This window comes from Manduca sexta, chromosome 4 (assembly GCF_014839805.1).
Source record: "Manduca sexta isolate Smith_Timp_Sample1 chromosome 4, JHU_Msex_v1.0, whole genome shotgun sequence".
Taxonomy (NCBI): domain Eukaryota; kingdom Metazoa; phylum Arthropoda; class Insecta; order Lepidoptera; family Sphingidae; genus Manduca; species Manduca sexta.
The window spans coordinates 8,468,883-8,608,014 of NC_051118.1; the positions used below are offsets into that span (position 1 = coordinate 8,468,883).

Genomic DNA, 139,132 nt, shown 5'->3' on the forward strand with positions numbered 1-139,132 from the left:
TTGCTTGTTCAGCTTTGTTTAGCTGACAGCCAACTAGATTCAAATTGTATCTCAATATTTGCCAATCACAACAGCCCTATGTCTACGCACTGCGAAGGCTGCCATGACGTCAGCACCTAGAAACAAACTTGATATCACAGCGAAGACAGAGCTTAGATAAATTACGTCTATGAATAAGAGTGTTATACTGCAATACGGTGCCCCATAAAGCTTCAAAATCAAAGTCTGTATAATATTGCTAATATTTATGGGTTATCTTACTTACTATCAGGTTAACGGTACATCTTATCATACTGTTGTATGAAAATAGAATTACACTTAAACACCAAGAACAACAAAGTATGTCAACTTATAAAACTAACTTTTGCCTGTGGCTCTATTTGTATGAAAATATTTTCTGGTATAAATAATGTAGCTTACTATTATCGAAAAACATTTCAAAATCAGTTTTAAAAGTTCCTGAGATAAGCACCATGAAATAAAAAGCAATCTTTTCAGCTTTACATATTAGTATAGATTAAATTAACATACCTGAACTCCTGCATCTCCCTCTTCTCCTCAATGGAGATCTGTTGCGCTGCTTTGGCCTTAGACCTCTCCACCAAATCAAGAAATCCCACTTCATCGTCATCTAATCCACGAATCATATTTTCTGCAGAAAAAGAATAAAAACATTTGATAGTAACAAGATACTTTATAAAACATGTTATTATGAATTGATATACAATCTTCTTCTATAAAAATAGCTACACCATTTAATAGATAATTTTGTCAGTGTCTAGTGAGTAGATGTTAAACTATTAACATAACTATATTATTGTTAATAACTGGACCCAAAATTGACTAATTTACAGCCACTAAGATAAATCAATGCTTAAACAATTCAAATAAAACCTAAGAGCATACAGCATAGGCAAGAAAATAAGCACAAAATAACTATGTATGAGCAAAGAAATATAGAAATGAAGAATAGCAGAGTATAAGCAGAGGCAAAAAAATATTTTTGGAAATTAGCAAAACGAAACTAAATTCATACATAAGAATTGGTTGGGTTGACTTGATTAATGTTAAATTGAATGTTATAAAAATGCAAAGAAGAGTAACAACTTAGATACTTGATACTTATTCTTAGGTACGATTTTCAGAAGTACATACTATGGATTTCGCAAAAAGGCATTTTATTAGCATCACAGCCTTCTTGCTGAACTAAAACATTATATTCCCACTGGGGTCCACTTAGAGGTCATAAATAGTTATACAGTACTAGCTGACATTGAAATAAAACTAGTTTTAGGGTTTTTATAGTGGTTTTTTACATTATAATATTCTCCCAATGTTTCAGAGACTTTGCAGCCTTGGTGTTGGTTGTCTGAAAAGTCAAAGAAACAATATCTACCTGCATTTTAAAATTTTACGTAATTTTAAATTGTTTTAGCAATTGACGGTCTGATCTACCCAAAATGAGCTCACACTGTCACTGCTAGACTTCAAGACACTGTATAATCTGAAATTAGTTTTATTTCAATCTCTAACATTCATATTAACGTAAGAATAATTATTACTAACTGAGTTTGTGCGCCTCTTCATATTCTGCTTCTTTTTTCAGTCTCTGCTCTTCTAGCCGTTGGTACAAGGGTCTGTTGTCATATGGTTCCTCTGGAGCCTCTGTAATCACATGTTATATATTATTTATATGACAAAGTGTAGATTTAAGACATTATTTATGTGTTATTAACTATTTGTATGTTAAAATATAAATATTTCTTATATGTTCCATTCAAAATTTAGTGAAAAATATTAAAGTTATTTACTAGATATACATTTTTAATTCTCTTATTGTTCATTAGTACTTTGAATATAGAGAGAAATCTATTAATTAGTTGAAGATTGTCTACAGAGAAAATTACTGATCATTACTTGAAAGAAGCCATATTGAAAACTTTTAACTTATATATGCCAAAGTTCTTTGATATCCGGCCTAATATAGATTCGGGATTTAAGATCATCACTGTAAAATATTTTATTCGAAGGAAATACTTATAGCTAATTTGTCCTTAAACATGGAAATAATAATACGTAATTGAAACTGTATTTCTATCTAAAAATCAGAGATGATACTTTTCGTTCTTATTTCTTGATCCGTGCACGAAGTATATGAGAAAAAATGAATATCTAACTGCTGAACATAAAATTCAATATCCATGAAAGGCAATTACGGTGTAATTATTGATGTGTAAAAAATGATAACAATCAACTATGTCAATCTCTTATAATACCTTGCGGTTGGTCTTCTGTGCGGACTTTCTCCCATTCCTCTTGTCTGCGACGCCGCTGCTCCAAGATCTCACTTTCCGATATAAATCCGGAACTCATCTTTAAAACAATAACAAATCAGCGATTTACAGAACAATATATGTCGCTAATTTTGACATATGCACATAACCTCAATTTCATTTCGACGTTATCGTTTTTATATGAGCTTCAGTTTGCAGAGGAACGCAATAGATAAAAAAATAAATACTCAATTTAATTATGTACTGTGTTTAATCTACTTAATTTAATATAGATAAATGTAACTATTGAATTTTATAGCAATGCCTGCAATTATTTTTATTTTTTTTCTTCATTGTAAGTTTTTTATTAGATGCAATAACCAAACGCATTCCACGTTTAAAAAGCTTGTATAAAAACGAATGGGAATATTGTTACAAATTATTATTATAATTTAAATCGTACGTATTAGTCATAAATATAGCCATAGGTAAACAAAGCTAGCAAAAGTAAATAAATAATACAGTTTTTTTTATTCTTTTTCATAATAAGTACTTGATGTAACAAGCATTGTAAACAGGTGCAAAACTCAACCACAAATTGGAAATGTCAGTTTCCTGTCGTGTTACCGGGCCGAATTTCTCTGAGAATTAGAATTTTAAATGAACTTTCTTCATAATTTTTAAGTAAAGCAAAGAATTCTCGAGTATAACAACATGTCTGAAGTAGAAAACAAAGAAGGCCCAGCCGAGGAGGAACAAAAAGACGACTATGTACAAGATGGAAGGAACAAGTATGTTGTGAAATGTAAATTTTGCGGTTCAAAGATGCTGGACAAGAAATCAGGAAAATATATGGAAGCAGAGGTATGGATACACAGTAATATCACCTATTATTAAGTCCAAATATATCAGAAATAAATCATTCAAATACGATGTCAGTTTTCAAAGAAATTAACAAACATTGGTGAAATTGTGGATAACCACAAATTCTATTACTTCTAGTGTTCTAAACAAATACATTTATTTATCACATATGCAAAGGAACTAAAACAATTTTTTAAAATCATATTTTACAAACATTGGTACAATGTCATTTGCAGAAATTAACCAGTTCTTTCTTTGATTTTCCAGAAAGAATTACCACTAATGCGACAAGACAACAACCGAAAAGAGGGCGAAATCCAAAGCGAGACGATAAAAGAGTTCTACCACGTCGAAAACATGTATACGTTTGAAAATATCGGTTTTACGCACACAGTTGCAAACCACAAGTATTTAAGTTGTGCTGATTGTGACGCAGGACCCGTAGGCTATTACGATATGGACACCAAACACAGTTACGTTGCAATATCTAGGATTGTCCATTCCTAAGATGTAAATATCAAGAGAATTTTCAAACAATGTAAACAATTTAATTCACAAACTTTCATAATACATATGGTTAATTAATAGATTTATTACAAAATATATTCACTTTTTACCTAATGGCTATGACACATGATTCATTTTATTTGAAACTGCACTGATAAAAATATTTTATGTTTACATTGTTTGTTCATTCTATTTAACAAGTATACTGGTACATTCTATACTTAATATATTTACAGTGATGGTTTTTTGGACAAGATAAATCAGGGAAATTACTACCATCTTTATTAATGACAGCATTTGACATAATGTTACTCTTTAAAATATAAAATACCAAATATCTATCGTTACTTATACAAAATAGCAGAAAATATAGTTACTTTTTTTTATTTTATCTTTTCCACTGTATATTGGTGATTTTGGACATGTCTGGAAGCAATAGCAAATATATAAATCATTGAACAATGAGATGAAATTATAAAGAACTTCAAGAAAAAAAGAATGGGTATCGATGAGCTTAAACTGATTAAACCAGTGGTTAGTAATATAGTACTGTAGTAACAAATCTAGACTGCCTTTTTTTCTAGCTGCCACTGATACTAGGCTATCTTCAAAGAAAATACTGTTCATATTAAAAATATGCTATTTATTTTTTGCATATTTTTACCATCTTATACCAATGAATGGTGTTTGTAAGTATAAAAATATTAATCTATAAAAAAATATGATGCCAATAAGTAAAAAAATTTTTAAAATCAATGATATGAAAAAATACTGATTTACCCTTTAGGCGATAAGTAAAAAACAAAAAGAAAGAGATTATCTATTCATAATTAAATAAATCTGAGTTTTACGAAATTCATTTAATGTAATTTTTGTGGCTGAATGTTTCATGGTTGCTACCAACATTTTTTATTTTTAAAATACAGTTTGTATGCCTTCGAGATATTTGGGGAAACTCAAATTCTGTAGACGCTCAATTTATTTAGAATAAATATTCCATAGTAGGCCCTAATTACAGATATTTTTATTTTATACAATTATGAGCTTATATTTCTAATTGCTCTGCGATATTTTACGGCATTTTGTGATTGTAATGTATATTGAATAAAAAGCTTTTTTTCAATTCTGTTTTATTTGACATAAATATGGACTTCTTATTTTTAATATTGGTAGTTTTACGTAATTTATTCGAAAAATCTGGTTTAGTGAGGTAGTGTAGGCGAAAAATAAAAAAGTTGCACTGTTCTGTAAAATGTGGAATAAAAAAACTTATATTTTTGTAAAACGAAAAGGAAAAATGGCACTCTCATAGTTTTTGGTTGTTGTATTCTAATGGTAAATACTTATTCTAATGTACTTTTGCTGCTATCATCATCAGTTTCCGTGGTGTAGCGGTTATCACATCTGCCTAACACGCAGAAGGCCCCCGGTTCGATCCCGGGCGGAAACATGTCTTTTTTGTACATTTTTAGTGTTTTTTTTTCTTTATTATTGTTATTTAAAATTAGCTATTGGTACCAGCCTTCTTTAATTTAAATAAAGCGAACGTTGTTGTTTCAAAATATATTTTTTTTGTTCTATTGCAATCTTGACCTGATATGTTAATTATTCTTTGATCTGATGACAAATACAAGTGCAACTACTTTATACAAGGAGCCGCTAGCAGAAGTTGTATAATTAATATGAATATATTGTGTTTACATTTATTTTTTATATCCTTTTAACTGATCTAGGTTCACGTCTGCCATTACGAGCTTGCATTAGACACGATTTCCAGATCAATTGCTATAATTATTTCAACAGGCGTTTAGTCTTCGGATTTTTTACTTGCAAAGGGTCTTCACCAGCCATACTTTTGATATTATCTATACCGGCTATACTCCAAGTGTGTTCCGCGGAACCCCAGGGTTCCGTGATACCTCTGTCGGGGTTCCGCAAGAATTTAGAAAAAAAAATCAAAACACCTCTCTCTGGTCGCTCCGCGGCCGCGCGGAGACAAAACGCTATGAACGTTATTTATTTATTTATTTGTATTTGTAGAAACATGTGTTACAATAGCTGGTACAATATCTCATAAGTTTGGTATCAACAATTTTATACTTGTACAACCCGTTCGCTCTAAGTTTGCCGGTCTGTGGAATGCACGTACCCTCCCCCACGTGACAACAAAACTTATAATGTGTCATAGTTTTACCCAAATATGTACGTACACAATTTTTATTGTTACAATTAAATAAAAAATATTTTTTTATTATGTTGACGCCGAAGCTGATATGAGACTCCAACTTTCTTCCATCAAACCTGATATCAACCAATGGATGAAAAATAAAAAACAGTTTCATACCTCCCACTAGTTAGATTTTTTCTTTTTTAATGTTTTCTATTATTCTCCTTGCCAAGTGGTGAAGTAAATAATAATTAGTAACTGTTACATTGTACTTTTATTATGCTGATTAATAAAGAATACACTTATAAAAACAATTGTTTTATTGTAGGGTTCCATCAAGTATTTTGCTTCCCAAAAGGGTTCCGTCATTTAAAAAGTTTGAGAACCACTGATCTATACTATTATATAAAATTAAATAGATTATACGGCGCATACGCATAACCGCAGAGTTCCCTGAAATTTTTTTTTTTTAAAAAAACGATAGGGAGAATGGTTGAAGGTGATAAACATAATCTTATCATATAATTAGTATCGCTCAATAATGATTGCGCAAATGTCGTGAGAACAAACATTGCGTTTAATCAATTTCCCTCCCAAATTTATTATTTTCACATCCATTTCACTTTCTTTTACCAGTTTGTGCGCGAAACATGTTTAATTTATAATATGCATGACGAAGAATTTGCTAAAATCTAAACAGTTTTAATATTGAACCTTATTGCGAGGTGGTAAGGTGTACGGATCGGTAGAATATTTAGCATGGACATAGTTACGAGGGTCAGGGAGTCAAAATCACAGCGTTTCATTGTTATAATGTAAGCAATGTATGGCTCTAAAGATAGCGATTTACGGGCGAATTAAAGCAATTCTGAAGATCAGTCCATAAACAAGGATAAGGAATTGTTACACGGCTTCTTAACAGTGCCTTAACTAAACCTGTAGATGCCACACTCATGTAATGAGACCAAATTCATGGATTGAGGCCCTACGCCGGTTCAATTCTAGCGACCTTTTTTTCAGTAACAATAAGCCTATTTTTGTTCGTAAAAGCTATGTGTAAAATAGCTAGAACGTTAAGCCTGTGCACCAGGACCCTAAGGTAAGACGATCAGGTTTCTATCGGAACCAAAATGCAAAATGCCTATAGTTACGTCACGTCTGAGTAAATGCAACTTGTCATATAAATGTATAAGCCGACCAAATACAAAAAGCACACTCTAAACTGGGGCCTTATTCTCTATCCCGCACGTTATTTTGACAGTGTGTAACAAGCACGTAACACAACGCGTCATGTTTAGGACTATAGAAATTTGGCTTACAGAATACCATTCCACACACATTTCTCGAAGATAACATGACACGGCTGCGTTACGCGGCTACACTATCATACAGAATAAGGGCCCTGTTGGTAAATAATTGCTCAAGTACCAAGACGTATGATATCAAACGTATTTCAATTCCGTGTTTCTTTGTTATGGAAAACTAGCTTTTGCTCACGGCTTCGCCTGCGTGCAGGAGTTTTATCAGATATTTTTTTTCTGACTTACTTGATATGTAGGTACCGTTATATTATGACCAAATTACACAGTCATTATAAATTGCAGCCTATGTGTGTTTTGACGTATAACCAATATTACTGTAAAGTTTCATCTAAATCCATTCAGTAGTTTTTTCGTGAAAGAGGAACAAACATACATCCATCCTCGCATTTCGCATTTATAATATTAGTAAGATAGTCTTTTAATGGTTCGTTAAAAGGAATCTGAATCTTAATGTTGACAATCATTAAACAAAAAAGGTTTTAAGCCATCTTTATGGCTCCAAGACATCTTGCTTTCACTACTAGCCATTCATTATGTTATTACTAGAGATTTATGCAGAGTTCGAAGTTATGGACAGCCGTGATGAAACCGATGGGCAATGGACATTGTGACGCTCTTCCGCGTATGAAGCAGGCCGGCGTAATTATAGCAACTGGTGGGGTCATGTCAACAATTGAGGTAACAATGGTTTATGACTGAGAAAAGGTAGATAGATGTTTTGTCAGCAGTGCCGTAAATAAGACTGTGTCAATGGTGCCCAGGTAAAACATTGCCTTATACCGTTACAAAAGTCATATAAAGTCTGGTAGGTTAGCTAGGTTAGGGCTCATGTCCTCGCGGGTGAGGATCGTGACGCGTTATTCTTTTATTTCCCCCTACCTGCCTGCCCGAGCTGATTACTTCGGTTTGTACTTTGTTTCATTATAAATTTTATCCTTAATTTAAAATGTCCATAGTCATGTAAGTAATTTTAATTGTTGTTTAGAAATAATAATAATAATTTTTATACATTGTTTTAGACGTATCATAAGTGCAACTTTGTTCGCCTACGTGATAAATAAAGTATTTTTATTTTACACAATTTATTTTCCGGGATAAAAGTAAGTAGACTACTTTTTGTAGGATACTATAAAGAGCATAATTAATTAGGGCCATCATGAGTATGTTGGGCAACGAGGTGCATGGTACGAAAATCAGCCTGCGATCTTCTTGTTTACCATATAGATATATTTTTTTATAAAGGTCGGAGAAAAAAAAATGTGCTCTCTTTTTCCGGAGACATTTTTTCAGCGTGCGATGCGCTTGCGCTCTCTCGGATTCTGAGCCCGATTGTCACACAACTTGTCTGTAATATGTCAATTTAGGACATGGTTGATCTAAATTTTATTCAATCTATTAAAAAATTTCTCATTTTATTTTGAAGAAACATCTTCACAATTTTCGCATTTGTATTATAAGTTGGATTTCACAAAACAATTCTGTGCCGACATCTTTTATTTCTCCCGTTTAATTATTACTAACAATGGCAGCTCAATTTATGTTTGTCAACGTTATACGAAGTAGTTACAAAATATTCATATTGCGATGACTAGGTTCGTTCACACTCAGGGTTCGGTCGGCAATGAATTGTGATGTCATGAACAAAAAATATCATTATACGGAACAATAAACACATAGATCCAGTGTGTGCACGTTCCGACAAAATTCAAAGACAATATGCAGGAAAAGTATTTAATAGAAAGAAAGATAAAAACTTTATTTCCTCATTGTCTCTGGACCAGATAGCAAAAAATAACAGGTATAGCAGTACAAGAATAGATGACACACTTACTATACATCAAATTAAAGAAAATATACGTAATTAAAATAGGTACACAAGAAATGGTCTCCCGGTAAACCCACTCATACACTCTAGCCATCCGCGTTCGTAGTATGTCCAAAAAGGCCACGGGCTCAGCTTCCCACTGGTGCAAAGGTCCACCAGGCCACCTGACATTGATTTTCAGCGCAGGCCATAGGAGTGTAACACGGCAGTAAGAGAAAAAATAAAATATAGCCTCTTAAATAAAATAAAAAGACAAAAACACATTTATATTATAAAATGATATGTATATTACATAGCTCTAAAAATCTTGTCGACAGCTGAACGCACGGCCCTTCAGAATAACTAAAGCTACACGGCCCTGCCACTGCCCGAACACTGTTCGGCTCTGTGAGACTTTTATAGTAAATTGTCGGTTACATCCGTTGCAGACAATTGAAAGGGTCAGTCGATTGCTACATTCTTTTAATTGGATATACCAATAAATAATTGGTGTGATACCTTTGTGCATCAATTGAAAGTTGCCGCCATGACAGTTGACGAAATAGAAAAGATTTTGGCGCGAACACATCTACCATGAGTATGTAAACCTGGTATTGGTTTTGAAACAAATTAGCCTATTTTGATTTGCGAAGTTTCTGAACCACTCACATATATAGAAGAGCTAATAGGCGGTAGGTTTTGAAAAATCTCTTACTGGTGGTATTTTTTTACATCCGCCCGGATAGCGACCACCGTACACAACATGTTAAAACCCGCCATAGTGGCCTACGTAAGTGTGTTGCGTTCCGGGATCAGCCTGTGTATATTCGGTTCCAACAGACAGATGTAATGGTATCGACTGCCGAGAGGTCTCATTAGTCGACAATCCATTGGACCTCACTCTACTTACAATCAGGCGCAATGTGGGCATTTTGCCGTAAAAAAACACAAGCAAAGCCGCGATCAAAACTGGTATCAATCAATAATCTAAAGTAATTTTTATCAAACTTACTACATCAATTTTCGACTTGGAATTTTCCATAATTTGCGTCGACAATTATAAACTACTGAATCAAAGGGTGCAAATATCACCAAACGATTTGGAAATAGTGTGGTCAAGAGTAGGTCAATGTCGGATCGAATTTATCTACTTTTAGTACAGGTGAGTACAGCACGAAAGTTTGGATCTAATAATTTTTATTTGTGTCGTGTAAAGAAGTTGATTTTTTAAATAGTTTCAGAGAGAACCGGCTAAGGTCAGAGATTATACTGCCTATAAGGAGGTTAAATAAACCTCCCCTCATTCCTAACTATTTCTTGTGCTGGAGCATGTAGGAAATCGGTTTGGACTTAGTTTCATAATGTCGACCTAATATGTCTTTATATAAATTATACAGAAAAGCAAATACCGGCCTTTCATTCTCCGTTATGTAAAGTCTATTTCCGTTTATAATTCTACTAGCTTTTGCCCGCGGCTCCGCCCGCGTTATAAAGTTTTTCGGGCTAAAGTTTTCCGTTATAAAAGTCACGCTATATATTTTCCCGGGAGCCTATGTTCTTCCCAGGGTCTCAAACTGTCTCCATACCAAATTTTATCCTAATACGTTGGGTAGTTTTTGAATTTAACACGTTCGGGTAGACCGATGCAGCGGGGGACTTTTGTTTTATGATATATTTTTGTAGAACTTTTTAAGAGGAACAATCCCGTCATACATTATTGTTGCATAACTTTAACCGTTTACGCAGCGCACGCAACAGAAGCTCTCAAAACTAATAAATTGTCCCCGTTTTTGCATCATGTTTCATTACTGCTCCGCTCCTATTGGTCATAGCGTGACGATATATAACCTATAGCACTCCAGGAACAAAGGGCTATCTAACACAAAACTATTTTTTCAGTTCGAACCGGTAGTTCCTGAGATTAGCGATTACTGCTCCGCTCCTATTGGGCATAGCGTGTTGATATATATAGCCTATAGCATTCCAGGAACAAAGGGCTATCCAACACAAAAATAATTATTCAGTTCAAACTCCTAGTTTCTGAGATTAGCCGTTACTGCTCTGCTCCTATTGGTCATAGCGTGATGATATATAGCCTATAGCACTTCACGAACAAAGGGCTATCCAATACAAAATGATTTTTTAGTTCGAACCGGTAGTTCCTGAGATTAGCCATTACTGCTCTGCTCCTATTGGGTATAGCGTGATGATATATAGCCTATAGCACTCCACGAACAAAAGGCTATCCAACGCAAAAAGAATTTTTCAGTTTGGACCGGTAGTTCCTGAGATTAGCCATTACTGCTCCGCTCCTATTGGGTATAGCGTGATGATATATAGCTTATAGCACTCCACAAACAAAGGGCTATCCAACGCAAAAAGAATTTTTCAGTTCGGACCGACAGTTCCTGAGATTAGGCATTACTGCTCCGCTCCTATTGGGTATAGCGTGATGATATATAGCCTATAGTACTCCACGAATATAGGGCTATCCAACGCAAAAAGATTTTTTCAGTTTGGACCGGTAGTTCCTGAGATTAGCCATTACTGCTCCGCTCCTATTGGGTATAGCGTGATGATATATAGCCTATAGCACTCCACAAACAAAGGGCTATCCAACGCAAAAGAATTTTTCAGTTCGGACCGACAGTTCCTGAGATTAGGCATTACTGCTCCGCTCCTATTGGGTATAGCGTGATGATATATAGCCTATAGTACTCCACGAACATAGGGCTATCCAACGCAAAAAGATTTTTTCAGTTTGGACCGGTAGTTCCTGAGATTAGCCATTACTGCTCCGCTCCTATTGGGTATAGCGTGATGATATATAGCCTATAGCACTCCACAAACAAAGGGCTATCCAACGCAAAAGAATTTTTCAGTTCGGACTGATAGTTCCTGAGATTAGGCATTACTGCTCCGCTCCTATTGGGTATAGCGTGATGATATATAGCCTATAGTACTCCACGAACATAGGGCTATCCAACGCAAAAAGAATTTTTCAGTTTGGACCAGTAGTTCCTGAGATTAGCGCGTTCAAACAAACAAACAAACAAACTCTTCAGCTTTATATAATAGTATAGATAAATAAATTATTCATATTCGATAGTCACTCGTTTCCGACTTAAATCGATGACCATAGTTTGATAATGCCACAATATTGAACTTTGACCCTAAAGAGATTAGCAAGCCATTTTATTATTCATTTAATATTTTCTTGATGAATAAGTATTTTTCATTGACTATTTACGTAAATAATTTATTTGTGCTTATTTCGAGATCAACATATTTAGGTAGGTGGGTACGAATGTATTTAATGCAAATATTTTTTTTATGTATTAAACAAATCTATTTAATAAAAAAGGAAAAAGTTGAAAATAGCATCGCACAAGTCAAACCTAACTTGGTAGCTATAGACAATAAACATAAATTTGAATACTTATTATCAATCAAAGATACCTATTCGGCAAGAAAATATTTGCAAAATATGAAATAAAACATATATTATAATAATAATTAGGCGAGTGTAAGTTCATTAAATTATTATTTTTATTTTTCATTAAGCAAATTAACACACTAAGTACGTTTTTATTACCTTTGCAAAAATATAATATTATGTTTTAAGTATTATTGTTTTTATCTTATGCATTCAACGTATTCCATTTAAAAATATTGATGAGTTCAAAATGTTAATGTAAAGTTAAAATACCAGAATTGAGAATAAATTAACATAATCGAGTTATCCAATAAAATGAATGTATTGTTGTTAATATTTTGACTTGAATTTTAAATTGGTCATATTACATATCGACCTTTGCCTATGATTAATTTAAAAATGTTAAGAAGTTAATTGCGTAAACTGTTACATGTTAGAAAAATACAAATAGAACTTTACCTATATATTTTTGTATATTAAGCATTTTTTGGAAGATTCAACTCTTGGTGCACAAACTATTACCGAAGGACTTTATGGCCCTAAAAACTATTGACATGTACTTATGTACTACATACTAGGTCTGACGTTCCGTACACTCATTGTGTTCGACTCAACTGTATTGCAATCCGTACATTTGACTTTCGTATGATTTCACATTGACAGCGTGTGGTTATGTATGGAGTGACGCTCATAATACCTATAAGAACTCGAGTCTAAGTCGAGATTTTCAACAAATAGTTACGGACGTCCGTGTCTATAGAATACACGTAAATGATAAAAACTGATAAGAAATACAGTTATACAGTCTCAGATTAGGCATAGAATTCACAGCTTCTCCCCGACTACGCAAAAGGAAAATGAGAGTGTTCTCATTAATACTTATGCAACTAGTGCAGTCACCCACACAATCACTGAAATGGGTAATTAAGGCCACGCATCTGAAAAGGTATGGACGAAAAAGGCCACTGTTACTAACCGATGGACAAAAGTAACCACAATATTTATGAGAGGTTTCTTTTTTTAATGTTATGATAAAGGAATTCAATATCTTCTGCAATTGGTACACTTCGAGTATCATGGAGCCCATGCCTTATTCTCTATGACAGTGTAAACTCATAACGAGGCCGGGTTAAGTTATCTTCGTAAAATTTCCATGGAATAAAAAAATAAAAATAGGCGAACATAGTTGCGCTTATGACAAGTCAAGGTACATGAGAATATTTAATTATTACTTAAATAAAGTCGCTTATATAAACTAAAGACAACTGATATTGGACATAAAATAAATTAATGACTATAAAGTAAACAAAGAACCCAGTTCGGGCTGGCAGGAAAGATGAAAAAAAAGAGGTATATAATCGTAAAAAATATGTTTATAATGATATTCTGTATGCCAATTTCTACTTACTACGACGCGACGCGGTGCGTTAGATACTTGTTATCTATGTCAAAATAACATGTGAATGAATAAGTCTCTAGGAAAAGAAGAGAGTGCATCGGGGAACCTCACTCGGAACGCAATAGCAAATTATCTCGTTGGTTTTTTATGAAAGTAGCATTACTATGAGCATGGAAACTTCATGTCGTTGTTAAATATCGTTTATAGTTTATGTTCATTTGGGGAGGCCTTCGTTCATCAGTGGATTATGATAGGCTGTTGGAATTTGAAGTGGAGATCTACTATTTATATGCAAGAGTTGTAGAGGCCACTTTGGACATTTGAGTCCGATACAACCATTTCTTCTCTGGCTATGACTAAATTAATATCTAATTTTTCTGTAAGAATCTTACAAATATATAAATGAGAAATTTTATGTAATTTTTTGGATGGTTTTATAAAGGAAGCGCAGAAACAGCTGTATAAATTGACATAATTTGGCACATAAACAGACCATGAACTGGATAAAAGTATAGGCTATATTAAAAAATATATTAAAACTATACTTTGTCTAAATTAAAGTTTCTAAAAATACACTAAGATTTTTATCGCGGCGGAATTTCACGATCTACGAACAAAATATAGTTAATTATAAAAATGGTAGTATATTTACAAGTATAGATGACATAACCAAAATCGGAAGTTATAAAATATTTATATTAAAGTTGCATACGCGGTATTATTCGGTAAGTTATAGAGGTTATGTAAACGTCTGTGAATCCTTTTATAATATGGAAATTAACCTCAAACGTTTAGTTTATTATATTTTACGTAACATACTCCTTGTTAGATCCTTTCCGATGGAACTACGACGGTATATTAAATTGTCTCATCCGTTGTTTAGTTTCACTACACAATATGTACATAATATGTATAGACTAGCTATGCCCGCGGATTCACCCGCTTGGAAATCAGTGCGCACAATTTTTTCCCGCGTAAATACCCACAAGATTTCTTACAACCACGTGAACTCTTCTACAGTAATCGTTATACAGTTAAATTGTAATTTTTATTTCTGTGCACGATGTTACCTAACCTGCGAATTCACAACTCATCAGTGACTTCATTCTGCGTCTAATATATTCGGCAATTACATGTTATGGTTTTAAATTTTATGACCCTAACATGTTATGTACATACAATTTTCGGACAAATTGTGAAACACTATTTACTGTTTTATTTGTGTAGGTGTTCCTGCGTTCAGCAACGGGGGAAACGGCGAAAGGATTGGTTGGTTGGTTGGTTATGCGACTGTAGGAGCCCGGTGGAGATTGAGGAAGTAAGAGCGATTCGATGTATTTCTAGAGGTCTAACCTAAAACGTAGGCTCCATTTTATTCCGGATTTTTTTCACGCTTCAGCGACTGCAGGAGCCTGGTGGAGACTGAGGAAGTAAGAGCGATTCGATGTATTTCTAGAGGTCTAACCTAAAACGTAGGCTCCATTTTGTCTCGGACTTATATACGCCGACGGAGTCGCGAGCAAAAGCTCGTAAATAAATATATTCACTTATTTCTGGCTACGTATTTTCGAACCATTACTAGGATATCAAAACGTAAAATAAATTGCCGGTATGTAAGGTTAAATCTTTTAGGTAACTGATATCTTCATGCTTCTGTGGCGTAATTGTATAGCGTGCGCAATACCGCTCAGTCCCGGGCATCCCGCATCCGGCAGTGATATTGGGTTTTTCTGTTTAGTATTGGCCTGGAGTCTAGAACTTGTTCCCGATGTGGCGATAGGATCGCACTTTATCACATGGGACGAACACGAAAAATGGGTGTCCACCCTTCGGTGATAAATGCGTGATAATTTGTATGTATGTGTGTACCTATATTATTATACTAAGTCCCAATCTGTTTGTAATGTACTTACATGCTCTAGTAGCTCCTCTACTTACCCCATCGGAGATAATAAAGTGTGCTTTGTGATAGAAAACCTTATTTATCTTCTATATATATAAAAATCCCTATTTCCCTTGGTCACGCCATTACGCGTGGGCTGGACTGATTTCACTATTTTTGTTTTGTTTTTATTGTCAGGAGAAGGATCTTATGAAAGAAAAAATTCAAAAAATTGCGGGGAAAATCAGAAAAGTTAACGAAAATATTAATTTTATATAACTGTCAATTGTTTGAAATAACTGTCAGCGATTGACAAAATGCGCGCTGCAAATTCATAGTTAAGACGGGACAACGTCTGTCGGGTCAACTAGTTAATTTAATAAAACTTGAGTACAGTAATTCTTTAATTTTGTCACATTAATTTCAAATCAGTAAGCAATGTTAGATGTGGGTAACATATATATCGAAAAGTGGATGCCTTTGTTGCACGTCTGATTACCCCTTCTCGAATGGTGGTTTCCTACTGGTGGTAAGTCTCTCAAATGTAAGTCCGTCTGGGTAGGTACCACCGTAATGTCTGTTTCTGTCGCCAAGCACCGGTGAGAGGCCACTGTTGTGTTCTGGTATGAAGAATATTGTAGCCAGTGTATCTACTGGACATAATAAGACTTAACATCTCATGTCTCAGGATGGCGAGCGCATTGGAATACCAAACAATATTTTGTAATTCAACGTGTTGAATAGTGTTTCTACTGTTTAATGGCGGTCGTATTGCTTACCATCTGGCGAATGGCAAGCTCGTCTCGGTTAAAGCAATAAAAAAATATAAAGGCGCGATGTGTTTGATATCTCTACAACAAACATTCAATGCCAGATACAACAAATTATCGAGTGAAACGTTTTACTTTCTCCTATTTTGATGACCGTCATACAACGTTTAGGCGAACTTACATCGCTTTGTATTCAAATTAAACGATTGTATGATATAATATATTATGACACAGTTGCCAGCTGACTCCGGATTTGAAATGATGTGTGTCATTTTGCAAAATCGACAATGAGGAATTATGTTCGAAAATATATATTTTTTTATTCGAGCACGATGTATTATCCCCACTGCACTTGATGGTAAGTGAAGTGGAGTCCAATAGACCTGATGAGTGATGATTACTCCTTGGCAGTCGATACTATTATGCCGGATTGTTGGAACTACAGGTTGATCTCGGAACGCGACACTTACGTGGGCCACTATAGCGGGTTTTAACATCTTGTTATCCTGGCAGATATAAAATATATCTTCCGCAATTTAGGGATAATGAGGCATCCAGTTGTCTAATTCTAATATAGTAATCACACTTTTATTCGGAAGGGGTAGGCAGAGGCACTACTAGAGCATTCACTTTCCGCCATGTGTATTCCGTTCCATGATGTGATAGGGGGCGAGCCTATCTCCATGTCGGGCACAAATTTCGGACTCCGGGCTTATACTGCTTAGAAACACCCAATATCATTGCCTGATGCGGAAGTCGAACCCCAGTTCAGCATGGCGTACTACAATACATAGCTTGACCAAACAAATTAAAATCCTGGTTTGACGGCAACTTTTTCGTTTTAAAGTTAACATAGTTAGTACAAGGAATAGGATATCTGACTTATGTTTATAAAATATGTACGTCGAATAAATTCTAAAACTGGTGAAACATCTGCAACTTGTAAGCCATTGAAATAATGAAGTAGGAGCGAGTATCAAAAAAGGGAAAAGAGACGAAATACTTGTATGTGACGTCAGCGGCCATTACGATGCGTGCGAAAGAAAGAGATGGAGCGAAATCCCCACTCCACGCCCACTCCTGCATATCGCAATATTTGCAATTTAAATTACTGTTTCATTTTCTTATAGAATATTAATGCTGTTTTAACAGAAGGATTTCTTTTTTGTACTTATTGCTGTTACATATCGCTCTCTTAATAAAATAATGACCTATTCCAAAATTGTATCATTTTTGACCTATTTATAAAAATAAAAAAATTTAAGAACTTAAAAAAAAAGGTCGCCGATACAAATTCGTTTCTTTGACGATTACCACAAATTATCAATTTTGGAATAAGTCATTATTTTAGTAAGAGAGCTATATATTTAATGCACAAAATCAAACGTAGTAAATTACCCTATTGGTTCTATCACTGTAGTAGAGGTTTTTTTCATTTTCTTGTTCAAACGAGATGTTCAAGTTCAAAGCAAAGCCGTCTAAAAAATATAATCAATTAATCCTGTAATTCATCTCGTTTATGTTTATTACTGATTACAAGATACATTAATTAATTAACAATTAAAACCTCACAAATGACATCCGTCCATTTTGTTGTGGGAAAAAATAATTGCCTTAACTTCCTTTTAATATTTTTTGGCAATCATAATGTCCATTAATGTTTTGTTCATTGTTTCATGTTTTTTAAGGGTCATAGGTGAGGTTTGGAGCCAATCGTTTCCTGTTATAGCTTAAGACCCGTAAAATATTACTGATAACCATGACTTAAGTCGATTGTGTCTGGGAGGAACAATTGGTTTGATGGTAAACCATTCCTACAGCCTTTTGAGTCTAGCCAGCCCCGGATCTATGGGGGGGCAAGCCGGGCCCATGCCCCGGGCGGAGAATTCAGAGGGCGGCAAATCCAAACATGGCAGACGAATACACGACTTATATTTAACGCAACTTTGAATACTAAGACATCCAGAACATTACACACATAAATAATTATTTCCCGCGGGGCGCGAAATGATAATGATGATGACAAAGTTAAAAATATAGGTGGTCGGGGGCGGCATTATCCAGACTTTGCCCCGTCTCCAAAAAATTCAAGATCCGGGACTGAGTCTAGCTCTCTGTTCTGATTCAAAGGGTCAGTCAGGGCTACATATTTTTTTAAATAAGTATTATCTGGGCATGGGAAGTGACAGCACTGCCCTGATCGTAAGCGGGGTGGGGTCCAGATAGTGTCCACAGACCTTTGCCAGTTTACACAATTATGCCGGTCTGTTTGAGACTGTGTATAAACATGCTGTTCTTGGTACGCGCACTTACGTATCCCACTATGTCGGATCTTAAATCTTGTGTTCGATGGTCGCTGTTTAGGCGAAAACAAAAATGCTATGACCAGTAAATTTTGGCTTAAATTTTATGACCGGTCACAAATCCTTTATTACTTTCTCAGAGAAGACTAATTGTGTTCGAAAAGTTTAGAAAGAGGTAATCGATTTAGGATTTGAAACTAGGACTTTTTTCTACTGCCACTAGGAGGCGAGTGGCGATAGATTAACAAGCCAAGATTAAAGACTTAAATTTTTAAATTGTATGCTAATAGTATATAGTGGTGATAGCCTAATTGGGAGTGGAACGGACTGCCGAGACAAATATTCGAAAATTCAAATCCCAAGGTCACACTCTTCTGACTTCTAAAATAATGTGTGTGTTCTTTGTGAATACTTGCTTGCTTTAGCGGTGAAGGAAAACATCGTGAGGAAACCTGCATACCTGAGAAGTTCTCTATAGGAATTCCGAAGGTGTGTGAAGTCTACCGATCCGCACTAGGCCAGCGTGGTGGACTAACGCCTAATCCCTCTCAGTAGTAGAGGAGTCCCGTGCCTAGCTGTGCGACAGTATAATATGCAGGGCTGATATTATATTTATATTATGCTAATAGTATCACAAGGTTATTCTAATGGTATCTTGAGAAGTTAGATCTTATTTAAGTGTATATAAAAAGTATTTTGCGTTAATTTTATAAAGCTCATAAAATGTTAATAATTTGATTGCTGCGTTTAATTTACTTTAATCACACTTTTTGTATCGAATATTTGATAATCTTGTGCGTAATGTTTATAAATTAAAATGTCAATTACTTGTGTTTTAACGTAGTTGTATTGAGGTACTAAGCTGAGGTCTAGGGTTCGAGTCTGTGATGGGATAAAGATATTATTTTTTATACCTGCAAGACAAAGTGTGAATGTCGACTGACGAGAAATGATTATCTTTCGTCAGTCGACACAATTATGTCGGTCTGTTGGAAGCGGATATATATAGGCTGATCCCGGACCGCGGCACTTACGTGGGCCACTATGGCGGGTTTTAACGCCTTGCGTACGGTAGTCGTTATCCGGGCGGAAATAAAATATATCCTAGCACCGGCAAATTTCAGCTCCGTATTACCCTGGACCGCCAGGGCCTGAAATTATGCCTGTAAAACGGCTAAGGACTTGCTTCTTATAGAGGAACCAACACATGGAAATGTACCAGTGTTACAGCTCTGCCTACCTCTGAAAAGAGAACGGCGTGATGTTATGTTTATTTTGTTTCACCTTTGTTTTTAGTTGCGTCACATAATTTGATAGTCAAAGGGACAATAGGTTAATGGCTTTATATGATATCGGTAAGGCCTTTATTACTCTTGATGTTAATATGCAAATATTTATCGTAGGCTTTTACTTTTAAGGTACAGTCGGCCTCAAAAATAATTGAACAAATTCAAATCTTAAAATCAGTTAGTTTTGTGCTCTTACTAAAAATAGTTTATTACTGAAATAAATTAAAACTTTAGTTAAGACTAGCTTTTGCTCGCGGCTTCATCCGCTTGGAAATAAAATCTGGCATAAGACATTTCCCGGAATAAAATGCTGCGTATAGCACTAAAGAGTAATGTAGCTTCATATTAAAAAAAAATCCAAAATAAACACTTCTTTTAAGATTAAAAAATGTGACGTGTATAGGTGATTAGATTTTAAAATTTGGCCTGTTATTTTCTTGTCTGACTGTACATTGTTATTTCATACTTAAATACGAATAAATTCCGCAAACTCTTTCGGTCGATTAGAATCTTTTTAATGAACCAAATGTCTCCTGCCCTCTTAAAGGAGTCTTCGTGCTTCCGGCATGAGATAACAAGTTATACAATACGTGGCTATGTATGCTAATATATGTAATTAAATTATTATATTTAGCATACCAACTTTCGTATACCAGAGGTTTGTTTTTGAATATTAGCTCCTGTATTTTCCTCTTACATAAAATAAGCAACTCTATCTTACCAGAGGTTCCCAAACTTTATAATTTTACTGGTTTCGGTTGAATTTTTTTTTAATTTCGTGGAAAAAGTGCTATACCACTATCATCCAGTCATCGCGGGGGACTTTAACTGTTTTGTTACGGCCCTAAGGCACGGCCTTACGACCCCTATCAATATTATTTGCCTACATTGATAGGTGAAGTCAAGTCAAGATTTTAGGAGTAGGTACTTTAATATCAAATCAATTTTCGTGGATCCTCGATAACACATTGTGGACTCCCATTTCTCCGGCACGCAGACCTCGTCATGCCTCTCGTGGTCCTCTGGAGTTCCCCCTGGACCACTTAGGGAATCAATGATCTATATTTATAAAACAGCAAAACTAGGTGTCTATACATTAAAAGAAAAGTAATGAAAAGGGAAAAAAAGAGCTATAGAGCATAGAATTTTGTTGTTTGTAGGATATATTTTAATTCGCCCGGATAGCGACCGTATACACGGCGTTAAAACCCACCATAGTGGCCCACGTAAGTGTCGCGTTCGAGGTTCAGCCTGTGTATATTCGGTTCCAACTGGCCGACATAATTGTGTCGACTGTCGAGGGGTTAATCGTCTCTCGTCAGTCGACATTCTATTGGACCACTCCACTTACCATCAGATGCAGTGGAGTAACTGCCTTGCTTGTATAAAAAACAAAACTAAATGTTACATTTCACAACTTCTTCATTTTGTTTTCTATCGATTTGCTTCTAGACACATACTTTTAAAATTCATTACGTTATGTAAAGTTAAATAAAATTGGAAAATTGGAATAAAAAACTTGATAATGATATATTATGTTAACGCGAATGTTAGACATTAAAATTAAACTATTTTTCAGATTTTATCGCGGTTTTAATATTGTATGTCCTATAAGATGACTGCCTCGGTGGCGTAGTTGTATTGCATGTCCGGTACAATAGCGCTCTGAGGTCCTGGGTTCGAATCCCGGGTCGGGCAAAGTGATATTTGGGTTTTTCTGCTCAGTATCAGCCCGGAGTCTGGAATTTGTGCCCGATATGGCGATAGGCTCGCCCCCTATCACATCATGGGACGGAACATACTTGGCGAAAAGTGGGTGCCCTAGTTGCGCCTATGCATACCCCTTCGGGGATAAATGCGTGATGTTATGTTATGTATGTCCTATAAGACTCAGTTTTACATTTTTGTTATTTACTACAAAACCAATTTTAGGCTGTAGGCTCCCTCATTTTAAGATATATATATTTTTTTTATTATATGAATAGATATACCCTACAATGGGATGGGATAGAAGCGTGATACTATGTATGTATGAATAGATGGAGAATAAAATTTCCAGTTCAATGGTATATAGAACGCACTTTCTACAAAATGACCATTATGGCATTTCAAATGTAGCCAGTGTAACTACTGGACAGTGGAATACCAAACAATACTTTGTAATTCAAGGTGTTGGATGGTGTTTCTAATGTTCCTGGGCTGTCTTATCGCTTATCATCAGGCGAATGGCAAGCTCGTCTCGGCATTCAAAGCAATAAAAAAAAGTTTACAGTCGATACAGTCTCAAAACCAAATACAACTAAAATTTAGTTCTAGCATTGGCAGATGCTTCTGGAAGACTTGTGTTACGGGATCGTTTATTACCTGGTAACAAGGTTCATTTTACCACATAAAAGATCTTCAGGGCAATCTAGATTTTGATGTTAATTTGACTAAAGCACATATTTTAGCACGATGTTTGCACACGACGCCACGAATTTTACATAATTAATGAATTTCTCATATTTCATGTTTTAACGTAATGTTGATGTTATGATAATATTTTATTACTATGTTCAGTATCTCTGAATACACAACGAAATGCACGTACAGTCAGTCCCGTAAGTAGCTGAAGACATTTAAAATTTGAGATCGTCTATACTATTTTGTGTTCTTAGTAATAGTTTTGTTTTCTGCGTTAAGGGATTAACTTCACTTCACACACAGATAAGAAATGTTTCAATCAAAATTTTGCGTATAGGCGATTTGGAGTTATGACTTTGTACAGCTACTTTTGTTGCTGACTGTACTAGCACGCGTTAGCGTTCCGGGACTTTTATGCCGGAAAACGCCTTTACGCGGGCAAAGTCGTGAGCAAAAGCTTGTATTTGAATAAAAAAGCATCATGGATGCGCTAGCGACCTAAAACTACTGCATGGTCATGCAAAAGTGTACTCAGCATGGTGCAATAACCAATTATGATCCATCCAAAGCATTGCACACCAACTGCACGCTGTATTTATTAAGCAAACATTTGCTGCGACCTTTCTATTGCCCGATTGCAACTTGACAGGCCGGCGTTATTTTAGCGATCGGCGAGGTTTCTTGTTGGTCGAAATCAATAATACCTACTAACTTTGTATTACATACTGTCTTATTGCTGCGCACAGGCGTATTCTATTACTGAGGGATTAGGTCTTAGTCCACCACGTTGACCTAGTGAGGATTGGTAGACTTCACACACCCTTAAAATTTTAATAGACAATTTCTCAGTTATGCAGGTTTCCTCTCGATGTTTCTTACAACGGGCAAACGATAATTCAAAAAACAACACACATAACTTTAAAAACGTCAGAGGTGGTCTTGGGTTTGAACCTGCGGACATTCGTCTCGGCAGTCCGTTCCACACCCAACTAGGCTATCGCCATCAACTTGATATAACATTCTTGATAACTCAATAGAAATTGCCCGATCATAGAGTAATAATGTACACGGAAGTGATCAATCTAAAACCCAGGTCACAGATGATCTAACGTAACATTGTTATGCTTTATGAACATTTTTGGATGATATATTTACTTTCTAAATCTTGAGGACACAGATTGATTTTTTATAAAACAGAATTAAATTTCGAGTCGCTCGCTTCTATAGCATAACTATACATAACCAGAAGCAGCTTTAGCTCATGTGCCGCCCGTGTGCAATCAATTCCTTCGCACCCCCTAGGAGACAATGTAATCTAAATTTTGCTACTTAATATTAAGTCAAAAAGTTGTATAAAGTAAAGAAGCCGCTCGCCGGCTTTAGCACGGGCGCAGGTTGTTAGAGAGCGCCAGTGTCGCCGCATGTCTCTTTGAAGGTGTGTGCCGCCCCCTAACACACTGCGCCCGTGTGCAGCCCACACCCTGCACAATAGGTAAAGCCGCCTCTGTACATAACTTTGGCATACTTCTGTCGACTGCCGATGGGTAATCTTTCGTCAGTCGATATTGGACCCTACTCCATTAACCATCAGGTGCTGTTCACTTTCCGCTTTAATATTGATAAAGAGTAGGGATTATACATTATTATTATTACATGTCTAAATAAACGAGCAAATGGTTTTATACAAATATTACTGTTGAATAAAATTAGTTAATAAATAGTTGATGACAATACAAGGTAGATATTTTTTAATACACTCAACAAAATTCCTTTATTTTTATAAAGTGTTACATTGACTGATCTAGGTGAGCATCATAAGTATACAAGATTGTATACTGTTTTCTTCGTGATAATCATAATTAATACATGTTAATTGTTTGATTCTCATGTAATTGTCCAAACAATTAACATGTTTTAATTTTGATCATTATGTTATGAAATTATAAAAAAAAAACTAGCTTATGACCACTGCATCAACGGCGTTAACGAGTTTTTCCGGGATAAAAGTCTCGCTGTACATTTTCCCGGGATAAAAGTAGCCCGTGTCCTTCCCAGGCTCTCAAACTATCTCTATATAAAATTTAATCGAAATCAGTTTGATTCTTTTTGAGTTTATCGTGTTCAGACAGACAGACGCGGCGGGGGACTTTGTTTCATAGGTGAGCTTCGTGTAAAAGGTTAGGTTAGGTTAGGTTTTTTTTTTTAAGCGGCTGATCCCGCAGTCGACACCGGGAGGAACCTGCGAACGGTATACTGGTTCCCCCCGGCTTAACGACTGCGGGGGCCAGGAGGAAAAGGGGAAAAGGAAGAATGGGAGAGGAGTGTGGGGGAAGGAAGAGGAAGTACTAGGATGGGCGGAGAGGAAAGGGAGTTGAACAGTTCTACGAGTCCCTTCAGACCCTAAATGTGAACTTGCAACCATGGGGGTGTAGGCATCACCTATAGTGTGCCTAGGTCCGCGACATAATGTCCCCCCGTGCATGGGCGTGCATTCGGTGTGGAGACCGAGCGCACAAGAATTGCGTTGGGGAGGGGGGTAGGTTAGGTTAGGTTATAATGTGATTTGACCTCTCATGAAACCTGTAATAAAAGAATTGAAAAATAGAGATTTTTTTATACGGTTAAAGCAAAGTGGCCCTAATGCATCTCATGATAAGGTTCAAATAGAGTGTCGGATGATAGATGATCCCTGATACAATTTTGTCGTCATAATTAATTATGATAAGGGGAAGTTGTGTTATTATCCATAAACTTCGGGCTAATCATTCAATATTACGCCCTATATAATAATATCAGCTCTGTATTGTATACTGTCCCACTGTTGGGCACGGGCCTTCTTTTCTACGGAGAGGGATTAGGCCTTAGTCCACCACGCTGGTCTAGTGCGGATTGGTAGACTTCACACACCCTTGAAATTCCTATAGAGAACTTCTCAGGTGTGCAGGTTTCCTCACGATGTTTTCCGTCACCGTTAAAGCAAGCGATAATTCACAAAGAATACACACATAATTTTTTAGAAAAGTCAGAGATGTGCCTTTGGTATTTGAACCTGCGGACATTCTCAGCAGTCCACAACCAACTAGGCTATCGCCGCTTGTTATTACTATAAAAACCAACATATACAGGGCTGGTATACATATACATTCTTATCTATCGCTTCCTATGAGATGAGCGCGGTGACCGGAACGGTTTCCGAGCAGTTGCTTTTCGAGAGCAATAAACATGTGTTTAACACCCATTGTGCTTATTATGACGGATTTATGATCTTACGTTTACAGGTTATGTCATAATGTGACTTAACTTATGGGGATAGAGATGAAATTGGACATGCAGATTTATTGTTACAATAGACTGTGTTAACCCCTGAGGCAATTCTTGTGCGCTCAATCTTCACGCCGAATTCACGTGGCACATGGCACATGGGACATTTGTCGCGGCCCTAGGCACACAGTTAAGTGTATACCTCATGGTTGCCAATTCTCATTAAGGCCTTTAAGAGCTCGCGAACTTTTATAACATTGTGATATAGACCTTAGGTATTTATGACATTTCTGTTCATGTAGTCACATTTAGTCTCGCCCCCTATCACATCATGGGACGGAATACACACGTCAGCAAGTGGGTCTGCCTGTTGCGTCTATGCCTACCCTATTAGGAATAAAATCCGTGAGTGGGTGTGTATGTGAAGTTATAAAGTTTTTCGAATAATTAAATGCTTGTAATTACAAAAAAACATATCATTTTCTTTTGATGGGTGGGCAAAGTTATAAGACGGACCACAATTCCAGACTTCGTGCTGAAATTGAGTGGAAAATAAGCATTATACTCTACCCGAGATCGTATCCAAGCCCTCATGGCGGGTGTCCAGAATACAACTACGCCAAAGCTGTCAATGTAATTGACTTTACAATTCTCCTCCTATTAGTAACAATTACCTATAATTAGTTCACCTAATTGCGTCAAAATCTAGATTAAAATGATTTAACCTAGTGACTTGTCTAATTTGACAATTTAATTACGCTCTTCAGTTAAGTAATTTTAAAGATCACGTTTCGAAAGCTGTCGAGCTGTGATCTAAGGACCTAGTATTTTAATAATTTGATTTTTATTTATTACTGGCGACCCGCCCCGGCTTCGCACGGTGCAATGCTGACTATTTAATGGATGTTATTATTATACAAATAAACCTTCCTCTTGAATCACTCTATCTATTAAAAAAAAACGCATCAAAATCCGTTGCGTAGTTTTAAAGATTTAAGAAGCATACCAACAGCTTAATTATGTTATTTAAAATTTAATAATGATAATACAAGGTAATGGTACAATGTAAACTTACAGATTATAAGCATGCATGATACTTGGAAAAATATAATATTATAATTAAAAGTTTTCCCGCGTAAATCCCGATCCACGAGATTTTTTTCAACCACGCGATCTCTTCAACAGTATTCGTTATATTTCAATCAACTTACATAAAACCGTAATGTACTATTAACCAAAACCTTCGTCAAGAATTGCACTATCTTTTAGTAAAAACCGTACAAAAATCCGTTCAGCAGATTTTGAGAAAATCGATCACATACACACAGCTTTTGCGGACTTTGCCTTTTAATATGTATAGATTTTCTTCCGATGTTTCGAAGTATGCAGCCTTCATGGTTACGGGACGGACTTCAAGCAAATGTATTTTTCGAAACGTCGGTCAAAATGAAAATATAAAAAACCTCGATTAAATTTGAAAACTAGCTTTATTTTGATAAAAAAAATATAAGACGTAGTAAAAAAAGGCGCTAAACTCGCAAAACTATGACAAAATACAATTAATCTTCATCCCATTACTCAACGTCCATGTTAAAAATGGCCCATGCGCTGCGTAATCATTGGACGAGACATCTCAATGGTTTTGTTAAGCAGCCTTGCGCAAGACTCGGTGTGTGTACGATTTATTGTTCTGTGAAATATCTAGATTCAGGAATTGATGTTTGTAGACGAGTTTAGTTAATGTTTCTATGGTATGGCTGTGGAACTGGACATCTTAGTTTCGAAGTCCAGGTCGTTAAACAAATAAAATAATAATATCAGCCCTGTATTATATACTGTCCTACTGTTGGGCACGTGCCTCCTCTACTACTGAGAGGGATTAGGCCTTAGTCCACCACGCTGGCCTAGTGCGGATTGGTAGACTACACACCCTCGAAATTCCTATAGAGAACTTCTCAGTTATGCAGGTTTCCTCAGGATGTTTTCCTTCACCGTTAAAGCAAGCGATATTTCACAAAGAATACACACATAATATTTATAAAAGTTAGAGGTGCCTTTGGGTTTCGAACCTGCGGACATTCGTCTCGGCAGTCCGTTCCACAACCAATTAGGCTATCGCCGCAATAAATCGTAAAAATTTCATATTTTTTTGTTCGACGGGGAGCTCTCCGAGGAATTATTTAAAATGGTACCATCGTCTCCTTTTGACTATCGCATCACTCGTCACCGCAATAGACTTCATTCTTACCACCTGGAGACATACCGTTCCCGAACGGTTCCAGCTTTCTTTTTTTACCACGTACGTGTAAGTTCTGGAATGAAATACCTGTGTCGGTGTTCCCTGAGCCTGACCTGTCCTTCAAACAAGCTCAAAAAGAGTGTCCCTAGGGAAGGCAGCGGGTTGTCTGAGTCCCGTGCATCACCGAGTCCATGAGCAGCGGTAGTTTACCATCAGGCGAGCCGCTAGATCGTCTATACTGGCATAATATAAAAAACTGCCGCTCATGCGCCGATAATGTATGTGAATGCTCAAGTTCTTTTGCTCGGGGGGCTTAAATCTTACTTGAAATGTAAATGATAAGTATATTGCGTCGATGCTGAATTAATGATACAGGTAAATATAAGAGCGAAGATGTCCTTCAGGTATTTGCAGATGTTCTAAGTTTATGGGTTGCATAATAATATGTCTGTCTTTGCCTGTATGCAATTAAAAGGAGGATATAGGCTTTCTGCTCTATGCCTATTATTTGTGGTACTTATATGTGGCATTTTTCATTGGATGTCTTGTAAAATATAGACGGTAGGAGGAAGGACATTTTGACATTACATTAATAATTCCGCCAAAAATCATTGACGAATAAAAAATATTTTCATTTAAAATTCCAGTTTTACTTTTCGGATTTTTTTTTATCATTTTGTAGTTTATTGCGAATATGGCGTGTGTGTGAGTATATTTCTGACTGATAATGTGATGCTGCTGCGACAAATCAGTGTAGTAGTAGTGGCATTGGGGCGTGTAAAGTTCGAATTACTTTTCATTGATATTTATTTTGTTCGAAACATACACGTTTTTTATTTTAAATCTATGGTTCGAGTAAGGTGCTATTTTTAAGATGATAAGAACTTATGTGTTTTTTATAGTAATGCAATGTCAAAATGACCCTGTATATTATATTCTCCCGAATATTGACCCCTGTATACAATTTATCACCCGCCATACTGGCCCACATAAGAGTGGCGCGTTCCGAGATCAGCCTGTGTATATCCGGTTAAAACAGGCCGGCATAATTATGTCGACTGGCAAGGGATAATCATCCCTCGTCATTTAACATTCTGTTTAGACCACACTCCACTTATCATCAGGTGTCCGTATAAAAATAGGGTAATTTCTACGACAACCTAATTTACAAAAGACGCCATTTTGTGATTTTAAAGTCGGTATCTTTATAGTAGTTTGATCACAATCGTAACACTGAATTGAGATTGATGTTTTCGGATAGATAAATGTATATTTTATTAGCCTTTTATGTATAATTTGTTTGTCAAATATTTGTTTTATTAACGACATTGTTATATTACCGACGGATGATTAATTTGGTAGTAGATTATTTTTTTGTACGAGTCAAATTACATTCGCACCGGATTTTCTTAATGTATTCCCCACAGTATATATTTTAAACCATTTTAAATGCCTCGGATGCAGTAAGTAATGCTTTTGACAAAAAAAAAACGAGAGGGATGGAGACAACAAAAAAAAAATCGATTTAAATTATTGCTTCTTACCAGGGCTACATAACTTCTAAAAAAGTAGTTTCAAGATTTTACCATCTGAGATGTACACTGTCTAGGCGTAATTCCAAAAAAATACTTAAATAGATTAGACATTTCTTAAAATTCCCAGTCTTATAACCGGCCAACTCCATTCTAATTGTCAAATATTAATTAATTTCCCAGTAAGCCCCCCAAAGACCACCCAAAATAAGTTAGTCTCTTGGTTTTGTTAGAAGGTATGAACTCATGGATCAAAATATAATGGCAGTTAGAAAGGGGAAAAGGTTAAAAGCGTGGTGTATGGTTCGCACGCGTGCATTCGCTCATCGCACGTGGACGAGCCACGGCGCATTCCATTTTCGAATTGTATATTTTTCGAATTTCGAACGTGAGTTTGTTAACGGCCAGTGTTGTGTTGTGTATTTTTTTTAACGTTTAATATTTTTATTTTCTTTTTTTTAGTTTATTTTGAGCCGGTGTTTCATTTTGATACGAAACATCCAGGGTGAGTTATAATTTTTTCGATAATTTTTGTAAATTAATGCTAAACCCTATTTGTTTATAGCCTAATATTTAAAATACGCATACTTTTATGCGAAAGAAATTTATTAATGACTTAAAAATAATTCGCCGCTTCGCTCCATTATCCTCAGTTTTTTTTTCTTTTTTATAATACAATAATAACTCCAACAAAAAAAGTATCTAAGGATCTAAAAAGCTCTCACCCATAAACTGCGGCGATGATAGTTTGCCGGCATCGGACACTCGTCTTCCTCTGTAACATGTTCTTCTAGTAAAGTATCATGAAAAAAACCCTAGGTATAATTATTATGATAATTGTAAAATAGGCAAAAAATAAAAAAGCAAAAATAAAAAAAAACAATAAACGTCTCGCCCAAGAATCGAACCGCATTACGCCATCACGTATTGTAACACCAAAACTAAGCTGTTGTATAACAAGTGTAGGAAATATTTAGCGTTAAACGCACGGACAATAGACTTTTGTGAAGTTTCTATTATTTTAAACAAAGATTGACACAAAGCCTATGCGCGATTATTTTGCATAGGGCCGGATTTGGGGATGTGGGGGGTCATGTTCAGTGTAATTGGGGGTCAATGTATAGGTGTTTTTATGTATATAAAATAGTTTTTTTTTTTATAATTTGAGGTATTTAATGATATTTTTTATAACGTATTTCTAAACAAAATAAAAAATTGGCAGGTATAATCTAAAATTTTCATAAAATTGCTACTTTAAACCATTCAAATTCAACTTTAAATACTAAGTCGAAGGGTCCAGTATGTCATAAATACATTAACATTATCTAACAATAACATTTGTACACAGTTTGCGTAACTTATTCATTTACGTTTTGCTGTCACAAGACGTTCACTTCCGAACATGTATGGAAGAAATTATATACAAAGATGACTCTGTATTGATTGAAAAAATACATTCTTGGATGACACCTCATACAATTAGATAGAAAAAAATGCACATGAATGAATTAATACTTCATTGTACGCCACATAAAGTAAAATGAACACAGATATAACTTTTTTAAATACACACACTTTTATAGAGGCGTAACTGGTGCACTCATTTTCCGCCGTGTGTATTCTGTCCCATGATGTGATAGGGGCCGAGACAATTTTGGGCACAATTTCAAGACTCCTAACAAATACTGAGTATAAAAAGCCAACATCATTTAGCCCGATCCGTGAATCGAACCAGGGGCCTCAGCAGTCGCATTACAACTACGCCACCGAGGCAGTACATGCGACAATAAACAGTATCACTAAAAAAATCGAGACGATCAAACATTTTACAATCCGAAATGGACTCTACAGTAATACAATTAAAGTACAAGGAATATGGGATGTTTACCCACAAATTTTTATACGTAACATATATTACCATAGTTTCTAAGTAAATTGTCGTATCTGTAAAAATTACGATATTAATTTTTCAGCTTTAAGTTGTATAGATAGGTTTACTACCAAACCTATCTAATTTAAAATGTTATAAACAAAAAAAACACCATTAAAAATCTTCAGTTAGTACCTTTTTTATGGGTTTGATAGTAAACAGTACCTTTATAACTAAACACAAAAAAGAGTGAAGTATGCTTTTTTCAGATAAAACAGTTTACTTAGGAGACAACGATTATTAATTTTTTTTCTTTTCTTTTTATTTATTTTTCACGATGACTTTATACTCACAAGTTCATAGAATTATGCCGTAATTACGTCATTTTTATATACTTTTTTTTATTTATTTACGATGACTCTATACTCGCCAGTTGATAGAATTATGGCGTAACTCAAAGTTGTTTTGGGTGACAGTGGGTTACACCAGCAGGCGACTAGCTCCTCTCGTCGTTCAGTTACAAAATCTTCACACGCTTAGGCAAATGTTCATAAGATGTCTTCTAGCCTCACAATAAGGTCTTTGTTACAGTATTCAATAGTCATTTGTCAAGGAAGACATTAGTCTAGATCATTGCAGTTGATATATTATACAAGTTATGTAATACAGGGCCGGTGTTAGAGGGAGTTGGGGGGGTCTGGGACCATCTGTAGCAATTGAGTTGTATGTTGACGCAAGGTACAAATTATGATGATCATAATTTATTTTCAACAGTAATTGTTATTAATGAATATACTTACTGTTATTAGGTTATTTTGGAATATATAATAATAAGGATTATTTAGATTATTTCGTATTTAATTATTTTTTTATACAGATATATTAAAAGAAGTTTGTTTTTGAAAAGAAAATCAAATATTCGTTTAAAGTTCTCGCTTTTAATTTAAATTTATAAAGTAGGAAGTAGTATTTTTTCTTATTAGGCTCCCATCAATGAATGATAAGACTAATCAAGCATTAAAAAATTTACAAATTAAGCTTTTCTCAAATACTTCTTAAATACCATATTTCTTATTTATAGTTAAGATATAGTTGATTATTGTTTCACACATCATACACAAGTGTACACGTTTATTTTTACAGTTTGCAAAATAAAATTGACCTTAATGCACGATAAAGATTCTATACGCCCAAATTATACCTATTACAGAGATTGGGTAACATAGATCGAAATTCGTATTAGCATCGAGGTTAAGAAATACAATAGTATTCATTACTCAAGATGCTTTTATATTATCAGTATGTTTGCAAATGTAAAGTGATAATTTAACTAACTGTGAAGACAATTGTCTTTTTGTAAGTTTGGGTATGTTCTTATACAATCAATTGTTACATCAGGTCTTTACAAAACCTCTAGTGATGCTTCATCTGGCAATCGAACCTAGATCCACACAGTCCACAGCCCATATTCGCTGACACTAAACTAAGACACACAATAGACTATTACTGTAAAAAATCTTATAACAGTTATATAATAGAAAAAATAAACCGATTTATTTAGAAGCTTTGTAGGAAGCACGACAAATGCAATCCTTTCTCCATTAGTTTTGGGATTGCACGGAAACAGTTGCATTTATAAACAATGACAAAATTACACAATATTAGAGATTCCAATCTATCTATTGATGCCAATTATCGGGAACTTTCAGCAACAAAAGAACAAAAAAATGTTTCACAGATATGATGACTCTAATAAGTAGTTATGTAATTTAATATTGGCAATAGTTTCGCATTTGGCACAAAACCTTATGTCATAGGACACTCTTTGTTATTTAAACATGTTATAAGTCTGTTATAGTTTTTGTAATATATTATATATCATGGAGCATTAGTACATTGAGGTATATACTGAGTTAATACCTTGAGGGAATGAAAACGACAATATATTACCAAACATAGTATATTATATTCTATATTTCGAATTTTTGCACGACGTCTTCCTGGGGATCCCAAACGTAACTTTAATCATTAAAAAATAATTCGTTAACCAATCATTACTGATAAAAATAATAATAATAAATTGCCTTGAATGATAAGACCCCTAATTACACTTTATTTTAAGTACATTCTTGTGTTACTCTCACGTGTCGAATAAAGAGTAATAAGTAAATAAAATAAATAATAATTACAATTAAACAAAAATACAATAATATATACTCATGAGATTATCAGTTAATTCCACAAACGAAATACACAAATAAAGATTAATTCAATATATCCACTTTCGCTAACTCGTCTAATCATCGACAAACCCAACCTTGCCCTTCGTCTCCCGACCATGTCCTCGCTTCAGCTTTCCCCGACCCGTGACCCGGGCTTTCGATTTCACCGCATATTGTCGAATTGTCCCACATTAAACTGGATACAGCTCTGTGTTTTGTTTATTCTTTTTATGAATATTTTTTTAAAATTAAAATGTGAATTTTTGATACTGGCAGATGCGCAAACCACGCCTTGCCAAAGAGAGAGAGAAAAGAAATGAGATTTTTAAGAAGGGAATATTTTCAGTTGTATTATTTTAAATTTAGAATGTTATAGTTTAACAAGCATTTCTTGTAATTATGTATCAATTGTTTTTATTCTATTTTCAAAGTAGCGTCGTTATTAAATATAATGAGGTTACATTACCTTTATGGTATTTGAACAAAATCCTTCTAAGAAACCGTCGGAATAATTGTCTTGTTCCTACAAACGGTTTTAACAAACCCGTTGTGACTAAAATCTAAGGTAACAACTTCCTCTGTCTATCTACGGTTCGCTTTCATCACGATATGTCACATGGCGCCGCGCCGTAGCTTTACTCCTAACTGAAGCCGAATGTATTCGTATTTATATATAAAGTTGTGTTAAAAACGTTTATATTAGAAATAATATTATGTCTACAGCACATTATCTGGACTGTATTGTTTTTTTTCTTTGAAGCTTAACAAATCTCATGAGAATTGGTCCACTCGGTGAAGCGTTGTGTATTTCCTTTGGCTTTATGTGCGCCTAGTACTCACTGGAAATAAAAATAAAAAACTATGCAGATTTTAATGGATTTTATTTAGTTTTAAGTTTCATTCATATATAATTAATTTCATCAAATATATATATATATATATATATATATATATATATATATATATATATATATTAACAGCGATTTTAATAGAAAGCCGGTATATATTGTCACTCTATACAACGCCAAGAGCAGGCCAATTATAATAACATTTTTTACGCTGCACACATTCACAACAATGGCGGTTAAAATCTTTTTTTACTCTTATTTCTTTTCATAATGAAGAGCTATAAATTGTCAAAACCATTTTTCCGGATTGTGCAACGAAACGAAAGTCAATTGGTCTGAAGATGTTCTGATTGCGCAAGGAGAATTCATACCGCTTCCTGATTGGCTAATTGGCAGGATTCTGCACGTTTCCCGCCGTTTTCCGCCAATCGTGTCGCTTTTCAAATTCAAATGAGTTTTATTCTTTCTCTGTTAGGACAAGTAATGATCCAATTATGTCATGCGCTTTTATGTTATGCTGCCCTGGTATGAGGAAGGATTTAGTACTAGGGTATATTGTATATTGAGCAAGTATTTGTGTTGTTAAAAATAACAAGCGATAAAATTAGCAAAATTATGTTTAAGTACTAGGACAACATGCAGTAATAAGCGGTTGCATACTTCAGTTACGCTAACCATTGCTGCTGAAAAAACAGATGTATTGAATAACTTAATTAACTCTACCTCCAGAACGTCACATTTGACCTTTTAAATGATGTAAGAAGACACATTCACCTTTATTTGGAACGATGCAACTTCAGTATGTAACATTAAAGAAACAAAAGGAGCGCTAATGATAAGATTTGCAATGCTTTTTGTTTTTTTTTTATCTCATTTCGTCTTCAAGGAAATTCGTAATGTGCAGTCTTAAATTACATTATCATGAGAAGTTCTGAAACAAGGTTTCCTTAGATTATGATGATAATAAATTTGCTAACATTCATAAATTTAATTAATGTGAATATATTTTTAAAAGGTATGACAGTATGGTACGGCTATGAATATTTTTTCAAATATGATTTTTTTTTTCCTTTTTCAGAAAACTTAGTAACGGCCTTCTACAAATTCACATGATTAGTTGAACCATAACGTTGTATAATGCAAGCTAAATTTATTTTTTAATTGTCTCTGACTGACATTTATTCTCGCATTGAAATAAGTTTGGTGAACCGTGAATTTATAATTCTAAATTCGAAATTCAAATTCGATTAATCGAAATTTCTGTGGACCATAAACAATTTTAAAATGATTATTATAAGAATTAATTCCAGGCTATACTATTTATCGAAGAACGCATCAATCTTCGCGAATGAGCGCGTACAAACCGTGTCATGGGAGAGATACATCGTACACTGATATTCATAAAAAACGCATAAGATATACTATGTTCGCACTCCCACGCATGCGCGTTATGCAAAATTGTATTCTATAGCTATTGTTTTCATTTATTTTGGTATCGAAGTAAAACAATGGCCAGAGGTCGAACCGATTTGTTTACAGATGTTTATGTATTGTTCTGGTATTTTGGAAATAGGTTAAGGTTTGTTAATTTATGATATCTACTTAAGTATACGAATAATTGAAGGAAACGATTGGTAATTTAGATTTGTTTTTGAAGGTTGGCAAGGAGTAGTTAGATTGATTTTTCATCCAATTCTTTAAAGACCCTCACAGTCCATGCAGACTGCCAATAAACAAGACGAAATGACATTGTAGCCAGTTTTACTGGACATAATAACATCTCATGTCTCAGGATAGCGAGCGCAGTGGAATGCCAAACAATACTTTGTAATTCAAGTTATTGGACAGTGTTTTGACTGTTTATGGGCGGTCGTATCGCTCACCATCAGGCGAACGGCAAGCTCGTCTCGTCATTCAAAGCAATAAAATACAGACCTAAAGGTTCATGAAACCAAATGTGAAATGATCACCGTTTTTATTTTATACATGGCAAAGTAATCCTATTGCACGTGGTAAAGTTAAGTCGAGTCTAGACAGAGTGTTGAATAATAAGAGATGTTTATACCTTGCCAGTCGACACAATTATGCCGGCCTGTTTGACAGTCTAACCCCCTTATTCATTGACGTTATTTATCTAAGGACGGAGAATTGCTGTGATACCAAGTCTGTTTCTCAGTGCTCGCGGGATGGCAGCCTTCGTAGTGCGTGATTGGCTAATAATGAGATACAACTTGAATTGAGTAGGCTGTCAGATAAACAAAGCTGAGAAACAGACTTGGTATCACAGCAATGCTCCGTCCTTAGATAAATAACGTCTGTGAATAAGGGGGTAAATTTACACTACGAAGTATTTGTAGTCTAATTATAAAACCAAGCTACGAATGACGTTGAGGTCCTGGACGATAATGGCGAAAAATGATATTTTACGAAAGGTAACCCAAAATTACTTATAGGTACTATTCATAAATCTGCAAATTGTCCTAATGATAATTGAATATCCAATTTCGAAAAGGGCACATGTCCGAATGTAAAAAGTTCAGAAAATGGACATTTTCTAAAGTAGTGTAACAAATTTTAAATTTATTTTTGGGTACAAATTTGGGTTCAATTAACAATAATAAATTACAGAAGTTTTGTTATTATTTGTTACTATATACATTTCTGGATATAGATCTAGATAGATCTAGAGATGTACCCTTTTAGAAATTGCATATTCATAATGATTTTACATAAATATCTAAAGGTAATAATAGGTATTGGGTTGCCATAAAAATATGCTACTTGCTGAGTGCTGTGGCGAATGTTATATACGCCGTACTTGTTGTACATATCCGTGACGATAACAATTGTTTAATACTAGTGTAATAATGTGAACTGTTATTATATGTACAATGTGGCAGTAAATAACAATAATAATATTAGCTCTGTATTATATACTGTCCCACTGTTGGGCACGGGCCTCCTCTACTATTGAGAGGGATTAGGCCTTAGTCCACCACGCTGGCCTAGCGCGGATTGGTAGACTTCACACATCCTCGAAATCCCTATAGAGAACTTCTCAGGTATGCAGGTTTCCTCACGATGTTTTCCTGCACCTTTAAAGCAAGCGATAATTCACAAATAATACACACATAATATTTTAGAAAACTAAGAGGTGTGTGCCCTTTTGTTTCGAACCTGCGGACATTCGTCTCTGCAGTCGGTTCCACAACCAACTAGGCTATCGCCGCTTGTTTCGACAACCAACTAAGCTGTCGCTGCTATGAGGCAGTGCGAATAAATAAATAAATATCAACCCTTCGGCACTAGACGACATATTATCTAAAAAGCTTTGTCAAGAAATTACGATGGGAAACGATTCTCGTGAAATTAAATTGAGTAACTAAGATTTGATGTAATGCCAGCAAAAAAATTAATGAGAAACCTCGCCATTAATGTTGCGCAGTAACACTATTACACTGCGTTTAAATATATGAATTAGTTGTAATAGTAGACCTTATTTAAACGATGATAAAGTAGAGAAATCAGTGAAAAGTGTTGCAACCAAATGTGTGGAAGGGTACGTGGAAGAGATGTAGGGGCGAGGTAACGTTGGGTAACCTATTTATACTAAGGTGGTAGCTCAAGGTCCATTTTCATACATTTTGTTTCGGCTTTAATCTGGGTAACTAAACAAGTATTGGCAAGTAAAGAATTTAAATTCACGTCTAGTTAGTGATTAGTTCTCGCAGTTGAAGAAAAATGTAAAAATAATTAATAATCATGGATATTTCTGCCTTTAAAATTTCGTCATATTAAATTTTAAAGGCCGAAATATCCATGATTATTAATTATTTTACGTTTTTCTTCAACTGCGAGAACTAATCACTAACTAGACGTGAATTTAAATTCTTTACTTGCCAATACTTGTTTAGTTACCCAGATTAAAGCCGAAACAAAATGTATGAAAATGGACCTTGAGCTACCACCTTAAAGGAATTTAATTAAAATTGTACTAGGTTTATTCACGAGCATGTTGCTCCGTACGTTTGCTTTCACGGGTGTTCACTCACTTTTCACCGATATCAAAATATTTTTTTATTATGTAACTCCTTAAGGTAGACAAGGGAACAAATGCGTTTCGTCTTATGTATGCCTGGTACGTTCGATATATTCAAGGAGAGGATGTAGCATAATGGTGGTTTAATCGAACGATTGATGCAGGCGAGTCTGCTATAAATTCGGAAGTGGATTACATCGTACTGAAAGATACAAATGCTATTTACTTAAGCTCTTTATTATAGATTCTGTAATAATTGGAAATACTTTCTGTATGTTAAAAAGGCATAAAATGCTTTTCCTTCACGTATTGAAATTAATTTTTTAGGTCAACAACAAGAATTAAGAAGTTTGAAATTATAGAAATAATAATTACCGGGCTCTTTGGCGTACCTTGGGAGAGGTCTATTTCCAAAAGTGGATTGTAACCGGCTAATGAGAGGTTATTCAAAAGTTAGCAAAGCAACATACCCTCAAATGGCAAACATGAAAAACTACATGAAATATATACAATAAGTAGTAAAGGGTGACATCTTTATATTCAACTTTCGTGTGTTGCCACATAACCCAAATAATTTACCCACATCGCTGATGGTATCTCAGCAAAAACAATTGAATCCCACGTTCGGTGCTGAACACGTTACGTTGCCACGAATGTTTGATCTCACATGTCGTATTTTGACATAGATTAAGATCTGATTAGTCAAATGAACTGAATATGTTAATTATTGGTATTTGTTGTAAATAATACATATATATGTTCTAAGTTATTAATAAAGTTAAGTAAAAATATGTGTTATTGACACGAGTGATTATTTCGGAGTAAGTAGTAACTAAGCAAACAAACAACAGAACACAGAAATACGTATAAAAATAGAACACATAAAAATAATAGTCACAACAAAGGTTACAATCTGCAACAGTATTTAGTTGTTCCACACCCTACTAAGCTACAGCCGCTTATTTTTCGTATACTTATTTTAAAAATCTTTTTTAACAAAATGAAAATATCTAAACTATTATATAAAGCTGAAGAGTTTGTTTGTTTGTTTGAACGCGCTAATCTCAGGAACTACCGGTCCAAACTGAAAAATTCTTTTTGCGTTGGATAGCCCTTTGTTCGTGGAGTGCTACAGGCTATATATCATCACGCTAAACCCAATGGGAGCGGAGCAGTAATGGCTAATCTCAGGAACTACCGATTCGAACTGAAAAAATCTTTTTCTGTTGAATAGCCCTTTGTTTGTGGAGTGCTCTAAGTTATATATCATCACGCTATGACCAATAGGAACGGAGCAGTAATGAAACATGTTGCAAAACGGGAACAATTTATTAGTTTTGAGAGCTTCCGTTGCGTGCGCTGCGTAAATGGTTAAAGTTATGCAACAATGATGTATGACGGGATTGTTCCTCTTAAAAAGTTCTAAAAAATATATTATAAAACAAAGCCCCCCGCTGCATCTGTCTGCCCGAACGTGTTAAACTCAAAAACTACCCAACGTATTAAGATGAAATTTGGTATGGAGACAGTGTTAGAGACAGTGTTAGGGAAGAACATAGGCTCCCGGGAAACGGAAAACTTTAGCCTGAAAAACTTTATAACGCGGGCGGAGCCGCGGGCAAAAGCTAGTCTACAATAATTGTTGTCACTTATAATACAATATTCCATTAACTTCAAACCTGAACTGAATATTGGCACGTTGATTGAAAAGTAACCACTTTGGGTATGTATTGTCCTTACCTTATTCATTCAGGAAAATAAAGCATTATTATAGGGCATAACACAATTATTAGATAGCTGAGAAATATTTTTATATTGTCAAACTACAAACTGGCGTTATCAAGTAAAATATGAATGCATTTCTAAGCATCAATGCGCAATGAACGCGGCACTTAACCAAGTTGGGTAAGTTAAACATCTGTATGGGATGAGAGTTTGGGGTCAACATTAGTTAAATATTAGTTGAAGACAAATCGATCGTGTAAAATGAGTGCATTGGAGTGGACGTTACGTAAATATTTGAGAAATTCTGTGATGTGTCAACTATTTTGAATTGTTGGTATGAACTGTGTGAAGAGAGTTAATATTCCATGTTTGAAAAAGTATCAAAGTTGGTAGAGGCCATGTTGAAAAATATAAAAGAAGTTAAGGTACTAATTTTTTGAGATTCTGTTTTTTTATTAGTTGTATGATGTTAATGAGATTTAAGTTTTATTTTTGATGGCCATTGACCTGAAAGTAAGCAATAAAGGTGGCTCTACTATTCTGCTGGCACTTACTATGCATGAAGTATCTCTACAAGTACAGGTAGTTACCAGGATATCATAAAATGCAAACGTATGAAGCCATACCATATTATTTGCTAAACGTTAATAAAAGTGAAGAGAACGAATCAGTAAAAGTTCATTCCCCGTCCGATCTGACTGATGAATATTGCGCAAGATAACACGTGACATCCAATTAGCTTATGATCTTCTGGTACATTCGCCTTGTAATTGGGAGGGAATCTATAAATGCTAATCGAAATTTAATTTTAAAGACATAATATGTGCGGTGTAATTAATTGATTACGATTTATTAATTGCAAATAAATTTATCGAATTTCGACTTTACACTATAAACAGCTAATGTAGCAATTCCATACGCGGCTACTAAAGCAATCATGGAAATGCGGTAGTAAAGACATCCATCAATGTAGGTAAAGTGTAATTTTCGAGTACGCTATGTCATACAGCGACTTTAATGATGACATAACGTTGTATTGAACGGCGCCATTGCAAAATACGTTAATATCGAGGGTGCTTCAATAATGTATGATGCCTTTTACATTTTCGATTTAGAATTAATAATCCCGTAAAAAATGACGCCGGAATTAATTTAATTTTAGAACGAGTGCCATCGTATTATTTTTCTATTTAATTACTTGTTATGATTTATTATATCCCAGTACATGATTGAAAATTTTTAAGTGTCTAATTTTTGAGATTTCTTTGTCCGTTGTCTTTATTTATGGGCGTACATTTTTGTGCGACATTAAGGTAAGTGGCCTAGGAACAAGATGGATGGCTGTACAGATTGCTCAATAGAATGGCTATTTACAAATTGAGCCACAATTTTGTGCGATTGTGAAACGGACCTACAATGGATCCATGGACCTACCACGTCCACTACTATGAAACAATACATCATAGGTTCAATTTCGTCTGTACTAACTACACGGTTATGTTTGTCAAATATCCTTGAGGTTACATTGGCTTTCGCGAATTTCGCATGACTCTAACCAAGGTCGCCTTTAACTTAGGCTGTTATGTAAAAGCGTTCTCATTTACGAATTTTATTCTATTTTACATATTTAGCTAATTAATAAGTAGGTATACTTACCTATCAGTATTAGATATCAGTAATTATCAATTCACAATGGAAACGTCAATAAAATAATCACTATGTAAAACCTAGGTTGTAGTGTGGGATAAATTCGGCTTGAATGAACCTTCGGAGATCATGTTGATCGTCCGAGGTTTAGGCGGTGTTCCAATTCTCTTCTGCATAATATTATAAATTGATTTATCAATATGGCGGCCATAATTTTCTTTACTTAAAATGTGACGATTTTTCGACAAAATACTACCTATGTGTGTTACACTTTTGTAATAGATTAGCCTGTAATCGTAGATATAAAACAGCGAAATAAATAAATAATATTTTGTCCATTGTTTCTAAGCAAAGTTATGTAGGTAGGTTTTAGCATAATTTTTTAAAACCAAATGTGCTCATTAATAACAGTAAAATAAAGTTTTAAATACCCATCTTAAGATATATTTCATATTATTTCGTCAAGCTAGCGTCGTAAGGCTCAAATTTGAACGCAAATGTTCTACAAAACAGTGTTTACTTCATACATTATTCATGCAAAATTAAATTGTGTCGATTTAATATCGGCTTCTTCATTCCGCATCCTCGTTTATGTCTTGTGTCAAGTGAAAACGAAAGTTTCAAAGCCTTTTTAAGGTCGCGAGTCACGCAACACTTCTAACGTTTGTAAATAAGTGAAGGTAAAAGGTCATAATCTTCCGCGCATCCATGAAAGTATATAATATAACGCAATACCTTACGTCATGTTACGCCTAAAATCACATGTGATTGGTGAAAATTATTCGGCATTTTAAATAGGCCAATCAGGGAAATCGATAGTACTAATGCTGAGTCATGATTGGTGGGAATTGTGTTAGAGGTGTTTTTCAGTTAAAGGTTGAAGACCTTCGATTGCTTATGAATTCCTAGTAACTGTTAGATATTTCATTAGGATTTTTTCAAGAAAAAAATAATATTTTGTTAGGTTTTTTGTTTTAAAATTGGTTATTGATATTTTGTTAACCTACACATTTATTAAATGGCATGTTAGTACTACATGCATAATAATATTCAATCCATAATTATTATATTATATTTTTCAAGAAGAAAATATTATGTTATTTATATTATATTTACTAGCTTCCGCCCGCAGCTTCGCCCGCGTGGATTTCGGGTTTCAAAAATGGAGAAGGTGCTCAATTTGTCGGCATGTTTTTTTAATTTATGGTGGTATGCAGGTGGTCCGATTGTCCGGTCAGGGTCTGATGATGGGATCCTGGTGAAATCGAAGGAACTTTTAACCATTAAGGTTGCACACGAAATGACGGAAGCTTAAAAAATGGAGTAACTTCTCCCGTTTTCCCAACATTTTCCATCACTGCTATGCTCCTATTAATTGTAGCGTGATGAAAAGTATACTATAACCAGCTCAGGAGTATGAAAAATAATTGTACCAAGTTAAGTTAAAATCCGTCGAGTAGTTTTTGTTTCTATAACGGTTATACAGACAGACAGACAAAAATTTTACTAATTGCATTTTTAGCATCAGTATCGATCCCTAATCACCCCCAGTTATTTTGGAAATATATTTCATGTACAGAATTGACCTCTCTACAGATTTATTATAAGTATAGATATGAAAAAGTAGCTCAAAAATTGTCCATAACGAAAACATGCATTTTAAAGTAAAACAAAAGAAATAATTTCGTGAAGCCAACCAAATAACTAATGATATATTAAATTTTGTGACTGTTCAATTTAGTCGGGTCCGCGATATCACTTTTGTTGAGTTTCAGAACGCGACATTACATTATTATATTCTGTGCTCCAACGCACACTGCTTTGATGTTAGGAACACACCTACATTGCTTAGACAACAGTGAACTTTATACAATAGCAATAAAGCTCAAATTGACTCTACGTATTAGTTAGAAAACGTTTGTATGGGAAATAGAAAAATGCTGTTTTGAGGATTTTCCCGGCAATTATTCGAATTTTTCTCACCTTTTAAATCTTCCCTAGACCTCCACGAATAATTCAAGACCAAGATAAGATAAATCCGTTCAGCCGTTCTCGAGTTTTAGCGAGACTAACGAACAGCAATTTATTTTTATATATATAGACTAGCTTCCGCCCGCAGCTTCGCCCGCGTGGATTTCGGGTTTCAAAAATGGAGAAGGTGCTCAATTTGTCGGGATGTTTTTTTAATTTATGGTGGTATGCAGGTGGTCCGATTGTCCGGTCAGGGTCTGATAATGGGATCCTGGTGAAATCGAAGGAACTTTTAACCATTAAGGTTGCACACGAAATGACGGAAGCTTAAAAAATGGAGTAACTTCTCCCGTTTTCCCAACATTTTCCATCACTGCTATGCTCCTATTAATTGTAGCGTGATGAAAAGTATACTATAACCAGCTCAGGAGTATGAAAAATAATTGTACCAAGTTAAGTTAAAATCCGTCGAGTAGTTTTTGTTTCTATAACGGTTATACAGACAGACAGACAAAAATTTTACTAATTGCATTTTTGGCATCAGTATCGATCCCTAATCACCCCCAGTTATTTTGGAAATATATTTCATGTACAGAATTGACCTCTCTACAGATTTATTATAAGTATAGATATGCAAAAGTAGCTCAAAAATTGTCCATAACGAAAACATGCATTTTAAAGTAAAACAAAAGAAATAATATCGTGAAGCCAACCAAATAACTAATGATATATTAAATTTTGTGACTGTTCAATTTAGTCGGGTCCGCGATATCACTTTTGTTGAGTTTCAGAACGCGACATTACATTATTATATTCTGTGCTCCAACGCACACTGCTTTGATGTTAGGAACACACCTACATTGCTTAGACAACAGTGAACTTTATACAATAGCAATAAAGCTCAAATTGACTCTACGTATTAGTTAGAAAACGTTTGTATGGGAAATAGAAAAATGCTGTTTTGAGGATTTTCCCGGCAATTATTCGAATTTTTCTCACCTTTTAAATCTTCCCTAGACCTCCACGAATAATTCAAGACCAAGATAAGATAAATCCGTTCAGCCGTTCTCGAGTTTTAGCGAGACTAACGAACAGCAATTGATTTTTATATATATAGATTAAATAAGTAATGTTATTATTATTATTATTATAACTGAATGAAAGAAAAATCCTACAAAATAATTGACTAGCCGTTATATTCCCATTCTGTGATCGAATACACGTAACATTAGAGATATTTTGCGACCTCTCACTATAAACATGAATAAAAACAAAACAATTCAAATTACACAACACGAACTTTTTCGAACAACATAATTTAGCACGATTGAATAAAATTACACCCGTTATGTGTATTAATTTGTATATTAGAGAACGTAAAACACATTCATACATATTCATAAACATTATATTTGTTAATATTTCGTTCACATTTCTTCTATTTTTTTCCTTATTTTGTTTGGAGCAAATCTCATCGTATCCGGTAATATTGAAATAACAACACAAGCTCTAACTTGGCATCCACATTTTAATTATCTTATTTCCGTTCCATGATGTGATAGAGTGTAAAGTCTACAATTATCATACTGTCTAAAAGTCCAAAAAGAATCGTTATACTGAGTCGTGTGTTTTGGAATTTAATATTATGAACCGGCGACAGCCTAATTGGGAGTAGAACGGACTGCTGAGACGAAGGTCTGCAGGTTCAAAACTCAAGGGCACGCACTTCTGACTTCTTAAAAGGTGATGTAGGTATTCTTTGTGTATTATAGCTTGATTGAATGGTGAAGGAAAACATCGAGAGGAAACCTGCATGTCTATGAGGTTCTCTATAAGAATTTTGAGGGTATGTGAAGTCAACCAATCTGCACTAGGCCAGCGTGGTGGACGAAGGCCTAATCCCTCTCAGTAATAGAATAAACCCATGCCCAGCAGCGGGACAGTACCAATAAAATAAAGGGTTGATATTATTATTATAATCCTATCAATTCTCACGTGGGCATTGATTCCACCTCCCAGTGTATCCTTCAAGTATATCATTACATAAAAAAATTAAATAACTGTTATTAAAAATTAAAATTACGAACAAAAGCTTCTAAATAAATCAAATTAATTAAATATCTAAAAGTTACTTTATCTGATTCTGTTCTCGACCCGCAAGAAAATAGAAAAAAGCAAGAAGAAAAGTATTCCCAGTTTTCATCTCGCGGGACTATTAAGTAAAGCCGTCAACTAACCGCAGCATCATATCAATTTGATGGTCCGATTGTCGGTGTGCGATATGGTTGCGTCAAGCGTCGTATGAGAAACGGATTTTATTACGTTTTGTATGGAAAACTAGATTTTGTTACGTGAGGTGTGAATGAATGAACCAATATGCGGAATATGTGGATGTTTTTCTGTCTGTATTTCAAGAAAAGTTCGTATCTAGCTTGTGTCTAACACTTCTGATTTCACGGGTTTCTAAATATGGAAAAAAAAAATATAAGCATCATGAATCTTTCCCCTTTCAGGTAGGTAGAAATGCTATGACATTCACATTTCGACAGCTATATTAGGCGGGAAGTCCGCAGCCGTCCCTAATGCGCCGAAGAGGGCCACATATATATAGTGTTAAGGAGTCGATGCGGCGGCCGTCCGTGTTTCCTTCTTTTCGAGTGGATTTCATGTCGGGTTGTAAGGCCGGGAAGACTAACAAAACTGCCCGGTCACCTCTGGTTAAGGCGGGGCGGTAGCACTTTAGGGCACGAAAAGTCGCGAAAAAGGTAATAACTAAATACGTACTTAATATGCAATTACTTTCTCTTACAATCACGAAGCAAAGCTGACAGCATGATATGTCGTGGTGTGCGGAAATAAGACGTTTCCTTAAAGATAATTTTAGTAATGTCTAGATTTTTCCCATGCCTTCTTCCGTACCTCAAAATATCCGAGGTCATTATGTCGGATGTAAAGGAAGCTGTAGCCGTCTAGGCATTCGATAATGAATAAATTATATTTTTTGATATTTTTATTAAAGTGGTTGTTTTACTGACCAGGATCTCATAAAGTCGATTATGTTCGCTAACAACCGGCATTTTATTTTGACTATGTCCCAGGATAGTTCGTAAATCAGCTTCTTGATAATAGTCTCTCTGTCTTAGCCCATTAACAACATTTCTTCTAGAATGTATTACGATATATTATAATTTGTCACCTTTCGGATGAAAAATATTGTTTACACTGTTTTCAAATTTTATTTTAGCCATAGATAAAAAAAAAAATTGTTTTTATAATTATTTTTAAACCTTTTCATTAGAGAACAATAAATAAGTTACTAACTTAACCGTAATTGAATTAAAATGTCAATATAAAATACCAGGCGATCAGCAGACCGCAGCAATTATTTCCACCACATTATTCACATTGTCTTGTTAGTGTCGTTGGCATTACGGCCGAATCGATTAATGCCTACTGGATAATACGCTACTCAATTTTACTCTTATGTTTTAATTTTGAACAAATAATAAATTATAATCGATTGTATCCACATAATGGTCAAGTGATTTTTGTTTCGTTCGTCAATATTTTAAGGTTAAAATTGTATTTTACGTAACACACATTTTAGAAAAATGCAAGCGAAAGTTAATAATGTATAAAAAAATCCCGTTTTTAGTGTTCCATACTTCTAAAAGAAATCTTTTGGGATTACTTTTCGTTCGTTAGTCTCTCTGTTAAGACCTTTTTTCTCAGGAACGCGAAGAGCACATCTCTTTAAGTTTTAAAAAATCTAACTTGGCAAGAATTCTTACGCCACATAAAAAGAAAAAAATCTGAAAACTAATAACAAATAAATAAAAAAGTTACTATTACAAATTTATTATTTGTAGTTAGTGCAATAGCCTTGACTAGGGATGGAACGGCAAAATTAAGTTTGAACATACATACTTAGATACATTACCCAAATTAGTCGAAGACAACACGGTTTTACTCACGTATAAAAAGTAGTCGGAATCGCCGACCAGTTTCGACCTATTAAGTAGGTCATCCTCAGGGGCGAGTGCTGAGGACGTCGCGTCGCGGAGGCCTCTCGATCACCTCTCTTTATTACACCTCTTTTTAATAATATTACATTACCCAAGTTTATATGAAAGCCTCAGTACGCGAGACCGACTCGCACTTCTCCGTATTTTTACCTTTTTTTGTAGCGTCATTCTTATAATGATTCTACTTTTAAACAGTTAACATCTGACTGCGCAAATCTTATCGAATATCGAAAAATAACAAGTTATATAAAAACTTTAACAGTTTGTTCAAAGTAACTTGACAAAAAGAAATGACATAATCGTCCGAGACTTGCTAAGCTCACAGTTCTTATGCAATAGATGACACTGCGATTTGAAAAAAGAACATGGGGTATCTGTCAACGGTTTCATTTGACATTAATATATAGATAATATGTCAAATGTCATTTCATTCATGTGATCGTGTTTTGTTTGCGAAATACTCATTTTAATTTTAAGATATTTGTAATTCACTTTAAAACTGATTAGAATTCTTGCAGGCGTGCAGAGATTTCTACGCGTGCAAAGCTGCAGGCAGAGAGTTAGTGCTTTGATACATTATATTATTCGTGCAGTTATATCTTTTATGTTGGATTCAAAGTTTTGACAAAGTTTGACCAAAGTAAAGACCAATGACGTTGGTGAATGTATAGTTTTAAACTAATAACATCAATATCATGTCTTATTTTTGTTGCATTGGCCTCCTTCGAGTGAAGGCGAGTTGTTAATAGTAACACATAACTGTGAACTATTTGTCAACTTTACCTTCTATGAATTTATGAGACCCTGGTACATACGTGTGAATTGGTTGGATTCTTTCACTAAAAAAATCATGATAGTTTTTGTAAAAACAATATTCACAAATTGGATGATAATAAATAGCATATTGAGTAACTTTTGAACGTTTTTGATTTTGGATGAAATTTTGTAATCGAATTCCATCATTTTTAGGCTTCTATACTGAACTAGTTGACCACATACCGCAATAAATTGAAATGAGCCAATATGGGTGATTTTTAATCACAATATTTCAGAAGGATTTCCGAAATAGTTATTTTTATGATTAAAGCAAATCAAGACTTTTGAGGTAGGATAGTCAAGTATAATTTGCACTTTGTCTTTTTAAACAATAGCTAGTGTTTGGTGATTGTAATTTTGGCGTACATTTGGAATGGCTTTTAAGCCATATTTGATAATACCCTGATTGGTATAAAACTTATTAATTATTGATTTGTTAGTAACCATACAAAATATACCATGTAAAGATGTATTACATCTTACATCACATACTTATATCATTAAATTCTGAAAAAAATAATACTTCGATCTTGGGACATAAAAAAGAACTTATGTCTCAGATTATTAAGATATTTCTAGATTATAATTACTTAGATACTAAAGTTTAACTATGACAATTTTGTCATCACAATTATCATTCTAGGTCGAACATTTTGAACCTAAGTGATGACCTTAATCACCCCACCTGCCGCTTCGGTGTTAAGTTGCATGGCTTACGAAATAAGCAGTTATGTTTGCCTAAAATTTTAACGAGCGTTGCAAATCGTTTAGAGATGCTTCTGTAAGTTGACAATATTTGATGAGGCAGGGTTGTCATTTGAAGACTACGATTTTTTCATTTTTTTTATATATGATAGTATGTCTCTATGGTATCGTAAGGTACAGCCATGGTCTAGTTTGGATACCCCTGGTAAATACATTGTTTTTAAAAAAAAATATTGTTGAACCGCTGTTAGTAACTGTAAAAAACATGTAATTTTTTAATAAAACTTTTTATGAGTGACATAAATATTGTTAGAACTCGTGAATTAATTATTTGTTAATTTTATTAAACACACGTGCCTTTAATCTTCAAAAGGGTTGGTGTTGGCAGAAACGCAACTGGTGCACCTATTTACCGCGCGTGCGTATTCCCTCCTATGATGTTATGGGGCGTCAAATGCGATTAATTTAGAAGATAAGATAGGATGGAAGTTCTTTTAACGTACATTTCAAATCAATAATAATAAATTGACCGCCTTTGACTTATTCTGCTTAGAGTTGGGTAGGACTCGACACGAAAAAGAGTTTGTAAGAGTAGCCTCATTTTAACATTGAGCCGGTACAATGTCGTACTTCAAATGAGCCGAATTTCGAAAGCGGTATGTCATGGAAATCTTATTTCGAGATAATCGAAGTTTTGTAAATATAGTTTTATAGTTTGGTAAGTAAAATTGATATAGAGAAACTCTTTTAAGGGTTTTTTTAACAAGTTCTAAACAAGATACCGTTATTTAGGTAACTTCATTGGATGGATTGTTTAAGCTATCTGACGACATAAAAATCTAGATGTTGATTTTTTTTGAGATACCGTTTTTGAGTATAGCACGGCAGTTAATTGCCCTCTTGATAACCACGGCAGAATGACCAGCCTTTATTCCATTAAACGCAGACACCAGTCCTTAGCCAGAACTAAATTATTTAAAAAACTCTGGGCCTAATAAGCCACGCTTCCATCAACGTCACTTTGCATTAGCGAATTGCGAAATTTCCCGCGTAATTGTGTATTGTAGTTTGCTCTCATGAAGTACGTACAGTCGATTTTATCTCCGATGTTAATTAATCCTTGACATGCTATATTCCATTTTTCTAATGCTATGTTTTTTGATTCAATAAATATAGAATGAATGTCGTCTTTTGTTTATGTTTGTGATCCTTAAATTTTTGTTAGCTTAATTTGTTGTGATCGGTAGACCAAAATCCGATTTTCATTTTTTTTTTAATTAAAGGCTAACCCCGTTATTCATAAACGTTATTTATCTAAAGACGTAGCATTGCTGCGATAACAAGTCTGTTTTTTAGTGCTGACGGCATGGCAGCCTTCGCAGTGCGTAGACATAGGGCCATTGTGATTGGCTAATATTGAGATACAACTTTAATCTAGTTGGCTGTCAGATAAACAAAGCTGAACAAACAGCGAGCTGTCAGATAAATAAAGCTGAGAAACAGACTTGTTATCACAGCAATGCTCCTTCCTTGGATAAATAATGTCTATGAATAAGAGGCTAAGCTTGTAATATGGTCAAACTGAATTGTGAAAGCAATAGAAGTAAGAACATAGTACAATTTAGACCCCTAACCCAATATAATCTACAGAAATTTAGTGCTAGGCTTAATTTGGTGTTGCCTATGCTGACTTGCGGTTCAGACAACCCAAATAATATGTTTAAAACATTATTAAATGGTATTACAAACATATTTAATAAAACATGTAGTGTAAAATCAGTGCCACTAAAAAATAAAATATCATTCAGTGCTTGGGCAACAAACGGTATTAGACGTAGTAGAGATGTTCTCTATGAATTATATGACAGAAGGTCCTTTACACCCAATGTCGAATTTAATAATTATGTGAGAACATACTCTCAAATTTTTAAACGTGTATGTAGGTATGCTAAAGCTGCCTATATCAGTAGTCATATTAAAAACTCAGATAATAGAATTAAAACTACTTGGAAAATTATTAATACTGAAACTGGCAAAAATAAAACTAATGACAAGATTTTATTGAACATTAATGACGAGCTAGTTTCAGATAAATATAGAATAGCTAATTACTTTGAACATTTTTTTACTAACATACCTTTTCAAACGACAAAATGTCTGCCATCCTCACCAGGGGCAGCTGAGTCGTTCTTAAAACAAAATGTTGATCTGTCGATTCCAAATTTCGAATTTGAGTTTGTTACGCACTCTGATATAATAAAAGTATTTAAGAGCTTAAACATAAAAAGCACTGAAGACCTATGGGGTTTATCTGTTAAAGCGTTGCAGTCAGTAATAGACAACATTGCCCCAATTCTTGCGGAAATCTTTAACTGCTGCGTCAGAGACGGCATATTTCCTGATCTTATGAAGGTTAGTAAAGTAGTACCAATTTTTAAAGCAGGTTGTTCTAACACCCCTCTAATTTCAGACCTATTTCTATTTTACCAGCCTTAAGTAAGGTATTTGAAAAACTAATGCTTAACCAAATGCTGGTGTTTTTAATAAAAATGGGATCTTACATAATAGACAATTCGGCTTTACAAAAGGCAGATCCACGCAAGATGCTGGACGTGCTTTAGTCAAAGCTGTGTTAGATGCTTGGGAGGGATCCCAGGATGCACTGGGGGTCTTTTGTGATCTTTCCAAGGCATTCGATTGCGTCGATCACAAAACCCTCATTTTAAAGCTTCATTATTATGGTATTAGAGGAATTGGACTTAAACTAATATCTTCATATTTATCAGGTCGAAATCAAAAGTATTTATCGACAACGTCTCCTCTGCCGGGTCCGCAGTTAGAATTGGGGTTCCCCAGGGTTCCATATTGGGTCCATTCCTATTCTTAGTTTACATAAATGACCTGCCTTACATGGTTGATAATATGGCAGATGTAGTATTGTTCGCTGACGACACTTCGATTATTTTTAAGTTAAATAGAAGTACTTAGTTTGATTTCTGACTGGTTCTCTTCTAATAATTTACTTTTAAATGCCGCAAAAACGAAATGTGTCAGATTTTCGTTACTGAATAAAAAAAAGGAACTAAATATTGATTTAGATGGGGATAAATTAGAATTAGTTCCCTCAACGGTCTTCCTCGGGGTTTCAATCGATAGTAAATTGCAATGGGGCCCCCATATTCAAAAAAATTCTAGTAAACTGAGCTCTGCCGTGTTTGCTATTAGAAAGATTAGACAATTAACTGACGTGGCTACGGCAAGGCTAGTGTATTTTGCATACTTACACAGCATTATGTCCTATTGTATTCTTCTGTGGGGCTCTGCTGCAGATCTGCAGACCATTTTTATCTTGCAGAAACGAGCGATTAGAGCTATTTACAACCTTCGCTCTCATGATTCCCTTAGGCAAATGTTTAAGGAGGTGAATATACTGACTTTGCCGGCCGAATATATTTTTCAGAATATAATGTACGTACGTAAAAACCTTAGTACTTTTATTAAAAACAGTGACTTGCATAGTCTAAATACCAGAAATAAAAATAAATTGGTTGTCCCTAATCATAGGCTCTGTAAAACCAATAAATCTTTCTTAGTTAATAGCATTAAGTTCTATAATAAACTTCCCTTCGAAATTACCAATTTGACCGAACAAAAATTCAAGTGTTATGTTAAGCGTGAATTAATGTGTAAAGGATACTATACTGTATCTGATTACCTTAATGATAAGACGGTTTGGAAAGTTTGTCCTGCACACAATGACCCACCATGTTAGCACACATTAGTAATTAATTAACTGCCTAAAATGTCTTTGTTACATGTCTCACATGCTTTTTTATTAAATAATGACATTTCTATAGTTCTAATTTGACATAATCATATCATATCTTAATGAAATGTAATTTTTGAAAGACGACCACCCGATCATGTTGTGTTTGCCTGTTCAATATCACTATTTTTTTTCTTTTCTCATGATTGAAAACTATGATTGTAAATGTAGGCGAATGCACGCTGTACGCCGTTATTTAAGTATGAATCTATGTTCTCTTTTATTTGCTATCGCTAATTTTATTTTATGCCGCTCCAGGTTTCGTCGATTGGATTTCATCTTATCCCATGTTAACGGTGATGTGCGTGCATTAGCTTATATAACTATTGTGACTATGTACAAGAAAGACTTGGAAAAAATACAAAAGAAGTACTGAACAATTGATGACAAAAAGAAAGCCCAGAGTTTCTTTCTGCCTTTCTTCTTCGGGTAGTCATCACTTAGGTAGCTAGTGAAAGGCTGGTAGGTTAGCTAGGTTAGGGCTCATGTCCTCGCCGGTGAGGATCGCGACGCGTTACCCTTCTATTCCCCCTACTTGCCAGCCCGAGCTGGTTACTTCGGTTTGTACCTAGTCTTTTGTATAAACTTTATCCCTAATTTAAAATCTCCATAGTTATATAAGTGATTTTAATAGTTGTTTAGAAATAATAATTATTCTTATTCTTTGTTTTGACGTATCATAAGTGCAACTTTGTTCGCCTACGTGATAAATAAAGTATTTTATTTTATTTTATTTATTTATATAGAGCGGGTATTAGGAAGATTCACACACAATAACATTTCGTTCTTGCGAGCACTCAATCTCCAGTGAAAACTAAAATGCAATTTAAAATACTTCATATCAGATGTTAATATCCAGTATGCCCAGGTAATGCTCGCTGGGGGTAGGTCTCTTATATGTAAAAGTCCGCCTGGGTAGGTACTACCGCAATGTCTAATTCCGCGGCTAAGCAGCAGTATATAGTTACTGTTGTGTTCCGGTTTGAAGGACATTATAGGCAGTGTAACTACTGGACATATAAGACAACTTCTCATGTCTCGGAATTATGGGCGGTCGTATCGCTTACCATCAGGCGAACGGCAAAACGTCTCATCATTCAAAGAAATAAAAAATAAAAGATGTCCCTGGTCATTCCAGATGCTGAGATGGTGTGCAGCGCTGGCTCTGTGCGCGCTAGTTGTGAGCGCCGCAGATACTACCTCCAGATTCCGTAAGTATTATTCTTACTACCTATACTAAAACATCTGTGCCCTCTGGTATTGTAGATGTTCGTGGGCGGTGATCATTTACCATCGGCTGAACGGTATGCTCGTTAGCCTATAAACAAAAACATAATGCTTGATATTGCATTCGTAAATGAGATCAAAGAAAGATCTAGAATTAGTTAGCGCACCGCCGAAGCGTTTTATTTTTGCACCGAATGCTAGTAATGTTATGTTTCAAATAAATATTTTATTATTATTATAATAAAACAATACTTTGTAATTCAAGGTGTTGATGTTGTTTCTACTGTTTATGGGCGGTCGTATCGCTCACCATCAGGCGAACGGCAAGCTCTTGTCATACAAAGCAAAAAATGAGTATATAAAGCCTTTTTATCCCCAAAGGGGTAGGCAGGTGTAATTTCTGAACCCATCTTTGGCCCTGTATTCCGTGATAGGGAGCGAGCCTATCAAACCTGACTAGCATTAGGAGTTGATCTCCTGGTGGTAAGATCGTCCGTAAATATACATTATAAAAGAATTCTACTTGATTCTATAAGATATACGGAACAGAAAATTAATTGAAAGGTCTTGATTATTCTAGATAATAAAGCCACAGGAAAATTGGTGCGTAAGTTATTTCGGGTCACTGGCTTATAAATGATGATCAAATCAGTCATCTGATTACAAATGCCGTCTACCCATAAACATTAAAAATAGCAGACGTTTATTTATTTATTTATATTTTTTACATTAGTTTAAATGATTGTATCTACTTATATCTTACTTTTCTGTTTTTTACAATGTTGCATTTTTTTACCTCCTTATATAGGTCCTATTCATATTATTAGCGAAACAAAAAATTTAATTCTCAACATTAAATTTACTAAATTATAAAGGTTCATCATGTCCATTATATGTGACATGAAAGGCCTTTGCATTGTAACATTTAAAAAGACGCATGTATTTTTAGAAATAGAAAAATATACGCGTCGATTTAATTACATAAAAACTTTGTTATCAATGTACATATATGAAAAATTGGTTTCGGTAGTTGTTACTGTATTATAATAGTGTGTATGTGTATATTGACTTTTACTCGTAAAATTTTACGATAGTGACCTTTTTAAATGTTTTATGGTATATTCTTGCAGAACAACGAAAGTCAAGGTCTAGGAACGGTATGTACACAGATGTATACGGTCTCTTACAAGTGGCTTGTTGAAAATTTAACTAAATTTTATATTCAGTTAAAATATATTATACTTTTGATTAGATATTCCTCTCCCCATCTAACGTTTCCGGCTTTATATGATAGAATACTCTAGAATCTAAATTGAATATTTACGATATAGTTTCATGTTGCCAGTAACATTATTTTAATAATCTTTTTTCTTTATAATTTATTCAGCAGAATTTCCTTAAGCAGTTTTAGTATACTGTCCTTCAAGTCTAGTATAAAAATATAATTTTCAACAAGTCCAACCGGGTTACAATAACACTAAACTCACAACGATCACTATATTTACATGACAATTGCTTATTTATATCACATATCACCGAGCGTCAAAACGCTTCGATTAACCGCTGCGTTTATTTTACCATGTGGATAAGGTCCCTAAGGGAGGTCACTACACCGTTAACGCCATCTATTCATGCTCAGCTAATTTAATTTTAAATAATAAGTCCGCCTATAACACAGCATTTATTTAAAATATTCACTTTCAATATTCATTCAGATTTGTATAATATTGTTTTTTTTATTACGTAATCTGGATATAATTATACATCGTTAACAACTAAGATCAAATAGGTTTTTATTAATTACGTAATCTAAAAAAAATATACATGGTTACTAAGATCAAATAAATTATTAAGGTGTTTTTAATAACTTATGAAGCTGAGGTTTGATTTATTAATAATTTTGATGAGGCTCTGTCCGTATGAAATAGTTTTTCCGGGGATGAAAAATAGCCTATAGCACTCAGAAGTAATGTAGCTTTCTGTTAGTGAAAAAAAATTCAAAATCGGTTCAGTAGTTCCTGAGATAAGGGCGTTCGTACAAACATACTCTTCATCTTTATATATTAGTATAGATATACTACTTTACTATATCCGTCAAGTAGAATACTAAATATCAACCCGTTTGGAAATTGTATTTAATCATTTTTTTTTAGTGTATTATCTATACATTTGATTTATTTCTTTTTTTATATAATACTTAGTAACTTATACTATACTGTACACAGATTATTGATTCAGGATACTACGGTGGCAATCGCTAAGGCAGTAATTCAAAACAACCAAATTTTTATTATTGGTTTGGAGACGTTAAACGAACTTTCTTCCTATCTAGGTTTCATACATCGACGTAAGTTGGAAATGCATTTTCTTGTTTGATTAACAGCAGTAAGATAAGATAATCTAATAGGCCATGTAATGGAACAGAACGGCTTTTTCTGCCTTACTGCCTTCTCAATTACCACGTAATAGTCATACATACTAATTGATCAAAAAAAGGTTGAAAATTATAAGAACAGATACATTTCATACATTATGCAGTGCAAGAGAAAATAAATCAAATTTGTCTGAAGTAAGACAGGCAAGGGAAAATAAATTCTAAGCGTAACACAATAAGGTCACAAGATCACGCGAATTCTTAATCACTTTGTTAATTGTGGACGAATTGGGTCGCAAAGTTGCCTCAGCGTGTGAAGTCTGTAAAAACGTGTGCCCAAACAATTGGTTATGCCAATAGTTACCTTAGCAATGGGTATAGTTAGAAAGAAAACAGCTGAACTGGTGGTAGGTCTTTTATATGTGAGAGTCCGCCAGGGTAGGTACTACTGCAATGTCTATTTCTGCCAAGCAGCAGTGTGTAGTCATTGTTGTGTTCCGGTTTGAAGGACATTGTAGTCAGTGTAACTATTGGACATAATAAGACTTAACAACTATATCTCAGGATGGCGAGCGCATTGGAATACCAAACAATACTTTGTAATTCAAGGTGTTGGATGGTGTTTCTAATGTTTGTGGGCGGTCGTATCGCTTGCCATCAGGCGAATGCTCGTCTCGTCATTCAAAGCAATAAAAAAAAGCTGAACCAAACCAGTTCTTCAAAACATCTGTAACGGGAAAATAATGTAGGCTTAAACGAAAATCTTTAATTGTAGTTTATTAGAGTGAAGTCTTGTAGAGGAAATTTAGTATGTCGAGGTTTTTGTTCAGCTATTTTTGTACTTGAATGTACAATATATAAAATATTTCACGCCCAATCAAATATTATGCATACTTTCAATTCACTTTCACTGTTTATTTAGAAATTTCTATATTGTTTTAGTTTCGCGTGTTTCGAATTGGTGTTTAAACGGGTATTTAATTGTTTTTTTTTTGCTTTTATTAAATACGATTTTGTATATATCATATAGAGTTTATTATGTTTGTACATAGGTGATAACTTAGTTTGTTTATATAATATTAATGTCACGTTATTTATATCACTTACTTTAATTGCTTTGAATTTTCAAATTTTCTGATTAATGTTTTAGTTGTCCATTCTTTCATGATTTGTTCTCATTTTGTAATATCTCGCTCTTTCATTGTTGCTAGCTTTCGTTTATTGTTGTTTCTTCTTTATCTTTCTCCTTTATCTCTTCAATATTAAACTTATTAGAACTTGATTCTGATTTTCCTCTTCAAACTCACATTCTTCTATTTATTAATGTAGTTGTGGCTGTATCTCGCTTACTGTTTTCTCGTCATTATTTACTTCTTCTACAGCTTCCTTTAACTCTTTAGTAACTTGACATTACTTCGTATTAACGTTACTTGATTCTTCTTGACAGCTTACAGCGACAGCTGCTTCCTTTTCGATACTAATAGTCGCTTTCTATTTGTTCCTGGTGCAATCGGAGCATCTACTGCATTGAGTAGTTAGAAGGTGCAGTTCCTTACTAAGTGGCTTTCAATTTGTTTCTGGAGCTATCAGTTGTAGTTTTGAAGGTTTCGGCATATGAAATCGTTGTTCCTGACCAAGGTCTGGTTTCCAGCTAATCTGCAGTCGCACCAGCAGGCGGATATGGATGAGATGGTCGGGAACCTGCTGCATTGGATCCAAGGGTTGTACCAGCAGAGGAGTAGGAAAGGTCCGAATGATTTACCGTTTTAAGAATGTCTTTAATCTTTTTGAAAGGTCACCGGTCTTAGTTATTGTTTAATTTGTGAGAGGCACTAGTATTATAATAGATGTTAAATATACAGTAAGTAGGCATTTATTACGGTCATAAGTAAATGTTGTGTTACGTCACAAAATTATCATTATCACGCTGTAATTAAGAATAATTTGAATGGTTAAATAGTGGAAAACTCCATATTATTGGTAAAATTTAGCACTGCACGCACTGGCACTCGCTTTGTGGCATTTAGAGGGAGCGCGCTGCGGAAAATAAAATTGCGTGACGTTTTGATTACATACATTCTGGATATAATTATAGTTGCCAAAACTTGGAGAGTAAGTACAGTTAGCCATAACACCGCCTTTAAACACTTTTGTGTTTATAAACAATTGTTTTTTCTTCACTACAATAAACTTCAAAGGATTTAGTACATTTTAGATAAAGAAAAAACAATATTTCGATTGTGTTTAATGTGTAGAAATGTTTTGAAGAATTTCTTGAGGTACTGTTGTGGCTGACTATATGTCTAGAATGTAAATAATCAAAAATCGCGTACATACAAAAAGATAATGCGCGCTGGCCCTTAGAGCTCTCAATTGTATTTTAATATTACTTATTATATATTCCAGCTCGTCAATACTTCGGCGGTAAGCCCGAGAAGCCCAGACCGTTCGAGCCAGCGAGCTACCTGCCTCCTGTGACCGGCTACCCTCCCGCAGGATCTCGCCCCACTCCCCCCTACATCGAAGGAACCCTACCCAGCATTCCCAGCATCCCCACTTACCAACCAAGTCAACCTGATACTTCCTTCCCATCTGAAACCCCTTACAGGCCCAGTCAGCCTGACCAGACTTTCTCTCCAAGCCCACCATCTTATCAGCCAAGTAAACCTTTCTCACCTACTTACCAACCTAGTCAGCCGACGGTCCCGTCTTATCCTAGTCAACCTAGCCAGCCATCTCAGCCTTCCTACCAACCATCCCAGCCATCTTACCAACCGACCCAGTCTACGTCCCCGAGCTACCAACCGTCACAGCCTGGATACCCACCAAGTTCGTCTTACCAACCTCCCCAACCCGGATCATCGTTCCAAACTCCTCAACCGGGATCTTCTTTCCAACCTTCACTGCCTGGATCGTCTTTCCCACCATCTCAGCCAGGATCATCTTTCCCGCCTTCCCAACCCGGCTCTTCCTTCCAACCTTCCCAGCCTGGATCATCATACCAGCCTTCGCAGCCAGGTTCCTCATACCAGCCCACATCTCCATCATACCAACCGAGCCAGCCAATTATACCTGAAGACACTACTCGTCCACCTTACGTTTCTGAGGGTAGTGGTTCTGAAATCGTTGGTATCACGCAAGGACCATCGATCCCTGATGATGACGAAGATCGCCACCCGCCCCATATCCACGCTATTACGGTGGACTGCGGTAAAGAAATGATGACAATTAATATTGAGTTCAATAAGGCTTACAACGGCATCATCTACTCCCAAGATCATTTCAACGAGCCCGAATGTGTCTACGTCAGAGAGAATTCCAACCAGATCAAATATTCTTTCACTGTCAGCCTGAATACATGTGGTACGAGATTTTTCAGCGACTTCCAAAACGAAGGCCAGGCTTACTTAGAGAATGTGCTGGTCCTGCAAAATGAGGCTGGAATTCAAGAAGTCTGGGACCATATTCGAAGAGTCAGATGTTTGTGGGAAGGCAACCTAACCAAACAACTTGTTTCGTCTTTGAGTGTTGGTATGTTGAACCAGATTACAAGCAACTTCAGCGGAGATACGGCCATGGCGCGCTTGGACATCCAGACTGGACGTGGACCCTTCGCCCCTGAAGCTAATGGACTGGTCAAGATTGGAGAAACTATGACTTTGGTGGTGTCTGTAACTGGTGATGCTGGATTCGATATCCAAGTTAAAGAATGTATTGCTCGCGACTCAGGCAGCCGTCATGTTGTACCGCTGACCGATAGCGATGGTTGTGTCCTTAAGCCTAAACTGTTCGGTGCCTTCCAAAAGACCAGGGAGACAGGAAACACTGGAGCTTCAATCATTGCCTACGCGTTCTTCAATGCCTTTAAGTTCCCTGATGAAATGGACCTGGTTATCCAGTGTGATGTTGAGCTTTGCAAGACTGATTGCGACGTTTGCCCGAACCCTGGAAGCTTGGACCCTAAGAGGAGGAGAAGAGATGTTATCCATATTGGAAACAGGACGGAAGAGCCAATGACTACCATCAGCAAAGGTTTGAAGGTGGTCTTCGCAGAGGATTTGCCTGAACCCTCTGGTGTATGCTTATCATCATCAGCTGCTATATGGGGATCGGTGATGGTACTCCTAGGGTCCTTGATGAGCAGCATTGTAGTGTCATACTGCTGGCAAAGATCGAGAGCATCCGTTAAATTTTCTTAATCAAACTAAACAAAACAGATTTTGGTCAATTCCAAGTGACATGTAATATTTGTGAATTTTTGTTATTTGAAAAATAGTACAATATCTATTAGTACAAAATGGCGGGAGACAGAAAAACGCATATAGATAACAAAAAAAAAACATGTCACTGTAAAAAAAAATATCGTGTACGACTCTGAAACGGACACTGCCAGATAAAAAATAAGTATTATATACTTAGCATTACGAAATCTCCGATGAAATTTCAAAAATATAAATATATTTGATTTTTAACGTTGGGCCGATGGAGATTACCCCTTAGGTTATTAAGTATTTAAAACTAAGCTGTAACATGAAATAAACATTTTTCTAACTTATTTACTTCTCTTCTGTAAATATTAGTTAAGTTTTCTTTTGTAAAAATTTTAAATAAACTTTTTTAACAATACCCTGTTATTTCATTGTATTTGTATTGCCTTGATAAACAAAATTATACTTTCTTTCATGTTCAATAAGGGCGCTTTAAAGTAATGGGTGAATTTAAAGAGTGAAAACATTAAATAGGTCAAAACATAAAAAAAAAGTATTTTTAACATCCATGAAATTACGTTTATATATCAATAAAATGGGATTCATGTTTGAATATCAATAATATTCATAAAATGTGTATTGTAGTAATCTATTGCACACAATGCATAATTTGGAAGCAAAAGCGCCATCTGTGTACGCTTTTATAAAACTACTACCCAAACGACACAACTATAGTGTTATAACTTGTTCATAGATGGCGTTATTGATAGCTTTTCTATATACGGCAAAATACGGAATGTAAGTTACATCACACATTTGTAGTTAGATACTGTAATAAATAATAAATAAAAAGCGGGATGTTTATTATTCCTTTCATAGTAAATAACATTAAAGATAAGTAAAAACCAACATACATAAGTAGTGAATAAACTGAATCTTTGTCTGTTCGTCTCTCTTTGTATTTATAAGAAAATATCCTAAATCTTTAATAAATAATTAAACACTTTCGTTTAAAGCACACACTCACGTCTTTTATCCCCAATAGGGTAAGCAGAGGCACAACTTATGTATTAATTGTTTACCAAGTGTATTGCATGCCATAGCGTGGTACAGGGCGAGCCCATCGCCCTATCTGACTGAAATTAGAAAAACATAAAGAGAACATGTATTTGCACTAAATGAGTGGTAAACATAATCACTACATAGTATAGAACAAAGTCGCTTTCTCAGTCCCTACCTTTGTATGCTTAAATCTTTAAAACTACGCAACGGATTTTGATGCGGTTTTTTTTTAATAGATAGAGTGATTCAAGAGGAAGGTTTATATGTATAATAACATCCATTAAATAGTGGAGAAATGTTGCACCCATGCGAAGCCGGGGCGTGTCACTAGTTTACAATAAATTCAAGTACTTATGAGGTAGGGGCAAAAATACAACTTTATAGTTAGAGGTAACCTAGAGACAAAAGTACTCAGATACTTATCCAATGTAGATGATATAAGCAAAAAACCAGTATGCATCTTATTAGGCAAAAAAAAAAAATATTTTTACAATCTTCTGGCAAATTTTTGGACGCAATTTTCTCCGGCGAGCTTTTATGGCGGGCGATTAACTAGCGCCATCTTTGGTCCATTTTGTTATTTTTTTGCGGGGAAAAACGCGCTATCGCTAGCAGCACGTGGGAGAGTGGATCGCTTACACGGGAGTATAGCAACATCCGAACGAGCATTGGACCGAGTCTCTAACCTATACACCTTACACCGGCATACAGTGGCGAAGAGTGAAAACAATCGAAAGGGAACACAACACAACATATATAATAATATCAGCCCTGTATTATATACTTGCCTATTGCTGAGCACGGGCCTTCTCTGCTACTGAGAGGGATTAGGCCTTAGTCCACCACGCTGGCCTAGTGCGGATTGGTAGACTTCACACACCTTCGAAATTCCTATAGAGAACTTCTCGGATGTGCAGGTTTCCTCACGATGTTTTCCTTCATATGAGTAATAATATGCATTAATGCGGTCTGATAGTTTTAATGATTTAGATTTTACACAAATATATTTTTTTTATTTATTTATAATTATGAAAGGGAAGCCAGCAGGAATCGGATTATTAGGACCCTTCATCATTGCCGGTATACCAACTAAAACTCACACTTGCATTCTTCGGCATATACGGGACTACCCCGGGGAATAGGTCCAGCGCCCGATTGTCATACATCTTTTCAACTCGTGTAGAGATGATTCCGATAAAACTCTCTCATAATAATGTACAAATTCTTGGCAATGAGTTAACAGCAAAAGGAAAATATCATTGTCACTTTATATTGTTGCAAAAGTTCGTCAGCAAAATAATAACATTGTAAAAATCTGTTAATAGTTCAAACAAGGATATCTGATAGATGTTTGCTGGGATCGGCGAGTAACGTCTTTTATTGCACTAGGAAGGTGAAGGTATGTAGTGCGGACACCTTATTACTTAAAAAAATACAGCAAAACTTTTCCTCATAAAATAGAGGTATTGATTACTTTTACTATGTCCTTTAAATTGCCTTTATCCTTAATCAAGCTTTGCGTTTGCCATATAATTACTGTTTAATGGTACTCTAGTAATATAGCAATATCAATAAGGAGTATGTCGCTTGCAAATGTACTATCTAATAAACGATATTACGATATATTCTTATAGACAGCACAAAAACCGTTGACTTGATATCCTATAAGAAAATATTAAAAACAATAATCTCATTACAGTAAGATTCATTTATTTATTTTATTTTGTTAGGTCCACCAACGATTTTCATATTTTTCAATTATGTTATAGCAGTAAGATGTTAATGTTTCTGTGGTGCAGGTTTAGTAAGAAAGCAGATCCGAAAATAAGGCGAATATATCAGGTAGAAAGAAGTGAGACACAATATATTTTTTATACAAACGAGCAATGGATGATTCAAAACAACTAAAATGTATCTGTAAAACGGCCCTTTACCTTACATTGTGCTGTCGGAGTGCAAGTAGAATTGCTATATTATTATCTCGAATATTTATTTAGTAATACATAAATATAATAGTCGAGGCTAGAAATGAAATCAGTTTATTGTGATCTGTTATCGAAAATGGGTGGTACAATAAAGACGTCGGAGTTTCTCGTACAGTCCGTAGCGACTTTGTGCAGTAAGTTCTTTTGTTCTATGCGATCCTGGTAATTTTTGTCTTGTACAATAAAGGGTGCATTATTTTTTTGAACGGAATAAATAGCAATTTAATATAATATATTTTTTTATATCGGCGGTAGGGTCCAATAGAATGTCGACTGACGAGAGATGATTACCCCTCGTCAGTCGACACAATTATGTCGGCCTGTTGGAATCAGATATACACAGGTTGATCCGGGGATGCGATACACTTACGTGGGCCACTATGGCGAGTTTTAACACCTTGTGTACGGTGGTCGCTATCCGGGCGGATATAAAATAGTATATCCTACCACCATCTATTTTGCTTTTTAGCTTATTATCGAAATCTAAAATACAGTTCACTGAGATTTTATTCTAAAAAATTGTTACCCGATATTTGTGAGAAAAATCTATTTGAAAAATAAAATGCATCTTTCAAATTCCATTAGAAATTATTGAAAGTAGGTATGATGCGTTACTGGAGAATTATTTTTATTTAGCTAAATATATGGTTAAATAGGCCGCAAACTAGGTAGTAAGGACCAAATTAGCCTGTAAACGGTAGCTCTGATATAAAACCATATTTCTGCGTGGCACTGCGCTATTTTTTAAAATATAATCTTAGTATAAAAAAAAATGTATAATTGTAAAATGTAGGTATTGTATATATTGTGAATTTGACTTGCGAACGACTTACACTTCAGTCCGCCTCATGAAGGCTGCAAAGTCTTCGAAACGTTGGGAGAAAATAAAATAAATAACCGCCATAAAATCAGCAAAAAAGTTTTATTTCAATGTCTAACATTGGCTTCAACATAAGAAATCATCAACACACACATATCACGCATTTATCCCCGAAGGGGTATGCAGAGGCACAACCAGGGTACCCATCTTTCGCCCAGTATGTTCCATCCCATGGTGGGATAGGGATCGAGCCTATCGCCATATCGGGCACAAATTCCAGACTCCGGGCTATTACTGAGTAGAAAAACCCAAATATCACTTAAATAACACCAAATATCATTATATCTTAGTCATTTTACAGCATGTTATGAACAATAAAGTGTTTTCCTTAATTAATTCATTCATCCCTTTGTGATAAGGAGTTAAACCATCGCCATATCGTGTTTTAATTACAGGTGCTCAGATATTTTTTCGGACTAAAATTTGTTAGTTGCCCGACCTGAACATTTCCTACAATCTAAATATTTACAGCTGTGGTTCTCAAGATTATTTATATTCCAGTATCATTCCTGGCATGTCAGACCGGGTATGTATTCGCCTGGCCGTCGTACACAGTTGCCAACTTCACGTCAAATTCTACAGTCCTGTCCCGGCCTATGACGTCACTTGAGATATCTCTGCTCGGCGGACTGCCCAATGTGGGTGGGCTTTTAGCGAGCCCCTTCTGCAGTGTGGCCTTTAACAAGTTTGGGAGGAAGTATGCCACTATGTTCTTTGGATTGCCGTATGTGGTAAGTTATTGTTTTGTCTTCAAGTATTTGAAGAGTTACAACTAAATAGTGAAATTTTCAAGTATCTTTGCGTGATGGTATGTGTTATTTCTGTCTATAAACAGCATTATTATTCAAAACTTTACTGATAATATGTCATTTTGAGTCATAAGATTTTCAGTCTTATAATAAAGATGGAATACACTGGAAACAATGCTCTTTATACCAGAACAAACTGTCTAGTAGAAGGCAGGATTAGCAATTAAGGTAGATACGGATTTTTATGCATACAATACTTACTTTATGAATCCTTTCAACGCGAATTTCGCCCACGGCGGCCAATCTCAACGGAGATCAGCCAGATACATAGGAGATATTATAGTTCACAAGTGTGTGCAATGCACATGCAATCTCTGTTCCTTCACTCTCGTAGTCCGGTGGGACGACAATCCGACATGACCGAAGAGAGATCTCGCAAGACCGATGGCTTTACTTGCTTTCGTATGCGTGGCTGTATGGGGGTATCAGACCGCCAACTTCCTGACTCCGAGCTGCGACTGAGTTGTTTTTGAGATGAAAGAACCCAGTCAGTTATTTTGGCCGGACCCAAGATTCGACCTCAGGACCTGAGCCCTTAAGTCATACTCGTACCGCTTACGCACTACAACTATACTACCGAGGTAGTCAATTTTTATAGTAACCATGGTCTTAAAATGAATGATAAAGCAATATTCTCGGTTGTTGAAACGCTAGGCAAAAGCCGTTTACAGACCAAGAACTAAGTAACTAAGCTCGCGTAGCTGAGGATATTGTACAATTAGTAATAAGCACTGATTTAATCAAATTTGGAAAACATTGAAGTTCGTATAAATACTGGACATTATGAGGTCTACCGTTAACTGTTTTAGATTGATGATATAATTATAATAAATATTTTTTTTTATTGTTTTGAATGACGAGATGAGCTTGCAGTTCGCCTGATGGTAAGCGATACGACCGCCCATAAACATTAGAAACACTATACAACAACTTGAATTATAAGGTTTGGTATTCCAATGCGCTCGCCATACTGAGACATGAGAGGTTAACTCTTATTACATCTAGTAGTTATACTGACCACAATATAATATCAGCCCTATATTATATACTGTCTTACTGCTGGGCACGAGCTCCTCTACTTCTGAGAGGGATTAGGCCTTAGACCACTAAGCAAGCCCAATGCGAATTGGTAGACTTCACATACCCTCAAAATTCCTATAAAGAATTTCTCAGTTAAGTAGGTTTCATCACGATGTTTTCCTTCATCGTTAAAGCAAGTGATAATTTACAAAGAATATACACATAATTTAAAAAAAATCAGTGTTGTGTACCCTGGGGCTTAGAACATGCGGACATTCGTTTGGCAGTCCATTCCAAATCCAACTAGGCTATCGCCACTCTATAGTTAAATCTATATCTATAGCTCTATAACTAAATTGATAATTGCAGTTCAATATAACGTAATAATTATTTGATATTCAATGTTCTGCATGGTGTTGAAATGAGAAGGCGCATTAGATGAAAAACATTTTCGTTATAATGACATTCAGTTCTAAGAAAATGTTAAGGCGACCATTTCTTCGCCTAAGAGGCCACAGTATTATATATTTTTATTACATCAGAGAACAACGGTAAATCTGTTCGAGAGGTGTGCAAATATTTAATAGTAATAAAGGTATAATGATAACCAAAGTAGAATTCCACGTAACATCTGCCAACGTGGCAGTTGCTGATAACATTCATGTAAATATAATTACGCATATTAAAATAGATGAATGGACGGACAATACCATATGTACAGCAATTATGTTTGACATATTATATTCAAGGTATTTTACAACTAAATCGGAGTGTTGATATTTTAATGATATTGACTTTCAAACATTTTCAGATCGCGTGGACCATGATATCTCTCACCAATGATGTCACCCTGGTACTCATTGCTATGGCGATAGCTGGTGTGGGGGTTGCTGGTCAAAATGTGTCCCTGATTTACATCTCCGAGATATCCAATGACGCTATACGTGGAGGTCTGACTGCCTTCTCAGCATCAGGGTACTATCTTGGTATCCTGGTATCTTACATCATTGGTGGGCAGTTGACGTACCTCCAAGGCGTATACACACATTTGACTCTGTCCGTAATTTGTATCGCATTGCTGATGTTTCTCCACGAGAGTCCTGTTTTCCTGGTTATGGTGGGCAAAGAGAAGGTGAGTTAATATGGTAATTGTGTTTTTATTTACCTTGAGGATGCGAGTTTAATTCTTGGTTAGGGGCAAATATATGTTTGATTGTTTGGTTTTCAATTTATTGATTTCCAATATGTCTCGTTATTTCTGATTCCTTGGGTGCAAAATACCTAAAGATGGCAGTTGGGATCAAAAAGTAATAAACAAATGTTTAATAAACTTGTGTTACATAACCCAAAAAATAATTTTAGTAATTACGTATGTAATTAAATAATTATTATATGTAATTATTTCTGTATTTGCTTAATTAGGTATATAATCTTTTATAACTGTAATCTTTATTTATAAAACTTAGGATCGTGGCAACTTTTATGATGTTTGTAATTTTTTTTATTTACACTATTTTAGTACCATTTCCTAATTATGTTTTCTTTGATGATTAAATTTCATCTTAGATGGTGATAAATGCTTTATTTCTGCCACCAAACAGCAGGCTGTCAGAAATGTTGTTTACTGGTCTGGAGACCTTAACTGGTGGTAGGTCTCTTTTATGTGAGAGTCCGCTCGGTAGGTAACACCACAATGCCTATTTCTGCCGCCTAGCCGCTGTGTAGTCACTGTTGTGTTCCAGTTTGAACGACATGATAAGACTTAACATCTCAGGATGACGAGCGCAGTGGAATACCGAACAATACTCTATAATTCAAGGCGTTGGATGTTTCTACTGTTTATGTGCAGTCGTATCGCTTACCATCAGCCGAAAGGCAAGCTCGTCTCGTCATTCAAAGCAATAAAAAAGAGCGCTGCAGCAAGTGTAATACTTGAGTAAATAAGTAATAATAAGTACAATAAGAATTAACACGTAATGAAAAATGGAACGTGCGCGTTTTACGTTAAACAGTAATTCAAAGAAGCGTTAGTTGCTATTGTTTTGGACAGGCGGGGCAGTAAAGCGGATGTGGTCAAATTGTTACAACAAATGTATTGGAAATTGGGAAATGGTGGGGAGATATTAAAGTTGATTTGACTTGATTGATTGAAAATATTTTTTTCGGCTTTAATGGTCTTCTAGCATGTATGCTTACAAACAATTATACAAAGTCAAATCTATTTTCAGGAAGCGGCTAAGTCCATAGCATTCTACAGAAGAATGAAGATAGGTTCGAAGGAAATTGAAGCTGAGATTTCGAAGATAAGACTGCAAACTGATCCTAGATTGGAGAAGATGATTCAAGGAGGTGTAGGTAAGAAAAGAAATTTTAAGGGCTTTTAAATAAATTCCTATTTTCTTGAACAAATGGATACATTGACTTGGCTGCCTCGGTGAAATAGGTGAAATACGGTAGAGCAGCGCTGAGGTCTTTGGTTCCATCACCGGGTCGTACAAAGTGATATTGGTTTTTTACACTCAGTATCAGCTCGGAGTCTGAAATTTGTACCTTATATGGCGATAGGTACGCCTCTATGTCATCACGGGGATGCGTACAGTGAAAAGTGGGTGCACCATTTGCTTTGGGGATAAAAGGTGTGTGTACACGGATTCAGAGTTTTTTTTAAAAAGGTAGATTTACAAAATCAGAACAAAAGATCGGGTATTGTGTGAGTGTGTATTCCGTGTGCTTGAGTTGGTGTGTGCGCATATCTGTCATAAGTACCTATAGATATAGTTCATTCTGTAATTTCAGATCTAGAGGAAGCAAAGAATCTACTTAAAAACAAAAAAGAAACACCAAATGAGTCTGCGTGGAAGTTATTTAGTAAGTACATTGTTATTATGAGAATACATTGGTATGTGAATTTGACTGCATTATTTTATGGTAAATTAAATATTATGTATAAGAGTTGTTGTCCATTTTGTTTTTATGGGATGGGATGTTTTATAGATGCAATATGACGTTTATACAGACTAAAAAGCGGCGATAGCCTTGTTGGTGGTGGAACGGACTGCCGAGACGAATGTCTACAGGTTCGAAACAAGGGCACACACATCTGACTTTTCTAAATATTATGTGTGTATTCTTTGTGAAATATAGCTTGCTCTAACGGTGAAGGGAAAACGGTGAGGAAATCTGCATACCTGAGAAGTTCTCTATACGGATTTCGAGGGTGTATGAAGTCTACCAATCCGCACTAGGCCAGCGTGGTGGACTAAGGCCTAATCCCTCTCAGTAGTTTAGGAGGCCCGTGTCCAGCAGTGGGGCAGTATATAATACAGGGCTAATATTATTATACGAACTCTATGGTAGGTTTTGTGATATGCTGATCGCTATCCAGGCGTATAAAAATATCCTACCACCAGCATTCCGTTATTAATCGGTAATGGTAGTCAGTAGAGCATTTATTTCTAAGTAAATTATAGTAACAATGTTAGTTTTTATATGCTTTAACTTTGTTCTTTTACCCTTAGAGTCCTTGTGAGGTAAATACCTCATCCTAACTCTCATCAGCTGTATCACGACGATACCGAAACAAAAGTCTATCCATCACTGATCTGTGAGTCTTTAGAGTCGCGCTCGGTTACTTTTAATAACAACATGGTTTAATTCCAGAGAAGTCAGAATCATCAAAGCGAGCGCTAGGCACAGTCCTGTTAATAATGACGATGACGATTATGATGGGTTGCGTGGTGCTGCAAGTCTACGCTGAACCGCTGTTCAAAGAGGCAGTGCCTTCGATGCCAGCTAACCAGTGCGCCATATTCCTTGCAATAGACTTTTTAGTAGCAAGTTTGATTTGCGTGCTGTTTATTGATAAGTTTGGGAGGAAGGTAATTAATATTTTATGTATTTTTATAGAGCGGAAGAAAGCTAAATTTGTTTATTTTTTTTATGAGCCTCGAGTTGTTATTTTTGAATCGCCACTCTTAGAAGAAAGAATAGGTGTGATTAGAAAAGATCAAGATTCGAGATGTATTTGAGCTTATGGATTTTTTTATGGGCACAGCAAAGTGACCCCACTACACCTGATGGTAAGAGAAGTGGGGTCTGACAAGAGATGATTATCTCTCGCCAGTTAACATAATTATGCCCATCTGTTGGAATCGGGTATACGCAGGCTGGTCCCGGGACGCGACAGACTTACGTGGGCCAGTATGGCACGTTAACACCTTGTGTACGGTGGTCGTTATCCGGATGGATATAAAATATATCCTACTACCAGCAAATGGAACTGGCAAATTCAAGCAAACAAATATTTCCACACTAGCTTTTACATAATTCTGGCAGATTACAAAAACGAACGCAAATTCATTTAGGGCAAGAAAATATTACGTAATTATCTTAAAATTCCTTGTATATTGTCAAGCAAAGTACCAGGGTCGCATAACAATATAGGAGTAATCCACAGACGCTGCTAACAGTGACGTCAGCGGGATCGGGCGTGTGCACACTACTCCTCGGCTCGCAGCTGCAGCTCCACTGGGCGCCGCACTGGTTCACAGCACTACTCATTTATGTATACAGCTTTATATATAGTGTTGGATGCGCTGTCATCCCATTCGTGTTGGCTGCTGAAGTATTTCTTCCAGAGGTAATATTCTGACGGTTCTAAGAAAACTATTTTAAAATTTATATTTAGTATAGGTAAAAGATGATTGAAGCGTAGCGTAGGACAACCTCCGACTCGCTGGTCCGACGACATTAGTAGGATCGCTGGTGGACGCTGGCTGAGGAAGGCAGAGGACCGAGCGGCGTGGCGCGCTCTAGGGAAGGCCTATGTTCAGCAATGGACAGTTATAGGCTGATGAGATGAGATGAGATAAGAAATTATTATGAATGATCAAGTCGATCAGTTGTGAGATGCTTTTTTGATGACAAAACTTCTTGAATTATTATCTGTTATTCTGTGACATAAATTTGATGTCTATATAATTCCCGGAACACAGGCTGCAATGTTTTTCAATACCATAGTAAATGCAGTGTGACAACTTAATACCTACCCAGATGAAGTTTTTTGACTTGCTCTCCGCCCTTGCACACACACAAATCTAGAATAAGGAATACACTGATTTAAGGACATCAGGGCATCGCAAATTGTAGTCCCATTGTCAATATGCTGGCGTAGAGAACTTTTTAAAAAATATATTAAGGCTCCAGCGGTTACACCAGTGATTAGTTGGTGAGAGGACCATGTTATCTAAGGTTCAAGAAATACCCTATCACCTTCCTAAAGACAGAAATTATGTAAATTAATTTTCCCTGTTCTAAAACCTGGTATTTTTTTCTCAGGTCCGGAGCTTCTGCAACAGCATCACGATGGCGTTCGTCTGGATTGCCACGTTCACAACTGTGTTCATCTTCAACCCGCTGGTGGACGCCCTGGGCCTCGGTCCAGTGTTCTACTTCTTCTCAGCTGTGTGCTTCATCGGAGCCTTCTTCAGCAAGTTCTTCGTGCCGGAGACTAGAGGGCTGCCCGTGGATGCTATACAACTGCTGTTTTTGAAGAAGAAATGAATATTATTTATAGTTATTGATAGATTGTTTTGACAGCGTGTGTATGAAATAAATGTAATGAAAATAAAGTAAAGCCGATGGTACTCAAATCAATGCAGCTTCTATATTTTTTATCTTATTACTCCAATTTAGGATACACCTCGGTATAGAAGTAGGGGAGGGAGGTCAGGCGTAACATCTGCCTGACTGGAAATCTTCCTCTACTGTAGAGGATCGTATCCTCTAAAGCTACCTACTGATAATTCTGATTCGTAAAAATCATATTTACCTACCTACTTACTTATAATTATAAACATCAATTTGTAAATTAAAGACTAGCTTCGCGTCTCAGATCAGGTAACAACTTGTACGACGTTTCATTTATGGGGGGACGGGTTAATCATAAAACAATTGATTGCAAGAAAGCTGACGTACTACATATTATGACAAAACGTGTGAGGGCAAGGGTTTAACAGCATTAAACAAGAGTGTTAGATCCACAAGTCTGACGTACGTTTGATGGCGAAAGAACTCACATGTATATCAATTAATTTAGTTGGATCGCATAAGCGGAACGATAATCGTGTTGACATCTCAGGTTCGATAGACAACTCGGACAAAGTGATATTGGACTTTTGACATAGTATCAGCCTAGAGTCTGGAATTTGCGCACGATACGGTGCTAGATTCACCCACTATCACATCATGGGATGGTATACACATGGGGGAAACGGTGGACTATTTGCGCCTGCAGATCCATAAGAGCATAAAAAGCGTGTGTGTGTATAACAATAGCTGACTCGGTCATCACGAAACCTAAGCAATACAACTACGCTAACGAAGCAATAATAATAATATAATATCAGCCCTGTATTATATACTGTCCCACTGTTGGGCACGGGCCTCCTCTACTACTGAGAGGGAATAGGCCTTAGTCCACCACGCTGGCCTAGTGCAGGTTGGTAGCTTTCACACACCCTCGAAAATTCCTAATAGAGAATTTCTCAGGTATGCAGGTTTCATCACGATGTTTTCCTTCACCTTTAAAGCAAGCGATAATTCACAAAGAATACACACATATTTTTTTAGAAAAGTCAGAGGTGTGTGCCATTGGGATTTGAACCTGCGGACATTCGTCTCGGCAGTCCGTTCCACAACCAACTAGGCTATCGCCGCTTTAACGAAGCAATAAACTATACTAAACAGTCTATTGGGTAAAATGCTATCCGTCTTGAGTTCAGAGTAACTTCCTATTTGATTTCTAAAATCAATGACTGTTTAACAGTAAATTAAATATGAGTAAAACTTAGCAAAACAAACTCCTCTTCTACTAATTTTTAATTTTATTTTATTAACACTTTTGTTGCATAATTATTTAAAATGAAAGAGTAAAATGTGTTTTCGCCGGAAAGAGATAAAGTGATACTAAGATTTCAACGGGCCTCAAATTTGGCTAATATAAGGTGAACTCCGTAAAATTTTAAATAAAGTAGGATTATGTGTCATTCTTAGATACTGCATTATTACCTTGTTTGTGAACTGTAATACAAAATGAAAACTTTACTAGTGGTACATTTCTCATATGTGAGACTCCGCCTGGGTAGATGCCACTGCAATGTCTACTTCTACCGCCGAGCTGCAATGTGTAGTCAGTAGGCACTGTTCCGGTTTGAAGAACATTGTAGCTAGTGTAATTACTGGGGCCTTATTCTCTATCCCGCACGTTATTTTAACAGTGCGTAACAAGCACGTAACACAACGCATCATGTTTAGGACTATAGAAATTTGGCTTACAGAATACCATTCCACGCACATTTCTCGAAGATAACATGACACGGCCGCGTTACGCGTTTACACTATCATACAGGGCCCTTATTCAAAATAACGTGCGGGATAGAGAATAAAGCCACAGAATAAGGGCTCTGGACGTAATAAGACTTAACATCTCATGTTTTAGGATGGCGAGCGCAGTGGAACACCAAACAATACTTTGTAATTCAAGGTGTTGGATGTGTTTCTACTGTTTATGGGCGGTTGTATCGCTTATCATCAGGTTTACGGCAAGCTCGTCTCGTCAAAGCAATAAAAACAACTAGAATTATATCGAAGTTTAGCACACCATCGTACATTGTAAGGGCCCATTAAAATATTTAAGAATATTCACCAACGCGGAAGTGTTCATGGCTCACAGATGTAGTTAAGACTGATTTAAAGGTATTGAGCAGTGAGCTACATTGGATCTTCCTGTCAGATATTTTGACGGTCGCCTGTTATTAGCTGTCTTGTGATTATATAGTTGCTACCCTGGAATATACACGCACACACGTGTATTTTTACCGCATGTCCAAAAGTTTAGACAGAGACGTTGTGTGTGAGAGAGACAACAATATTGTGAATAAGGTTGCCTGATTTTTTTTCAACTCATAAGGAATAAATGCTTAAATAGGCATAAAATACGGGATTTCGAGGATAGAGTATCGAGTAAGTTTTGACATATTTTTATTCGTTTTAACATATTTTTTACAATTATAATCGTAACTAAAACACGTATCAACTCGCTTTTTATTTCATTTTTTAAAAACCGAGTCGTATTGATGTATGCGAAAATGCGAACTTTGCGTGCGTGAGTTTTCAATCGTAGATTGATCGATTTACGGGACAGAGTCTGTCCCAGGACATTTTAAAGTATGCCTAAAATAAAATACGGGACGTCTAGCAACGCTAATTGCGAAGAAAGGTCAGCCCGAATAATTCAAGGCGCGAGCAATTCGCGCGAATTACAATTTGACGAATGGATTTGAACTACCCATGTTGTTTTCTCTCTCTCCTTATTACTGAAGATCGTGATCCCTTCCAATCCCGCCTCGCGGAGAAGACTACTGAATGACATTAAAATTAAACTTCAAGGAGGCAAAGTCTTCGAACGTCGGGAGAAAATTAAAATATAAAAACTGCGCGAAAATCTGAAAAATAGTTTAATTTTAATGTCTAACATTCGCTTAAACATCAAAAGTCATTGCTGCAGTCTTCTGCACGAGACGCGATCTTTGGTTTGGTACACTGCTACGCTCATTGGCATATTGAGGGAGTTGGCGACCGGCGACTGTCGTCTGACCTGCGCTTCGGATTACGTCCACTTGGTCGCTTGCCTTCGAGCTTGCCGGTGAGCACCAACTTCTCCAGGTTATTTGGTTTCTGTTGCACTCATGGTATTCAAGCATTGATTTAAATAACTAAACATTAAATTATTTATTTTAATTTCCTAGATATTCTAGTAATATTATTACAAGCTGCGATAGCCTAGTTGAGTGTAGAACGCACTGCACCTGGCACATACCTCTGACTGTGTAAAAAAAAATATGTGTGTATTCTTTGTGAATTATTGCTTGCTTTATTGGTGAAGGGAAACGTCGTGAAGAAACCTGCATACCTGAGAAGTTTTCTATAGGTATTTTGAGGGTGTGTGAAGTCTACCAATCCGCACTAGGTCAGCGTGGTGAACTAAGGTCTAATTCTTTCAGTAGTAGAGGAGGCACGCGCCCAGCAGTGGGACAGTATATAATATAGGGCTGATATTATTAATATTCTACTCATATTATTACGTTTGTTTTTAGTTAATTTGCAAAAGACAACCCGGTAGGAATCAGCTTATATGGTTTGTCGTAACATACGTAATCAGGTTGTAAACTTGGGTAAACAGAACTGTCGTACTACGGCTTTGCTTGCCGATAAATTAATTTAATAAATTATAAGTATTAACTTAGGGTTTTTGTATTTAAATTATAATTTGTTACGCATGTGGAGACGTTTTTTATAGTCCGCCGGATAGCAGCAAAAAATGGCGGAGCTGTAAATATGTTGTTTTCATATTATTACTATAATTGAAAGTTTCTTTCTTAATTGATTTGTTGAACAATTTAGATTAAGAAACTGTTACCTGATTAATACATATAATAGGTACGTAGTCCTCCGTAGTCCGTAATATTTGCGATTTTTCTGTTGGAATTAAAAATAATAATTGTGTCTCGCATTATCCATTTTTAAATCCTTATGTAAGCAGTAGAGAATCTAAAAGTAGGATATTGTATTTTAAGGTTCATATTCCTTCAAAATTATTCCGCATTGAATTACAAACTGGAACTTAACAAATGCCTCATGATCTCAAAGGATGGCACATGGACTCATTAATTTAATAAATATAGTATCTAGACCTACTTGGTTTGTTTCATTTCTGCTACAAGCTGGGTCCCCATTCATTGTATAAAACCGATCCTGAATTCAAACAGACAGACAAACCAACCAATGAATTATAAAAATTCCGATTAGAAAATCCAGCGTATCAAAAGCTACGTACTAAACAAATATCACAGAAAAAATAAACCACGTCATTTGCTGGCTTTGTCATTCAGATACATACGATCCTTCTGTTCGGTTGTGAGCGATGGACGGCGAAGTTGTTACAATATCTGGGTTCCTGGTACAGGCGTTGGCGACTTTGTTTAGTTTGTGCCTTTTTTATTACTTTTAAAAGAAAAGTTGGCTTTTGTAATGTGCTTTTAAAAGAGTAGAGGTTGTGCCTTATGCTTTTAAAAGAATTAGTATTTGGATAGCGACATCGATATTTTACTACGTTTTCCTAGGAAAGGCGGCTTTCTTTTGCAAGGTCTCGGCTGAGTAGATAATCATGTCGATGTTTTCTTCTGCTAAAACTGTAAGCATGGTTCTGTTTGGGCTTAAGGGCACTGTAATAGTAATTATTGTGCACTAACCTTTCCAGTAAACTATCAAACTACGCTTTAATGGTAAGCATGAACCAATCATATTGTTATTGTCTACCATGTGAAATTAACTTTATATTGATTTTTTTTTTGCTTTGAATGACGAGACGAGCTTGCTGTTCGCCTGATGGTAAGCGATACGACCGCTCATAAACAGTAGAAACACCATCCAACACATTGACTTACAAAGTATTGTTTGGTATTCCACTGCTCTTGCTATTCTGAGACATGAGATGTTAAGTCTCATGTCCAGTAGTTACACTGGCTACAATGTCCTTCAAACCGGAACACAAGTGACTACACACTGCTCTTGGCGGCAGAAACACATTGCGATGGTACCTACCCAGTTGGAATCTCACAGATGAGAGACTTCCATGAGAGAGGTCCACGTTAACTTTTGAGCTTTGATCGACAGTGCGTTTTAATCAATTTCTTTAAAAGTGACTACTATTTCTAAGTGCGTGTTGCATATTTGTGCTTATATTTGGAATATGTCTTATGCTAATTACAATTTTGGCAAAGTTGTTTTACGGGACTGTTTATAAGAAGGTACCTGGTCAAATCGCTTGACGCCCCGCCGGACGCTCGCAAATTGTTTCGGTAGATGTGACGCAAATGCTCAACAGCTATAATAGGCCAGAATTTTCTCGAAGCGACTGTCAGTTACAAAGTAATATGATCAAAGTAATATTTTGTTTCTCGCCCCCATTTTAGTTTATTTCACAAAGTTTAACTCGAAAAACCGCTGCTAATTAATTAATTTATAACCTTTTGTTTGCGACATTATCCGTCAGAATGTTGAAACATGATTTGCTGACTAAAAAAACTAGTTACAACACAGCTCTCTTTAAATAATTTATTATACTTCGGTCCTCGCACCAACCCTGATATTAAATTTCCAGTTTTCCAGAATAAAAATAAAAAAAAACTTATTTCTTATACAGACACGCCAAAGTGATCCCACTGGCCGTGATCATAAATGGAGTGGGGTCCTATAGTGTCGACTGACGAGAGATAATCACCTCTCGGCAGTCGACACAATTATGCCGGCCTGTTAGGACTGGATATACACAGGATGATCCCGGAACGCAATTTACTTACGTGGGCCACTGGCGGCTTTTTCTCAGATGCCTCAGCGCAACCGAAGGACGCTCTCAGCTTCAACGGCAGTATGAGGCTTACCTTTCACGCTGCCGTCCATCTCGGGGTTCACCACAATGTGCTGAGTATGCACAACGTTCACAAAAGGCGGAAAGCCTTCTGCCGTGGTCCCTATTAATCGCTTCTTATGACAGACAGGGGATACCGTGGTGGAATTCTCCAAATGCCCCCAATCCACAGGGTGGGAGACGCCGGTCAGTCGTCCACCCGGCGCCACGTACGTCTCCTTTGTTGGTGGCAGGGATCCTCACGCTCCCGGTTCCTCTCGACACTCTCCTTCGGCGAGAGGACTACTGCGAAGAAGTGGGCCATCGCACGCCAGGCTCTCTGGCGGCCACCCATGGAAGCAATCAGGGATGACAGCGAGAGGTCTCTTCTGACGACCAACAAAGCGCTGTGTTCTTCGTCCCAGGCTGGGCAAAACTCCAAAGTATGTTGGGCCGTATCCAGGGGGCAGTTCTCACAGTGGTGACACACAGCTATTACCTCCGCCCATACGATACGACACAGATACTTACCGAAGCAGTCATGCCCGATAAGTACCTGTTTGGAACGTCGCCGCACCGTGGCGCCTGTCCAGCCACTCGGTAAAGACAGGTCTCACTGCCGCGACGGTCCGGTGCCCCGCTGACTGTGCCTTCAGCCTAAGACGTCACTCATCTACGGCGGCTCGCCATATGGAGGCCTTCATGACCTCTACCTCCTTCGGGGCCGGACGCTCACCGCTACTGAACGCCTTCTCCCTTCAATGAAAGATGTTGGAGAGAGATTTGACGCCCAGATCATAAGGCAGGTATACGGCCAAAAGATAAGCCGCCTAGAAAGAGACAGTGCGGTATGTCCTGATAGCCCGCTGCACGACAAATTAAAACAGATTTAAATTAAATTATTTCCCACAGAAGGAAATTATCGGAATATAAAGGACCCTATTTGTTAATCAAGGACATGATCTATGCGTGTGTCAAATTTCGTACAAATCTATTTAGCGGATTCTGAGTTTACTTCTAAGAATAATTAAAAAAATTGTAGAATAGTTTAGCATTTATAACATTAAGTAAGATAGTCAGAAATGATACATATAATATTCACGTTTTAGCGGCGTAAAGGTTTAATGCCGCTGTGGAGGAACAGATGATTGCGTTCCTTTATGGAAGGGGAAGATTTCCAGTCAGGCAGATGTTGCGCCTGACCGGCCACGGCCCCTCCGAGGTCTTATTCGGAGGTGGTATATATGCTGCACGTCGCGCAAATTGTGCAAGCGTGATTCAGGATCGATGTCGCCATTTATCGTGTTTGCTGTGTGATATCACTACAGTTGTGTCACTGCATCGATCCTCTTGCAGTTCCGGCGATTTTGACAAGATGGCGGTATATGCACTAATTGTACCGCGACAGCGTAAAGATAATTCATATTCTTTTAATTAAAGTAAAGATTAAATTTGTTTGACATATACTTATGTCTAGTTCATTATTTATATTTCAAACCGCTTTATTTGTGATTCAGCAAGCATTGTTATCAAATCTAAGCTTTAGATTAAAATTTACAGCTCAGTAACATTATCTGCATTATTATCTTAATTTAAGTTTTGATCCTATTTACTGGTTGATGCTGACTCTTTTACGCTTTGTGATGACGAAAACTAATAGGCTATGTTCAACAAATCTTCTATGTTTATGATAATTTTGTTATCATTAAGTAAAAACAAATATATCGGATCCTTTTAATAATAGTAAATACATGTCATTTCTATACTATTTAATGTATATTTATTGTACAGTTATCAGTATAAATAGGTACTTCATACCACGACTTTCCAAAAACACTATAGTCAGTGACCCTAAATGACTTGAGGTCCCAGGGGAAAGCAAACAAAAAGTTTCCTCGTTTTAGTCTCGTCGGTAAGATAAACAAAGGCCCTACAAGGTACCGCGTGAGGCCCTTGTAAGCAAGAGGCCCCTGGCCGTTGCCCGGTTTGCCGTTCCTAAGGCCACCTTTAACTACAGTTAAACATGTTTTCATTAATCATGTAGTCTAATATAAAATAAAAGTACTAATGACAGGTCAAAAAAAGGGGTGACAAAATAATTTATTCAGTCATTTAAATAATTGAGGTACCTTTGCAAATTTTATATTACCAGTATGATTGTTAGATTCAGAGATTAGCACGTTCAAACAGAATTACAATCACGTTGGTTGTTTTTTTATATGTGGTCGGCAAAGTGGTCCCTTTCCATCTTATAGTGAATGGAGTGGGGTCCAATAGAGTGTTGACTGACGAGTAATGATTAACCCTCGACAGTCGACACAATTATGGCGACCTGTTGGAACCGGATATACACGGACTGATTCCGGAACGCGACACACTCACGTAGGCCAGTAAGGCGAGTTTAACACCTGATGTACGGTGGTTGCAATTCCGGCGGCTATAAAATATATCTTCTCATCAGCAAAATTACTGTAAACGCCTGTCAAAAAAAACTAGGCAATAATACTTTTGTGAATTTAGTATAACTTTCTCATAAGGCGTTAAGAGACGTGTAGAGTTTTAAAAGTAGAGGCTCGCTTAATTTGAGTCATGACCTTAGACTTTGGGTTCAAATTTTGATGGGCAGACGTGATACTTACCATCAGGCAAGCGGCATACTTGTCTAGTAATTAAAAAAAATGTATCGTCATTTAGTAATCCATATCTATTAATAATAATCCATATCTATTAATATAAACGTGTGCCATGTATTTGTCTGTCACAATTTGATTGCTAAGCCACTGAACAGATTTTTATTAACTTTGGTACGGAGAGCTAAGTCGGTAAAAAGCTAAGACTCCTTTAAATATTTTTTCTTTTTCTCCAGTTGCCAACATCACAATCCTCACTGGGTATGTCTTCGCCTGGCCCTCCTACAATGTGGCCAACTTTGTGTCCAACACGACCATCCTCTCAGCGCCAATGTCTTCGGTGGAAGTGTCGTTGCTGGGCAGTTTGGCCAACATCGGCGCTCTGTTGGCCACTCCATTGTGCACATATTTGCTGAACTCTCTTGGCAGGAAGTATACTTGTATGCTGTTCGGATTACCTTATGTGGTAAGTTATGTTTCATTACTGTTTAATTCCTCATTTTTTGAGCCATCTGGTGTAAAACTAAAGACCTTATCGAGAGAAACGCAAAAGGACATTAATGTGCTACCAACCCCACATCATCCAGAATGAACTCTGATAATAAAGTCTGTATGACGTGCACCAGATTTGCTCTTCTCGTATTAATTTCTGCAGCCTTCAAAGAAAATGACTCAAAACAACCTCCAGCAGTTGCTATTTAATCATCTACAATACATGTAACAGACTGATGATTCGAAATGAAAGTTTTACATTTTGTAAGAATTTATATGTCACGACTTGCCCGAAATATTTCGTTGCCTTCTCTAATCTCTATTAAGGAATAAGAGAAGCCATATGCAAGCATTCATGATTTTTCTTGTATTCTGTGTGTTAATGAGGTTGATATCAGATGACACATATGCTTGCCTGTCTAATGTATTAAATAAACTAGGTAAGATGTTGATAATGATTATTAAGTAAAATAATTTCTGGTAGTTATTACATCGTAAAACCGAAGCAGATCCTTTCTGTCATGTTCATAGTACGACCCCAGATAAGAATAAGGAAGATAAAGTTAGTTTCATTACAATATAATACGCGTTTCATCCTCTGTATGGCACAATTTCACAGCGTGGGTTCAATCCGACAGCAAAGCTTACCTACTTACGTCATATTTAACAAATCTTTTAATAGCCTCATTATCAATGTTTACTCTTATTGCATGACGTGGAAAATGTACATTATTGGTGGAGTAGTATTGCGTCTGCGTTACGCCAGCGCTCTAAGGTCCTGGGTTCGAATCCTGGGTTGGGCAGTGATGTTGGGTTTTCTACCTGAAATTAGAATTTGTGCTTTATATGGTGATAGGCTCACCTCCTCATACCATGGCACGGGACACATTTGGCGAAAAGTGGGTGCTCTGGTTGCTCTTGCCTCCCCTCCGGGGATAAAGGCATGATGTGTGTGAAGATCTCACAGATCAAACAAAAATTATAACAACATGTGATTAATATTTCCTTCACTCACTGGCTTCTTTCCCCGGGATGGTTAAGTTGATATTGGCTTTTTCTGTTCACCATTAATGTAGAGTCTGGAATAGTGCCTGGTCAAGGGAAAGTTTGCCTTCCATAGCTAGTTAATGTAAATGTAAAAACACCTTTATGTATATACAAAAAGAGAAAAAGAAAATATTATGCTATGTATTACTAAGATTGTTTAATGATATTTCAGTTCTGCTGGATCATAATTACATACACCAAGTCAGTAACCGTCGTTATAGCAGCCATGGGGTTAGCAGGAATGGGGGCAGCTGGCCAGGCTGCTTCCTCAGTCTACATATCAGAGATAGCCCAGGACGCTATTAGAGGAGCCCTCACATCCTCAGTAGTCTCTGGATTATTCCTTGGTCTCCTGCTATCTTATTCTTGGGGAGGATACCTGAGCTACGAGCAAGTGGTGTACGTTCATCTGACTCTATCAATCCTGTATATCCTCCTAGTTGGACTGTTGAAGGAGTCGCCGGTGTTCCTGATGAAGTCGGGGAAAGAGAAGGTTAGTTGATCACAAATAAATTATGAGAATTTTGAATTGGCTGCTTGCTTCTATTCGATCGAAAGTTCTGGTTTTAAGACTTTTGATTCGATACTTTTGAATTTTAACTGCTTCATTAGTGTCATATAGAGTATATTGTACGACACCGGGCCCCTTCCGGTGAAACCTTCGACTCCAACGGACTCTTTATACTGTTCCATTTTGGAATCCCCAGTCGGGAAAGAAATATAAAGGTTTTGACTTAGTATCTGACCGCAGTCTAAAATTTCTGTCCGTTATGGTGATAGGCTTATATCACATCATGGGACAAAGGCGTGATGTATGTTTTTGTCTGCGTCTCAATACTCATTTAAACACATAAATGATCTTTGTTATTCTCCGAGACGTTGCTCAAATATTTACTGCTCCAATATAAACAGGAGGCCGCGAGGTCGCTAGCATTCTACCGTCGAGTGTCGGTGACATCTAAAGAAGTGGAGGTGGCCTTGGCGAAGATCAAGCTGCAGCTCGACCCTGCGTTGGAGACCAGGCTAGAAGGAGGGAAAGGTGAGGTCATAACTTCAGTGATTGTAAATCTGTATGTATAAAAATATCAGCTCTGTTTTATATATTGTCTTACTGCTGACCACGGGCCTCCTCTATTATCGAGAAGGATTAGATCTTAATCTACTACGCTGGTCTAGTGCGTATTGGCATACTTCACACACTCTCAAAATTCCTATAGAGAACTTCTTAGGTATGCATATTTCCTCACGATGTTTTCCTTCACCGTTAAAGCAAGTGATAATTCACAAAGAATACACACATAACATTAGAAAAGTCAGAGGAGTGTGCCCTTGAGTTTTGAACCTGCGAATTTGTCTCGGTAGTCAGTTCCACACCCATCTAGGCTATGGCCGATTTTATTTGTATTCATCTATGAATCTAATAGTTATAATGCCAGCTATATGTTATGTCCTGTCCAACAGCTGATCCCGGTACTCCTATCCTACTGAAACGGCTTATTCTTTACTCCACCACCCTGTCCTTGTAGGGTGGGTAGACTTTACACACCTTAGAAATTCTGACGATGCACTCTCAAGGTTTCGCCACGACGTATGTAAATGTCTGTCGCGTATTCGTTCTTTATTTGTCTATTATCAAAGACAATCAAATAACTTTGTAACGTTTTTGTGAGTACTGTTATATCTGATAATTGCGTTTACTTTCGCAATCTGTTTTGCTAATTTTATCTCATGTCATTCACTTGAATGCAAATATTTTACAAAATCCAGTTTAATTGCAAATGTTTTTTTCTATATTTTAATAAATTTTGTTACGTTTTATTATACAGTTTTTGTAGGAATAAAGATAGAATTAGCTTGTCTGATAGTGTAGAATACTGAGCAGTAGAGAAGAAGCAGTTCAGTTGCAATATATCTCTTTTCTGGACGTCTGTAGCAGCGGAAGGTCATGTCTTTTATAATTTGGTGCAAAGTATTGTCAGGTGGAACAAATAATATACCCAGGGAAATGCTCTGATGTACGGTTGAACAAAGTTTGAATAATTTTCTTGAGAGTACAATCTAAAGAAATAAATCATTCTTCGCTTCGGCCAGGTCAAAAGAAACCTCAACTAGCGGGAATGCATGAAAACATTAATGATGGTGGAGGGAGCGCTAGAATCATGTAAAATGGAAATCCATACTTCTGCTTACTCCTATGGGATAGAGGTGTGATACTATTTATGTATTCATCGCTCGTAGGTCTACGTGATATACATTTTGAGGAGAATGTTTAATATAGTGTAATGACACGACGAGTAAGCTGCTATTGAAACATTAGCCTTTCTGTTCACGCTACTGCAACTCCTGTAACCCAGGATCGTCAGTGGCGCGACTTTTATGATATCGAGTGGCGAAGCTCGGCACGTGTCAAGGCTCACGCACAAAATTAACGAAAGATAGGAAGGAGTTGGAAACATACCTGATACGCTTGATGGTAAACGACGCCATTTTCCCTGAATAGTAATAGGCCAACTCGAACTTCGATTTATGTACGGGCAAGGGAAAGTACATCGCACCGGATGTTAAGTGGAGTGGGGTCCAATAGAATGTCAACTGACGAGAGATGATTACCCCTCGACAGTCGACACAATTATGCCGGCCTGTTGGAAGCAGATATACACAGGCTGATCCCGGAACGCGAAACTTATGTGGGCTACTATGGTGGGTTTTAACACCTTGTGTACGGTGGTCGCTATCCGGGCGGATATCAAATATATCCTACTGCCAGCAGTATTAGTATAGATGTATACTATCCAGGCTCAAGGCTGATGACAAAACAAATAAAATACGTTCATTCTGATTTCAGATCCTGGAGTAACTGATGCGCTGGTTGAAGGCAAAGCTGAGGAGAAGAGAGCAGTTTCTGAATGGCAGTTCTTAAGTAATTTTATGTTATTTTTATATTATAATAAGACGAGAAAATCAGTTGCTTGGTTAATATTCGATCGCCCATAAACAGTAACATCCATGGTTTTGAATTACAAAACATTTCTAGATGTTCTGCTGCACTGGTGGTAGATCTCACGCGAGACATATTAAATTAGTCAAAAACAACACGGTTTTACTCACGTATAAAAAGTAGTCGGAATCGCCGACCAGTTTCGACCTATTAAGTAGGTCATCCTCAGGGGCGAGTGCTAAGAGGACGTCGCGTCGCGGAGGCCTCTCGATCACTGAATACAATAGGTCGAAACTCGTCGGCGATTCCGACTACTTTTTAAACATAAGTAAAACCGTGTTGTTTTCGACTAAGATCTCTCATATATGAGAGTCTGGGTAGGTACCACCGCAATATCTAGCAGCAAGCAGCAGTGTGTTACTGTTGTGTTCCGGGTTGAAGAACATTGTGGCTAGTGTAACTACTGGACATAATAAGACTTAATTTAATATCTCGGGTAGTGGAATACCAAACAATACTTTGTAATTCAAGATGTTGGATGGTGTTTCTACTGTTTACGGGCGATCGTATCCCCTACTCAGGCGGACGGCAAGCCCGTCTCGTCATTCAAACCAATAAAATAAAATCGAGTAAGCCACTTGGCAGCAGATATTAGGCATTTTTCGCTTTGAAAGATTAACCAATTTTGTCAAGATCCTTTCTTTTGGTGTTTGAAGGCGGTTTAATTTTTTGATATATTTTTATAAAATCTATTTAATAATTGATGCACCTTTGCTGATTAAAACAGGAGCCTACTGAAATACTTTGCTTGTTAAACGAGTTATCAGATTTTTGACTGATGTAACAATTATGCGATATTTCATAATACTGTGGGATCTACCCACATAACCACATATCGCTGTTAAGCATGCGAACTGGCTACAGTGGGTGCAATCTCACACCGCGTACATGGAGCGCAAAATGTCTGTCCAATCGAACAAACCAAGACGGTACGTGGCGTGCTCACCGGCATCGGACCTGAGGTGCAATCAGCCATCGGCGCGCTGAGGCGCGCATATTTATAGTGTGCGAGCGGGCGCGCTATAGGTTCGTGCGAGAGAGATGGACTGCTGCCCGCGCGCACTCATTGGTTGTGTCGATCTTACTGGCGTTAAGCAATTGATATAAATATAGGGCACCTGTATCAATAAATCATTCATTATTAATCCGAGCTTCGAGTTTCATTCGTCTCCAACAATTACCATATTCATTCTGTGTCCCTACATTTGGTGACCCCGACGTGATGGAGAAGACCGAAGCAAATCAGGAAACGAAGCTCGAACTCGACGTGGCAGCTGTCTCCATACAGTCCAGACCTCTACCTTTCTGGCGAGAAATTCCTCGGGCATGGTTCGTGCAATTTGAAGCCGTTGTGGACCCGCTGAAGACTTCGGATGATCAAAAATATCGCTACGTGCTGCAACAGCTACAGGCAACGGACCTCCAGCACCTCACAGATATTCTTTACAATCCACCCGCAACTGACAAATATAATACTTTGAAGACTCGTTTGTTAGCTGCGTACGAAGACTCTGATGTCAGAAACTTCCAAAAACTCACCAGCGGCTTAGAGTTGGGTGATCAAAAACCCTCTCAGCTGCTGCGCAAGATGCGAGAGCTTGGTAGAGGGATGATTACGGATGGCGGACTGCGTATTGAATGGATGAAGCATCTACCCGCCCAAGTACGCGTTGTGCTCTCAGTTAACACCGAGTCGTCGCTGGAGACACTGGCGGCCATGGCTGACAAGATGGTAGAGTACTCAGAACCCGCCACAGCAAAGATTGAAGCGGTATCGGGAGAAACAAGCGACCCGGGGGTACCCACACAGTTGGAAATATTGGCAAAACAAATTGAAAGGCTGACCTTGGAGGTTGCTGAACTGCGTGGACGGTCAATGCAGCGTTACTCACGCAAGAGACGCCCTGATCGTTCTCATTCGAGACCTCGACAACGCAGTAAGTCGTCTACCAAACCTGGCGACCCGACATGGGAGTGCCGGTTTCACTATCGTTTTGGTGATAAGGCAAGGCGCTGCGAATCGCCGTGCTGCAGAAGACAGAAGCCGTTAAACTAGAACAGACATCGAATGTGGCGGGCGTCGATGTCCCCAATACCACAAACCGCCTATGTGTCTACGATCGCGACACGCGAGAACGTTTCCTCGTTGACACTGGCGCCGAAATATCAGTGTTAGCGGCCACTCCTGGCAGAAAAATCAAGAGATCAAGTGACTATAGACTATACGCAGCGAATAATACCCCCATCAAAACATACGGAGAGAAGACGCTCAGGCTCAATCTAGGCCTTCGTCGTAATCTGTCGTGGACATTCGTTATCGCCGATGTCAAAACCTCTATCCTGGGAGCAGACTTTCTCCGTCACTACAAGTTGCTAATCGATCTTCATCGAAAAAACTGATCGACAAGGTCACAGAATTAGCAATCGACGCCTTTGAAGTGAAAACATTCGAGGGAACAATACACATCATTAACCATGACCAAGCATACCACGACATCCTGATCCAGTATCCGGACCTTTTACGACCGATGTCACTTAAACAGCCGGTAAAACATGATGTCGTTCACCACATAGAAACTTCAAGCCCCCGCTCTTCGCCCAGCCCCGCCCCCTTCCTCCTGACAAGTATAAGGTGGCAAAGGAAGAATTCAACAAGATGCTAGAGATGGGTATCTGCACACCCTCCAAGAGTCCGTGGGCGAGCACTCTGCACGTCGTAAAGAAGGATGGAGGTCTACGTGTATGCGGCGACTATCGAAGATTGAACGCTGTCACCCTGCCCGACCGCTACCCGATACCTCGCATACAAGATTTTACATATCAATTGCACAATATGAAAATATTTTCTAAACTAGACATAAGGATGGCATATTATTGGATCCCGATTGCCAAGGAAGATTCCCAGAAAACGGCGATAACCACACCGTTTGGCTTGTTTGAATTCAAATGTATGACGTTCGGATTACGCAATGCCAGCCAAACATTTCAAAGGTTTATGCACGAGGTTCTACGAGGCATAGACAATTGTTTTGTTTTGTCGACGATATTTTATTATATTCGATGGACGAAGAGAGCCACAAAAATCTATTACGGCGAGTCCTAGAACGCCTCGATAAATATGGTATCACTATAAAAGTCGAAAAATGCGAGTTTGGAAAAGAAAGAATCAATTTTCTTGGCTACAACGTGTCTGCTGATGGCATACAACCCACTGATGAACGTGTCAAGGCCATATCCAGCTACCCAAAACCAAAAACAGTCGCCGAGTTACGCCGTTTCCTGGGCATGATCAATTTTTATCGTAGCTGTTTGCCACATCAAGCGGAGCTGCAAACTGAGCTTAACAAATATTTGCAAGATAGGAAACGCAACGACAAGTCACCGATAGAGTGGAACGTAGAAGCTAATGAAGCTTTCGAAAAGTGCCGACAAAGCATTTTGAAAGCCACGACTTTGGCGCACCCAGTCATCGGTGCCCCACTGGCAATAATGACAGACGCCTCTGACTGCAGCCTTGGTGCCGTATTGCAACAAAAGGTGGGCGATGTGTGGAAACCACTCGCATATTTTTCCAAGACGATGAGCCCAACACAGCGTCGCTACAGTGTCTATGATCGCGAATTACTGGCTATTTACACTGCGGTGAAACACTTTCGACGACTTATAGAAGGCTGCGAAGTGACCGTATTCACTGACCATAAACCGTTAGCTTATGCACTCAAACGTCCTGCAAGCAGTACCGACACGCCAAAGAGAGAGAGGCAGTTGCACTTTATCAGCCAATTTTGTGGAAACATAGAATATGTGCGCGGCGACGAAAATGCAGTGGCCGACGCATTGTCTCGCATCGAAGAATTACAATGTCCTTCCCCCATCGATTACGAAAAGCTATCTCTCGATCAACGCGGCGATCCTGAACTAGAGCAACTTGAAAAGCAAGCCAATTTGAACTTCAGTGACGTCACCGAGCAAGGAAACAACCGACCAATCAGATGCGAGATGTCCACTGGCAAACCTCGACCATATCTGCCGCCAATATATCGTTTTGCTGCATTCAGAGCGCAACACGATTTGTGTCACCAGGTATCAGAGCCACACGGAAGCAGATCAGTACGAAATTCTTTTGGCCAAACATGAACAAAGACATCAGCAACTGGGCCAGAGCATGCCTTGACTGTCAGCGAGCCAAGATACACCGCCATGTAACCACACCTTTAGGCGAATTTCCGCCTTCTAAGCGTTTCGAACACATACATGTCGATATTGTGGGACCACTGCGATTGTCTAATAATTGTCGCTACTGTCTTACTATCATCGATCGTTGCACCAGGTGGCCGGAGGCAATTCCACTAGTTGACATCACGGCGGAAAACGTAACGAAAGCTATATACAACAACTGGATTACAAGATTTGGATGCCCGTCACGCATATCAACCGATCAAGGCCGGCAATTCGAGTCGCAACTTTTCAACTCACTGATGAAGAAGTTTGGCATCTCACGCATCCGCACTACAGCCTATCATCCACAATCCAATGGCCTTATCGAAAGATGGCATCGAACCTTGAAAGCAGCACTAATGGCCCGCGGTAACTCCGTTCAGTGGACGGATGAATTGCCTACAGTGCTTTTGGGATTACGCACCGCACTCCGCCCCAACGGAAAATTTAGCCCGGCAATGATGACATACGGAACAACACTCCGTTTACCCTCTGATTTCATCATCCCGACGGCTAAGTTAAGTCATGAGGAAAATGACTACATTCGTCGGCTTATGGACACCATGGCATCGCTCAAGTCTACATCTTGCTCTAACAGTACTGGACGAGAGCCGTTCGTGCACAAAGACCTGGCAACGTGCACACATGTTTTCGTGCGAAACGATCAAGTTGTTCCTCCGCTGACTCCGCCCTACGACGGCCCTTACGAAGTTATCAAGCGTTACGACAAATACTTTAAGATCAAGTTACCGCTTCGTTCAGCTGTGATATCGCTAGACAGGCTTAAGCCAGCCTACATCTGCACTGAAACGATCGAGGAGACAGCCGACCTTAGTTTTCGACAGTCTAACCAGCCCTACGTCACCAGATCCGGGAGAGTGGTAAAACCAAATGTACGCTTCGCTTGAGGGGGAGTGATGTGGGATCTACCCATATAACCACATATCGCTGTTAAGCATGCGAACTGGCTACAGTGGGTGCAATCTCACACCGCGTACATGGAGCGCAAAATGTCTGTCCAATCGAACAAACCAAGACGGTACGTGGCGTGCTCACCGGCATCGGACCTGAGGTGCAATCAGCCATCGGCGCGCTGAGGCGCGCATATTTATAGTGTGCGAGCGGGCGCGCTATAGGTTCGTGCGAGAGAGATGGACTGCTGCCCGCGCGCACTCATTGGTTGTGTCGATCTTACTGGCGTTAAGCAATTGATATAAATATAGGGCACCTGTATCAATAAATCATTCATTATTAATCCGAGCTTCGAGTTTCATTCGTCTCCAACAATTACCATATTCATTCTGTGTCCCTACAATACATTATCAAATCACCATCTCTAGATAACTTAGTATATACACGTCTAGATGGCCTGATTTGAATGGAAGGTGCACACTGCAAATATTGTTTTAGAAATTGATAATGTAGAGTCTAGATAGGAAATTAGTGATGATGCTATGTTTTCTTTCATTTTCATTAATTAACTATTTAAGAAATATTATTAAAATAAGAAAATACGGTTATGTACGCATAAACTAAACTTACCTTAATATAAAACAGTGGAGAAAAATACAAAACAAGTTTTATTAAAATCAGAAATAAATAAATTATTTGCTGAGTCATTAGAGCCCAAAAGTATATTTAGCAACTTTATTTGATTCCACATTCCATCTAGACGTATTAATACAATCAAAGATAAGCTTAACCTTAATCTTGAGGGATTAAGTTCTAAATTCGTTTGCCACCAACAAACACAATGTACTTAGATAAAACAACTCGATTAACATATTTAACGTTCGCGGTTTCCCTTTCCTCAGTGATAAAACCTGTAACCGAACAGTTAAAACAGTCAAAGAATAAAAAAAAAATATGGCTGAACTTGTATTTAAAAAAAAAAATATGTCACTTCAAATAATATTGTTAGGTGATTCTGAATCTTATTACACAGACACAAAGTTAGTTTTAAAAATTACTGACATATTTCAACATGGCGGCTTACTATTCTACGACCAGCATACGTTAAAAAATCATGTTCATAATGTTTTGATATTTTTATGGATGCTATCGAATCATTAATAAGTCATTTATTTACATATTTTTGACCGTTTTAAAGCTATAGATAATCTACGAGTATTCATTAATGTTACTTTATGAGATGTTTTAACTAAACATATAAAATTATATTTTATTACAAACTAATTTTTTTTTACAGCCCAATAACTGCAAATTAATTTAATGATCAGAATGTCATTAGGTGTTAATTTATTGAACTTGGAATAGTAGAGTCAGCAACAAAATAGAATAATAATGTATTCAAATGTCTGTACTTTTGTGTACCAACATTTTAAATTATAATCTACTAAACCGGTTTTATTTTAGGTAAAAATAATATCGTTTCAAATAAACTTAATGTCTATTAAATGATTTAAAGATTTTGCTTATATAATATCTGAATCATAGTCCAGTACGAATTGAAACATCAAACTCTGTTGGCGCCAAAATATATACTCTTTTGAAGCTGATTGGCTAGAGATCTTTGTACAAGGAGAAGTTGGTAAACTTTAATATGTCACCGTCTAGTAGTAAAAAGTCTGGTTGCTCTCAAGCTCGTTCCTAAAACCCTGGTTTAAAATCTTACGTTTGTCGCATTTATCCGACGTTTTGACTATATTTAAACACATTTGCAGCTGGTGTTGCTGTAAGGACATCTCTCCGGATAGCGACCACCGTGCACAAGGTCTAAAACCGGCTAAATTTGTCACGGGATCAGCCTATATATACCTATATACAGTTTCAAACTGGCCAGCATAATTATATCGACTGGCGAGGGATAGCGTCAGTACTCTGTCTTGAGTCTCTCCTTTGCTTTGTGCAGTGGAGTCGCTTTGTCATGTTTGTGTACAAAAACATAACTAGAGAAGCAAATCATCAAATGATGAATTGGAATATTTTTAGGAGAGACCGATGTCCAGCGGTGGACTCGCTGATGAAAAATTAAATCTTGGACCCTATTTTTATTACAGAAAACTCCCAATCATCAAAACGTGGACTAAAAGTGGCTATCATAGTGATGGCTTACACAGTGCTGATGGGCGTCATAGTTATGCAGGTGTACGCAGAACCATTGTTCAAAGAAGCTGTTCCATCAATGGAATCAAATCAGTGTTCTATTATCTTGGCTATAGTGTTCATTATTGCAAGCCTCTTGTGCGGAGTACTTGTGGATAAACTTGGGAGGAAGGTAGGAAGTATACTGGATTTTTTAAATTTTAAAGCTCCACTTGCAGAGTTAATAGGTCTATTATCACAGCTAATAACATTCCAATAACTTTGGATGTGTACACCAAAATCAAACAGAATTCATTCTAAAATTCGGCGGTAACTTCTACCAAACATTTACCATGATTAATAAGAAAAGTACTACTCATATGATAATTTTATTATCATATGAGAGCAGAGTGAAGAAAAACCACAAAGAAATAAGAAGCTTTAAAAATTCTTTTATTAACGTACGATTTCTTTTCCCCTAGTACCTGATGATTGGAACGACCTTCGCAGCAGGAGTCTGCATACTGCTCCTGGGCACGCAGCTTCAATTCCACTGGGCGCCAAACTACGTCTCAGCAATCTTTATATACGGCTTCTGCTTCTTCTACAACCTGGGACCAGCTCCGATACCCTTCGTGATAGCTGCCGAGTTCTTCTTACCTGAGGTAGTTTGGGTATTAATTATCTTTATCGATGCTATTATTCAAGATTAAAAAAAAATGATTTCGAAAATTATGTTAACCGTCAACTACAACGTTGTTTGAAACAAAGAACTAAATGTTTAGAGTTCCCGAAACTTGATTTCTTATAAAATATTCTTTTGCCTTCAAAATATCGACTGCCTATGAAATTCATATAGCATTACAACAACTTAATACATTTTTCATAAATTATTTTTTTCTTCAAAAGTACGACAATTACTAGTCTATTAAATGATAAGAGATTTAATAAAGTCTTATAATTAGTTTTTCTTCACGAAATCAACTAGTAGACACCTCAAACCATACTAAACCTTACAATATCTTTTATAAACGTTACATTTCCAGGTGAGAGGCCTCTGCAGCAATCTCGTCAACGCTTGCGCGTGGATCATGAACTTTATCACGCTCACCATCTTCTCCATCATGGTTGAGGTCTTCGGCTTAGCGCCATTGTTCTACATATTCGCCGCATCCAGCGCCTTCGGAGTCGTCTACTGCCTCTTCTACTTACCAGAGACCAAGGGTCTTTCTGTTGATGCTATTCAACTGCTTTTTATTAAAGAAAGGAGGCGAGATGCTAAATAAATACCTCACTAGACCAGTTATGGACTGTCTGAAATGAGTGTAGTAGAGGCAAGGGGCCAGTTACAATATTATTTGTAAGTGAAATGTACGTACGTTGCTAGTGATAGGATATATTTTATATCCGCCTGGATAGCGACCACCGTACACAAGGTGGTAAAACCTATAGTGGTCTAGTGTGTCGCGTTCCGGAATCAGTCTGAGTATATCTGGTTCCAATAGGCCGGCATAATTGTGTCGACTGTCGAGAGTTAATCATCTCTGGTTAGTCGACATTCTACTGGACCCCACTCTAATTACCACAGGTGCAGTGGGGTAACTCTGGCGTGTACATATAAAAACTCTGTTTTTGTGAAAACAGTGAACGTATTTCTGTATATAATTAAATACAGGCCACTTTTGGACTTGTGGTTACTCCTTAGTATTTATATTGGTTGGTTTTCAAATCAAGGCATTTATTAGTGTGATCTTAAGATATAAGTATATCCCACCTTTAGAACTAAAGTGACCGAACTTAAAAAAGATGATTTGTGGAAAACGAATAAAAAAAGATTGGAATACAATATAGAAGGCAGTGAATTTGGCGGTCGTCCAAAGTGAGAATCTCTGTTTCTATTCTGTAATTTTGTCTTTTTCTCGTCATAGGGTTACAGAGCATGTTTTGGAGAGTATCTATAAACAAATCATAAAATATATAAATTTTGAGTTAGGTCACTTTAGTTCTAAGAGTGCGATATATTGACGGTTGAAAGGCTAATTGACTTAAGTGAGATTTTTTTTCGAAAAAATTTGCTATTTAAAAAAAAAAGAAAAGAATGCTCATTTTTAATATCTATGAAACTTGTGTCGAAAATTAGCCTTAGAACCGTCGATATTATTTTTCATAAAAATAATGTAATTTGTGAATGTGATATAATGTTAAAATTACTTATTAAAATGTGTTTTAATTTATGGTATTTTGATTTATTTTCACTATTCCAAGATAGCACTGTCTGTATAAATGAATTAATAATACACATTAATAATAAATATAGGCTAAAAACATAAAATATCCAAGAAAAACTGGTGGTCTCTCATATTTGGGAGACCGCCTGGGTAGGTACCACCGCAATGTCTATTTCTGACGGCGAGCAGCAGTGTGTAGTCACTGTTGTGTTCCGGTTTGAAGAACGTTGTAACGAGTGTAACTACTGGACATAATAATCCTTACTCCTTGCCTATAAGGCCTAAAGGTTTAGTATTTGACTGCCTCGGTGGAGTAGTAGTAATACGTATGCGGTACGACTACCGCGCTGAGGTTCTGGATTTGAATTACGGGTAGAGCTAAAAATAATTGTGACAGTTCTTCCATCTTAAAAGTTAGTCAGGCGCAATGATGGCAAAAATACAGTCGAATTAACCTCCTCATTTTTTTGAAGTCGGTTAAAATTCTTTAAAAAGCAAGTAACCAAAGGGTTGTATGTACAAGTATTCCCATCTATAAAAATACATATCTATGGGCCTGAAAACAAACTGTCAGAAACAATCAACAAATTAATCAAGATTTATGGATGCACATTATAATTTGTTTAATACTAAATATATTATATTATCTTCGTTAAATACGAGGCGACGAATCGCAATCGGCGTGATGACAGTTCCACGTAATTTAGAGATCCTTGATGGGTCGAAGAAAAATAAACCTGAGTAAAATTACTGCATAATGATTTCTTAAGTTTACGCGAATGTTAGACATTTAAGTTAAACTATTTTACGAATTTTAAAAAATATTAAAACCGCGATAAAATTCTTAAAATAGTTTAATTTAAATAAAATTACTGCGCTTGATATATTATGATTTATAAAGTGATGAGGGGCTAATAAATACGCATACATCACGGCTTTCCTCCTTATCATCGGAGGGCGAGGTAGAGGTGCAACCAAGACACCGACTTTCTGCTTAATGTGTACAGTCGCATGACGTCATGGGAGTCAACTTATAGTTATATCGGTCACAAATACGTAGCTCCGGGCTGATACTGAGCAGAAATATCCAATATCACATTCCCGATCCGGAATTAGAACCCGAAAACTTAGAGGCTGGATGCACCGCCCACGCAATACAACTACGCCACCGAGGCAGTCAATAAGGGATGAATAAACATGGAATTTTATTTTATTTTTTAAATTATTTGTCCCACTGAGCAGCACCACCATACTGTTAGAGATTTCACCATTATGGTTATAGAAATAGAGTATAAAATAGAGGCTAGTAGAGTATGATAGAGTACAGAAGAATGCGGAAGACTGTAGTAATAAGGTGAGTCAATATGAGAACATTATCTTTACCATCTATTTATTCAACGGTTGAAATGAAAATGTTATTCATCATGTTTTGTATCCAAAAAAGTCTAATGTTTTTTTTTTATGCAATGTGACCACGCTGCAACTGATGGTAAGTGGAATGGCATCCAATAGAATGTCGACTGACGAGAGATGATTACCCCAAGACAGTCGACACAATTATAAATTATTGTTTTTGAATTGTCCATTTTTTATCTTCCGATTATTATTAGCACTTAATCGTTAACAGAAGACGACAATTACCAAGATATGGTTCGAAAAAACCTATCTTATACAGGAGATACCATCTCTTACTTATCTATTTTCAACTAGGAAAAAATCATAACACTGACCGACAAACGTTACAAATAAGACCAACACGAAATTTCACACTCTACTCTAACACAAAAAAGGTAAGTACTAATTTTTGATTAGATGTCGATATTTCGCTTCTTAAGTAAAATTCCAGTGAACAAAAAAAATACGGAACACTCCGCCATCTTAAAATGATAACACTAGAAGAACATTATCAGCTAATAAAATATTTAGATTGTATTCAATTTAAGAATTTTAACATGAGTTATGTTTACCTCTTAATACCTTTATGTAATATGGAGTCTTTAATGAAAACGTGTTCTCGTTCACAGTGTATAGTTGTTCAGCCGATGCGGTGACGGTTTATAAAATGGGAGGGAAGTTCAACCAGGTTTATACCGCGATTTCGGGTGAGTTATCAAGCTATGTTTTGTCACGAAACATGCTGTTTAACGGCGATAGTTTGACATAAGTGATCGTGAATTTTATTGACTACACCGAAATTTGTTGATATTTCACCATTTATCTTTTGCTCTTGGGAGCATGTACGGTGTCAAAGTACGTTTTGCTAAGACAGCATTTATTCGCTGCGCTTGCGCCCCAATTACTGCAATATAATTTTGATTATATTCATGTCACGGCACAGTACATATTTATCAAGGACCGAGTTAATGCTCAGCTACCAAGGGTCGCGCTAGCTTGCCATAACATCAAACTATCAAATCAAGGTTTTTAACAAAACAAGTTTTGGCAGTGTTTACCGAATTTTAATTATCACAAAAATAGTATATGATTCACCAAGGAATCTTACATTTTTCTGGTCCTTTGACTGTAATTAAATCAAAAAAGTGGTGAAGCGACGAATTATACACGTACCGCGTGAAGTGAAGTGCGTAATTGTAAATAAATAGCAATAATCGGGCATGATCAATGACTACCAGTGTGTGAGTGTTATCAAGTTGACCAGCAGTCACCAAAGACTTCGGTAGTGCCTCCAAAAACATGAAGGCTACAAGAACCGACAGAAGTCTACAGGAGGTTGCGCAATATCAAGTAAGAACGTTTCAATTTTAAAACAGCAGTAATGGAAGGCGGGTATGAGAACCAGCAACAGCTGCAGGAGACTGTATAAGATAGCCAACATCAAGAAAGATTCCGCGGGCTGTAGGTCTAGACTATTTTAAAAGCGCTTAGAAACAAGAGGCATATTGGCTTGCTTATCAGTAAAATCACGATCGTCTCGTGACGAAGCGAAGGAGAAGTACGTAAGTAAGTAACCACAAGTATTTTATCAAGAATGAATATGAGTAGACTAACCATATCTATGAATCAACAAAGGCGTTAATTCCCGTGCAATACATTTTTTTTGCAAGGAAAGCTAAAGCAGAGCTCCGAGAAGACCTTAGATTGCAACAACCCGTCTCTCGCCAAGGAGAGAGAAGACGGCAGCACGAGTTTGAACATGCAGATCGAGATTTAGACCACGATGCTCGTCTAAGTTCAGCTGCTAGGGCTTCAAGACGTGCAACTGGATGATATGCTTAAACAGCAAGCTAGCAATTTTCGCACATTTAATCATACGGTCAATCAACCTGTATTGTTTTGAATCTCCTTTCTATAAACTAGTAACTGGAGGATCCTTTAAGTACTCTGTAATCTTGGTGGTCAGTAATAGACCTACTACATTCACAAATAGACAATGATCTAGAAGGTGTGGATGAGTTATATAAAAGTCTTTTACAAAACAGGAATATACTGATATGAAAAGAAACATTATTGCAAAATATACTGAATGGAGCCATCGAGAAAATTAACTCCGAAGTCGGACATTCCTATTTTGAATGGTAATTATCAGAGTTGGACATCGTTTAAAGATTTATTTATTGATGTCATACCAGCTAGGCGTAGACATAAGCAGTTGGGATCCGTTCATCGTCAATTTCTTGTAAAACTTGATACGGACACCTATAACCTATACTTAAATTTACAGAAAAATCCTAAGGAGCTATTTAATTTGCAAGATTTTCTACAATTTGGAGTTCTCTCGGAAAAAAGACATTTCGAAATCATAAAATATCACGACATTACGTGACGAAATTGAAAACATTTAATACAAGCAATAATTTTGCCAAACAATCATTATCTACGTATAAAGGAGGTCAGCTGTTGTCTCACAACAAATAAGTAAAAACTTGTCCACTATGCAAAGATACACACACACACATACATCACGCCTATATCCCCGAAGGGGTATGCAGAGGTGCAGCCAGGGCACCCACTTTTCGCTGCGTGTGTTCCGTCCCATAATGTGATAGGGGGCGAACCTATCGCCATACCGGGTACAAATTCCAGACTCCGGGTTGATATTGAGCAGAAAAACCCAAATATCACTTTGCCCGACCCCGGATTCGAACCCAGGACCTCAGAACGCTGCCCTACCACGCATGCAGTACAACTACACCGCTGAGGCAGTCATGCATGCAAAAAAACGCATCGTACTTTTGTAATAAGTTTTAAAACTACCTAAAGACAAACGAAAAACTATTTTTAAAATTTGTTTATTTGAAGATTACTTTTATGATCATAAAGACAAAGCATATATTTCAGCAAAAGATCTCGCGAATGTCGTGGTAATCATAATCCGCTTACACATGAAGCATACAGAAATATATTTGTAAACATAGTTGTAGACAGTCGACGAACTTAGAAAAATTAAGACGCAGTATTGCAAAGGCAATATTATAATGAAATACTATTTATAACTGCTATGATTGAAGTTCAAACAATGCACGGATCATTTCACTAGTTGCGGGCGTTAGAAGATTTTTATTGCATTGAATGACGAGACGAACTTGCCGTTCGCCTGATGGTAAGCGATACGACAGCCCATAAATAGTAGAAATACCATCCAACACCTTGAATTATAAAGTAATGTTCGGTATTCCTCTGCACTCGCCATCCTGAGACATGACATGTTAAGTATTATTATGTCCAGTAGTTTTACTGGCTACAATGTTCTTCAAACCGGAATACAACAGTGGCTACACATTGATGCTTGGTGGCAGAAATAAACATTGCGGTGGTACCTACCCAGGTGAGTACATCATGGTGGAGTTATTATCAAAATACAGTTCTTATCGAAAACTAACAAGAGTTGTTACATGCATTTTAACGTTTATTGATATTATTAAAAATAAACAAATACAAGGTTCAAGTTACATTACATTATAATCTATAAACAAAGCAAAACATACAACAAATAAGTACTGACAAGAAACGGAATTCGCTGACGAAATGAATAACTTACAGAAAAACAAATCATTATCTACTAAAAGTTTGGGATTTGGGTTTTTCTGCTCAGTATCAGCCCAGAGTCTGGAACTTGTGCCCGATATGGCGATAAGCTCGCCCCCTATCACATCATGGCACGGAACACACTTGGCGCAAAATAGATGCCCTGGTTGCGCCTCTGCATACCCCTTCGAAGATAAATTAAATACGTGAATGAGTATCTACTAAAAGAACATGATTGCATTTGAACCTTTTCCTAGACAATTAGAGACCTTCCAAAGTTGGGGTAAGGCTGAGAAACGCCAATATTAATCCAGAAATGATAGATCCAATAATTTTACCACATACTGGACACTTAATTGACTTAATAATACATGCACACAAGCTGAATTTACATGATAGTGATTGGTTTACATAAGGAAGTGTTCGACAAAAATACTGGACTATTGGAGTTTCCTTTAATATGTGCACGGCCAAGTGACCCCACCTGTGGTAAGTAGATTGAAGTCCAATATGTCGACTGACGAGAGATGATTACCTCTTGACAGTCGTCACAATCATTTGCCTGTGGGAACCGAAACAGTATTGATCAATAACTCATTCTTGCCAAAAGAAAAGCAATTAGAGGATCTCGAAAGACAGGATAATGTAAAAACTAACGAGCGCTTGTATCAGCCAGTATCTGAACATGATGTGTACAACTACACTATGATTTACTTAATTTTGGTAGTCGTCATAGTAGCTATAATAATCTTTGTGGTGAAAGGAATCCGCAGCAAGAAGTCGGTGCTTTAGCTGGCGGTGAGGAGGGAAGCAAGAGAGCCCTAAGCCCACTGCCGCCTAGCATCGATCGGAATCCCACAGTGTATTCAGTATTAGTAAGAGTGATCAGGAGCGAGACTGTGTTAGGGTAGTACAGAGTCAAAGTGTTTATAGTGAAATTCCTCAAGTATAAAGTGAACAGGTGTACTACACCTATGCCTAAAACTAAAATTCATATAGCAACTTGTGTCAAGACGCATAAGCAAAAATTGTATCAATATCGGATGATATCGGCTGACAGGGTTGTCTATAGTATAAGGACCCAATGGTATCACCTTGTAACATATCTCATCCAACTTTTGCCCCTGGGAGCGTGTAAGTTGCAAACATACAGTTTCTTCGATCATCATTTATTCGCTGCGCGTGCGTCTCAATAACTTCAATATAAAGCAAATTAATTTGCAAGTCACGACACAGTACAAATAAATAAATATAATATAAAAAAATACGACTTGATAAAAATTGATGGAACTCGCTGGATGCCGGCCGCTTTTGACAGGTCCGTCTGGAAATCTCTAGAGCTATGTTCAGCAGGACTTTATGTGGCTGATGATGACGCAGAGTCCATGTTTATAAACGACCGAGTTACCATTCAGCCTATAAGGGCCGCGCGCGAGCTAGTCAAACTATCAAACTATCAAGTGTAGGTATTATCAAGTTCATTTCATCTAGTGTATCATCGTGTTAGTGCCGGGATACAGTGTATCACTGATAGTACATTGTCCCTTACCTAAAGCCTTAAGTTAAACATTTCACCCTCAACCATACCACTTAGGCGGTTCCGACCAACTACTGGAGTTAGATTTATACGAACATTCAATTTATTTTTCATCTTGTTAATTACAGTATGAAATTCCAGTTATTTTATGTTAATTCTAACATGATTTATACATCGACGGTTGCAAGGCTTATTGATAAGCGACATATCTTTTTGAAAAGTTTTAACTAGTTTAAAAATATACAGAAAAAAAGTGCTAATTTTAAATATGTATATAGGTGTTGCAAAAAATGTCGGTTAAGTCGATTATAGCCTTTCCCGTCGATACTATATTTTTATGAATAATCCGAATTTTAATGGTATATTTTAGAATTATTGTATCTTTTGAAACTTTGCGGATTTTTACACATATTGCAAATTTATATATGTATTTCATATTATTTAAATTCGTTAGCGTTCCGACAGCATCGCGTTCGTATATTTTAAGATTAAAGCTGTGACAATAACGAGCATCTTTTATTTGTACACCTCGTACAAAGGTTATGGACAGTACACGTTTTATCATTGTTTACCGCATTTTAATTATTACACAAACAGTGTACGTCACCAACCGTACGGAACCGTACATTATTTTTTAGTCAAAAAAATATGATATTGCTGATGATGTTATTGATAAAGTGTAAATACACTTAAAGATATTTTTAATTGTATAGCACGGCAGACAAGCTCGAGGACTCCTAATATTAAGGATCTGGTCCACCCATAAACACATAGAATATCAACGGAATGGCCGAGTAACATTTTGAACTAGAATTACTTATTCATAATTTGATGCTAAGAAAGTATTTGTGGAGTCATTGTCAATTATGACATTGTAATTATATTAAACACACGCATAAAATACTTCAGTTTTTAGTGTGGAAAATTCCAAGATGCTTTCCATAATATGTTGTATTTTATGAGTACGACTACCTCGCTGAGGTCCAGAGTTTGAATCCCAGGTCGGGTCAAAAATAATTGATGGTTTTTCCATCTTAAAAATTACTCAGTTGCAGCTCGGAGTCAGTAAGTTGGCGGTGTGATACCCCCGTGCCTCGGAAAACACGTAAAGCCGTTGGTCCTGCGCCTGATCTCTCTCCGGTCATGTCGGATTATCTTCTCACTGGACTATGAGAGTTAAGGAACAGAGAGTGCACTTGTGCACTATATCTTCTGCATATGTTGCTGATATCCATTACGATTGGCTCTGTGGCCGAAATCTGGTTAGGAAAAAATCATCAATATTGTCGTATTTACATAATTAGTATGCAATTTATAGCAGAAATTAATTTAGTAAACTAATCAAAGGTATATTTTACATTTGGTCCAATTGATTTACTAACACTGCGGTGTATTTAATATATTGCATGAAAAACGTCACGGGTTTGCATCGCTCTATTGTGATTGGTTGTGAGACTAAAACGTGACTGACGCGGTGGTCTCTCGACCAATCACAAACGCTAAAATTAAATGATGTCTGGTTGCGAGCTGCTTTTTTGGGACATTAAAGGTATTTGATTGGCGTGCGTGCGTACGCGCGAGTGTGTGTGTGTGTGCGTGTGTGTTTGTGTGCGTGCGTCCGAGTGTATGTACGTGTGTTTGCACATGTGCAGCATTGTGTCTAGCTTAAATGATGGTATATTTCTAAAGCAAAATTAACTGATTATTGTTTTATGTTAATTTTTGTTTACTTTGTTTAAGAAGTTCTTATTTATTTCCTTGAGAATTCTGCATAAGAAATTGGATGGTATGTAAAATCTGCCAACCCTCATTTAAACGTGGAGGATTAAAACTTACTATTATTATTTTTTTTCTTCTTACAGCCAGCTTCGGCTCCCTAACTATGGGGATGATTAACGTCTGGCCCTCCTACACCTCGAGTCTCTACGCGTCGGAGAATACTCCACTCTCCCGACCTATGACAAAGGCTGAAGATTCACTGCTTGGCAGTTTGCCTTCTCTTGGAGCCATGGTGGGAACTGCTATCACTGGAGTTCTGATTAATAAGCTGGGGAGGAGGAAAGGTGGAATTATTTTGTCGCTGTTTTCTCTGGTAAGTGATCATAACATTTTTTTTTTATACAGGATCAATAGAATAATAAGAAGCGGCGATAGCCTAGTTGGTTGTGGAACGGACTGCTAAGACGAATGTCCGCAACTTCGAATCCCAAGGGCACACACCTCTGACTCTTCTAAAAAAAAATATATGTGTATTCTTTGTGAATTATCGCTTGCTTCAAACGGTGAAAAAAGATATTGTGTTGAAACCTGCATACCTGAGAAATTCTCTATAGGAATTTCGAGGGTGTGTGTAGTTTACCAATCCGCACAAGGCCAGCGTGGTGGACTAAAGCCTAATCCCTCTCAGTAGTAGACGAGGCCCGTGCCCAATAGTGGGACTATATATAATACAGGGCTGATATTATTATTATATTATAATAGAATGTCCTTTCTGCACCTGGTGGTAAAGATTGATGAAAGATGATGTCCCTCGCCAATCCACAGTTATGCCGGTCTGCTTAAAATCGGGTATACATAGGCTGATCCCAGAACGCGACACTTACGTGAGCCACTATGGTGGGTTTGACAACTTGTGTACGGTTGTCGCGAACCTGGCCGAAACAAATACCCTAGTATCAGCAGTTATAGTATATTGTAAGCAAGTATCTGATGTTAAGTAATATGAACGGCCTATAAGAATACAAAATACTATAACCTTACTATACTATTGTTTATGGCCAGTCTTGATACCATCCGGCGAGCAGCTGGTCTTTTATCATCATTTCATTTATCAAAGCAGTAAAGCCTGACCAGAAAAATAAAATACCCCGCTATATCATGTCATGGATACTATCAAGCAGTAGCGAAGGGTCCACAGAACCGGATTCCTGCCGGCTTCCCTTTTGAAATTCTTGTAAATTCTAACTGTTATGCGACGATTTGAAGACCGCATATAGTCATATTAGTACCTATGTATATGGTGTGTCTGGTTCTCTTTCGGAAATTTCACCTTTTGCCACTTTTATCTGGTGAGTGGATCGTTGGTCTTTTATTGTCATTCAGCTCTATCAAACAAAGAAAACATGATTGGATAAATAACCAGCCTTGCTATGTTGTAGTAAAATATGCAATTAATGTTTTATACTTATAATGTCAAGTTTAAAATAAAAGATCATAAACAGTGGTCCTCAAACAGGTTTTTTATTCTCCTGGTCAGGCTATGGGTTCGGTCATATTATGTCAGTTTATTCCCGAAAAATCCTTAATGATTTTTATTAAATAATTTTATAAGTTTGTATTCAATTACATGTTATATTTTTCAGGTGTCGTGGGTCATGATCGAGTTGACTACTTCACCCAACGTGGTGTTGGCAGCCAGGTTCTTCATAGGTGTATCTGGAGGGGGATTCCTGGTCTTCGCACCCATTTTTATATCGGAAGTCGCTGAAGATTCTATTAGAGGAACTTTGGCTTCAGGTAATTATGTTTTATGTTCTAACAATTAAGCTTTATTTTTCAACGATAGCGATGGTAAAATATAGTACTGACTACGTTAAATACAACCATCAACCATGCCAATCATAGTCTATCCAGGATACAAAATCTTCGTCACATAGTGGTAAAATATGGAACTAATTTTGTACTGAATACGTTAACTGTAACCCGAAAAGTGAAAGTGCCCTCAAAACAGGATTTTTTCTGGTCAGACTGGTCAAGTTAAATGGAAAATACTAAGCCTGACTTTAGATATAGAACAGGATTAAGTTGTAATGTGTGAAATATAATTTCGTGAGAAAGAACTGCAAAACAGTTTTACATATCCCACCTTCAGAACTAAGCTGACCTAGCTCAACAAGACGGTTTGTGGGAAACGAATACAAAATATTCGAATTATAGAGGGCAGCCGTCGAAAGTGAGAATCCATTTTTCTGTTCTATAATTTTGTCTTTTTCTCATGTGGTTATAGAGCTTGCTTTGGAATGTCGTTTTTTAACAAAATCAGAAAATATATACATTTTGAGTGAGGTCACTTTAGTTCTAAGGGTGTAAATCATGACGTGTATAATAATACATCTAATTGTGTTTTACAAAGTTATCTCTAAATTCCATTATTTGATTGTAGCAAACAAACTGATAAGATGATCATCCTAGAAGGTGTGATTGTCACCATCCCTAAATACTTTTGGATGCTCCCAGACTTGGAGCTATTTAACAACTTTTTCTGTGGAACTTTATATACGTCACGAATTACGATAACTAAGCTGTCACTTCATAGTGTCATACCCAGTCCACCATTAATCCTGTAGACAACTGTCCACAGCTTCATGACTTATTATTGTAATACTATAGGCATATGCTCTAATATGCACAAAGCTTTCATCACTGTTTACTCACTATAAATTATCAGCAAGTGAGATTAAATTTTGTTTGATTTCAAGTATTTGCTCTAGATTCGAAGGCTTCTGCAAATATTTGTACAGACGAATACGTAATTCTAAATAAAGACTCTATTTATAAAGTTTATGTATGAACATGTGACATAAACTACACAAAAGACACCTTGTTATATAAAATATATAATAATATCAGCTCCGTGTTATATACTGTCCCAGTGCTGGGTACGGGCCTCCTCTACTACTAAGAGGGATTTGGCTTTAGTTCACCACACTGAACTAGTGCGGATTGATAGATTTCACACACCGTTAACCGAAACATTTGCAAAAATACACAAAAATGCACTAGGGCGGACAGAGCAGGATTCCAATGTGTGTTGGGCCGTATCCTGCGGGCAGTTGTCACAATGGTGACACTTGCTTCCTTTCCTACTATTTGACACAGTTACTCACCGAAGCAACCATGCCCGGTGAGCACCTGCGTCAGGCGAAATATCGCCGCGCCCTGGCGCCTGTCCAGCCACTGTGCAAAGACAGGAAGCACTGCCGCAATTGCCCGAAGCCCCGCTGACGGGCCTCCAGCCTAAGACGCCACTCCTCCACGGCAGCTCGCCGTATGGATGCCCTCTTGGCCTTCATACGGCGAGCTGCCGGTCGCTGCCCGCTACTGAACGCCTCCTCCCTCCAGTGAAAACCGTCGGAGAGAGATTTGGCGTCCAGATCCCAGGACAGGAATCTAGCCAAAACACAAGCCGCCTCGCGCGAGATCGTGCGGAACGCCTGTATGGCCCATTGCACAACAACTCCGCTGCGGGCCCCGCAGCGGAGCGACAGAACGCAACCTCAGGACGTCAGCCCAGACCGGGCTGCTGTACAGTGCCATGGACCGTACGACCCCGTGATACAACCTTCGGCAAGGGATACCGGGACCTTCCAGGTTGGGCAGCAGGCTAAAAAGAGTGCCCGCTGCTCTACACAACTTTGCCTTTAAGCTCTGAAAATGGGCGCGGAATGCCCACCGGCTGTCCAAGGTCAACCCCAAATATATCATACTTTTGCCGAAGAGAAGCTGCACCCCGTCAACCACGATGTGAGTACCGGCCGGCGGCCCTCTCCGAGGCCCGTAAAAACAAATGGCCTCAGTTTTTTCGAGGGCCACCTTCAAAACCTAATCGCCGAATTCGGCTCACTACATTGCCGGTGCCCACCGCCGCCCGCATCGCGGCATACTGGAAGGTCTTCGACGTCGCCGTGACCAGCGTGTCATCCGCATAGCCCGTCACGCCGACGCCCCGGAGATTGGCACCACGGAGCACCCAGTCGTACCCGATGTTCCACTAGAGAGGGCCTAGAACCGACCCCTGTGGGACACTGCACGAAATCGTTCTCCGGTGCCACCCGTTGGCGCCTCGATAAACCACGTACCTGTCAGAAAGGTACGCGTACACCAGACGTCTGAGATAGGGCGGCTCCACGTGGTACCTAAGTGCCTCATTGATGCATGGGCAGGGGACCGAATTAAACGCATTACAGATGTCTAAAGATACCGCAATAACTATCTTACCCCTGGCCTCTGCTTCCTCCGCCTGCGAACCCGTAGAATCGCGTGGACGGTAGAGCGTCCACACCGAAACCCGTACCGACAGTCGGCCAAGTTTGGACCGACCCTCTCGAGGTGCTCGACGAGGCGAGCATGGATTACGCAGTTAGACAACAGAAATACAAAGAGCTGTATTATTCTTTCATAATGACTTGTAATCAAGAGTTCTATTAGGGCCAAGAAGCAGTTCCTTCATTGCTTCAAATTTAAACTAACATATCACGCCTTCATTCTTGAAGAAGTAGGCAGAGGTGTAAACGAGCATTCCATTCCCGCCACGTGTTTTCCGTTTCATGATAAAAAAAAAGCATACATATCGCCATATCGAACTATAATTCCAGTCTCCCGGCTAATAATGAGCAGAGAACCCAATATAACATAACCCGAGCTGGGATTCGAATCCGGAAGATCAGAGCAGTGTTTTAAAACGCATGCGATATAATACTGGTCAGGAAACCTATTATCACTTTGCTCGATCGGATTTGAATTCGGGACTTGTCTTCTTGTGTCTTGTGTCCCACGCACAATTTTAAAAAGGTAAGTCGATGTAAAAAAATGCTCTATTAATGATATCGAGGCCAATTTAACAGATGTCAAAAACTAAGTCAAACATAAATATACCTGAAAGGAAGCTGGTAGGAATCGTGTTGTATGGACGCTTCGCCACTGCACGTTATACAACTGCCGCATCGAGGCAGTCAAACCTAATGTTGCTATTCCTTCCATTTCAGTTCCAATCCTCAGCTATGGTTCGGGCGCACTGATCTCTTACACTCTTGGATGGAAGCTCACTTATCCAGTGATCGTCTGGTGTCAACTCCTGGCCAGTATTATGAGCACCGGGGTCATGATATTCGTCGTCGAGAGCCCTGTGTATTGGATACGACAGAAGAAGGACAACGTAAGTTTTCATTTATAATATCTTTCTTGTGGTAGTATATAAATGTTATCGCCTGCTTTATTTTGAAGGGATGTGGACAATTAATATTTCCAATTCCTTCCTATATTCCTTCAAATAAGACAACAAATAATTACCAATTGGTAACTTTAACCTAATGTCCATAATTAACTTTAGAATAAGGTAACTTTTGCTACAATTGCGTATGATTACTGCTAACAATTAATGATCCGTCTAATTGAGGCTTAAATCAGTTTTATCTCTTAACCAAATTGATCAAATAGAAGAAGAGGGAGTTGGATATATTAGGTTTTATGACTGTTGTTTCCAGGAAGCTCGTCAGTCCATAGCAAAGTACCGGGGTCTATCCGCATCCTCGATGGACGTCCACGACGAGGTGTCCAGGCTGAAGCAGCAGATCCTGCCGGCTGTAGAGCTCATCTCAATTACCGCTGGTGAGTACCATAAAGTCGTTCAAAAAGAAGACTTACTAAAGTTATATGGGTATTCTTTGTTAATTATGACTTGCTTTAATGGTGAAGGAAAACTTCGTGAGGAAACCTGCATATTTCAGAAGTATTTTATTTATTTTGAGGGTGTGTGAAGTCTGCCAATTCCTACTAGGCCAGCGTGAGACTAAGCCCTAATTCCATTAAGGAATATTCCATTTAATTTTTTCCTTATATATATCTTGGTCTACCGTAGACTACGGATTTTAAAAAGGTTAATTCAGTCATTCTGTTTTGTCATTTTAAACAATAAACATTTGTGATTTGTGATCAGCTAATTATCTATCAGCAAATTATTATTGGCCCTATTCAAAGATATCACAGAAGTCTTATTTGATTTCAGATCCAGAAAGTAAAGAGGCGGAGGCTGAAAAGGAAAAATTGAATACCGAAAACGTAACTCCAGAGAAACAACAAAGGGTGTCTACATTAAAACTGTTATGTAAGTCTACCAAGAATATGGTAAGATAGCAACGCTTTAAATTACCCTCCGTAACCTTTCAACACCCGAAAACTCTTTAAGAATACGTTATTATCATACGAAAGACCGTAAGCGACGATAGCCTAGTTGGGTGTGGAACGGACTGCCAAGACGAATGTCCGCAGGTTCAAATCCCAAGGGCACACACCTCTGACTTTTCTAAAATCATGTGTGTATTCTTTGTGAATTTATCGTTCGCTTTAACGGTGAAGGAAAACATCGTGAGGAAACCTGCACATCTGAGAAGTTCTCCATAAGAATTTCGAAGGTGTGTGAAGTCTACCTATCCGCACTAGGCCAGCGTGGTGGACTAAGGCCTAGTCCCTCTCAGTAGTAGAGGAGGCCCGTGCTCAGCAGTGGGCAAGTATATAATACAGGGCTGATATTATTATTATTATACGAAAGACCAGCCCCTTACAATGTCCCAAAAAAGGCGAATTGTAGAACGATGTTTTTTTTTATGTTTGTGATTCATGATCAAGAGACCAATGCGTCAGTCACTTACATATATTAGAGTCAATAGTCTCAAGTTAACGATTGTAAAGGATTAACGATGCGATATATCTGACAAAATTTTGAATTGATATTTATAAGAGTTTTCTATCCACCCGGATAGCAACACCAAACACTCTTCACGCATTTATCCACGAGGGGGTATTCAGAGGCGCGACCAGGGCACCCACTATTCCCCAAGTGTGTTCCGTTCCATGATGTTATAGGGGCTGAGCGACCACCACAAGATGTAAAACCCGCCATAGTGGCCCATGTAAGTGTCGCGTTGTGGGTTCAATTTGTATATTCGGTTTCAAGATCGGCATAATTGTGTAAACTGGCGAAGGGTTATCTTTTGTCAGTTGACACTAGCTGGACACTATTCCACTTACCATCAGGTATGTGGTAACTTTATCTGTGTGGCAACGTCTGACGGACCCACTAAGAAAAAGGTTAAAAACTCTTTTTCTTTTGCAGTTTTATCTTCCACGTCTCTTCGTGCTTTCCTGGTTGTCATAACAGTTATGTCAACACAAGTAAGTATTTTCATCTGCTTATCTATAATGACTACCTCGAGGGGTTCGATCGGTAGAGTTGAGGTTTATTTTAGTACTAGCTGACCCGACAGACGTTGTCCTGTGTTAACTATGTTTGCACGCGCGCATTCTGTCGATCGCTGACAGTTATTTGAAACCACTGACAGTTTGTAAAATTAATATTGTCGGTAAGTTTTTTTAAATTTTCTAATTTAACGCGCAATTTTTTGAATTTTTATCTTTCATAAGAACCTTCTCCTGACAATAACAAACACAACAAAATTAAATTAGTGAAATCAGTCCAGCCGTTCACGCGTGATGGCGTGATCAAGAGAAATAGGGATTCATTTATATATATAGGTTATCCTAAAGTTTCTTAAACGGCAATACGCCTATTATGTATGCTGGTGGTATATCTTTTTTTTTTTTTTTTTTTTTCATTGTTAATTTATTTATTTATTACAGATTACTGACAATAATTATCTAAATTACATTACAGTGGATCTAATGGCTAGTCAGAATCCAAATAGAAGTGTATACAACTTATTCAAATTAGGTGACACGTACATGTTATTTAGTTACAAAATAATAATAATAAATATAAAATATGTTGGCTAAGGTAAGGCAGATGATGTGGGAGTTGTATTTGACTTGGTTGCTGTGGATAATATGTGTTTTACTGAGCGTCGGAAAGTATAATATTTTGAAGTGTGAATATCAAGTGCGGGATGTTTTATAGATAGTTCATTATACAGGCGACACATTCTTGTAAGAGGATTATAGAAAGATGTATTATTTTTGCATACTTGTAAGTTAAACGTCCTCATAGGTAAACGCGGATTATTCTTCGTGTTAAAATTTACTAAGCTTAATAAGTATGATAAGTCTAATTGATTGTGAAGTAATTTGTATAGATGTAATAGATCTTGTTGCCTGCGTCGATTTTCGAGTGAGGTTACATTAAATTTTAATAATCTGTCACTGTGACTAATGAGTTCTCGACCAAAGCCACTCTTGTAGCTCAGAATCTTAAGACACTTCTTTTGGACACTTTCAATATTTTCAGAATGGACAATGTAACACGGTGACCAAATAACAGCGGCATACTCTAGCACACTACACACAAGACTATAATATAGAGTGAGAAAGATTTTTGATGTTTTGAAACCCTTTGTACTCCTAGTTATGAATCCAAGAGATTGGTATCCTTTGCTCATAACATATGCGTAATGATCACGAAATGTAAGTTTCTGGTCAAATAGAACTCCGAGATCCCTAACTACAGTTTTTGATTGAAGAGTTTGGCCTTGTAGCGTGTAGGTGTGTGTTGTTTTGTATCTCTTATTCGTGAAGGTAATAACAAAACATTTGTTTATGTTTAAAAACATCCTGTTTTCGTTACACCAGCCATAGACGGTATTAATGTCCTTTCGAAGATCAAAGCAGGATCTATTTTATATCCACCCGGATGAGGTGTTAAAACCGACCATAGTAGCCCACGTAAGTGTCGCGGTCCGAGATCAGCCTGTGTATATCCGTTTCCAACAGGCCGGCATAATCGTGTCGACTGCCGAAGAGTAGTCGCGTCTATCGGACCCAACTCCACTTACCATTTGGTACAGTAGGATCACTTCAGCGTGCAAATATAAAAATCCACTATATATTTTAGGAATACCATTTCCTAAAATCCAAAAAATAATAACCAACATATTTTTTTTACATAACCCCTACGTGTTAGCTTTAGTTACAAACACACCGGATTTTTGGGGGAATGCTTTATGCTCTCGCAACCTTTATAAATTAAGGGACCATGCTGAGGGCAATTCACTAACAAGTTACGAATCAGGACGGTCAGTGGGAGAGGATGAGACATCAATGACTATTTTAATAATCTCCAGGTGTTCATGGGCATGGTGCCAGTCCAGGTGTACGCCAAAACCGTGTTCACGCAGACCGATCCAGCGCGGTCTGACTTCTACACAGTTCTGTTTGCCCTGACCCTGGTCGTCGGGGCTCTGGTCACTGCTCTGGTCGCTGACAAGGCTGGTAGGAGAGTGAGTATAGTATACGTTACTAATATAAATACGGTTTGTGATGTAAGAAGTAAACGCAGTAAACGTTCTCTATTAGGAATTTTCGAGGGTGTGTGAAGTCCAATCCAATCCGCACTAGGCCAGCGTGGTGGACTAAGGCCTAACCCTCTCAGTAGTAGACGAGGCCCGTGCCCAACTGTGGGACTATATATAATACAGGGCTGATATTATTATTATTAAACGCAGAAATGTGGGTGAAGATGTTGTAATTTGGAATACAGAGAGACTGAACCCTATATTAAAATACATACAGAATCATTTAGACATTGAGTTAATAAATGAAACTACATACTCGTCTTTACCTCCGGTAACTTTGTATCAAGATTATTCATGTGTAACGAATATTTTCACAGAAAATCTTAGTTTTACTTTTGTAATGTTATCATTTTGTAGTTTAATGCGAATATGTCATGAGTGCATTTACGTCTGAAAGTGTAATTTCGCTGCTGTGATGATTTCACTTAGATAATTATTAATAGAGCATTAGAGAATGTAAAAATAATATTTATTTCGTCCAACATTTACTTTTTTTATTTTTCATCTACAGTTCGAGTAATTTATTGTAATTATCCTTACGAAACGTAGTGTATATTACTACACAGATCGCCTTATGTAGGGAAAACATCGGTGGAAAATATGCACTTATGATTTTAGCTATCTATACTATTATATAAAGCTGAAGAGTTTGTTTGTTAGTTTGTTTGAACGCGCTAGTCTCAGGAACTGCCGGTTCAAACTGAAAAAATATTTTTGTATTGGATAGCCCTTTGTTCGTGGAGTGCTAAAGACTATATATCATTACCCTATGACTAATAGAAGCGGAGCAGTAATGAAACATGTTGCAAAAACGAGGAAAATTTATTAGTTTTGAGAGCTTCTGTTGCGTGCGCTGCGTAAACGGTTAAAGTTATGCAACAATGATGTATGACGGGATTGTTCCTCTTAAAAAGTTCTACAAAAATATATTATAAAACGAAGTCCCCCGCTGCATCTGTCTGCCTGAACGTGTTAAATTCAAAAACTCCCCAACGTATTAAGAAGAAATTTGGTATGGAAACAGTTTGAGATCCTGGGAAAAATATAGGCTCCCGGGAAAATATATAGCGTGACTTTTATAACGGAAAACTTTAGCCCGAAAAGCTTTATAACGCGGGCGGAGCCGCGGGCAAAAGCTAGTTATAATAATATTATGAAAAAACCGTCAAACAAGTAATAAGCAAAATAAATTATATATTACTTTGCTATTTATATTATTCAGGCGTTGAAAGGATTTATATGTATGTTTATCGAATACTTAATGTATCTGTATACATTAAGTATTCGATCAACATGCTACTTTTATTCTAGAAAACCAGACAACGGGACTTGTAAGTTAATACTTTTTCAGGCAAGAGTTTTATAAACGGACGAAATTACGAGAACAATCTGTTAAACTGTGAAACCTTCTGTATTACTTTGTCTCCTTTTAATTATATTTTTATATTATGTTGTACTACAAAAACAAATGTCCTTCAAACATGCTTCAAGCACAATATAACGCTGGCGCCATCTATGACTTAATTTATGACCTACCCGTGTGACGTTTACTTCTAACAAATCTACAAACGTCTTCACAAACTTTCCCATTTATAATATTAGAAGTTATATTAAATGAGAGATGTATGTACCTCCTTACTATAATGACACAGATTTTCTCGCCCTCATACGCATCATTACAACTATGGTAAGCCAGAATCAGCAGTGGCACGCGCAATGACACCGAGCAGTGAAGCTCAGCGAGTCGTTGGTTAAACAGGCCAGCAAATCGTGTCGACTGTTAGGGGTAATCATCCCTTGTCTGTCGACATTCTATTGGACCCATTTACAATCAGGTGCAGCGCAATTGGCCGTGCCCAAGTAAAAAAAGAGTCTGAGTGAACACTTCCACCTTATTCATACACGTTATTTATCTAAGCTCTATTTTGCTGTGATAACAATATTAGCTAATCACAAAGGACTTTGTTTGCGGACTGCGAAGGCTGCCATACCTTGAGCACTGAAAAACAGTCTTGTTATCACAGCTTTGCTCCGTCTTTAGATAAAAAACGTCTATGAAAACGGGGTTATTCTATATCCCGCAACGAAATTAACCAAACAAAGATAGGGAGGAGTTGGAAATATTAATACTATTATGAAAGTAAAACGTTCTATCTTCAATATTTCCAGGTGCTGTTAATAACATCCTCGATCCTGGTCGGCTCGTGTCTGGTGACCCTGGGCTACCTGCTGCAGTCGAAGACAGCGCCCTCCTGGATCATAGTATTCATGATCTTGTTCTATTGCTTCGCGTTTAATTTTGGCGCCGGTGCAGTACCATACGTCCTGCTTGCTGAAGTGTTCATACCTGAGGTAAGGTTTGATGTTATTTTCGATCTTAGGAATCATAAGAAAATGAACACAAGGTTTTGGAGTGGAGTCCACGGTTTGGCAAGCGCAGCGTCGGCCTTTAACCACGAGGTGGACAGATGATCTAATAAAAGTTGCAAGAGGTCGCTGGACGCGGGCCGCTTCCAATAGGTCGATCTGGATATCTTTGAGGGGGTCCGTGTTCAGCAGTGAACTTCCAAAGACCAAACAACCCCTTCTAATATTTGAGAGAGATCTAAGTTCATACCTTATACTCTTTCCAGGTACAAAACCTCGCATCAATGATCATCATTGAATGGGTGTGGTTTCTCAACTTCTTCATCCTGGGGCTCTTCCCGTTCCTCAACGGGATCATTGGGATTCACGGCGTCTTCTACACGTTTGCTGTGGTCGCTTTCTGTAATGCTATCATCGGCTACTTCATAGTGCCCGAGACCAAGGGCCTCTCTAACCAGCAAATACAGGACTTGTTTCTTCGGAAAAATTAGGATTACATGTTATTTATTGAAAATTGTGTTTTATTTGTTTGGCATTGTGGTGTTTTTTGTTTGTGGACTGAAAGCTTGTATGATGCATGATATTAAGTTAGTTTCATTGATAAACATTTCAAAATATTTATATGTTGCCAGGCTTAGCAGAAAGGATATTAAGGGGTATCAGTTCATCTTGATTTTCAGTGAGACAGTGGGTGTACCACGCTGGTGGAACCGTGGCATTTTGTCATAAATATAAAGGGTCTTCTTTACATCGCGTTACTAAATGAAACCACAGGCTTATCTACTTGAAAATAACACTTTACAATTAGTTACTTGAGCCGTAGATGTAAAATAAAAAAGTGTAAGTTTCGAACAAAATAAATATGAATAAAGTCATTTTAATTTTATGCGACCTATTGCCACTACTTTTACTTTAAAAGAATTAATTGCAGTAGTAACATCATACTTTCATTCAGAAATACACTCACGCACACGTCATATTCTAATTAAATTATAAAATGATCAAAAAATCAGAAAACTAAAACCACGATTTTTGTTGAAAATATTCGTTATTAATGGACGATTTTTGGCACAATGTCTAAGTGAAGACAAGTATGTGGTTTCATTTAGTAACGCAATGTAAAAATGACCCTGTATACTAAAACCCTACCACGTTGAAAACAATAACAGAGCATGACACAAACTTAATATATAGCAGGAATTGGACTTTGGTCGAAAATCGGACCAATTTGGCTTCTATGATAATGTCCTCTCACACCACGCCTTTATCAGGTAGACTAAATTAGTATTTTATTTTTGTATATCCTAAATTATTAAGGTAGGTCAGTAAAATGCTAATTTAGATCTACTATCGACTTGATACGGTACAAAAACTAATTAACATGAACCCAACCTTGAACAAAATAAACAAGAAAAATCTTTTGTACCGTTATCACTTACATAATACTCTAACATGATAATGGATATCAATAAAAAGTAAACACATTACTGCGCATTCAAAACACAACTTTATTAGCGTAAAATAAAATTTATATTTTATTAATCTTATATAGACGTCATTGGCCTGATGTACCTCATTGGACATAAAAGGCCAACCAATTTATAAATGCAAGTGGCGTAATGCGGAACTAATTATTTCTTTAGTGATGTGTATGAGTAATGCGATACTAGCGCCACGATCAACTGCAAAACGGTTTTGTCACGTGAAGTGAATGAATGCTGCGAGGACATACGATTGTGTGCCGTGTTATTCTAAAATAACACTTAATGAGATAGCGATTGAGTCGTTTTTGTATGCATTCTTGGTAATTTATAATGATAACTTAATATAAAGGAGGTAAGCATCTGTTTTGAGATCCCTTTCTATTGAGCTGGATTTATCAATAGTGTTGTACCACCTAATGTGGTCTTAATATTTTGTAGTACGAGGAGTTCCTAGCGGCGTCACCTGCATTCAAAACCCTGCTGCGAAGATCCCTAAACTACTGGTCTAATACTGCCTACGTGGAGTTTTTTCGGGTAGAATAAAGGTCCTGTAAGGTGCATTAGGTTAATTTCGGGCGGCTTTTCTATACTTGAGAAACGTATCAAAAGTATTTTTTCTTCTACAATATTTAAGGAATACCGGCATTTTAATAGCAAAATGGTTCTTGGTTTTTCTACACAGAGCCCACCTGTTCTTCGCAGCATCAGCTGCAGACAAATAAAAATCACGTCGCCGAATATGTAGCTTTAAAAATACTCATATTTTAGAAGTCTTTTTGCGTCATACAATTTTATCCCCTATCCGATCTTAGCCGAATACATCTTATATTTTCGGGACAAAAAGTACCTTTGTCCTTCCCAGGGTTTTAAACTATATTCATACCAACAATGTCCGATCTTAGCCGAATGCATCTTATATTATCCGGATAAAAAGTACCTTTGTCCTTCCCAGGGTTTTAAACTATATTCATACCAACAATGACCGATCTTAGCCGAATGCATCTTATATTTTCGGGACAAAAAGTACCTTTGTCCTTCCCAGGGTCTAAATATATATTCATACCAAACATTGAAATTGGTTCATTCTTTGGTACTTCAATGATTCAACCCTGAAAACGTAACAAACAGAGTTACTTTCGCATCACTACATAGTATAAAACAAAGTCGTTTTCTCTGTCCCTATGTATGCTTAAATCTTTAAAACTACGCAACGGATTTTGATGCGGTTTTTTTTAATAGATAGAGTGATTCAAGAGGAAGGTTTATATGTATAATAATATCCATTAAATAGTGGAGAAATACTGTTATTTTGTCATGTTATACCCATGCGAAGCCAGAGCGGGCCGCTATGTTTTTGTATACAACCTTCACAGTTTTTCTGTAGAATATTTAGTATCAGAATTGCACCCGTGCGAAGCCGGGGCGGGTCGCTAGTGTATAATATAAGAAAGCAGCATCAATAATAACAGTGCTTCCCATCACTATTTTGTTATGCGCCGACGCATCGCGCGTTCCATAAACAGTCGTGTTTGAATTCTCGTGGACAGCGCTTGTGTTTCATTCGTATCGTAGTGTGATATTGATTATTTATTACGGTGAGTTTACTAAGAGTTATTTTTCTGTAATAAAACTGAATGATTATTGAAAATTAATCTTTATTAGTTAGTTATAGAGTATTTATTTAGTTTTGTAGGTTTGGCATTTAGAATTGCGATGTCTCGGACAGTAGTGGGCATATTTTTTGTAACAATGTAATAAATATTTTTTATTGTTTTTTGTTACTTAGTAATATGTATTAAACTATCTTACTGCGAAAGTTTGTATGTAAATGTTTAGAAGTAAATGCAAATATAATTAAACGGATTTGGATAAGACTTGGCACAAGGGAAGATCGTATCTTGGTTTTATACATAAACTATATTTTATCTTGGCAATTCGCTCCCGTGGGAAATAATGGATTTTTTTATGATATTTGAAATAGATGACGCTGGCATCGTACTGTGTTTTAGGGGATAGCGTTAAAGGGCGAAGTCGCGAACAATACAATGTAATAAGTGCGAAAGTTTGTGTAGATGTTTGTATGTTTGAAGTAAATATATTGCTATATTTAGTCCATGTACTCGATTATCATATAAGAAAGAAAGATTTATTCTTGACACAATAGTAACACAAAGCCAATTGGACTTTTCTTTATATATGCCTACTATTAATTATACTTATTAATATATACCTTTTTGCTCGCGGCTTCGTCCGCATGAAGAAGTTTTCCGGGATAAAAGTCCACTAATTTCCCGGGATAGTAGCCTATAACCTTCCCAGGATCTTAAACTATCTTTATACAAAATTTCGTTTTGTTATACCACGTTTTATGTCAGGTCGGGAACGGGATAAAAAGTATCCTATGTCCGTCTCCCGGTTCTAAGCTACCTCTCCACCAATTTTCAGCCAAATCTATTCAGCCGTTCTTGAGTTATAATAGTGTAATTAACACAACTTTCTCTTATATAGATAAGTACGTTTCATTCATCTGTAAACTACAGTACGATCTGTGTAGTATTGTATCAAAGACTTTCGAAGAACATAAGTTATTTTTCAATAAATATTCATAGTGGGACTATTATAGGATAAAATATAAAAAATAATAATATTAGCCCTGTATATACTGTTCCGCTGCTGAGCACGGGCCTCCTCTACTACTGAGAGGGATTACGTCTTAGTCCACCACGCTGGCCTAGTGCGGATTGGTAGACTTCACACACTCTCAAAATTATAGGATATAATAATAATAATAAAAAACTTTCAAACACATTTTTTTCAAAGAAAAAAAAAACATTTTTCAATTTCCAAAAATACAATAAAAAAGCTCATTAAATGAAGTATTTATTTCATTGCTTTATTTATTTTATTGTAACATTTAAAAACTTGATAATTGGATTCGAAGTGGCGTATACCAGCCGGCCAGTCAAAACTTCAAAGTCCTTTAACTCGCTTACCAGGCTTTATACTTTAATAATATTTTGTATCTGGATCGAGGACATATACAGGTATAACATAATGAAATATTACGAAAATCTGAGACATCGAGTTTTTTTTCGTGCCCGCTTCACGTGGAATGCCCCATATTATTGTTTCTCGCCGACGGATGGATCTGTTATCTTATTTACTAGCAATAAAGAATTATTTATTACACCAAATAAAACAAGATAATATAATTTATTTCTCAGATTATTTATTGCTTTAAAACAAAAAAAAATACATATTATGAACTTAATGAACTGATTTAAAAAAAAGAAGGTTCTATGCGTATCTATACTATTATATAAAGCTGAAGAGTTTGTTTGTTTGTTTGTTTGTTTGTTTGTTTGTTTGTTTGTTTGTTTGAACGCGCTAATCTCAGGAACTACCGGTCCAAATTGAAAAATTCTTTTTGCGTTGGATAGCCCTTTGTTCGTGGAGTGCTATAGGCTATATATCATCACGCTATACCCAATAGGAGCGGAGCAGTAATGTCTTATCTCAGGAACTACCGGTTCGAACTGAAAAATTCTTTTTGTGTTGGATAGCCCTTTGTTCGTGGAGTGCTATAGGCTATATATCATCACGCTATACCCAATAGGAGCGGAGCAGTGTTGTCTTATCTCAGGAACTACCGGTTCGAACTGAAAAATTCTTTTTGTGTTGGATAGCCCTTTGTTTGTGGAGTGCTATAGGCTATATATCATCACGCTATACCCAATAGGAGCGGGGCAGTAATGGCTAATCTCAGGAACTACCGGTCCAAACTGAAAAATTCTTTTTGCGTTGGATAGCTCTTTGTTCGTGGAGTGCTATAGGCTATATATCATCACGCTATACCCAATAGGAGCGGAGCAGTGTTGTCTTATCTCAGGAACTACCGGTTCGAACTGAAAAATTCTTTTTGTGTTGGATAGCCCTTTGTTTGTGGAGTGCTATAGGCTATATATCATCACGCTATACCCAATAGGAGCGGAGCAGTAATGGCTAATCTCAGGAACTACCGGTTTGAACTGAAAAAATATTTTTGTGTTGGATAGCCCTTTGTTCCTGGAGTGCTATAGGCTATATATCATCACGCTATGACCAATAGGAGCGGAACAGTAATGAAACATGTTGCAAATCAAGGAAAAATTATTAGTTTTGAGAGCTTCCGTTGCGTGCGCTGCGTAAACGGTTAAAGTTATGCAACAATGATGTATGACGGGATTGTTCCTCTTAAAAAAAAAAAAAAAAAAAAAAAATTTTAAAAAAATATATTATAAAAAAAAAGTCCCCCGCTGCATCTGTCTGCCTGAACGTGTTAAACTCAAAAACTACCCAACGTATTAAGATGAAATTTGGTATGGAGACAGTTTGAAACCCTGGGAAGAACATAGGCTCCCGGGAAACTACTACTTTTATAACGGAAAACTTTAGCCTGAAAAACTTTATAACGCGGGCGGAGCCGCGGGCAAAAGCTAGTTATATTATAGAATTATAGATTTGTATGGAAACCTTTTTGCCTTTCATACAATTTCAATTCCTTACTATAAGATGTACAAACTGACAAGAAAAATAAAAGAAGAAATTTTTTTTGCAGGAAACCAAAGATATGCAAGCCACGTAAATCTACCAGGATGACAGAAAAAACGGGAGTTCGATTCGAAGAGGCGGAGAGAAAGAAGGGCCTTATTCTCACATCTATTGGAGTATCGTGCGCGGGTCTTGGATGGCTCTGCCGTGGTTCAATGACGATTATGGGCGCAGTGGCGCTGCTGGCGACATATCTCATGACCGGGGATAGGTACCAGTGGATTTATATTTGGAAGAAGACGCACAGCCGGGATTTGCTGTAAGTTATTTTGTTTTATGGTATCCTGGTATTTAGCAGCTGTTTTTTGTTAGAAACTTCCGCGATTCTGATTTTTTAGCTTTTTAATGTGCACAATTTTAGGTTTAATTTTAATTTTTAATTTTATTTTAATTTTTTTGATTTTATTTTGGAATGGTAATTATGAAACTTTGAAAAGAATTAAAGATGAAATCTTAAATACTTGAGCTTTCCCATTATAAGGTTAAGGTCGCCTTCTCGAACCAAAAATAAAAGAAATTGTAAACGATAATGCAACCGACGGCCTCCGAAATGAAATTCGCAACAAGTCCGACTTTAAGTCGAGATTCAATTCTCACACCGACCCCAATACAAAATAATTTTGACATATTACTAAACGAAACCGCATACTTGTCTTATTGAAAATAACACTTTAGAATTACTCAAAGTAATTCACACTAAACTACAAAATTATAAAAAAATAAAAATCTACTATTGAACTTCTGGCGAAGATATTTGTTATTCGTGGATGATTTTTGGCACAATGTCAGCAACGGTATATTATAGAGACGGTAGAATAAGGCGGATGAGTATATTTTATTTAGTAATGCAATGTAAAAATGGCTGAATGATGAATATCTAATTCCATTTCCGGGTCATTTTAAGTGTTGTAAATTCTATAATAGGCAGTTGATATGATACGATACGTCATGAGATCTTAAACTCAATATAAGGACATGGTAAAAAAAAAATGATTTTTATGATAATTTAGGAATCTGCTTCGCAAATCTGTACCTTTACAATACTTCATGTTTAAAATAAAAAAATCCGTCTCAATAATTCTGGACGTTTACTTACATCTCAATCATAACAATAAATATCCCTAAGATTGTCCCACGGGATTGCGTCCTTATAAAAGGTCCCGAGAGCTTAGAGCGTGGTAATGAAGTGACCATATTTAGCACCTATTTATGATTATATTTAATGATTGTAAGGTTTTTTAATAGGTTAATCTATACATATTATAAAAAAAGTCCCCTTTTCTGTCTGTCTGTATGTTATCGATTTTTTCAAAATCAACTGAACGGATTTTTATGAAATTCGGCATGGAAATAGTTTAACACCCTCGGAAGGTTATATGCTACTTTCTATCCCGAGAAAATATATATCGGGAATTTTATCCCGGAAAAGCTAGTATACAATAAAGCTAAAGAGTTGTTAGTTTGAACGCACTAATCTCAGGAACTACTTAACTGATTTTTTCACTAATTGCAAGCTACATTACACCTGAGTGCTACGTTTTATTTCGGGAAAATATTAAGCGGTACCTTTATCCTTTAAAAACCATATCGCGCGGGCGGAGCCGGGAGTTAAAGCTCGTGTTAACAAGTTAAGACATATTATTTACTGCAGACGTATTTCTCAGAACACACACCCAAAGTTTGCAAAAAAATCTAGAATTCTAAGTCTAGGTAAACCATTCTTAACTAGTTCCGCGAGTTTCTATACTTTTAATTGTGTAAATCATTGGAATAAAAGTTTATTTCGGATCTTATCGCGTTTTTTTATTGTAATTTTTTCCCGAGTTTTCGAACGATTTGTAGCCTTCATCGCCAGGGAGGTAACTAAAGCGTTGGTCGTCTGCAAAGTCAAATGAATGCAGTTCTTGAAACTATGGGAGATAATAATAATATAAAAAAGGCAAAAAAAAAATAGTTTTATTACAATGTCTAGCATTCGCGTAAACATAACAATAATTATGTAAATCATTACAATTTTATTATCTATTGTTTGCAATGATAAATTGTGTTAGCCACCGTCGGTTACAAAGAATTGCTTCTGAGCATTAATGTATATTCTATAGACACGAACGTCCATATAAAATATTTGTTTAAAATCTGGACTAAAATGGCAAACAAAACGTCACTATTATAACCTATTTATTCACTTGAACAACAAATAATTTTACTGATTTGACTAATATTTTTTATGCAAATCCAAGTTTACACTTAGACTCGAGTTGTTATATCATGAGCGCCACTTCGTACACAACCACAAGTTGTCAATACTGGCCATATTAAAGTCAGTTTGAACGGATATCAGTTCAAATCAGTTGAACACAATGAATGTTCGGAACGCCAAATCTAGTCCGTAGTACAAATTATATTGATGCTTCTGAGCATATTTCTTACCGCCTTTGTTTGGTACAGAACAAATGTACATCTAAACTTGGTAGAAGTCTATTAAAAATATAAAAAAATAAAGACACTTACAAGTCTTGGGTATGGATGAATTATAAAATTTATCATATAGGTGACTCTTTTGACCTAATAAAATAAATTTGTTAAACATAAAAGAAAATATAATCCATAAATAATGATTTACCTGTTATTATTCTGCATGTTTTCATTGTTTATTTATTAACAAAGTTAATTGCAGTCACATCGAAGTTTTTAATAGATATTTGTTTATTTTTGAATATGATTATTATAATTGTTTTTTTAGCCGATTCTGACCTTCACCGCTACCATTTTATATAATAGCGAAAATGAACTATTTAGGATAATGTTTGACAGATCAATTGCCCATTATCGTTGATGTGTTATCCTCTCCCACTGACCGTCATGAGACGAGGTTCGTAACCCGTTGGTGCGTAGCCAGCATGGTCGCCTTATTTTTATGGGTTGCGACCGCCTAAAGCGCACTCTCAAGAGTCCGGTGTAATGTGTATTTGTATTAGCGGACCCTTGCTAGGCTAACAAAGATAAGATAGATAGATAATTCTTTATTGAACACCACTATAAACAAAATTACTATATCTAGTGCTGTTATAGGCGGTCTTATCGCTAAGAGCGATCTCTTCCAGACAAAAAATATTATGTTAAAAAATAATTATTAATGACTGGTTAATTCTTACTATCAATACGTAGTAAGCGGTATTTGGACTGATATATGAGGGTTCAGTGCCCAGATAGGGCAACTACAATTAGTGATAACCTCGACAAAATACAACCAAGTTACTCGGATTGTAAATTGTACTCAATATTGGCTCGTTCGCTGCCACATAATAAATTCGGCGAAATGTCGGTCCACTAGTTCTGAGTACACCTTTACTTCTATTTACCTTTTGGAAAAAACTGCGCGATATTATGTTTTCGTATGATAAAATTATTGTTTGATATGACTTGTTCAACTAATAATTTGATCTTCGAAGGAATAGGCGATTGCAGCTATTTTTATCTTAGACCACCTTCATGCTGTAAGAAATGAAATTATTATCACCTTGCTAAAAAATGTTTAATATAAGTAGGACAAAATGTCCATTAGTAGAATGAATAAAAAAAAAATATTCATCTTTTTGAGGCAGACATATACAGAGATAATAGTTAGTTAGTACCAGGAAAGCAAAGGTCAAAAGAGGTGTCGCGTATCTCAGGGCTCAGACGCTGTTTATAGTCTCCTAATACAAACAGTACAAAGTCCGCCATTCTTCGTGGACACAATGCCTTGTTGACTCTAGGGAACAGCGTAAAAAGCAAACTTTAAGAATAATTAATGTATCTTGTACACTATATTTACTTGTGTCTGCGCCTGCACTTCCTGGGGATAGTATATTATATATTTTTCCAGATAAAAACCTACTCTGTGTGACATCTGACTTGGCCTGCGAGAAGTTTTATCTGAATGTGTTCAGCGATTTAGGGACTGTTCAAGTATTACGTAACGCAATTTTTTTATTTTAAAAAAATAACAAAGATATTTTAGCGACTTTCCGGATTTTGGGTAAAATAATTGTGAATATTAGAAAAAAAAATGTTACTTTCGAGTTACGTAACTTTTGGAGGGGGGGTACTGGAAAACGTTACGAGGCGTTACATGAGGAGGTGGGGGTCAAAAATCTTCATAAATTGCGTTACGTAATATTTGAACAGACCGAGATGTCGACGTCTAGTAACTAACAACTAGACTTACAAGTACTAACATGCTTTGTAAATTATGTGTCTGAATAAAGGCTATTATTATTATTATTATAATATTTGAACGGCCCCTTATTCGTTTACTAAAATATTCGCGAACTTGTGCATATGCATTTCGCTCGTCACTGTGATGTTATGAGTCTCATAATGACTACCAATTTATCGTAATAAATTGCTTTACTGCATGCAGACCGACAAGTAATAAAGACTGTTACGAATAAGTAATTTGATAAATTTTGTACTCAAATAAGAATGACCTTACCTAACATTTATTATACTTATAAGGTCAACGCAAAAAATCGGTTTATTTCCAATTTAGGTTTATTTTTTATGTTTAAGGTCAGAATGCAATCCTAGTTTTTTTTTAAATTAATCTTGGTGTAGATATAGATCTACAAGCGATAGCGCTTACGTAATTTTATATGATTTAATAAGTAAATACATTGGACTGTGTTTTCAGAGTTGATACATGTTCGTCGGACAAAATCGGAAGTATAATTAAAATTATAATGTGATAATGCACATATTTATTGATATTGATATTATTTTTTCCCTAAAGAGGAAGGCAGAAGAGCTACTATTGTACAATATTGCAATTTTGATACATTATCTACGACTTCTTTATAATCACGATAATTAACTAAATTGTAGCCGTAATAACTTTGGTTACGGTTGCTTTTTTATTGCATAAATAATGCTAGGGCAATGGTTAGGACCTGTTTTCTAAATATGGTTGAACGAGACCAGTTTTGCAAACTTAAAATGTACCTTAACGACATTCCGACAATATCTTTCCCACGTTCCCGCGACAAAATTCTCTACAATTACCAGGAGCGCATAACCGTGTAGGTACATCGACAATGGCAGCACCGGACGCGGCTGATGACTATTGTGCCGGCACAAGGTGTCCGCGACAATTGCCACTTGGACCTTGGCCTCTCCTGATCGCCTGGTAATTTGTTTACCGGGGGACGCGTTACTAGGATGTACATAGTTGTCTAAATAGGACCGCGTTTGCTATGTCGTTTGGTATGTTGTTAAGGGGTCTAATAATTCATTAAATTCTACAGGATCGTAATTTCAACTTAAGTTAGGATCTAGGAACGTGTCCACAGTTGATTCAATCGAAGGGGGCAAATTCGTTAATTTCATAAGATCGTAACAAAAAAAATTATAGCTGTGTTAAGTAATTATCTAATTACCCTTTACCCTCGAATTACTCTCGAAGGGGTAGGCAGAGGTGTAAACAGGCTAGCCTGCCGCCATACACAAATTCTAATCTCCGCGCTGGTATTGAGGGTAAAAATAATTTTGCCCGACTGAGAGGTGTTGTACTGCGCACGATACAAACTACGTCAACAAGGCAGTCTTTAGATATGCAAAGCAAATATACTTTTGGATTCTTAGTTTGCCAGTTGCTAGTTGTTTGATCATAATAATTGGCAATGGCTGTCAATTATAAAACGAAAAGAGCGAACCGTGGTCAACAAATGCGTCATTTTTGTTCCTAAATTTATAAACGACTTAAAAAAAGGAGGATGTTATAAATTACACGTGTATATTTTTGGTTTATTAATATTCAAGAATCAAAGAATTACAACTTGCCTTAAAATAAAGTAACACTAAAATACAATATTAGTTTTTTATGTAACAAACTATAATTTACTGTATAGTATGTTTAATATAAAGACTGAAATTGCCTTTATAAAGTCTTCTCGAATCGATTAATGCAACCCAATGTAAGTTGCTTTACAAGGCAGAGCGCATCGCAAACCGGAGTCCTTCGACATTGTAACTGACTTTGTAAGAGTGGTATTATGTGTATGGGTAGAACTATTCTAAATCGGCTATAAATTATTGAGTTCGGTGGTAACAAACATTAAAATACGTTAAATTCAGAATCACTTCTTTTTTTGAAGTCGGTTAAAAATTCGAAGATGTATGACAAAGACACTCCACTGCACCTGATGGTTAGTGGCATCCGTATAGAATATTGTCTCGCGAGATAAATATATCTCCCCAGTCGACATAATTATGCCGGCCTGTGTGCAAGTTTGCGAACCCACATTCGACCAGCTGGATGGAATTAGGCTCAAAACTTAAGACCTATTATCTAGTTCTCTTGCGTGTATGCAACTTGCGTGCTAGAAGTATTCACAAACCCTGGTTCAAATTATGTGTTTATGGATACAATTGGACATATAATTTACTGCAAACAATTGCATAGCTTGGAGATATCATTTGCAGTTAAGGATGGCGCACATACATAGTATTATGTCATTTAATTTTTGCGGTCAATTTCAATATAATAACGCAATTTTTACCTTTGAATCGCTTAATGGAACAATCAGAATGAAGCTTGTTTAGCATGTTTACATCGGAATTTGATTAGCTTATGCTAAGCATTGATTAAAAGTTGTCGAATTTCAATAGTTATATTTAAAACTAACTTTTGCTCGCGGATTCACCCGAGTGGAAGAGTTTCTGATAAGATGTAGCTTATGTCCTTCCCCGTATCTCAAACTATCTCTATAACAAATTACATCGAAATCTGTTAGGTAGTTTTTGGGTTTATCGCGTTCAGACAGGCAGATAGATAAGACGGGAGATTTTCTTTATTTAAAAAAAACGAGATGATACGAGCTTGCCGTTCGCGTGATGGTAAGCGATACAAGCAGCAGTGTGTAGTCATTGTTGTGTTCCGGTTTGAAGAACATTGTAGCCAGTGTAACTACTGGACATAATGAGACTTAACTTCTCACGTCTCAGGATGGCGAGCGCAGTAGAATACCAAACAATACTTTGTAATTCAAGATGATGGGTGGTGTTTCTACTGTTTATGGGCGGTCGTATCGCTTACCATCAGGCGAACGAAAACCTCATCACGTCATTCAAAGGAATAAAAAAAACATTCAAAGCGATATATTACGACGTCCTTATATGCGCGAACCTTTATGTCTCCGTAATATATATAGCACAAAAGTCTACAATATGAGTATATTCATTGAAATGTAGGCCAATGTGAGTAGCTCATTGATTCATATTAGAGAATATCATGGAATGTCCGTCTGTTGTCTCTACACTACGCTTATTTTATTAGTCTGGGCCCGGCAAAGCTCCTTTCATAGACTAAATTATTTATTGTAGGTCATGCCCACGTAAAGGCAGACTTCATGCTACAGGCATTCTTTACCAGTCAATCTGAGGTTGTACAGAGCTGAAAACACCTTCAACGTAGACCGTAATTCATGTAAATTACCTCGTCTCTTTTAAGTCTTGATAACAGCGCCATCTATCGGGTCCAAAATTATTAATCGAGCCGGAACTAAACACTTTTTTATACTTAAGCCGATTAGTTGATTAAGGAAATTAACGTGTACGTTTTAGTATTTTCATACAAAAATATCACCCAAATTACTAATATTTTCCATGTTTTCCCTGTTGATTTATAAATCTATTCTTTGATAAAAATCTTGTCCTCGTAAATAGGAACAAAACAAAACAGGAATCAGTCAAGCCGGTCGAGCCACTCTCAAGTGATGTTGTTACATACACGTGCCGACTGATTTTTATTTATATAGATATTATTTCTATATAATATAATAGATCAATACAACTATGCACGTAGGGGCTGGTGTGTATATATATATATATATCGGAACGCAGCGCAGGGGATTCTTTACTGTCAAACTATTATCGACATTGTTACATTGAATATTCAAAATCAATTAACACAACAATTTAAGGCATTGTTAACGTGTATGCCCGTAGGAGATACATAACTCAATCGACTCACATTGAAACAACTTTGTTTCTGCTACTCAAATAGTTTATTTATAAACTTAGTTAAATTTTAAAAAAATTATAAAATGTATTCACAAAGTATAACGTTCGCACTTCATTATTTTTTAATATGATTACGTACATTATTATGTGTAGGTTATCAAAAAGCTGACGGCGCACAGTGGTAAAAACGCGGAAAAAATACCATTTTTTTCAGATCAGATATTGCCATAGTTTATGTCGTAAACCTAAAGTAGACAAGTTGGATAACTTAAGCCTAGAAGGATATTTAATTTAGTGTATTCTTTATAGGAAAATTAAAGCCCCAAACTTGTAAGACTGGATGCGACGTAATATTGAGTTAAAAAAGACGTTTGTTTGAAGTGTCACACTGCTTATATAAGTTATACTTTAGTTTTATTTTTTATTTTATTTAAGGAAGCATATATTAAGGTATTTAAAAACGATAAAATAATTATTATATGTACATTAATTTATGTATGGCTTGGATTCAAAGAACATAACCTTTATTTCGCCAATTTTTGTTGTTTCATTGGCTGTTACTTTTTTGCGTCAACGAGCGTTAAAATAAAACATATCATAAATAATACCCTAATGATGTAGGATAACTATCAGATAGGTTTCAGCTGCAATAATTTGCAAACTTTTGAAAAATTACCATTTGACTTGGGAGTTTCTTTGTTGTCAAAAAAACAAGGACAAACACTTTAATTACGGTAATTAACACGAAAATAACAGATTTTGACTATAAAATTCATAAATTATCATTTTCCTCTTTATCTACTAATACCGATTTGACAAAGTAATACAGTATTCGATAGTTATGGCAAGTTTTAGCAAATGTTTAAGTTGAGTTACTTAACATTGTATTGTCTAGTAACCGGAAAGTGCATAAGTGTATTAAAAGTTTAAAAAGTAACTATCCAAATCTTTCAGAAAATATACTATAGCAAATACATAACAAATCAAGTAAAATATTTTTGCCTAATTTCACGAAAAGGTGGCATGCCGCATCAAGAACAAAGCAATATTTTTTTTTTGGCAAAAACAAAGAGTGGCCAAATAATACATTTCCAATTAATATGATTCCTCCAGAATCCAATGCTATAGAAAGTGGCCCAGGACCTTCAAAACGATATGGAGGTGATCATGTACAAAAACCCAACTTTCTAAACTATACGTGAGTTTGTACATTTGGTATATTATATGTCCAATACGGTTCACAAAGTTCTTGTTCATGGTAGTAAAATAACTTCCGCGGCTGCTCTATCTATAGTTATTTTAATAGAAGAAGCTCAAAGAGCATGCAACAAGGATTATCGACGTTATAGGTTATATCTTTCGAGGGAATGTTCACGTGAGTCAACAAATGAAGACATTATGCATATGCTCTTGACTTGCATCAGACCCATTTATAGCTTCAAAATTGTGACCACATAAAAAATGTCCTTACACGATGAAGTTAAAGCGTTAGTTACTGAAAATAAATAATAAAAAGTAGTTGTCAATAATAGTAATTTATAATTAATAATTATAAAAATTGTCTAATTTCTATCATACAGAGTTAGTCATAAGCCAAGTAATATTTGTTTCCTTTTATATTTCATTATTTTTATGCTTTCTATATAAAGTTAATAACAAAATTTGATTGTAAAAAGTGGCAAATTATTATGTATCTATATTTATTATAAATGCCCGTTGCATATGGATAGTTCCAGCATAAATTTTTTATAATTTTTAACACTTTTATAAATTATACACTTATATTTCTTAATGTTTGTTATATAATAATAAATATAATAAGTAAATCTAACCATAAAATACCGATTTCAATTCATATCTTCCTCAAAAATAGTTTTTTCCGCGGTCCCATACAAACTTTACCACTGTGCGGCGCGGCCTTGCCCACACCAAAACAACGCTAAGCGGATTTTAGAAGCTATCTCGAATTTATAAAACATAATATAGAAAATAATATTAAACATAATATTTCTATAATAATCTTTACTTTGGCAGTCTAAAATTATTTATAATTTGAAAATTGTTTCATTAATTTCATAATGAAAGCCACTAAAATTGTTCATTCCGTGCATTTCTTCCTAAAGTATACATCATATTCATTTGCAACCATCACTATATGATAGACAATTTAATAAGGAATATTTTGGTAGTATAAAAGTTTCATCAAAATACAAATTTTATTTTTATAGCAATTATTCGTAAAACTTTGCACATTCTTGCCTGTAATTGCGCGCCGTAAATGTATGAAACGAATGCTCAAGGCCCTTTGCTAGGGAGTGGGTCTTAAATGATTACAATAACCGCCTTGCAACAGTGTACATACACTGTTGTGTTCCGATTTGAAGGACATTGTAGCCAGCGTTACAAATGTCCATTATGGGACTTAATATCTTATATAACTCAAAGTTTTGGATGGTGTTTCTACTATTTATGGGCGGTCCTATCGCTTACTATCAGATGAACGGCAAGCTCGTCTCGTCAATCAAAGCAAAAAAATATCCGTGCACCTTTTTGTGCCTACTTTGGCACCAAGAGATTTATTTTGCATGGATTATTAGAATATTTTACTTTTATATCTGAAAAGCAATCGGACATTTCAGGATATTCGAAGCGGACGAAGTCGCGATCAACGATTAGCTAACAATATACTGTTTATTTCACAGGGGTCTTCGAGTTCTCCTGGTGACCATGTTCAAGATATGGATATGGGAGCGGCAGGGCAAGACCGTGGTTACCAGGTGGACAGAAGTGGCGAAGATGTCTCCCGAGAAGAACGCTTTTGTTATGGGAGAGAGGGCGTTGACTTTTCGTCAGGTAACAACATACACGGAACTTAGTACATACGATACATAGCATCATGCCATTTTTTCTTTTTAAAGGTAGGCAGAGGTGTTCCCTACATTCTGCCAGCTATATAAGGTCTCATATTAGGGGGCGAAGATTTGACGCGTAAAATTTCAGACTCCGGGCTGATACTTAACAGAAATCTAATATGATTTTGCCTGACCTAGGGTTTGTACCTTAGGTCTTAGAATCGCAGTTGTAATGCAATACCACTAGACCACCGAGAAACAGATTGATGCATTGAACAATAACTATTAGTTTCCACTTTGAAGGACACTCTAACGTGTACTGGCATAACGAAATTTAACAACTATCGTGTTGTTTAACACTCGAGGCGTCTGCGCATCTCAGTTGACATTAGATTGTGAAAAAAGGTCGCGAGTGCAATAACCTCGGTGCTATAAATCTATGAGAGGACATATTCGCAGATGCATTTGTAAAAATATATTTGGCTTCGTACCTAATGCGATTTGACGGTGAAGGTCGAAATAAATGAAGTGCTCTTAACGACAATAAAAAAAACAATTGTATTTTTTTCCTCTCTGTATCATGTAGTTTATACCTTAAACTGAATTTTGAAAAGAGGAACATCATTGTTTCTGTTCTTCTCTGGTAAAAACTGCTTCCGTATTGATAGTAGTTAATATTGACGGAATTTAAATAATCTATATTCTATACTATCTGTCTGCCTGAACGTGTTAAACTCAAATACTACCCAACGTATTTAGATGAAATTTGGTATGGAGAGAGGAGAGCCTGGGAAGAACATAGGCTCCCGGGAAAATATATAGCGTGACTTTTATAATGGAAAACATTAGCCCGAAAAACTTTATAACGCGGGCGGAGCCGCGGGCATAAGCTAAGTGTATAATATTTTATGGGTTCAAATAGACCATTTCATTTCAATACATTTGTAGATTTAACTAGTGAGAGTTCGGCAAAGTATTTACAACTTCGCTATTAGTACGGATTGCAGTTATATTTTTGAACTGGGTCGGCAAAGTGACGACACTCTACCTGATAAGAGCAGTAAGGTCTAAATTGAGTGTTAATGGACGAAAAAAGAACTGGCTACTCCAATAATTCGTTTAGAGGAAAATATAAAAAAAATGCGTGTATTCTTTCTTGGGATTTTAGTATACTCTGTACTCAAATTTATCAAATTTGTATCAGTTATTTTGAAACAGGATTTACTTCACATTCATAATGATTAGGTGACATAGTTTTGCCTTCAATAGGGGACCGGCCTATGCTTGATTTTGTACATTATTCTATATGTAATGGTTAATAATACGAAAAAGAAGCACTCCTGCGAAAACTGCATAAAAATTGGATAAAAAATGAGCGAGTAATTCATATTTAAAATATTGTTATGTGCAGAAGTGGGCGCGATGTGGGGATATCGCTTCATCTCTATTTTTCGCACGCGTCGTAATTCCCGATGACGTCACATGTGGATATTTCGTCTCTTTTCTGTTTCTTGTTAATTACCCCTTCCACCGAAATTCAAAGACTTATAACTTGTTGATTTTTTACCGGATTTTAATAATTCCTTCTGTGTTATAATTTATATTATGTAAATATTTGATAATAGTAAAGAACAAAAATGAGTCCGGTACCCTATTAATAAAAGTCATAATCAAATCTATATTAATACTAGGGGATAAAATTTATCACTTATCAACAAAATTATTGTTGCTAACATCTTGATATTTAAATTTGCAGGGCGACGAATTCAGCAACCGCATAGCTTGGTATTTCAAGCGTCAGGGTTTCAAAAGTGGTGAAGTGATAGCCTTGTTCATGGAGACGCAGCCGGAGTACATCTTCGTGTGGCTTGGTTTGGCCAAGCTCAGGGTTGTCACCGCGCTTGTAAACACTAATTTAAGGGGGGCTCAGCTGATCCACTGTTTACGGATCGCTGGATGCAAAGCTGTCGTGTTTGGCGACGAGATGACTGACGGTGAGTTGTTTGAGTTTATGTTCTCCTGGCACTTCTCGAACTAATACCGCGCTAAAAAAAAAGTTTTTTGAGCTATAAAAGTTGTGTTACTAGTTAAGTTATGTATAATAAGTCCTTGTCCTGAGAAATAAACTCAAACTCAATTCGTTGACAGACCAATTATATTAAAAAGGCATTATACCTTCAAAATATCCACCAATAAAATACAAAATTCAATTAAATTTACAAAGAAGAACAACAAACATGGGAACATTATGTATTTTTATTCCAGCCATAAAAGAAATCCAGCACGAGATCAGAGACATGCCTCTCTTTCAATTCAACTCGCCAGAGAGGGACATCAATACTACCCTCCAAGACACCGCACCCTTAGCCACTGAACTGAACGAGATGTCTTCTGAATCGTTCCCGATAGTCCCTAGCAACCCACGGGACACATTGCTTTACATTTATACCAGTGGGACTACCGGATTCCCTAAGGCTGCTATTATAACGAATATTAGGTAAGCTTGTGTAGTCATAGACGCGGCGATAGCCTAGTTGGGTGTGGAACGGACTGCCGAGACGAATATCCCTAAGGTTCGAAACATAAGGGCACACACCTCTGACTTTAAAAATAAATTATGTGTGTATTTCTTTGTGAATTATTGCTTTCTTTAACTGTGAAGGGATACATCGTGAGGAAACTTGCATACCTGAGAAATTCTCTATAACAATTTTGAGGGTGTGTGAAGTCTACCAATCCGCATTCGGCCAGTGTGGTCCAAGGCTTTAATCTCTCTCAGTAGTAGAGGAGGCCCGTGCCCAGCAGTGGGACAGTATATAATACAGGGCTGATATTATTTATTTATTGTGTAGTCGTTAATAGACGATTTCTTTCTGTAATCGCGAAGATGTTGACAGGCCGATTTCGAAGCTCTCTCACGAGGGTCATATTTAAATAAATAGTCCGTAAAGTAGACCTAGTAGTATGTCGACATTATAACGTAAGTACCTTTCTGTTAAAATTACCGCCAATTCACCCACAATTTTTATAGGTAATTTAACGCAGTGGTAACCTCTAATCTATTTTCTAAGGTTTTTTTTTATAACCAGATCATAACAGTCATAATTTCCAGATACCTGCTCATGCCACTAGGAGTGCATACGTCAGCGCGGCTCACATCGTCTGATGTTGTCTACGATCCTTTACCTCTGCACCATACGGCAGGTGGAGTTCTTGGTGCTGGCCAGGCCGTGGTTCTAGGTTGTACAGTAGCTTTGAGGAAGAAGTTCTCCGCATCAAATTACTGGAGTGATGCTGCGAAGCATGGATGTACTGTAAGTAAGGGTTCAGTTTTAATTATGGGACTATTTCGAAAACATATTTTATTAAATGAAGCACGCAAAACAGCTCACAAATCTCGGAGTAATCGGTGTAAATACATAAAAAATACAATTTCACGAATTAAGAACCTACTTTTTTGGAAGTTGGGAAAATAATAGACAGCATTGCTGTCACAAAATATTTTGTCAATAAAACTTACAAGCGTTTGAACGGCTACAACATAATATGTCATTTTATTTTTCGAATACATAATGCTGACATCTGTTTAAAAAAAATGCTATTTTGCAGGCAGCTCAGTACATCGGCGAAATCTGCAGGTATCTGTTATCAGTACCACCAGGGCCAAATGACCGCGCGCACAAAGTCAAGGTGATATTCGGAAATGGACTAAGGCCACAGATATGGCAGGAGTTCGTGGCGAGGTTCGGAGTAAAGAAGGTTCTCGAGTTCTATGGCGCGACGGAAGGCAATAGTAATCTTGGTGAGTCCTTTCGTTTATGTTAGCCTGGTAATATAACAGTAATAATATTCAATTTTAATATTGCTAATCTCGAATATCTATCTCGTTTGCGTCGGCGTCAAATGCTCAATTTAACTAAAGTACCTGTATTCATTTTCAGTGAACCTGGACTCAAAAGTTGGAGCAATTGGATTCCTCAGCAGGCTTGTCTCCTCAATATATCCTCTGACGCTTGTCAAGTAAGTTTTCCTTCTATATTTATGAAAAAGTAATTATAGCAAATAATTTACAGAATTTAACATGTCAAAATGCTAAAAAACATAATGTTATATTTTTAGGTGTGACGAAATTACTGGAGAGATATTGAGAGACAGCAATGGAAGGTGTATCACTTGCGGACCTCATGAACCTGGTAAGAGAAAAAGTAACATATTTTGGGAAATATTACGACTGCCTGCAAAATAAAAAAATCACTTGAACATAAATTGCAAAACGCTGCACAGTTACCATAATAGATTACATGTTATGCCGATTCTCCAAACCCATTTAAACCGGTAAATAAAAATATTTAGGTACCTACATAACGCTGGGAGGTAGAAATAGACAACGTTAGGGTTCTTATAGTCCTACCGACTATTATCAAGTTTTAACCATAAAAAATATGTATTTATTTACCTACCTAAAAATAATAAATACTTACACAAACATACTCAATGAACCTAATAAACAAATAAGTACATTATAAATACAAAAATACAAACATTAATAAGAATATGAGTAAAATTAAATTATACAATAAATAAGCTTACTCAACTCTTTTTTCAGGGCTGCTTCTCGGCAAAATCGATCCAAAGAAAGCCATCCTCACCTTCGCCGGGTACGCGGACCGCACCGCGTCAGAGAAGAAGATGGTGCGTGACGTAAGAGTGGAGGGAGACTGCTACTTCAACACCGGAGATATCCTCGTGATGGATCACTTCGGATACTTCTACTTTAAGGATAGGACTGGGGACACTTTCAGGTAAAACTCTTCTAGTAGAACTTCATAGGGTTCTGAATATATATTGACCACACTGCACCTGATGGTAAGTGGAATGGGGTCCAATAGAATGTTGACTGACGAGAGATGATTACTGCTCGACAGTTGACACATTTATACCTGTTGGAACTGAATATACACAGGCTGATCCCGGAACTCGACACTTACGTGGGCCACTATGGCGGGTTTTAACATTGTGTAGCGTGGTTGCTACCCGGGCGGATATTAAATATATCCTACCACTAGCTACAAAATATCTTCTACCACTAGCTATAAAATATATCCTACTACCAGCTATAAAATATACCCTACCACCAGCTATAAAATATACCCTACTACCAGCTATAAAATATATTCTGCCACCAGCTATAAAATATACCCTACCACCAGCTATAAAATATAACCTACCACCAGCTATAAAATATATCCTAGCCTCATCTATAAAGATTCCTGGTGGGAAAATAAATGTGAAATGTAATCAAAATGTAATTTATTATTTATGTTAAGGTGGCGAGGTGAGAATGTGTCTACAGCTGAAGTAGAGGGGGTGATAAGTTCTCTAGTAGGATTGAAGGATGCTGTGGTTTATGGAGTAACGGTAAGACTAACATTATAACTTGCCAAAAGTATTTTTTAATTAATAATATCAGCCTTGAATTATACAGGGTCATTTTGACATTCCATTACTAAATGAAATCGCATACACTTATCTACTTGGAAATAACACGTTACAATGAGTTACTTGAGTTGTAGATGTAAAATAAAAAAATGTAATTTACGAACAAAATAAATATTAATAAAAAGTATATACTACTTTCAATATAATACTTTCAGTCAGAAATACACTTATGCAGTATGCACGCCATATTCGCATTAAACTACAAAATCATAAAAAAATCTGAAAACTTAAACCATGATTTTTGGTGAAAATATTCCTCATTAATAGATGATTTTTGGCACAATGTCAGCAAAGTTGAAGACAAGTATGTGGTTTCATTTAGTAACGCAGTGTCAAAATGACCCTGTATACTGTCTCACTGCTTGGCACGGACCGGACCGCCTCTACTGCTGAGAAGGATTAGGCCTTGGACCACACTGGCCTAGTGCAGATTGGTAGACATCACACACCCTCGAAATTCCTATAAAGAACGTTCAGGTATACAGGTTTTCTTACCATGTTGTTGAGGTGTTGGTCGTCCTAAAAGTCAAAATTACAATATCTATCCATATTGTACATTGTTTATTTTTATTTTCGTAGACCATATCACACATATATATGTATCTAAGGAAACACTACAGTCTCTTTTACTTACAGTCAAATAAAAAACTCATTTGTGATCTTTTTTTACAGATACCCCACACAGAAGGAAAAGCAGGCATGGCGGCGATCGCAGATCCAGAAAACAAATTAGACCTTACAGCACTAGCAAAAGGTCTAAAATCCTCCCTCCCAGTGTACGCAAGGCCATTATTCCTCCGCATCCTCCCAGAAACCCCTCTCACAGCAACATTCAAGCTGAAAAAGAAGGAGTTAATGGAAGAGGGGTATAACTTGAACCTCCAGAAAGATCCTATATATTTCCTTGATCAGAAGACTTGGGTCTTCGTTCCGTTGACGCAGAAGTTGTATGATGACATAGTTCAGGGTAATTTGAGACTGTGATTGTATAATAGATAAATTCTAAGTTAATGGTGATTATAGTTATGTTTTATTTGATTTAAAATAGTCGAATCTACTAGATCAGGGACCTTTCAAGTATTACGTAACGTAATTTGGAGGGGAGAGGGTTTTCTAAAACGTTACGATGTGTAACAGGTGCGAGATCGGGGCTCGTACAACGCGTTATGTAACATTGGATATTTTATTTAAAAAAATATAACAAAGGCATTTTAGCGACTTTCCGGTACTTTGCGTGACAATTGTGAATATTAGAAAAAAATGTCACTTTAGAGTTACGTAACAGGGGCCTTATTCTCTATCCCGCAAGTTATTTTAATAGTGCGTAACAAGCACGTAACACAACGCGTCATGTTTAGGACCATAGAAATTTGGCTTACAGAATACCATTCCACGCACATTTCTCGAAGATAACATGACACGGCCGCGTTACGCGTTTACACTATCATACAGAATAAGGGCCCGGGGGCTTATAGGAAAATGTTACGGCGTGTTACATGGGGGGAGGGGGGGGGGGATCTTCAAAAATTGCGTTACGTAATACTTGAACGGCCCCTTATTTCATGAGCGCTATTATAGAGAAGAATGAATGTCTACTATATTATATTATTTATGATGAATGGTATATATTTTAGTACGAATGAGGCTTTACGTATTAATGTAAGTGCGAATCATTTTCATTCTAATAAATTCCGCGCGCGATCTCCGAGAAATTTCATGCATTGTCGACGTCAAAGATTTAAAGCAGTGATTTTATCGATATTAAGTTATCAATGAAACAACAGTTTTCGTACTTTCGCTGCCCGATCTTGTCTAAATCGATAAGGTAGTGTCGACAAATCTATACTAATATATAGAGTTGAAGTTTGTTTGAACGCTTTAATCTCAGGAACTACTGAGACGA

At 36.7% G+C, this 139,132-nt stretch overlaps 7 protein-coding genes and 1 non-coding gene across 14 annotated transcripts in view; 7 read left to right on the plus strand and 1 right to left on the minus strand.

The window, feature by feature from the left end:
- Positions 1–2,484, minus strand: part of LOC115443197 (PSME3-interacting protein) — a 10,925-nt gene extending 8,441 nt beyond the window's left edge. For both annotated transcript variants that reach the window (XM_037440791.1, XM_030168510.2), the window contains exons 1-3: positions 2,277–2,484; positions 1,567–1,665; positions 532–652 (exon numbers count right to left, since the gene is read on the minus strand). In XM_037440791.1, the coding sequence (XP_037296688.1) occupies positions 532–652; positions 1,567–1,665; positions 2,277–2,373 (317 nt within the window). In that variant the 5' untranslated portion in view covers positions 2,374–2,484. The remainder of the gene's footprint in view (positions 1–531; positions 653–1,566; positions 1,666–2,276) is intronic.
- A 215-nt stretch (positions 2,485–2,699) lies between these two features.
- LOC115443198 (guanine nucleotide exchange factor MSS4 homolog) lies at positions 2,700–4,767 on the plus strand. Its single transcript, XM_030168511.2, has 2 exons — positions 2,700–3,137; positions 3,405–4,767. The coding sequence occupies exons 1-2, from the start codon at positions 2,988–2,990 to the stop codon at positions 3,642–3,644; spliced, it is 390 nt and encodes a 129-aa protein (XP_030024371.2). The 5' UTR covers positions 2,700–2,987; the 3' UTR covers positions 3,645–4,767.
- Positions 4,768–5,021: 254 nt separating this feature from the next.
- On the plus strand, positions 5,022–5,094 carry Trnav-aac. Its single transcript has one exon. It is a non-coding gene; the product is annotated as a tRNA-Val (tRNA).
- Positions 5,095–29,771: 24,677 nt separating this feature from the next.
- Positions 29,772–61,372, plus strand: LOC115443210. 2 transcript variants are annotated; one of them, XM_037442881.1, is made up of 6 exons: positions 29,772–29,839; positions 29,914–29,956; positions 54,284–54,356; positions 55,503–55,529; positions 58,398–58,493; positions 59,153–61,372. In XM_037442881.1, the coding sequence occupies exons 3-6, from the start codon at positions 54,284–54,286 to the stop codon at positions 60,943–60,945; spliced, it is 1,989 nt and encodes a 662-aa protein (XP_037298778.1). In that variant the 5' UTR covers positions 29,772–29,839; positions 29,914–29,956; the 3' UTR covers positions 60,946–61,372. The 2 variants fall into 2 exon arrangements, with proteins under 2 accessions (XP_037298778.1, XP_037298780.1); XM_037442883.1 differs by lacking the exon at positions 58,398–58,493.
- A 2,634-nt stretch (positions 61,373–64,006) lies between these two features.
- Positions 64,007–72,365, plus strand: LOC115443209 (facilitated trehalose transporter Tret1). The gene is made up of 8 exons (XM_030168529.2): positions 64,007–64,135; positions 65,383–65,612; positions 67,522–67,842; positions 68,939–69,065; positions 69,507–69,578; positions 70,371–70,588; positions 71,167–71,349; positions 72,048–72,365. Exons 1-8 carry the CDS (start codon positions 64,045–64,047, stop codon positions 72,270–72,272), a joined length of 1,467 nt encoding a protein of 488 aa, XP_030024389.2. The 5' UTR covers positions 64,007–64,044; the 3' UTR covers positions 72,273–72,365.
- Positions 72,366–76,632: 4,267 nt separating this feature from the next.
- Positions 76,633–94,846, plus strand: LOC115443215 (facilitated trehalose transporter Tret1). 2 transcript variants are annotated; one of them, XM_030168539.2, is made up of 8 exons: positions 76,633–76,753; positions 81,044–81,273; positions 82,519–82,839; positions 83,259–83,385; positions 85,192–85,266; positions 92,583–92,800; positions 93,090–93,272; positions 93,654–94,846. In XM_030168539.2, exons 1-8 carry the CDS (start codon positions 76,693–76,695, stop codon positions 93,891–93,893), a joined length of 1,455 nt encoding a protein of 484 aa, XP_030024399.2. In that variant the 5' UTR covers positions 76,633–76,692; the 3' UTR covers positions 93,894–94,846. The 2 variants fall into 2 exon arrangements, with proteins under 2 accessions (XP_030024399.2, XP_037297203.1); XM_037441306.1 differs by lacking the exon at positions 76,633–76,753 and adding an exon at positions 76,930–77,053.
- A 1,996-nt stretch (positions 94,847–96,842) lies between these two features.
- On the plus strand, positions 96,843–115,317 carry LOC115443201 (facilitated trehalose transporter Tret1). Of its 4 annotated transcripts, none has more exons than XM_030168513.2 (10): positions 96,843–96,937; positions 103,221–103,450; positions 104,721–104,874; positions 108,123–108,292; positions 108,621–108,744; positions 109,142–109,240; positions 110,249–110,307; positions 112,206–112,361; positions 114,606–114,788; positions 115,070–115,317. In XM_030168513.2, the coding sequence occupies exons 1-10, from the start codon at positions 96,898–96,900 to the stop codon at positions 115,292–115,294; spliced, it is 1,440 nt and encodes a 479-aa protein (XP_030024373.2). In that variant the 5' UTR covers positions 96,843–96,897; the 3' UTR covers positions 115,295–115,317. The 4 variants fall into 4 exon arrangements, with proteins under 4 accessions (XP_030024373.2, XP_037296655.1, XP_030024374.2 ...); XM_037440758.1 differs by lacking the exon at positions 96,843–96,937 and adding an exon at positions 98,305–98,371; XM_030168514.2 differs by lacking the exon at positions 96,843–96,937 and adding an exon at positions 102,408–102,620.
- A 2,463-nt stretch (positions 115,318–117,780) lies between these two features.
- LOC115443196 (long-chain fatty acid transport protein 1) lies at positions 117,781–138,242 on the plus strand. The gene is made up of 12 exons (XM_030168509.2): positions 117,781–117,882; positions 120,885–121,136; positions 131,581–131,731; positions 133,487–133,724; positions 133,996–134,227; positions 134,843–135,044; positions 135,340–135,532; positions 135,672–135,750; positions 135,850–135,923; positions 136,337–136,532; positions 137,058–137,148; positions 137,902–138,242. The coding sequence occupies exons 2-12, from the start codon at positions 120,922–120,924 to the stop codon at positions 138,211–138,213; spliced, it is 1,983 nt and encodes a 660-aa protein (XP_030024369.2). The 5' UTR covers positions 117,781–117,882; positions 120,885–120,921; the 3' UTR covers positions 138,214–138,242.
- Positions 138,243–139,132: the final 890 nt, after the last annotated feature.

Excerpts from the sequence above, each read along its gene's own strand:
- LOC115443201 (XM_037440758.1), top strand. The coding sequence starts at position 98,320 with ATGGAGCCATCGAGAAAATTAACTCCGAAGTCGGACATTCCTATTTTG. Across the intron at positions 98,372-103,220 it reads GGACATTCCTATTTTGAATG|CCAGCTTCGGCTCCCTAACT; the intron begins GTAATTATCAGA and ends TTCTTCTTACAG. Across the intron at positions 104,875-108,122 it reads TAGAGGAACTTTGGCTTCAG|TTCCAATCCTCAGCTATGGT; the intron begins GTAATTATGTTT and ends CTTCCATTTCAG.
- LOC115443209 (XM_030168529.2), top strand. The coding sequence starts at position 64,045 with ATGAAATCAGTTTATTGTGATCTGTTATCGAAAATGGGTGGTACAATA. Across the intron at positions 65,613-67,521 it reads TCTTTGGATTGCCGTATGTG|ATCGCGTGGACCATGATATC; the intron begins GTAAGTTATTGT and ends AAACATTTTCAG. Across the intron at positions 69,066-69,506 it reads GATGATTCAAGGAGGTGTAG|ATCTAGAGGAAGCAAAGAAT; the intron begins GTAAGAAAAGAA and ends CTGTAATTTCAG.
- LOC115443196 (XM_030168509.2), top strand. The coding sequence starts at position 120,922 with ATGACAGAAAAAACGGGAGTTCGATTCGAAGAGGCGGAGAGAAAGAAG. Across the intron at positions 134,228-134,842 it reads GCTATTATAACGAATATTAG|ATACCTGCTCATGCCACTAG; the intron begins GTAAGCTTGTGT and ends CATAATTTCCAG. Across the intron at positions 135,924-136,336 it reads TTGCGGACCTCATGAACCTG|GGCTGCTTCTCGGCAAAATC; the intron begins GTAAGAGAAAAA and ends CTCTTTTTTCAG.
- LOC115443210 (XM_037442881.1), top strand. The coding sequence starts at position 54,284 with ATGCTGAGATGGTGTGCAGCGCTGGCTCTGTGCGCGCTAGTTGTGAGC. Across the intron at positions 54,357-55,502 it reads AGATACTACCTCCAGATTCC|AACAACGAAAGTCAAGGTCT; the intron begins GTAAGTATTATT and ends ATATTCTTGCAG. Across the intron at positions 58,494-59,152 it reads CCAGCAGAGGAGTAGGAAAG|CTCGTCAATACTTCGGCGGT; the intron begins GTCCGAATGATT and ends TATATATTCCAG.
- LOC115443215 (XM_030168539.2), top strand. The coding sequence starts at position 76,693 with ATGGACGGCGAAGTTGTTACAATATCTGGGTTCCTGGTACAGGCGTTG. Across the intron at positions 76,754-81,043 it reads GGCGTTGGCGACTTTGTTTA|TTGCCAACATCACAATCCTC; the intron begins GTTTGTGCCTTT and ends CTTTTTCTCCAG. Across the intron at positions 82,840-83,258 it reads TGAAGTCGGGGAAAGAGAAG|GAGGCCGCGAGGTCGCTAGC; the intron begins GTTAGTTGATCA and ends CAATATAAACAG.
- LOC115443198 (XM_030168511.2), top strand. The coding sequence starts at position 2,988 with ATGTCTGAAGTAGAAAACAAAGAAGGCCCAGCCGAGGAGGAACAAAAA. Across the intron at positions 3,138-3,404 it reads GAAAATATATGGAAGCAGAG|AAAGAATTACCACTAATGCG; the intron begins GTATGGATACAC and ends TTGATTTTCCAG.